This window comes from Canis lupus, chromosome 36 (genome assembly GCF_011100685.1).
Source record: "Canis lupus familiaris isolate Mischka breed German Shepherd chromosome 36, alternate assembly UU_Cfam_GSD_1.0, whole genome shotgun sequence".
NCBI lineage: Eukaryota > Metazoa > Chordata > Mammalia > Carnivora > Canidae > Canis > Canis lupus.
In genome coordinates, this window is record NC_049257.1 from 15,607,349 (window position 1) to 15,751,527 (window position 144,179).

At 42.3% G+C, this 144,179-nt stretch overlaps 2 protein-coding genes, 2 long non-coding RNA genes, 1 other non-coding gene and 1 pseudogene across 8 annotated transcripts; 4 read left to right on the plus strand and 2 right to left on the minus strand.

Annotated features, from left to right (window-relative positions):
- The first annotated feature begins 2,665 nt into the window (after positions 1–2,665).
- Positions 2,666–39,734, plus strand: ERICH2 (glutamate rich 2). Of its 4 annotated transcripts, none has more exons than XM_038584802.1 (8): positions 2,666–2,805; positions 8,362–8,398; positions 11,509–11,604; positions 13,256–13,401; positions 16,295–16,479; positions 31,748–31,805; positions 38,792–38,863; positions 39,531–39,734. In XM_038584802.1, the coding sequence occupies exons 2-8, from the start codon at positions 8,370–8,372 to the stop codon at positions 39,650–39,652; spliced, it is 708 nt and encodes a 235-aa protein (XP_038440730.1). In that variant the 5' UTR covers positions 2,666–2,805; positions 8,362–8,369; the 3' UTR covers positions 39,653–39,734. The 4 variants fall into 4 exon arrangements, with proteins under 4 accessions (XP_038440730.1, XP_038440731.1, XP_038440732.1 ...); XM_038584804.1 differs by having other exon boundaries at positions 2,684–2,805; positions 8,362–8,606; XM_038584803.1 differs by lacking the exon at positions 11,509–11,604 and having other exon boundaries at positions 2,669–2,805.
- A 13,587-nt stretch (positions 39,735–53,321) lies between these two features.
- On the minus strand, positions 53,322–55,679 carry LOC111094195. Its single transcript, XR_005384684.1, has 2 exons — positions 55,571–55,679; positions 53,322–54,316 (listed from the first exon to the last, which is right to left on the minus strand). It is a non-coding gene; the product is annotated as an uncharacterized LOC111094195 (long non-coding RNA).
- Positions 53,873–54,667, plus strand: LOC119867827. The gene is made up of 2 exons (XR_005384683.1): positions 53,873–54,093; positions 54,196–54,667. It is a non-coding gene; the product is annotated as an uncharacterized LOC119867827 (long non-coding RNA).
- A 1,516-nt stretch (positions 55,680–57,195) lies between the features above and the next one.
- On the plus strand, positions 57,196–96,522 carry GAD1 (glutamate decarboxylase 1). Its single transcript, NM_001097543.1, has 16 exons — positions 57,196–57,277; positions 60,799–60,861; positions 66,467–66,625; positions 68,045–68,287; positions 74,453–74,543; positions 81,529–81,641; positions 83,017–83,132; positions 83,210–83,289; positions 83,513–83,567; positions 85,296–85,412; positions 86,574–86,638; positions 89,984–90,062; positions 91,187–91,336; positions 93,222–93,329; positions 95,469–95,558; positions 96,349–96,522. Exons 1-16 carry the CDS (start codon positions 57,196–57,198, stop codon positions 96,520–96,522), a joined length of 1,785 nt encoding a protein of 594 aa, NP_001091012.1.
- Positions 96,523–104,747: 8,225 nt separating this feature from the next.
- On the minus strand, positions 104,748–105,230 carry LOC100684576 (annotated as a pseudogene).
- A 26,370-nt stretch (positions 105,231–131,600) lies between these two features.
- LOC119867872 lies at positions 131,601–131,706 on the plus strand. The gene has a single exon (XR_005384922.1). It is a non-coding gene; the product is annotated as a U6 spliceosomal RNA (small nuclear RNA).
- The last annotated feature ends 12,473 nt before the right edge of the window (positions 131,707–144,179 follow it).

Here is a 144,179-nt window from a genome sequence, read left to right on the forward strand (position 1 = left end):
AAAACAAATGTCAAACATTTTTATGATGTTCTGCTAACATTCTGATCTGTAATAAAAATGTATCTATTAAAAAGAGATGGAGAGATTTACATGGAGTGTAAAAAAAATTAAAAACATGGAGTATAATAAGAGATAGTTGTTATGGGATGGTTCAGTATTTGTATGGGTGTTTGACTTTGTCCCTTCACTTTGTTAGAACAAATCCTCACTGCACAGATCCTTTGGATAACTTATTCAGTGGCCTGAATGCAGGAGCCAGAACTAAACTATGCTCTACTTTTGAGTATTACACCAATGATAACATCTACACAAAGGTTATAGAGGGAGGTGAATTATTTCTGAAGTTTTGCAAGGATGAGATATGATATTTTTCATCAGAGAGAAATAAAATAACCATCATGGGTTCAAATAGACGCTTTACTTGAATGACCTTTAATCCTTACAGCTATCCTGGAAATAGGTACTTTTATTCATATCATACCACCACAGTAGAAGAAAAATAGCTAAGATTTATTAATCAATTGTCATGTGCCATACTCTATCAGAGGCTTATTTTCTCTCATTTCATATTCTAAGCTACCAGGGCAAGTAGGGTTATTATTCCCATTTTGAAAATGAAGACCCTGAGGCCCAAGATGGAAGCCAGATCTGTCTAACTCACCGTCCGTGGGGAGAAAATATTTACAGACATTACCCATCTATCTTATTATTTTATTTTATTTTATTTTTTAAAGATTTAACTTATTTATTCATGAGAGACGCAGAGAGAGAGAGAGAGAGAGGCTGAGATACAGAGGGAGAAGCAGGCTCCATGCAGGGAGTCTGTTATGGGACTTGATCCCAGGTCTCCAGGATCACGCCCTGGGCCGAAAGTGGTGCTAAACCGCTGAGCTCCCCACGGATCCCCTCATCTATCAATACTAAGCAATTCATCAAAACTAATTTTTAAAGGTATTGATAGAAAAATATAATGAATTTCCCTTTGTCTTGATTGAATGAAAAGTCTTCAAACTTAAAACACCAGCTATGTAACGGCACTCCTCTAATAGTGAAGATAGTGATTTTCTCTGTCCTTATCAAACTGGGTATTTGTCAATAACTCATTGAGTTCTTTAAAAAAAACTTCCATTCTGGCTTTTTTTTTTTTTTCTTTTTTGCCTCCTTCCCTCCATCCAGGAATCCAAGGAGATTGAGTGAACATGGACAGATGATTAAGATAAATATAACTGAATCTCTATGTACCCTTGGTTCCTGAAATGGTCCTAGTGGTTCTATTTTGATGAGGATGATAAAAATCTACCATTTCTGAAGCACTTTTTAAAAATTTTTTTCAAAGATTATATTTATTTATTCATGAGAGACACAGAGAGAAAGAGGGAGGCAGAGACACAGGCAGAGGGAGAAACAGGCTCCACACAGGGAGCCCGACGTGGGGCTCAATCCTCGGTCTCCAAGGTCACGCCCTGGGCTGAAGGCGGCGCTAACCGCTGGGCCACCCGGGCTGCCCTGAAACATCTTTTAAACGCCAGATGTTTTGTTTTATATGTTGTTGTTTGAAGCAATCATCTACCAAAGTACATATTCCCAAGAAGGTACCTAACCCCAGAGGTTATACAGCGATTATACCTCATATCATGTGGCTACTTAGTGAAATTCGATTCCAGATTGGATTCCCACAAACAGGCATCCTTCAGGACCTGTTGCCTAGCAACAAGCCCATCGGACACTTCCTGATCCCAAGCGGAGAAAAGCAACAAATTCCTTCCTGGAAGCCAAGCTTGCGGTACAATTAGAATTTTCTAAGAGAAGCGTTCCCTCACCCCCTTTTGTGACCAAAACCTCCCACTGGCCGAGGTCCGTTTCATATCCCAGGACTTGGGATATTAAACTCGATTTCTGGGGAAATCGTGATTTTCTCGGGGCGACCTCAAGTTGGGGATCAAGTGCCGCAGGCGACGTTTGTTTATCCGCATCCAGAGATAAGCTTCTGTCTCCCAACTCGAGACTCCTTTCACTCCACAAGCTTAAAACAGGAGCGAGGCCACCCCGCCCTGTCCCCGGTGCCCCCCAGAGCAGGATCCGGAACGGACGACGGCGTCCCGGGCGCCCTCCTGCCTTCCCTTCGCCGAGGAACGCGCGCGCGCGCCCCCGACGTGCGGCGCCGCGGAACTGCCGGCGCCCCCGAGCCCCGGCCTCTCGCCCCGCCCCCCTCCAGGGCTCGCCGGGCCTGCCACGCCCCCGCCACGCCCACCACCCCCGCCCCTGCCGTGGCTCCCCGGGCCTGCTCCGCCCCCGCCCCGCCCCCTCCGGGCTCCCCAGGCCTGCTCCGCCCCCGGCCCCGCCCCCGGCCCCGCCCCCTCCGCCGGGCCCGGAACTTGCCCCGCCTCCTCAGGCTTTCCTCACCGCCCACGGGAGGCTCCGCGCGGCCGCTTCCCCGCGCCCGGCGCCCGCCCCCGCTGCCCCGGCGCGTCCCGCCTCCTCCCCGCCCCTCAGCGGCTCTCGCAGCTCGCCCCGCCTCCGCCCTCCGCGCTCCGCCTCGGCCCCCCGCTGCTGCCCCGGCTCCCGCCGCCCGCCGCCCGCCGGCCCGTCTCCGTGGCGACGCTGCGTCCAGGGCGCCCCTCCCGGAACCCCGCGCGAGTGTGCGCCCTGCGGCCCAGCGGTCTGAGAGGCCCCGCGGCGGCTGCGGGTCGCCTCTCCCCACCCTCGCGTGCAGACCCGGCCCCGCGCCGTGAACTCGCACACCTGTCCGCGCCCTCCAGGTGCGGGCCCCGGAGCTCCGCGGCTGCCCGAGCGGCGCGCGGAAAGGTAGGACCCGCGCGGCGGGGGTGCGCCTCCAGCGTGGCTGCCTCCTCTGGCTGTGGGCGGGCCCTCGGGAGGGGATATAGCGTCTGTGTCTACGCGGGGGTGTGGTAACTGAGCAGTTCTGGGGTGGCTTTGTTTTCTTTTCTTTTTTTTTTTTTTAAGATTTTATTTATTCTTGAGAGACCCAGGCTGAGGGAGAAGCAGGCTCCCTGCGGGGAGCCCGATGCGGGACTCGATCCCGTGACCCCGGGATCACGACCTGAGCGGAAGGCAGACGCTCAGCCACTGAGCCGCCCGGGCGCCCCGGCTGGGCAGTTGACAGCCGGTCTACACCACATTCTCTGGCTTGCCCTTTCGCCTGCGCCAAGTGCCTCACGCTCCCCCCCCAAAACAGTGAAATTAGCTTTGTTGCATCTCAGAGCTTCCAGCTACTTCTCTCCATCCTTGCCTCCTACACCTACCTCCTTTAACACACACACACACACACACGCAAACTTTTTTTTCTTTTATCTGTTTTTTTCTTCTTTTTTGGGAAACAGCTTAATGACCAGTAGGAGCCAGCGTTCACTGACTGTACTTAATATTGTCATTACTTGCTAGACATAACTTGACCATAAAGAATTCTTGTGGAATTGGGACAAATCATTGAGCCTCCCCTGGCCTCCTTTTCATCTTATGTAAAACCAGGGGCCAACAGTGGATCACTTCTAAGGTCCAGTCTTCAGCCTTGTGTGAGGTGACAAAATTGACTTGAGATTTCCAAAATCAAGATATATGGCCTTTGATTACTCAAACTATTCTGCACTGCGCAGCTGTGGCACTTAACACAGGGCATGATTATAAATTTATCATTTGATTTTCCAGAGGGCATTAGGTGAATTGGACCGATATGTGCTTACCCCCAAGAGACCCCCTGGGTGTGGCTTTTTTTTTTTTTTAAGATTTTATTTATTTATTCATGAGAGACACAGAGACAGAGAGAGGAGGAGGAAGAAGCAGGCTCCATGCAGGGAGCCCAGTGTGGGATTCAGTCCCGGGACTCTGGGATCACACCCCAGGCAGAAGGCAGGCGCTAAACCACTGAGCCACCCAGGGATCCGCTGGATGTGGCTTTTTAAAAATAAATCTGAAAAAGACATTGAAAATGTCTTTTGTTTCATTCTCCTAAAAACCAAATGCAGTGATCCCCAAATCCACCTAATTTATTTTTAATCTCAGGAAAACAAAGTTAAGATTTTTTCCAGAGGTGAATTCCAACACCTTTAGGGATCCCATTGCACTACTCCAGAATTCTAGAGCTTCCTGTGACCACCTCTCACCACCACCATTTGAGCTAAATGTTCAGTGTGTCCCCCGCCCCAGCTCCATCCAATCTCAGGTGAGCTAAATGTTCAGTGTCCCCCACCCCCCCTTCATGGCTCCATTCAATCTCAGGTGTGCACTCAGAACTGGCTTTTCTTAGAGTTCACCTTCAGCAGTGTTCTTGCTTGGTGGTAGGTAATAGGAGGAGGAGGAGTTGTAGCAATTATAATTGTAGTAGGAGATAGGTGCTATTATTTATTATTGGCTATTTATATTAATCTTCACAATAACTCTATGAGGTAGGTCGTATTTTTGTCCTCATTTTATAGTTGAAGAAATTGAATCAGAGGTTAAGGTACCTGGCTTGAATTCACTAACAATTTGCTGAGATTTGAACATAGACAATCTGATTCAGCAGTCCGGGCTCCTAGCTCGACATTATGCTGTAAGGAAATATATAAAATTTGTATGTAGTCACTTTTTTTAAAAGATATTTTATTCATGAGAGAGAGAGAAAGAGAGAGAGAGAGAGAGACAGCAAGCACAGGCAGGGGGAGAGGCAGAGGGAGCAGCAGACTCCCCCGCTGAGCTGGGAGCCCAGCACAGGGCTCTATCCCAGGACTTGGAGATCACCACCTGAGCTGAAGGCAGTCACCTAACCATCTGAGCCACCCAGGCACCCCTATATGTGGTCTTTTTAAAATATGAATGTAAATGATAGATGATCATTGAAACCATTTTTATACACATTTGAGACTATGCAATGAAGATTGCCCCCAAATCCTCTTGTGCCCACACCAGGCTCCCCTGGGATGGAGGATGGTGCTTAATTAGCTCTGTCTTCTCGTCACTGTTGCAGGGCTTGAGCATGTAACTAATTCATTCTTTGCCTATTAAAATACTAGGTGGCTTATAAAGACAGCCCGAAAGGATAAAATAATTGCACAGATGGGGTGGTAGAAAATGTATACATCTTCCAATATTACAAGAGAAACCCAAAATGAGAATTTTGTGAAATCTGAATTTTGAATGCTGGTAACTCATTTTATGGAAGGTTTTTTAAGACCTATAGAATCCAAATAAAAACTATCTGGCCCTATTGGCTGGTTAGTGAATATTTACCTAGAAGAATAAGGGAATGGATGTTTTATGTTCTTTTTTTAGTACTAAGTCATTATAATCTGGTGTGCATGTCTTAAATGGAACCAGTCACATTTCAGGTGTTCAACAGCTACATGTGTCTAGTGGCTACCATATTGGATAGCAAAGATCTAGTTTAATACTTTCTTTTGGGGCAGCCGGGGTGACTTAGCGGTTTAGTGCCACCTTCAGCCCAGGGCCTGATCCTGGAGACCCGGGATCGAGTCCCACGTCGGGCTCCCTTGCATAGAGCCTGCTTCTCCCTCTGCCTGTGTCTCTGCCTCTCTCTCTTTCTCTCTCTCTGTCTCTCTCATGAATAAATAAATAAAAATCTTAAAATATTAAAAAATTTCTTTTTTTTAAGATTTTATTTATTCATGAGAGACACACACACAAAGAGGCAGAACATTATCTTAGAAAATGATAATGTTTGTCCCCATCTGTTGGGTGCCTACCTGGCTAAATGAATGTCACCGTCATCGTGAAGCTTGACTCTTGCTTCTCATAGCAGGTAGAATGATATCATATTATAGGGGTACTTGTAGAAATCATACCTAGGGGAATATAGCAAACTTGGAAGAAGTTAAGTGACCTACTGAAGCTTACATGGGAAGTGGTAGGGCTGAGCCACATGAATCCAGTCTCTTTCACTAAAGAGCCCTGACTCTTGAGTATAACTCTGTACTGCCCCTGCCCCACAGAATTCAATTTTATGAAAGGATATTAAATGGACATTTTCTAGGTAGTGATAAATCCAGACCTAGCAGAGCCTGTGTTTCCATCAAAGGCTGGGATCTGCCCATTCTAGGTTTTTCTTTTGCCAGAAGAAAATGGGAGAATTTTATGTACTGATGTTTCATCCAGGTAAAGGGTAGAATGTAGCAATTCGTAAAGATCCTAGAGCTAGAAAAGGGAGAATATACATGTAAGGGGGATGTCTACTCAGACATATGGGTATCCACAGGATTGTGGAAATCTGTGAAAAGTACCTCTCAGGACAGGTCATCTTGGATTTCTTTTGTTAGAGCCCTATTTGGTTCATTATTGCATTGTTTCCACTTTTGCACTCTACTGCCTAGAGAAGTACGGCATTTATCCTAGAGTTTGGTCTTCTGAAACTGTTGTTTTTAAGATTTTATTTATATTTATTTATTTAGAGGGAAAGAGTGCTCATGGCAGGGGTGGGGTGGGTGGGGATTGGGGAGAGCAGAAGAGAGGGAGAGAGAATCTCAAATAGACTCCGTTCTGAGTGCCCAGCGGACACTACTAGGCTCCATCTCCTGACCTGAAATCAAGAGACAGATGCTTAACCAACTGAGTCACCCAGGCACTCCTGGCCTTCTGTAACTGATTTTCCCAAAAGAGATGCCTTGCTTTTTTGATGGACTTTTAGCTCTCTCTGAATTTCTCAGAGGGATAATCAGGTTAATAACATATATAATATCTGGTTTGATGAGGATTCCCCAGAAAACAAAGCCTGAGGCAAATGTTTACATACCAAGTGCTTTATTCCAGAGTGCAAATCAGTACAAGGGAGATTTAAAAAGAGAAAAACTTAAACAAAATAGAAGCTTCTCTTTTATTGTCCACAGTTCTGGCCCTAAATTTAGTATTCCAGAAATCCCTAGTATGTACTACTACTAATTTTTAAAGTCTTGTTTGGGATATGGAGACAGCAAGTGTTGAGGGAGGAGAGGGCAAGTGAATTGTTATTTATGAAAAATGTAATTGTAGTCTCTATCATACTTAAAAACCCTTAAAAGTTGATTTTTCTCTTTACAATTAAAATTAAATTTACCCAAATATATAAAGGGCTAAGTTACCAGAAAATCTATATAGGGTAATCTAAGTAAGAAAGGTAAACATTCACAAAGAAAACATTATAATTTGTAAGTATTAATAAGTACATAGGGGAACTTGTAAGAATTGTATTTTAAAATGTTATTTTTGAAGAAAATCAAAGGTTAATTTTTAAGTGTATTTATTGGAATAACATTTTATTTAAAATACTCTTATCTTGAAATACCATGGAAAAATTTCTTGTTCAGGCTCAAGTACACTGTTTTTCACAACACTGATGAACTGGAATGTGGCAGATAGTTTTGTTGATATCGTTTTATTTTGTTAAAGTAGGGAAGAAAAGTGGTGCTGAATACATGAGCCAAGCTGAATTTATGATTTCTAGGGTCAGCTCAGTAAGAAAGGGGAGTCCTGAACCTACTGTTGATTGTATTTGGATCTGAATCTAGAGTCCAAGTTATGTAAAACCACACAGAAACAGAGAATTAGAGGCTAACTTAATATATCACTTTTCTAACATGCAAAATTATTCCTATAGCTCTTTTTACATAAGCTCCAAGGTAAAAATGGGAAGAAGAGGAAGGGTTAATTTCTCTAGACCTTTTTAAAAACAATTTCATAATCCAAAAGAAGGAGATTTTTCAGTTAGGATGGAAGCCACACTACTAAATAAAAAAACCAAAATATTTGATATCTTTCTGACAGAATTCTGCATTATTTTATTTATAGTCTAAATTTATACAGTGTTTAAAGACTTAGGAAGTTAATATTTTGTTTTTTTCCAAGAATTATCTAGACAAGACATATTGTAAAGATAAGACTATGTAAAGGATAGGATAGGATGCTTTAGATCTCTTTTACCATCAATTTACATAGTTTTCAAATAATTGGCTTTAGTATAAAATTACCATTTCAGCCTAGATAATAGAAATGTTTATATAAAGGCTATGCATAAATTATTTCAAATACCTCAAACTAAAATAATGATAATGCTAGTTTTTCTTTTTGCTTTTATTTTAGGTACCAAAATATAGTTTTTATTTTTGCTTTTATTTTAGGTACCAAATGCAGATTGCTAGTGTTTGACCCAAAGGGTAAATGATTCATTACTTAAAAAGAATGTTTCATCATCATTTTGTCCTAAATATTAAGAAGATAGTCTACTGGAGTGACTGAATGTGAGGTCTTAGCAGTTAAAACCTTTGTTATATTACTTGTCATTCAAAAAATGCTTAAGTGTATTTGCTGATCAGAAATTTCTGTTAACAACATCACTACAGATAAAATACTGAGTTGGGTTTTTTTCTTCTCTTTCAGAAAAAGTGATGGTTGAACCAAATGAAGCAATGTCAGAGTAAGAAGATGTCTCTGGTTGTGCAGCTGATCTATCACATGCCTCTTAAGCAATTAGAACTACATAATGCAATCATTTGTCACCCAATTAAATTTGAAAGGCCAGAAACGCATGGATTAGCACTTTAGCTTTTGCTTCAATCAAAGCAATTGTTACTTAGATAAAAGAACATTTAAAATGAAAAATGAATTTTGATAAAAATATAAAGGTATAGATAATAGCCACTTCTACTTTTTAAATGCTTAAATACCAAGTAGTCTGTATTTTACTTATATAACTTTCATTGCTCATTCCTATTTCCTTTTGATACTTCTTGTTTCTTTCAGAATATCCCTTTAAATGAATATTTACTTGAAAATTAAAGGTTCTTTATTTATTATGAAATGAATCATTACTACTAAGTAAAGGAAACTAATCACCCCAATTAGTTGAAGGGGACTAGTGTTAAAAAGAATCATGGTCCAGTTTTAGTATGGTAGCTAAATACTAAGTACTTGATTTATTCAAGGCTCTGATTCTGATAATTCATCAAAACCTTTCCTAATATTATCATCTCCTACCTCCTGAGGAAAAAAAATTATTAATTCCATGAAAAATTACACTTTGAGAATTGATCATAAAACACATTCATAGAGATGAATATTGATAGATTGGTAGAATGGTGCCAAACATATTATTTTGGTTTATTCTGGATAAAATTGGCTTGGACATTTTTTACCTTATGCAATTTATCTTTGAATTGTCATACTGTCAAAGCTAAAAATTAGACCAGCCAGGGCGGAGGTGAGGTCTGAGGGGCGATGTGGCCACAGGCGCAAAGAGCGGCGGCGGGAGCTGTGGGACTTTAATTTCAGGGAGTGAATAGAACTAGTTTTGGGGATCCCTGGGTGGCGCAGTGGTTTGGCGCCTGCCTTTGGCCCAGGGCGCGATCCTGGAGACCCGGGATCGAATCCCACGTCGGGCTCCCGGTGCATGGAGCCTGCTTCTCCCTCTGCCTGTGTCTCTGCCTCTCTCTCTCTCTGTGACTATCATAAATCAATAAATAAAATCTTTAAAAAAAAAAAAAAAGAACTAGTTTTGGAAGACGAGATGACTACAGCTGCAGAAAGAAAATATATTAATATTAGAAAAAGATTGGATCAGTTGGGATACCGCCAGACTCTGACAGTGGAGTGTTTACCATTGGTAGAAAAACTTTTCAGTGACCTAGTTCATACAACAAAGTCTTCAGAAATCAAAATTATCTACTGTGAAAGCTGAAAAAGTGCCAATTTTGATTTTGTTTTGGGACCTTATAAACTTGAAAATGCAAGACTGATCAAGGAAAATAATGAATTATACCTGGAATTAATGAAACTGAGAGAACAATCAAGCCAACACATTAAAGGTACAGATTTGTGGGATGCCTGAGTGGCTCAACGGTTGAGCCTCTGCCTTCGGCTCAGGGCATGCTCCCAGGGTCCTGGGATCCAGTCCTGCATCGGGCTCCCTGCGAGGAGCCTGCTTCTCCCTCTACCTATGTCTCTGCCTCTCTCTTTGTGTCTCTCATGAGTAAATAAAATAAAATCTTTAAAAAAAAAAAACCCTAAAACTAAAAAATAAAATTAACTTGCCTTTTGTTGTAAATTATGTATTAAATACATATTTTTATATTAAAGAGAATGTGTAACTGATCAAAGACAAGAAATCTGTTTATTTCAGGTTAAGTGTTCTAGATAATCAGAAAAAACAAATGCCCCATTAAATATATTAATCTGTAAATATGTATCTATATCCAATTACATGGTTGAAACATTTAAATTTTAAAAATGTAAGAAAATTTTAGTTGTCTTTGAAGGAAGTATGATGTTACTTTCAATAATAATAATACATCATTAGGGGATCCCTGGGTGGCTCCGCGGTTTGGTGCCTGCCTTTGGCCCAGGGCGCGATCCTGGAGTCCTGGGATCAATCGAGTCCCACATCGAGTCCCACATCGGGCTCCTGGCATGGAGCCTGCTTCTCCCTCCTCCTGTGTCTCTGCCTCTCTCTCCCTCTCTCTCTCTGTGTGTCTATCATAAATAATAATTAAATAAATAAATCTTTAAAAAAATAAGTCATTAATGGAAATAAATTACTATTGTGTCTGTGAACATCTATGTTCATAGATTGTGATAAGCAGTGTTGGAACTGAAAGAAGGGGTAATCTACATCCTGAGTTAAACCCCAAGGTTAAATCAAATGCAGCCTGGGCCAAAATAGGAAAGCAGAGTGATAATTTGTTCTCTTGGTCTAATTAATAATTGCATCTTCTTCTCAAACTAATTTTTGCAAGGACAAAAAAGATCAGTTTCCCTTCAGTTCACTTGTAGAGAAGAGTTTGGGCTTGGTTTGGTTTGGTTGTTTGGAGTGAGGGAGGAGGAGGAATGGTTAGTGTAGCCCATAAGTCTCACAGGTATGTGGCTTCAATCTAGGTACTTTACCCAGAGTTCAAGGTACACAGGGCCAATCCTGGAAAAAAATGATCAAGTAGGAAAGTAGAAAATCATGGAGGACCTGTGCTTAAGGAGCCCTGTGACCTGGAAAGTTGATGAATTTTTTCAGGGTAGTTTTTCATTGCACTCTCTACCCACTACTGGCGGTACCTCCTCCTCTGTCCTCCCTGTGTTGTTTCCTGTCAAGTGAAGCAGTGGGAGTGGATTTGCCTTAATCTTCTCTGCTTCTTTATTCTAGTCTGAGGCACATAAGGAGTATATGGACTTATAAACCAGGAGTTTCAAATATCTGTGCTTGTAAAGCCCACATTTATTATTTCCTCTTTTCCCCATGGATCTCCTGTGTGAAAGATTTTGTCTACCCAACAAGTTGCACTTAATTAACAATGTTCAGCAATAGAAGTAAAATATATCGTTAATGCTAGATGAAATTTGATAGATCTTGGACCTTTGATCTCTTGGGTTTTGGGCCAAGCTTTCAAGCATACTTGAAGATGTGGGGAGGGAAATGGCTGAAGTAAGTCCACAGCATTCAACTGAAAAAATTGTGTTTATGGGTTTTCCATAATCATATGTTTTATCTCTTCTAAAGTGACAAGGTTTTTTTTTTTTTAATTTCCATTTTTATACTTTAAGTAAATGCCTCTTTGGATGCAGACCAAGATTGGCAAGCAAACTTTGTTCCTTACCAACACAAGTCTCTCTAAATGTATCTAGGACATTCTCAGAAAAGTAAGTTTTAATCGATTTTGATTTTTAAGCCCATGTTTGACAAGTTTAAATAATTTTTAAAACAAAGTTTAAAATCTAAACTTACTGAAAAAATTATTTATTTTTATTTTTATTTTTTTTATTTTTTTGAAAAAATTATTAATTCCAATAGAAATTTGAGGCCATTTCATAAATATACCTAACGCTCTTAATATACTAAGGAATGGTCCTAAAAATCTAGGTTATTTATGCTCTGGCATAAATATGTTTCAGTAGGATATCTACCTTGACAGACTCTGTAAGTAGAAGCTGATTTCCATTTCCAAAGGATATTACCTAAAGTAAAAATTTGAATCTTTCCTCAACTGTAACTATTCGAATTAAGTCTTTTAGAGTACACTATCTATTTTTCTTAAATGGTCAGAGGTATTATTACCATAAATAATGTCACTTTCTCAAATGGAAGTCAAAAGATTATTGTTGAAGAGGAGGTTGGACTTGGGACCTGTGATTCTTTGAAACTATATATGAGAAAGACTATAGAAAGTGACCAGATTTAAATTAAATATTAGAGCATATAAATTCTAATAATCACTTGTGGCAAGCTTTGGCAGAACAGGATCTCACTTGAAACTAAAAACTTATCTGACTTCTCAACTTCTTAGATGTAGAGTTTCATCTTGGATGTTTTTTTTTTTTTTCACAATTAGAAAATTGAGGGCAGAGGCAGAACAAATGTAAATCAATTTTGCATTTTTTCATTACTAGAGAGGAGTTTTGCTTTAGCAGCATATATTAAGCAAGTGAAGATTCCATTCCCTCTCATAATATTAGGACTATAACAAGCTGTTCAGCCTGTTTGCTAAATCACTGTACAAGGTCACTGACTTAACTATACTCATGTTCTGGATTCATATTTCAATGGGAAAAAGAGCCACCATAACTGGGAAAAAATACTTCACACCTTTTTATATCTTGACATGCAAAGTAGAATTTTTTTAATTCGGTAAAGGAGGCATATTAAAAGAATCTTAAGACCACAGAAAAGAGACAGAGTTATTTTTCCACCAGCATGAGTACTTACCTCTCTTTGTAAACAGAGTGCACCACACAAGAATCCTCTGTCTTAATGCATTATTACTGGTATGAGGTTTCAGGCTTAAAGGCTAAAAGAGAAAATTAACCCATATTTATTTCAGCTACTTAATGAAAAAACAGGCTATTTTGTTATGAACAAGGGTTAATATGACTGTTGGACTCTTTCCATAAGTGTAGCATTTAGCAATGGTAAGAACTGGTTCCTAAACCTAAAAAAAAAACCCTCAAGGCTAGTATTCCTAGTTTTATTCCAACATATTACAATGATGTGCCAAAGACATTCATATAATTGTTTATATGCTCTATGTTAAAGTACCCTGAAAAGATTTTAAGGATCATTACACAATGATAAATACCAAGTAGAAATAGAATTTTAATCATCAATAAAAATTATTTTTAATGCTTTTCCACAGAGAAGATATTATATTTTAGCTAGTTGTTGATATATTTTGTTTTTATTGTGTGTCTGTGTGTGCGTGTGCATGTGTGCACATATGGGTTTGAATGCATATGAAGCTTTAAACAGAACCGTGAATACGGAAAGTATTTTTTCATTATTTACTTTAACATTTAGGAAGGAAATCTCTTCAAGAATTGTTGAAAAAACTACTACTTCTAAGAATACTGAAGATAGAATATCTTCAAATATTGAAAATAAAGATACAGAAATGAACCTACAATCTAAGCAGTGGTCATCGTCCTTCTTAAAAGAAAGCACGGGTAATAACATTTGTTTTATGTGAGTAAATGTAGCTTCTAATTGAACCTCCTCCAATGACCTTTGGGATGTTGACAACTCTGTAGGTCCGGAGTGGGTTGTAGGAAACTAATTTTTGAAATTCATGTACCAGATGATTCTGATATGCAGTCAGGTATGGCATCCATGGTATACATTATATAAAATTATAATGATGTATTAAATTTTAAAATGAATCAAAATATGAAAGCGTTAAGTTCCATTCATTAGTCAGTGGTCTATTAAGTGCCAGGACTTTTTAGAAGCTGTGGATACAATAGTTAACAAATAGACAAGGTTATTTTGCCTTTATGAAGTTCACTTTTTTAGTGGGAGATAGTCAACTATAAAAATTAAGACAATAACACACTGTGGTGGGTGCTGTAATATAGATAAATGGCACCTAGAGGAGGACTATCTTAGCTCTTGGGATCAGGACATTTCTCTTGATGTTCAGTGTTTGTAAATTCAAGGAGAGAGTTCCTGTGACATCACATGAAGTCCTTAATTCCCTATTATGACTTTCCCTTAATGACATCAGTGTGATGAGTCTGTGAGCAAGCTGGGTACCCACTGGAAGATCAGGGTGACTGAGCTGATGGAAACTGTAAATAAGACAGAAGCAGGTAGATGGCCTGAAGACCCTAGCCATTCTATAAAGGACCAGTATCTCCTTCCGGAGTAGTAGTTTTTTTGTTTAGTCGGGAGCTTGAATTAGAGTCAGGAGTTTTATCAGCTTTTTCTTTTTTTGGCTTGTGTTTTCTTAACGTTGTCCTCTCTTGAGCTCTCCTGGATTTCCTGGTTTTCTTTCTAACAAGTGTTTCTACATGATTTGGAGTAGCTAATGGCCAAACTCTGATCAAGAAAGGCATGTCACAAGACTTCCAGACACTCAAAATCTAATAAGAAAGCGAGGTATCACATAAATTCAGTTTTGAAACTGGGAAAGACATCAGTAGAGCCTGAGCAGTTGACAAGTTCACTCAGTAATATTTCCCAAAGAGATAATTTTAGGAGACACACAATAAATTTTTAAAAATAGATTAAAAATAGATTTAATGGTACTATATTTCAATATGTGTCAGATAAAAGTAGAAAATGGTTATGAATATGAACTTGAGCCAAACTGACTCCCAGATCTGCCAATTAATTAGTGCTATGAAATTGGGTACATGATTTAACTTCTCCTTCAGTTTCATCTATGAACAGTAGTATACATCTCATTGACCTGTTAAGAGAACTAAATAGTTAATATATGTAATGTTCAGAAGAATAATGGTATATAATGTTTGTTAGGATTATTGTATGTTACTTTTATTCATTTATCAGTTTCATAGATGGTAATATTATCTGATAAAATTTCTATGTTTAAAAAGTAGATTCAAGGAAAAATATTGAGGAAATAGTATAGGTGATACTCCTATATAGCAAAATGGATGAAGTTAGTGTAGGAATTATACTATTGGAAAATGTCCCAATAGATTGTATCATGGAGATTTTACTTTTTAAATGTTTCTCTAATCTATCCCTTCTCTCCATCCCTGTTTTACTAGTGCCCTATCATTAATCATCTCTCTCACCTGTCTTTTAAAGAGACATCTAACCTCTCTCCTTGCTCCTTTTTTTTTTTTTAAACCTCCCCTCAAATATACTTTCTACCCTGCTAGCCAGGAGTTCCTTCAGAAATGCAGAATTGATCATATTTGTTTTCCTACTCAAAATCCTTTATTATAGCCCATTTATTCTTAGGATGTAGTCCTAACTCCAAGGCTTCTGGCCCACAAGACCCCATTATCTACCTGCCCTTCCAGCTATATCTGTCACCATTGCAGTCTCAACCTTGACCTCTAAGCAGTGTCAAAATGCTTTTTTGCATGACACACATTCTTGTTACTGCATTGGCTTATGCTGTCCCCTCTCCTTAGAAAAACTGATCCATTCAGACTGGACAATTCCTGACCAGTCTCCAGATCAACTTGGGGCCCTCCTTTGTTCTCTCATTTAACTAGCACACATCTATCACCAAACTTCCATACTGTTTTATAGCTATTGTTTCTGACTCCCCAGTTAGAGTGTGAATGAGTACCTGCAGTCAAGAATTATTCATTTTTGTGTTCCTGTGACACCACATAGTACTGGGCACTGAATGAATGACTATTCATAGACTAATAGACTAATGACTATTAGTGCCTATTTTGATTTTTCAGTTATTTATGTTTGGTCATAGCTACTGTGTCTTGACATTAAGAAAAAAATAAAAAAAATCATTACTAATGTTCTGTAACCTCTGGTTATATATCTAGAATACTTCACATGTCTCTCTTCCTAAGTTTTGTGTATGTGTGTGGGTGGGTGGGTGGGTAAGTGTGTGTGTTGAAAAAGAACTTTATTCTCAGGTATCCAAACAGTAACCTGACCTGCCCAAGAAGAATTACTTACTGTTAATCCTCTCTAGTCTTATTTTTACTCTCCCAAGTTCTTCATTTCATATTTACACTTCTATAAGAACCACTTAGGAAATGTATTTCTGGAGATAGAATAGCATTAATTTCTTTTTTTTCTAGAAATCATTATATTTTTCTAAGCAAAACTGTTTCCTATTTATTAAAATTTTAAGCACCAAACAATTAACACTAACATTAATTCAGTGTTATTGGTTTGAGTTTTTTCCTCTTGGCAGTTTTATTACTTTTTTTGGAAATGGAAATTACATAAGTTCATTGTGGTGCTATTAGTCATGAAAAAAAATTTTTTAAAAACCTCCAGAACAGGAAACCATATAATAAACATGTATACTTGTTACATTTTAATTTAGGAGTAACCATTTTTAATATTTGAACTTTTCAATATTTATTGATTTGATTGTATATGTTTTAGGTCAAGTGGGTAAAAACACAGTCCCTGCAGAGCAGGAGAAAAATAATGAACACTCCTTCCAAGATATTGATGATAAGTTATCTGAATCAACAGATGATGATGGTGAAGATGATACCAATGATGAAGATGATGAAGACAGTAACCCTAATAAGGATACTCATGCCCCATTAGAGTTAATGGCAGAAGTAAGTTTAACTTGTGCATTGTAATTTAGGAAACTTAATATTAAAATTACTAGTGTATGGCCTTGAAGATTTAAAAAATAGTAAAGAAATCCTTGCCCATATACAGATATTTACCTAGTTACTCATCTCTCTTACTCTACTTCATGAGAATAGAGGTGAGAAAAGATTCTAGAAATGACTTACAGTATTCTGGTAAAGGCAGAAGCAGGAATAAAAAGTTCTGGCATGAAACTCTGCAAGGACTGCTTCAAAGAGTGCTTTCTACGTAACTGGGTACTGTGCTAATTAGTTATTGGGGATATTTAGAGACAAATAAGAAAGACCCTTACCCTTGAGAACTAACAAGTACATATTATGTATATAGTACAATTTATAATAAATATGTGTGCTACCAGACGTAGTTATGAGATTCTCTGGGAATAGGGAGGATTAAGTGACTAACAGAGAATAGAAATAGGTGAAAAGGGATAAAGGATTTTTAGAAGAGACACAGAGTTAGAATCTTGAAGGAAGAGGGAAGCTTAGGAATTCGTGTGGTAAACAAGTGGAGAAGGCATTTCTGGTATAGGGAAAAGTATGTGCAAAAGCACTGAAGCCTGAAACATGACATGCAAACATTGTACATGAACATTTACTGATAATTCTATGGAGAGTAAAACAGTTTTATCTCAATTTTGGTATCACAGCCTAATTAATATTATACAATTTCATGTATATTGTAAGAACTTTATAACAGTACATTTTAACTTCCCCTTTCTTATCCTTTGTTAATGCAAAGGATACATTTTACATTTTACTTCCACATATACTATAAACCCTATAATACATTGTTATTATTTTTATTTTTAATGGTCAATCTTTTTTTTTTTAAAGATTTTATTTATTTATTCATGAGAGAGAGAGAGACAGAGACAGAGACACAGGCAGAGGGAGAAGCAGGCTCCATGCAGGGAGCCTGACGTGGGACTTGATCCCAGGTCTCCAGGATCACACCCTGGGCTGAAGGCAGATGCTCAACTGCTGAGCCACCCGGGCTGCCCAATGGTCAATCTTTTAAAACGTTTTTTTAATTGGAAAATATCTTTTTTGGAACACATTTCTGGTGTTCTTCATAGCTTTGTGTAGATCTGAATTTCTACCTGATATGACTTTCCTTTTACTGAAAAACTTGCTATAGTATTTTTTTTTATAATGCAGTTCTGCCAGCAGTGAATACTCTTGGCTTGCATTTGTCTGAAAAAGTCTTAATTTTATCTTCATTTTTAAAGAATGTGTGAGCGAGAGATTTGTAGGTTGCCAGGTTTTTGTTTCTTTTTTTTTTCGGTACAGATGGTCCCTAACATAGTGGTTCAACTTGGAATTTTCAACTTTACAATTGTGTGAAAATGATTCACATTCAGTAGAAACTTTGAATTTTTATTTCTTCCTTGGCTAGTGATATGTGTTATGATTACTCTCTCCTGATGCCAGGCAGCTGCAACTTCCTGCCAGCCATGCCATCATGAGTATAAACAACTGATACACTTACAACCATTATGTTTTTCTCTTGTAGTACAGTATTCAATAAGTTATATGAGATATTCAATACTTTGTTATAAAATAGGTTTTGTTAGATGATTTTGCCCTACTGTAGGCTAATGTAAGTGTTCTGAGCATGCTTAAGTTAGGCTAGACTAAACTGTGATATTTGGTAGGTTAGATGTATTAAATGCATTTTCAACTTATTTTAACTTATGATGCATTTATTGGGATATAACCCCATCATAAGTTGAGGAAGATCTGTACTTTGAAAAGGTGCTTCATTGTTAAATAGTTTACATAGTTTCAGACAGATGTCTACTATTATTACTTTTGTCCATCTATATATATCTTCTTCTCAGACTTTAAAGTTTTTTTTTTAAGCAGCTGGGGTGGCTCAGCAGTTTAGCGCCGCCTTGGGTCCGGGGTGTGATCCTGGAGACCTGGGATCGAGGCCCATGTCGGGCTCCCCGCAGGGAGCCTGCTTCTCCCTCTGCCTGTGTCTCTGCATCTCTCTCTCTCTCTCTGTGTCTCTCATGAATAAATAAATAAAATCTTTAAAAAATAATAAAAATAAAATAAAGTTTTTTTTCTTTTGTATTGTTATTTTTTGGCAATTTGATGATGATATGCCTTGATGGCATATCATCTTGCTTCTTAGAACTATGAGTTTATAGTTTACACCAGATTTGGAAATTTTTGTTATTAAATCTTCAAATAATTTTTTTTTTTTACCTCTGCTCTCCCTCTCTTCTTCTGGGCTACAAGTTAACGTGTATGTTAGACCACCCAGTATTGTCCCAAAGGTTACTGATGTTCATTTTTTTGTTTTGTTTTCTCTATATATTTCATTTTAGAAATTTCTATTGCTCTGTCTTCAAGTTCATGATCTTTTCTTTGTAGTTATAATCTGCAGTTAATCCCATCCTCCCTTCCTCTCTCCCTTTTTCTCCATGTGTGTCTATAAAATTTCAGATATTTATCATCTCTACATGTTTTATGTAAATATTTTTATATTAAATTCTTTCATCATGTTCATATTTTACTTTTGAGCATATGACATAATAGCTATTTCAACATGCTTGTCAGCTATGCTATCATTTTTGTAATTCTGGGTTGATTTCTATTGATTAAGGTTTCTTTTTTTTCTTTTTTTTTGTTTTAAGATTTTATTTATTTTCTCATGAGAGAGAAAGAGAGTCAGAGACACAGGCAGAGGGAGAAACAGGCAGAGGGAGAAACAGGCTCCATGCAGGGAGCCCGACGTGGGACTCAATCCCTGGTCTCCAGGATCATGCCCTGGACTGAAGGTCACGCTAAACTGCTAAGCCACCTGGGCTACCCTTGATTAAGTTTTCCCCAGTGTATGGGTCATATTTTTATGCATCTTTGCATGCCTGGTACCAGCATTTTTTACTGAATCCTAGACATTATAAATTTTATGTTCTTTGATACAAGTTTTATCATTTTTCTTTAAATATTTTTGGACTTTGATCTGGAACATAGTTGAGTTTCTGGGAAGCAGGTTTCTCTTTTCAAGTATTGCTTTTTAAGCTTTGTTGGGAGGGTCCAGAGTCTACCTATATTGTAGGTAGACTACAAAGGCAATGCCCTAATGAGGACTCTTCTCAGTGCTCTGGGTATTAAGAGGACATTCCACTCTAGCTAGAGAAAACATGAGCTCTCTTCAGCCCAGTGTGAGATCCCTGTTCATTCCAGCAATTCTTTCTCTAGCCTCAGGTAGTTTCTGAATACACATACGCAGATGAATTCCAGGCAAAGACTCAGAAAGACACCTGCAGATTGCTGGAGCTCTCCTGAAAATATAACATTGGCCTCTCTGAACTTCAACCTGTTTTATTTCAACTCAGACCACTGGTCTCTGGATGCTCCCTGCCTATGCTGGTACCCAGAAACAGCCCACAGCTGTAAACTGAGGCAATCAAAGGATCCATCTGTTTCCCTTCTCTCAGATCATTCTCCTATGACATTTGATGTCAATTACTGAAAACTCTTGTTTCATATATTTTGTTCAATTTTCTGGTTGTTTCAGGAAGGAGAGTAAACCTGGTCTCTGTTAACTCCATCATGGCTAGAAGCCTCAATTAGATTTTTAGCATAAAGATAATACTAATGTGCTTGCCTTTTAATATAATTAACCCAAATGCTAGCCATGGAATTATATAAAGAAATCAGGGCAGCCCGGGTGGCTCAGCAGTTTAGTGCCGCCTTCAGCCCCAGGCATGATCCTGGAGACCCGGGATCCAGTCCCACATTGGGCTCCCTGCATGGAGCCTGCTTCTCCCTCTGCCTGTGCCTCTGCCTCTCTCTCTCTCTGTCTCTCACGAATAAATAAAATCTTTAAAAAAAATCAGATACATTTATTATATTTTCCTCCTCAAATAAAGCATATATAGAGAGTTTTGAAACTTAATATTATAAGGTGCTTCCAACAAGGAAGAAAAAAAAATTGATGCCAAATATTGGAAAGATTTTACTTAACTATATTTCTTTGATTGAACATCTAAATTATTCATGAATCATAGAGCATTCAAAGGCCCTATTTGCTGTAACCAAACTCTTTAGAGTTGCTCATTTTATTTCTATTTATTTTTTGACATTTAATTATAAAAGTAATCCATGACTTCATTTTCAGATAAATATTCAGACAATAGGAGATTGTTTATTTTCATATCTTAGGCTATACCTATGCATAAGCTCTTTTGTTTTCAGAATTCATCCCTTTTTAATTTTTTCAACTTTTAATTTTTTTTTAAGATTTATTTATTCAAGAGTGAGAGAGTACAGGGGTGGAGGTGGGGAGAAGGAGAGAGAGAGAGAAAGAGAATCTCAAGCAGACTCCCTGCTGAGCATGGAGCCCGATGAAGGGCTTTATGTCATGACCCATAAGATCATGACCTGAGGGGATCCCTGGGTGGTGCAGCGGTTTGGCGCCTGCCTTTGGCCCAGGGCGCGATCCTGGAGACCCGGGATCGAATCCCACATCGGGCTCCCGGTGCATGGAGCCTGCTTCTCCCTCTGCCTGTGTCTCTGCCTCTCTCTCTCTCTCTCTGTGACTATCATAAATAAATAAATTCAAAAAAAAAAAAAAAAAAAAAAAAAAAAAAAAAAAAAGATCATGACCTGAGCTGAAATCAAGAGACAGACACTTAATTGACTGAGCCACCCAGGCACCCCTCAACTTTTTATTTTGAAATTTTTCAAACCTATAGAAAACTTGAAAGATTAGACACAAACCAAGGAACAGACTCTTAACTATAGAGGACAAACTGATGGGTTACCAGAGGGGTCATGGGTGGAAGTATGAGTGAAAGGTAATGGGGATTAAAGAGTGTACTTGTGATGAGACTGGGTGATATATAGAATTTTCAAATCACTATATTATATACCTGAAACTAATATAACACTGTATGTTAATTGTACTGGAATTAAAACAACAACAAAATAAAGGTGGTTAACAACTAAAATCAAAACATGAATTATCATGAAATCCTTACTGGAAAAAAATCCAGCTATAAAAGCATTTTAAAAACAAATTGGTAAGTCTCAATTTAAATGTAATATTTTATTGTAGAATTATTGTTAACTTTCTTAGATGAGTTAAGGATATGATGTTACATTGAAGCATTAACTTATTCTTAGGAGACCTATGCTCTAATAGTTCAGTGTGAAGTTTTACAATGTCTGAAACTTATTTTGAAATGTTTCTGTGAAAATTATATATGTAGGTTATATCTATACATTATCTATCAAAAGAGAGATAAAGCAAATGTAGCACAATGTTAAGAAATATTGAATCTAGATAAAATGTGTATGTGTTCACTGTTAGTCAATTTTTTTATCATGATAAGTGTACTCTTTAATCCATAATATTCCATTGTATATATACCACATCTTTATCCATTTATCTATCAGTGAACTTGAGCTACATCCATAATTTGGCTATTATAAATAATGCTGCAATAAACATAGGGTGCACGTATCTTTCTGAATTAGTATTTTTGTATTTCAGGAGCAAATACCCAGGAGTGTAAATGCTGGATCATATGGCATTTCTATTTTTAACTTTTTGAGGAAACTCTATACTGTTTTCCACAGTGACAGCACCAGTTTGCGTTCCCACAAGCAGTGCAGAAGGATTCCTGTTTCTCTGTACACTTGCTGTTTCTTGTGTTTTTTATTTTATCATTCAGACAGGCATGAGGTGGTATCTCATTGTAGTTTTGATTTACAGTTTGCATCATCAAAGGATGATGAGTGATACTGAGCATCTTTTCATGTGTCTCTTGGTCATCTTAACATTTTTTTGAGAGAAATGTCTATTCATATCCTGCCCATTTTTAATAAGATTATTTGGTTTTGAGGTGTTGAGTTGTATAATTTCTTTATAGGTTTTGGATACTAACCCTTTATCAGATATGTCATTTGCTGATATCTTCTTCCATTTAGTAGGTTATCTTTTAGTTGTGTTGATTGCCTTCTTTGCTGCACAGAAGCTTTTTATTTTGATGTAGTCCCAGTAGTTTATTTTTGCTTTTGTTTTCCTGGCTTGAGGAGACATATCTAGAAAAATGTTGATATGGTTGATGTCAGAGACATTATTGCCTGTGTTCTCTTCTAGAATTTTTATGGCTTCAGGTCTTATATTTAGGTCTTTAGTCCATTTTGAGTTTATTTTTGTGTATGGTGTAAGAAAGTGGCCCGGTTTCATTCTTTTGCATGTATCTGACCAGTTTTCCCAACACTATTTGTTGAAGAGACTGTCTTTTTACCATTGGATATTCTTTTCTGCTTTGTTGAAGATTAATTGACCATATAATTGTAGGTTTAGTTCCTGATTTTCTTTTCTGTTCTGTTAATCTATAGGTCAGTTTTTGTGCTAGTACCATATCGTTTTGATTACTATAGCTTTGTAACATAAATTGAAGTTTGGAATTATGATACCTCCCGTTTTGCTTTTCTTTTTCAAAATTGCTTTGGCTATTCAGGGTCTTTTGTGGTTCCATACAAATTTTAGGATTGTTTTTTCTAGTTCTGTGGAAAATGTTGTTCATATGTTGATAGGGATTGCATTAAATATGTAGATTGCTTTCGGTAGTATAGGCATTTTAACAGTATTTGTTCTTCCAATCCATGAGCATGGAATGTCTTTCCACTTATTTGTGTTGTCTTCAAATTCTTTCATCAATGTTTTATAGTTTTCAGAATACAGGTCTTTCATCTCTTTGGTTAGGTTTATTCCTAGATATCTTATTATTTTTAGTGCAATTATTGATGGGATTATTTTCTTTATTTTTCTTTCTGCTGCCTCATTGTTACTGTATAGAAGTGCAACAGATTTCTGCACATTGGCTTTGTATTCTGGGACTTTACTAAATTCATTTGTCAGTTGGATTTTCTGTATATATAGTATTGTTGCCTCTGCAAGTAGTGAAAGTTTTACTTCTTCCTTACTGATTTAGGTGCCTTTTATTTCTTTTTGTTGTCTGACTTCTGTCTGGGACTTCCAGTACTGTGTTGAATAAAAGTGGTAGGAGTGGACATTTTGGACTTGTTCCTGTCCGTCCTTAAAGGAAAGCTCTCAGTTTTTCCTCATTGAGGATAATGTTTGTTGTGTGTTTTTCATATATGGCCTTTATTATGTTGAGGTATGTTCTCTCTAAACCTACTTTGTTTGGGGGCTTTTATTATGAATGGATATTATACTTTGTCAAATGCTTTTCCTGCTTGTATTGAAATGGTCATGTGATTTTTTTATACTTTCTCTTTTTGATGTGATGTATCATGTTGATTGATTTATACATACTGGACCATTCTTGCATCCTGGGAATAAATCCCACTTGATAGTGGTGAATGATTTTTTAATGTATTGTTGGATTTTGTTTGCTATTATTTTATTAAGGATTTTTACATCCAAAAAAATGTTTTTGCATCTATGTTCATCAGAGACATTGGCCTGTAGTTCTCTCTCTTTCAATCTCTCTCTCTCTCTCTCTCTTTGGTGATATTTTTATCTGGTTCTGGTATCAGAGTAATGCTGGCTTCATAGAATGAATTTGGAAGTTTTCCTTCCTCTTGTACTTTTTAGAATAGTTTGAGAAGAATGGGTGTTAACGCTTCTTTATATGTTTGATAGAATTAGCCTCTGAAGCCTCTCATCCTGGACTTTTTGTTTTGGGGGAGTATTTTGTTACTAATTCAGTTTCATTGCTGGAAATCCATCTGTTCAGATTTTCTACTTATTCCTGCTTCAGTTTTGGTTATCTGTTTACAGGAATTTATCCATTTCTTCTTGATTGATTTGTTGACATAAAATGTTTCATAACATTCTCTTACAATACTTTGTATTTCTCTGGTGTTGGTTGTTATTTCTCTTCTTTCATTTCTGATTTATTTGAGTCCTCTCTCTCTCTTTTTCTCTTTCTCTCTCTTTATTAGTCTGGCTGGAGGTTTATCAATTTTGTTAATCTTTTCAAAGAACCAACTCCTGGTTTCACTGATCTGTTCTGTTGTTTAGTATCTATATCATTTATGTGTGCCCTAATCTTTATTATTTCCTTCTTTCTGCTGGTTTTGGGTTTTGTTCTTTTTCTAGCTGCTTTAAGTGTAAGGTTAGGTTGTGTATTTGAGATTTTTCTTGCTTCTTGAGGACATAAGCCTGTATTGCTATAAACTTGCCTCTTAGAATTGCTTTTGCTGCATCCCAAAGGTTTTGGATTGTTGTGTTTTCATTCTTGTTTGTTTCCATGTACTTTTTGATTTCTTGGTTGACCCATTCATTATTTAGTAGCATGTTGTTTAACCTCCTTGTATTTGTGGATTTTCGAGATTTTTTCTTATGGTTGATTTCTAGTTACATAGTGTTGTGGTCAGAAAAGATGCATTAGGTATGACTTTGATCTTTTTGAATTTGTTGAAGCTTGTTTTGGGCATGATATGTGATCAATTCTGGAGAATGTTCCATGTGTACTTGAAAAGTATGTGTATTCTGCTGTTTTAGGATGGAATATTCTGAATATTATCTATTAAATCCATCTGGCCCAGTGTGTTCAAAGCCACTCTTTCCTTGTTGGTTTTCTGTCTAGATGATCTGTTCATTGATGTAAGTGGGGTGGTAAAGTCCTCTACTATTAATGTGTTACTATTGATTAGTTTATTTGTTACTAACTGTTTTATATATTTGGGTATTCCCATGTTAGGTATATAAACATTTATAATTGTTACATCTTCTTGTTGGATTGTCCCCTTTATTATTATGTAATGTCCTTTTTTGTCTCTTGTTATAGTCTTTGTTTTTTTTTTTTTTTAACGACTATTTATTTATTCATGAGAGACACTGAGAGAGAGGCAGAGAGAGAAGCAGGCTCCATGCAGGGAGCCTGACGTGGGACTCGATCCCGGGACTCCAGGATCATGCCCTGGGCCAAAGGCAGGCTCTAAACCACTGAGCCACCCAGGAATCCCTAGTCTTTGTTTTAAAGTCTAGTTTGTTGGCCATCAGGGAAATACAAATCAAAACCACAATGAGATACCACCTCACACCAGTGAGAATGGTGAAAATTAACAAGACAGGAAACCACAAATGCTGGAGAGGATGTGTAGAAAGGGGAACCCTCTTGCATTGTAGGTGGGAATGCGAACTGGTACAACCACTCTGCAAAACTGTGTGGAGGTTCCTCAAAGAATTAAAAATAGATCTTCCCTAGGACCCAGCAATTGCACTGCTGGAGATTTACCCCAAAGATACAGATGCAGTGAAACGCCAAAACACCTGCACCCCAATGTTTCTAGCAGCAATGTCCACAATAGCCAAATTGTGGAAGGAGCCTCGGTGTCCATCGAAAGATGAATGGATAAAGAAGCTGTGGTCTATGTATACAATGGAATATTACTCGGCCATTAGAAACGACAAATACCCACCATTTGCTTTGACATGGATGGAACTGGAGGGTATTATGCTGAGTGAAATAAGTCAATTGGAGAAGGACAACCTTTATATGGTCTCATTCATTTGGGGAATATACAAATTAATGAAGGGGAAAAAAGGGAAAGGAGAGAAAATGAGTGAAAATATCAGTGAGGATGACAAAACATGAGAGACATCTAACTCTGGGAAACGAACAAGGGGTAGTGGAAAGGGAGGTGGGCGGGGGGTTGGAGTGACTGGGTGATGGGCACTGAGGGGGGCACTTGACGGGATGAGCACTGGGTGTTATGCTATATGTTGGCAAATTGAACTCCAATAAAAAAAATTTTAAAGATTAACAAAATAATAATAAAAAATAAAGTCTAGTTTGTCCAATAAAGTATTGCTACCTTGGCTTTCTTTTGACATCCATTTGCTTGATAAATGTTTCTTCATCTCCTCACTTTCAATCTGCAGGTGTGCTTAGGTCTGAAATGAGTCTCTTGTAAGCAGCATATAGATGAGTTTTTTTTATTCACTTTGTCACTCTATATCTTTTTATTGGAGTGTCTAGTCCATTTATATTCATAGTAATTATCGTTAGATATGTTTTTTTTGCCATTTTGTTACTTATAGTTGTTTTTATGTTTTTTTTCCCTGATACTTCTCTTGCTCTCTTTGTTGGTTTTCTTTAGTGATACACTTGGGTTCCTTTTTCTTTATTCTTTGCATATCTATTAGTGATTCTTGATTTGTGGTAACCATTGGGTTTATTTTTTTAATTTTTTAAAAATTTTTTTAATTTTTTAAATTTTTTTTAAAATTTAAATTCAATTTGCCAACATATGGTATAACGCCCAGTGCTCATCCCATCGAGTGCCCTCCTTAGTGGCCGTCACCCAGTTACCCCCTCCCCCCATCCAACTCCCCTTCCACAACCCTTTGTTTATATATAATATCTTCTATGTATAGCAGTCTATATTAAGTTGATGATCACTTAAGTTTGAACCCATTAATTACTTCTCTCCTCATCATGCTTTAGGTATCTGGTGTCATATCTTATCTCCTTTCATTTTGTGAATCCCTTGAATGATTTTTTACAGAAGTACTTAGTTTTACTGTTTCTCTGTCTCCTTTTTTTTTTTTTTTTAGTATTTTTTTAAAATTTTTATTTATTTATGATAGTCACAGAGAGAGAGAGAGAGAGAGGCAGAGACACAGGCAGAGGGAGAAGCAGGCTTCATGCACCGGGAGCCCGACGTGGGACTCGATCCCAGGTCTCCAGGATCACGCCCTGGGCCAAAGGCAGGCGCTAAACCGCTGCGCCACCCAGGGATCCCTCTGTCTCCTACTTTTTATACTTTCACTATGGTCTGTCTTTTCCACTCAAAAAGTTTTAATATTTCTTGTAGGGCTGATTTAGTGTTCATGAAATCCTTTAGTTTTTGTTTGAGAAATTCTTTATCTGTCATTCTATTCTAAATGATAGCCTTACTGGATAAAGTATTTTTGGCTGCAAGTTTCAGCTGACAAATCTACTGCTAGCCTCATGGGGTTTCCCTTCTATGTAACTGTTTTTTCTCTTGCTGCTTAAAAAAATTTTTTTGTCATACTTTTTGCCATTTTGATTACTGTGTCTTGGTGTGGATCACCTTTGGTTGATTTTGTTGTGGGATCTCTGTGCCTCCTGGGTCTAGATATCTGTTTTCATCCCCATATTAAGGACGTTTTCAGCTGTTATTATTTTTTTTCAAATAAATTTTCTGTCTCCTTTTCTCTCTGTTCTTCTTCTGGGATCCCTATAATTTGAATGTTATTATACGTGATGGAGTCACTGATTTCCATGTCTATTCTCATTTTATATAATTCTTTTTTCTCTCATTTGTTCAGTCTGATTATTTTCCATTACTTTGACTTTTGGTTCATTAATTTGTTCCTCTGCTTAGTCCAGCCTGCTATTTATTCCATCAAGTATATTTTTAATTTCATTTATTGTGTTATTTCTGATCGTTTCTTTTTCCTGTGTTAAGGATCTCACTGATATCTTCTACTCTTTTCTCAAGTCCAGTGAATATCTTTATGATCATAACTTTAAATTCTCTATCAGACATATTACTTATATCTGTTTTGCTTAGGTCTCTTGGGGTGATTTTGTCCTGTTCTTTCATTTGTGACATATTCCTCTGTCTCCTCATTTTGCCTGACTCTCTGTGTCTGTTTTTTTGTGTTAAGAAAGTTAGCTACAGGGCAGCCCAGGTGGCTCAGTGGTTTACACCGCCTTTGGCCCAGGGCATGATCCTGGAGACCCAGGATCGAGTCCCATGTCGGGCTCCCTGCATGGAGCCTACTCCTCCCTCTGCCTGTGTCTCTGGCTCTCTCTCTCTCTCTCTCTCTCTCTCTCTGTGTGTGTGTGTGTGTGTCTCATGAATAAATAAAAAAACTTAAAAAAAAAAAAAAAGAAAGTTAGCTACAGTCTCTTGCTCTTGAAAGTACTGGGCAGGATGTGCACTTTTAACTAGGTGGCACTGGTCCTCCACAAGGGATGCATAGCCACCACAGATATAGAGCTCGTTGACTGCTTGGCAAAGCACATGTGGGCAGGAGGTGCTCTTTTAACAAGGTGCACATGTCCTCCATGAAAGGTCAGGAGAGGCAGTGTTGGCAAAGTTTGTGGGGGTTTTCTGGGGGAGCTGATGTGCAACACCAGAACCAAGTCAGGCCTGGCTGGAGGGGTGGGGTGCAGTGTAAACAAGCTAGATAGTGAATGCCAATGCTGTGCTGGTTCCCATGGGTGGGTTGTGTGTTTATGATGAGGGGCAAGGGAGGGAAATGGAGTCTTCCAGCGGATTTGTTCCTGGAGAAGTTCCTCAGCAAACTCTGAGCTCTGTAACTAACTCTTGCTCCCATAGGCTCCAGGCCCTTTCAAGCTGTTTCAAAGCTGTATCTCCACAGGCTGTTTGCTGTGCTGTCTCTTTAAATGGTTGGGCCTCAACTTCCTATTGCCCTTTGGGCTCTTCCAGAGCCAAGCCTGCTGATTTTTAAAGTTCTAGGCTTTAAGTCCCTATGGTTTAAGTCCCTTTAAGTCCCTAAGCACTCACAGAATTCACCTCCTCTGATTTTCAAAGTCAGATGTTATGGGGATTCTTCTTCCCCTTGGAAGCTCCCCCATGTGATAGTCTGTGTCTCATACCTCTTCATGCCCATGGCTCCCTCCCCCAGTGTTCAGTTCCATTGACTTTAAGTTCCCAAAGAATCCTCACCCTTTCTATCCTCTTCAATGTGGCCTCTTCTCTAGATACAGTTGTGGAGTTTGTTTGGCTTCTCTTTGGTTCATCATCTGTGTTGTTTGCAGGGATGAGTGTTATCTAATTGTATCTATCGGATGAAGTGAGCTTAGGGTCCTCCTACTCTGCCATCTTCCCGGAAGTCCTAACTCCTTATTTTGAATGTCACAAATAATTTAAAACCAGTTTTAAAAAACGTTTTCTCACTAAACTTTAGCTTGACTTTGAACTTTTAGGCAATTCTCATCAAAGTCTTTAGCCAAATTTCACTGTATTTTGAACTATTAAAAGGAAATCCTTTAACAGTATATTTGTGTTAACACAACAAAAAAATATAGGTCAATACAAAGGACACTTTGAAATTGATTCCATGTTCTTGTCATTTTCTGAGGCTAGTATTAATAGCATAATGCTTCATTAGAGTAGATCTTAGTTGATATTGAGAAATTCTTGTTAATTTTGTTAGATGTAATAACCATAGTGTCATTGGGTTTTTAAAGTGAAATGAGATGATATCTGTAAAAGGCTTTAAAATAATCTAGGCAGGCAAAATAATAATAATAAGTAATAAATAAAATAATTTAATTTTTGGAGGTGAGAATTGGGGACATGTACTTCTTTTACTATTTTTCTACTTCTGTGGATATTTAAATTTCCCATAAAGATATTAAAAACATAAATAGTAACTGTATATTATATTGATCACATTCTCTATGATCAATTAAACTACACATTGAAAATAAAAATGACTACAATAATAAAACTACTTTTAAAAAAAAGATTTTATTTACTTATTTGAGAGAGAGCACATAAGAAGGGAGAAGGTCAGAGGGAGAAGCAGACTCCCTGCTGAGCAGGGAGCCCCATGCAGGTCTCGATTCCAGGGCTCCAGGATCTTGACTTGAGCCAAAGGCAGATGCCCAGCCAACTGAGCCACCCAGGGACCCCACAAATTAAAACTACTTAAAACTAAAAGATATTCTTCTAGATGACACTTGAATTAAAAATCAAAATCAAAACTAAACTCACAAACTATTTAGAAAATAATAACTACAACATTAAATTTTAAAACTTGTGAAAAGAGCACAAAGTTTCAAATGCTTTGATGATGACGTGATGATTAAAGGAGGAATGACAACAAATGAACTAAATATTAATGACGGAGTTTAGAAAAAGAACAAAATAAATATAAGGTAAATAAGAAAAAGAATTACATAAAATTCAAAGTAAAAACCAAATTAATGTATCTATTTAAGAGCAGGATATTTGAAAAAAGAATGACATAGATAAACCACAAGATACCATAATTAAAATGGAAGGAAACTACAAATAGGAGTAGACAGATCTTAAAAAAAAAAAAAAAAAAAAAAAAAGGAGTAGACAGATCTTAACCTTAGACAAATATAGATTTTAAGAATATAAGAGAATTCTGGGACACCTGGGTGGCTGAGTGGTTGAGCATCTGCCTTTGGCTCGGGTTGTGATCCCGGAGTCCTGAGATTGAGTTTGGCATTGGGGTTCTCATAGGGAGCCTGCTTCTCCCTCTGCCTATGTCTCTGCTTCTCTCTGTCTCTCTCATGAATTAAAAAATAAAATCTTAAAAAAAAATGGTGCCTGGGTATGTATCACATGTCTGGAAATGTGTGGGAAGTATCTCTTCTAATACTCCATGCCCCTGTCTTTTGCCAAGTAAGCCTAGTATACCTGACTGTTTTCGGAATATATCTCACACAAGCAAGAACAATCATCTAAGTATAGGGTTATTTTTTAATGGAAGCAGTCTAAATAAGTTAGAATAGGGGATTAGTTTAGTAAATTGTAGCCTAAGTAAAAAAATTTAAGACTAGTTTTATGGGGAGAAAATTATCATGATATGTGGTTTATTTTTAAAAGGTTACTGAATAATCCTAGTTTTTGTACATATGTGTTCATTTATGGAAAAATACTAAAATGATATATATGAAGATGCTAAAAAAATCTCTGGATGGTAGAAATATAAATGCTTTTTAACTGAGGACAAAATGTGTTTATTTAGCTTTTAAATTTCCTACATACAAAAAATATGTATTACTATGTAACAATAAAAATATTAAAATAGTAAAACAGAAACTGGATGGTATAAGAGCTAGAAAATATTAAATATACATAATTGTAAATCTTTTTTTAATATTGTCATGTAATCATGGATGAGGTTTACAAATAAATGTTATATCTGAACCAAAGAGATATTAAAGCAATTAATGTCTTTACTGTCTCTGCCAGTTGAATCAACTTATGTATTCTCAAATTGTTAAGTAGTACATATATTGTATGGCTTCAGCAATATGGAGGTATTGTACTTATTCTGTGTTGTCTTGCCATGGGAAATCCTTACATATTCTTAATTAATTGATTGATTACAGACTCACTCCTGGAAAAATGTGTAAATGTTAAAAGCCAACTAGTTAATCATTAATGGAATATTTTTTAGGGAGTTTAAAATTAACATTTAAATTCTCTCTGAAAATACTTATCTGAAGAATTTCTTAATGTTTTCCAGTTCCTACGAGCAGAAATGGGTCAAGACTACCATTTGGCAAAAAAATTATGTCAGATGAGTAAGTACAAAATACTTGTCTGTTTTCTAATTTTTTTGTTTCTAAATGCATTCCATAATTGAGATGATCTGATTATTATGGCCTCATGAATTCCCTGATAGTGTCTCAGTTATTCCTTATTAATAAATTGATTGGTATAAGGACTAATTTAAACTTCTAAAATAGGGCAGCCTGAGTGGCTCAGTGGTTTAGCACTGCCTTCAGCCCAGGATGTGATCCTGGAGACCTGGGTCAACTCCCACATCAGGTTCTCTGCATGGAGCCTGCTTCTCCCTCTGCCTGTGTCTCTGCCTCTTTCTGTGTCTCTCATGAATAAATAAATAAAATCTTTTATATAAACAAACTTCTAAAAATAACTTTGAATGGGACAAACAAAAACTAATCATCACTGGAATAAGTCAAGATCTTTACCTTCATGATAAAGGGTTAGTAACTGTGCCTTTAGTTTCAAAGAAGTGTCAGGTAGTGCAGCAAACCTTACTTAAACATGCATTTAGTTCACAAATATTTGAGTCTACATGTGCCAGGCACTGTTTTAGACATTGACTTATTGATGGCTGTATTAGCCATCAATAAGACAGATAATCCCATGTTTGTATCTAGCATCCAACAGGTAACACATTCGTATATAATTAGCATGTTGTAAACGATAAGTGCTATTGGGAAAAAATAGAGAAGAAGGAATAGAAAATACTAGAAAGAAGAGGCAAAGCAGTTTTGTTTTTTTTTTTTTTTTTTTTTTTTTTTTTATTAAATTTTTTTTTTTTTAATTTTTATTTATTTGTGATAGTCACAGAGAGAGAGAGAATGAGGCAGAGACACAGGCAGAGGAGAAGCAGGCTCCATGCACCGGGAGCCCGACGTGGGATTCGATCCCGGGTCTCCAGGATCGCGCCCTGGGCCAAAGGCAGGCGCCAGACCGCTGCGCCACCCAGGGATCCCTGCAAAGCAGTTTTGAATAGGGTGGTCCAGGAAGGCAGGACTCATAGCAAATGTGCCAAGACGTGAGTGTGCCTGATGAGGAACAGCAAGGAGGAAGGAGGAACAGCAAGGAGGACAGTGTAACCAGAATAGAATATGAAAAGGGAGGTGTGACAGGAGATGAGGTCAGAGAAATTATGGTTTGGGGGTTCTCTAGATTGCATAGTACCTTTTCACAATTTGAGGATTTGGCTTTTTCTGTGAGCAAGGTGAGAAATCATTGGATACTTTTAAGTAGAGAAATGAAATGATCTATTGTTATTTTTCTTTCTTTGGTTTTTAGTGGTTTGGCTGATGTATACTCAGCTCCTGTTTTTCTACTTTTTTTTTTATTTCTATACTTCATTTTGGAATTTTTCTATTGACCTACCTGTTTTTGAGTTATCCTATCTTCCTCTCTGAAATGCTGTTTAAGCTATTCAGTGAGTTTTTTTTTTTTAAGATTTTATTTATTTATTTATGAGTGACACACAGAAAGAGAGGCAGAGACACAGGCAGAGAAAGAGGCAGGCTCCATGAAGAGAGCCCTATGTGGGACTCGATCCCAGGACTCCAGGATCACACCCTGGGCCGAAAGCAGGCACCCAACTGCTGAGCCACCCAAGTGTCCCTATCCAGTGAGTTCTTAATTTCAAAGGTTTTACTTTCTAATTTTCAAAAGTCCACTTAATGATTTTGAAGATTCCAGCTCAACTGTCTTTTGAAATCCAGTCTTTTCAACTATTATTCTAGAATACATTAGTCATAATTGTTTTGAAAGAGAAAACGGCAACTCTGCAATTAAACTTTATTGACAATGGGACTCAAAATATTAACTAGTGTTAGACCCAAGTCTTACAATAAAAGTCCTGGAGTGAAAATGTAGTATAGGGATTGTGAGGATTTTCTCTCGCTTACCTCACACAGACTCTCAACACAGATACAGTACTTCTTAAGTCATTAGCTAGTTTTTAAAATGAGTTTCTTGAATGCATTAACACTACTTATTTTATATCCAAAATAATTTGCCTTGCATAATCCTTTCAAGCACTTTGGCCTTTAGAGCCACCAAATAAAATATTTTGGGTGGTACACAAACAGAATTTCTGAGCAGAAGGAACCCTTCAGGAGAATCATGTGTAGTCATCTATTTTTTTTATAAATATAATGAAGCAAAAGCAGAGAGAGAATAAGCAGCTTGCTCAGCCCTATTCAGGGAGCTTGTGGCACAGCCAGAACTGGAACTCAAGCTGCCGCCTCCTGCGGTACCTTTCTTCTGTGAGGACTGGTGTAGAAGTGAATAAGTCTGTAGGTTTCACCCTCAGTTCTCTGAGTTTCTTGTGGAGCCTAGTTATGGGAAAATTTATATATTGTATTTCCATATCTATCAATCATTTTAGAAAGCATCTGGCTGAAGCTCACACAATATATACACTGATATCACCACATCTATCAGACAGTTTGGGCTGTTAGCCCTGCATATGCTTCATAAACAGTAGGTGCTTAATAAAATGCTTATTGACCTGACTCAAACCAGTAAACACACATTAAGTGCCAGGTCAGTAAGGAAGAAAAAGTTCAAGCTGCTCTATCCTAATGGGGTGTGGTCCCTGTAAAATGCCTCTCTTCCTCTCTCCCTTTCTTCCAACAACTACATATTAAGTACCAGCTCTGTACCAGACATTATGCTGGGAGCTGGAGAGACAGCAGGAATCATAGCACACATGCTCTAAACCATTTGCAGGTTGACATTAACCATGGTTTGGTTTGGTTTTCACCCCTACTGACTCTTGTAGAAATATTAGTCACTCTTTTCTGTCTATGTCAAATAGCACCTCAAACTAAGTATTAGGCTCTAGGAAAAGGAGCTGTAGAGGACCCTAAGACAAGCACCATGATCCAGGGAGCCAGCTGGGGAAGAAGGCTGCTCCCAAGAGGAAGGGAGGTGACTGGAAACTTGGTTGGAGAGGTTGGAGAATGAGTTGGGGCTGGGTGCATGCCAAATAGGATTAGATTAGATTCCAGCCAATGGTATGAAATTAGGAAGACCCATGATTTGCAATGTTAAACGGGTTCAATAAAGAACAGAGTTGGAGATGCTCTGTCTCAGGGAGAAGTACAGTACTAGTTTGATGCTCATAGGAAGCACTTGGCTGAGAATGGCCCAGAATCCCTCTCTATATTGAGAAAATAGACAAAATGAATTTCTTTCATCTAGGATGGACCCCAAAATTTTTATATATAAATGCTTACATTGTATTGTCTTTTTTACTATCTCTTGTAGCATCTTCTACAGAACACTCACCTTTTCTGTCTATATTTGTATATTTATGTATGTAAACAGATTGTTTGCATATTTATGTATTTATATATGCATATATCAAGCACCTGATAATGGATCATTCTTGAATACCTTGTTTCATTCTTAATTCAATGAGGCATATACTACAAACCCCACTTTACAGATGAGGAAACGGAGTCTTAGCAAGGAATACTGATTCACCAAAGTCACACAGCCACTAGGAGGAAAAGTTAGGATTAGATCCTAGGTCTGACTTGAATGCCTCTGTTATCCTACTATACTTTAAGTTCCTCATTTGATCAATAAACTCATATCTCTGGTCAAGGAGGCAGAGACCTTAGAAAGGGGATTTTTAATGGGTCAGTCAGCCTTGAAATGGCTCCTATGATCAACTAATATATTTATTTTCTTTGTATCTAAGGCAATTAATTTATATAAAATAATACATCCATGTCCTTTCTGAAATGCTTTATGAATTCATTTTCCAAATAAAGCCACTAGTTGCTAGTATGTTTCCTTGCTGTCCGTCCGATCACAGTATACTCATTTATATCTCCATTGGGCTTCAGGGCTTCCCACCTGGTGTTCCAGGTGCCTGTGGTTTCTTTTCTTTGTCCTGACTTTGAAAAGAAATTGGTATTGGGTTCCCCCAAGAAATTTTATTTGTCAGTGAAAGCTTGAATTTATGTGTCTTTCACACACAGTTTTTCTATGTGCCTAAGATTTCCTCAGCCATTTTCCTGCCATGTCATGCAGAACTGCTATCTCAGCTATATGCCCTTTCTTGCCAGGCATTGGAGGCATCCTGGAAAAATGGTTTTTAAATGAGACTGAAATTCAAGAGTCCCAAGTACTTTTCTTAGTTCATATCATGATTGACTGTGAGATTTTGTGCTAGTCAGTCTTTCTATTTATTGGTCCCTTTACCTGTAAGAAAGGAACCTGCAGCTCATCTTCTCAGGGCACAACAGTGCTGCTCACAGGCAGCCCAAGATGTTACACAGAAAAATAGTTAGGCCTGGGAGACCTACTTCATCAATTATAATTATAAGTGTTTAAAAATAATGGCCTGAGGGACGCCTGGGTGGCTCAGTGGTTGAACATCTGCTCAGGGCATGATCCTGGAGTCCCGGGATCAAGTCCCACATCGGGCTCCCTGCGTGGAGCCTGCTTCTCCCTCTGCCTTTGTCTCTGACTCTCTCTGTGTCTCTCATGGATAAATAAATAAAATCTTTTAAAAAAAATAGTGACCTGAGAACCTAAATGTTTCTCATCAGTTTGTATAACACAAATGCAGATACATGTATCTTCAGAAAGGATAGTTACAATACAGTTTTCTTTCTTTCTTTTGAGTGAAATAAATCACTTTTTACTATTAGAGTATAATTTTATCTAGGCATAAACTGACTGCTTCCTATTCACTTATTCCATTTTTTAATGTTTTGAGGGCTCTGGTTGTGTCAGGCACTCTTCTAGGCACACAGCAGTGAACAAGACCAATGTTCTCTCTACCCTAGAATAGGCTCCAGTCTGAGGGATTCAGAGCCTTATGAGCAGCAGAATCCCCCAGCTCCTGCCCCAGCTCTTTAGCCAGAAGGAAACATCCACTGAATGTTTAGGAAGTAGCTGAGCTTTTCTCAAGGTCCAAAGCCATTTCTGGAAAACTAATGATAATCAGCCGTTATTTGGCACTTACCGTGCACCAAGGACTGAACTAAGTGCTTTATCTACATTATCTCATTGATTCATCAGAACAGCTTAATGTGGCCCAATAGTGTTATTACAGATAGGGAAACTGAGGTACAGATATATTAAATATTTTCCCCAAGGAGACCCAACTAGGCAGTGGCAGAACCAGGACTCACATCTGACAGTCTTTCTTCGGAGTCGTACAGATATATTAAATATTTTCCCCAAGGAGACCCAACTAGGCAGTGGCAGAACCAGGACTCACATCTGACAGTCTTTCTTCGGAGTCCACACTGGATCTGCTCATGGGCTCAAGTCAGAAACAACTCCCAGGACACTAACTGAATGTGCTAGAGGTTTTCTTATCCTTTTACAAACCCTACTTAGCCTGTGAATCAGTAAGGAGAATTTTTGATTCATCGCCTAGAATGCATATTTCTGGGCTAAGTTTGAAAGCAGATATCTTTCCCTCACTTTGAAAATTAACATTTGTCAATGGTTTTTGTTAAATTATTAAGAGTAGCTGATTCCATACCCCAGTCCCATGGAATAACCCTAAGTCCAACATGAAATTTTCTAAACTGTGTTCAAGATTTCTTATTAAGTGTTCCATCAAAAAGGATTATGTGGGAATAATAAGTTGGGGAAACCACATTCTCTACTCTATAAAATTCATAATAGTTATAAGCATATTAATGGTTCTGTAAAATCCCGCAGTTGCTCCTAGTGTATACCGTACCTGACTAACCTCACTTGACCTAGTTTCCCAAATATGTATTAACATCTTAAGAACCTAGTATCTCAAGGGGCAAGTTGGAGAAACTGCTCTAGAAAGAGGCTCGGTGGGATCCCTGGGTGGCGCAGCAGTTTGGCGCCTGCCTTTGGCCCAGGGCGCGATCCTGGAGACCCAGGATCGAATCCCACATCGGGCTCCCGGTGCATGGAGCCTGCTTCTCCCTCTGCCTGTGTCTCTGCCTCTCTCTCTCTGTGACTATCATAAATAAATAAAAAAAATTAAAAAAAAAAGGCTGTTTGAAAGAGGCTCGGAGAAAGATTTAGACTGCTAATGATAAGCATATTTTAGTCCAACTTAAAATGAATTAAAAGATCCTTTTATTAGAAACCTTAAAAGGGGAAAAAAAAAAAACCCTTAGAAGGTGTCTAAATACCTACCTGTAGGATCCTTAAAAGCAGTTTCTGAGTAGGTGCACAGTCATGCTAACCCAGATCGATGGTAAATTGTTTATTAGGTAGATTAGGAAAGAGAGACACTAGTTTGCTGTGTCAGGGTGAAAGCCACGTGGGAGGATGTCCTAAGAGCACTGGAGCCAAGTTGAACCATCCACAATTATTTGTCTTACTCTTAGCCAAGTGAATGGCACTCTTGATGTTTCAGTGCCCCCTGGGGGCCATCAAGATATTACATGGGAGTCACAACACTAAATGGATAAAACAGAATTATGAATACTCTTCAAGGCACACAGTCTTCTCATTAGTGAAGCCTCCACATTTTGCAGGATATGTCCCTTGTTTGGGGAATGGTTACAGTCAAGAAATACTTGGCTACAAGATCTGTGAGGAAAGCTTCATAGTGATAGAGATGGCATTCTTTAGACAGGTGGTAGAAACTAATGAGTGTTATTTCTCTTACAACACACCACAATAACTAGAGCATTTTCTCTGTTTGCACTTAGGTATTCCTATGGTATAATTGTTGGTATTTATGGCTTTGTGCATATTCACTGATTCTGATTGACAGCTCCAGTCTCATTCTGAGGAGCCTGTTTGCCGAAACACTTTGAAGACTAATAACAAACATTCTGGGGGCACCTGGGTGGCTCAGTGGTTGAGCGTCTGCCTTTGGCTCAGGGTGTAATCATGGGCCCTGGGATCGAGTCCCACATCCTGCTTCTCCCTCTGTCTGTGTCTCTGCCTCTCTCTCTCTGTGTCTCTCATGAATGAATGAATGAATGGATGAATGAATGAATAAAATCTTAAAAAAAACAATAACAAACATTCTGTTGTCTATTTTCAGTCCTAATCTATGAACCAGAAAATCCTGAGGCCAAGGAGTTTTTCTCCCTTATTGAAGAAATGTTGCTGATGGGTAAATTTAAAAATGGAAATTTCTTCTTTCTCGTAGAACTATGAGCAGTCACTATTTCAAAACTTATTATCCCAGGAGACTAGTGAAGTACACTCTCAGGAAGTGGTTAAGAAAAGACTCCCTGGGGGGGAAAAAAAAAAAAGAAAAGGCTAACTGGTTATCTTTGGATGGTTTCATGAAGCCAGATTGTCCTTTGTGGGTGGGTGGTTAAGGTGTCTCCCTTTTCTCTGTGGGGTGGAACTGCCTGTAAAGCAGGCTCACTGGACACCAGGCATCAGCAATGACAGTCTTCACAGGGAACAAAATGTGCTAATTGCCACACGTTAGACTAGCTAGCCCACAATTCCAAGGAAAACCAGTACCCTCTAAATTACCATACATCTTACTTACTTCTATTTCATTAAGAATTATGGTAACGGTAGTAAAATAAATACTTGCATAGATCTGTGTTTTGAATTTACTCTAAATCTGTAAACATCTTTATACCAGTAAGAATATACCCTTTGTACTACTACTTTGGGCCTGCATACAAGTTAGCAAAGTTTGACTCAGTCCTCATGTTCCAAAGATAGATATTTCTTAGTGGAGAGAGAAGCAAGGAGAATTATTTTTCAAAGAGTACAAATATCAAGAACATTTTAAGCAATTCTCTTCCTTTCTGTGGCAGAGAAATCTCAAAATCTTGAGGAAGATGATGAAGATAGTGAAGAAGACAGTAGCGGTGAGAGTGAAGGAGAAAGCAGTGAGGAGTTAAGTGAAGAAAGTTCTGATGAATGTGAAGACGAGTGATGAAAGTTGCTGCTGTGGTTCAATCTTCATGTATTTTCATTATTGTATACCATGGAAATATAAAGGACAAAGCTGAATTTTAGTCTGATTGTTTTTTATTTGTTAGAGTTCTTATAGTTTACCCATATTGGTTTGAGCTCCTTCTTAATATTTAGGTCTTACCTTTATTTGAATTACTGACAGGAAATTAATAATACAAAATTACATACATAGCATTAACTGTGTGCCAGGTACTGTTCTGCACACATCATTTAATCCAAACCCATGAGGTTTGGCTTAAAACAACACAAATAAATTATCTTACAGTTCCAGAGATCAGAAATCCAAAATGAGACTCACTCAGCCAAAATCAGGATGTCAGCAAGGCAGCACTCTTTCTGGAGGCTCTAAGAGAAAATCTCTTTCCTTGCTTTTTCCAGCTTCTAGAGCTTATACATAGTCCTTGGCTCATGGCCCCTTCCTGCATTTACAAAACCTGTGACATCTGGCTGAGACCTTCTCACATTGTCATCTCTCTCTCTCTCTCTCTCTCTCTCTATCTCTCCCTCCCTGCGTTGTAATTTTTGTTAAATTCACATTTGTTAAGTAGAGCCCTGGTGTATGTCAGATGGTAAGTGATTCTTCCCCAAAAACCACAAGGGAGAGTGAACTAGAGAAGTTCACTCTGGGGGAGTGGTCCTGGAGGAGGCACATGGCATACATCAGAGGGGCACATAGGAAGGTCAAGGTGCAGACAGATAGTGGACAGAAGGACCTGGGGCATGCCTTTATTAGGGCCATGCTTTTGGGGTTCCCAGGCAGACTAGATTAGCCAACTCAAACCAAGAAGATCAGGGTTTTGGTAAGCTTAGTGAGGAGTCTTATCTAAGGGGTGCACAGGGGAAGCAGTTGGAAGGTAGGAGAGATTGTTTATCATGGGGGACATTGGGGAAGTTACATCAGGAGTCTACACTTGTGATTCTGCAGGCTATTTAGTGCATAGATTATCACCTCATGCACTTGAGAGACAGGCTAGTGTGCTCAACCACACAAAATGGATGCCAAGGCAGCAATTATATGGAGTAGTTTAGTGAAACTCTCAACACCCTGCCTCCTTCCACTTTGAAAGATCTATTTGGGGGGCACCTGGGTGGCTTAGTCAGTCAAGTGTCTACCTTCACCTCAGGTCATGGTCTTAGGGTCCTGGGATTGAGCCCCATGTCTGGCTCCACACTCAGTTGGGTGTGTGCTTATACTTCTCCTCTGCCCCTTCCCTTCTCCCATGCTTGCTCTCTCAAATAAATAAAATCTAAAAAAAAAAAAAAAAAAAGATGTGTTTATTTGAGAGAGGGAGCGTGCATGCATGTGAGCCAGAGAAAGGAAGAAAAACAGACTACCTGCTGAGGGGGAGCCAGACTAGGGGTTCACTCGGGGCTTGATCTCATGACTCTGAGATCATCACCCTGAGATCATCACTTGAGCCAAAATCAAGAGCCAGGTGCTCAACCGATTGAGCTACCCAAGCATCCCATCTTCCATTTTTAAAGACATTTATAATTACATTGAGCACATCTGGATATTGCAGGATAATCTATAATCTTCCCTATGTTCGAGTCTGCTGGTTAGCAACTTTAATTCAATCTGTAATCTTAATTGCCTTTCGCCATGTAACCTCACAAACGTATAGGTTCTGGGGATTAGGACATACACATCTTTGAGAGTGGGGTGACATTATTCTGCCTACCATAGGAAGTACTGAGTACGTATTTATTTTTTGGAATTCATGGTATGGAGCTTGGAAGAAACACTTTGATGGAAATAGATGCCTTAATTAGGAGTCATCAGTTTAGACTCAATTAGATAACACATAACAGGTATCTTTGATTAGAGATAGTAGTCAAAGATAAGGAAGTGATGCCACATAGAGTGTAGTCTGAGTAGAAGAGGACTAAAACTAAAATTAAATGATAACATTTTAAGCAGTAGTCCCAGAGAGAGAAGTGCACAATGGAGACAAAAGAGCAGCCAGCAGGAAAATCAAGAAAGTGAATATAGTGGATACTATCGGTTACCCACTCAGCATCTATCCCTCCCTGCCTCTTTGCTAAGAAAGCCCTGATTCGGGAACCCTGGGTGGCGCAGCGGTTTGGCGCCTGCCTTTGGCCCAGGGCGCGATCCTGGAGACCCAGGATCGAATCCCACATCGGGCTCCCGGTGCATGGAGCCTGCTTCTCCCTCTGCCTGTGTCTCTGCCTCTCTCTCTCAATCTCTCTCTCTCTGTATGACTATCATAAAAAAAAAAAAAAAAAAAAAAAAAAACTAAAGAAAGCCCTGATTCTGTTAGGATGTTCACTCCCCCCACACACATAGCCATGGGATTCAGGAAAGACCCTCAGCCAATCAGTACGTGGCATTTCTTTGGTGACTGTTACTGTTCCAAAGGGGGAAATGTGACCTACATTGGCCCAACCAGATCAAGGACTTTATTTCCTGATTGGGAAGAGATTACTCCATCCCTCTGATTAAGAAGCAGGAAGCATGTTGCCCTCCTTACTGCTGGCAGCCATTTTATGATGATGAGGGAATTGAATCTTAGGATGAAGCTGATGCTGTGGATGGTAGAACCTAGATTTCTGGTGATGTTCCGCCATGGAATTAACTGGTCTGGAAGCCAGCCCTTGTTAGCGCTCCTGTTATTTGAGATAGCTTTCTTATTTAAACCGATTGGGATTGAGGTATTTTTTAATTGCTGCCAAAAACATCCTAACTGATAATGGGTAGTACCACAGAAATGGCAGGAGAGCTTCTAGGTCCAGAAAGATCTGGCCAAACATTGTAAAAAGGACAAGTTAGATAAGAACTAAAAAGGGTGTTGGAGGGTGCCTGGGTGGCCCAAGCCTTCAGCTCAGGTCATGATTTAGGGGTCCTGGGACCAAGCCCCACTTTGGACTCCTTGCTCTGCTTCTCCCTCTGTCCCTCCACCCCATTCATACATGTGCTCTTTCTCTCTCTCTCTCAAAAATAAAATCTTTTTTAAAAAAGGTGTTGGATTGTAACAGAGGTGTTTGGTGGCATTAGGGAGAGCAGTGTCAGTTGGGTGGGGGACAACCATATTTCAATGAGTTCGAGTGCACTCGAGTTGAAGAAAAGAAAAGGAGTTTGATTATGAAGGAAAAGCTGTATTGTTGGAAGACATAAGGGAAAGGGGATGTGATTTTTTAAATGTTTAAGATGAGGTTTAGTAGGAATGATGATTATTTATACTAATAAGCTATTATGCATTAGATACTGTCTAAGCATTCCATATGTTAATATTTTTACTCTTTATAACACCTGTACAGACTGGCATTATGTCCCATTTACATTTGAAGTAATTGAGGCCTAGAGAAATTGAGAGCAACTTTCTAAAGATCACATAACTGGGAAATTGGAAGATTCAAATCTAGGTCTTTTGGGGTATGTGTGTGGTGGTTTCATAACTATTTGACCATCTGGTCATTTCTTTTTTTTTTTTTTAATTTTTTATTTATTTATGATAGTCACAGAGAGAGAGAGAGGCGCAGAGACACAGGCAGAGGGAGAAGCAGGCTCCATGCACCGGGAGCCCGATGTGGGATTCGATCCCGGGTCTCCAGGATCGCGCCCTGGGCCAAAGGCAGGCGCCAAACCGCTGCGCCACCCAGGGATCCCCATCTGGTCATTTCTTATCCACACTGACCAACTGTAGGTTTTTGAAAGTGGTGGTACTTAAGTATCTAATGTATATAGAGTTTATTTGGCAAACCTTTATTCTGGACAACTGCACGCCGATACAGTGTATTCCTTTATGAGGCATTCCCTATTTTCTTTGGTTCAGACGGACACCAAACTCTTTGTGGAGTCAATGAACACATGTGAAGTTCCCATCTCCTTCATGGCAAATTTCCAGATCTCTGAGTGCCCGAGGAGCATACCTCTTGAAGCCTATTCCATGGATGATGCACTTGTGAATGTTGATGGTGTGTTCTCTGGTCACTAGCTCCCTGACAGAGTGGGCCTTCTCACTGCTCTTCTTTGTGAGAGCGCCATTCTGCTGGACCCAGATTGGAAAGGGAGAGTGCAAGGTATTCCAAATCCAGGTTATTTTAGTCAAATGCTGACCTACCCTTCACCCCTGTGCTTTCCTCCCTGAAAGGTCAATAGAAGGAAACAGATTGGAGAAAGGGAGATAATTTGTGAAGTAAAGCCTATCTAGTGCCTCAGAAAATGCATATAACATAACCTTAGTTTGTGGTAGTTGGTTCTGTTTGGATGGCTGCTCCAGTAGTCCAAATGTGGGATCAGAGTTGTCTCCTTTGTTTTCCAATATTGGTCCTTATAAAGCCTTCAATTATCCTACAGTTCTTTACATATTAAACAAGGTGAAAACTTGCATTTCCATTCATTGAAATGTGATTTTTTTTTACTTTACCGTGGTTGCTATGTAAGATATATGTAATTTTGGTATTTGCCTAAAATACTGATGTTTGACAACAGTGAATGCTTGAACATAACTCATAATGCCAGAAGTGAAGGAAAGCCTAGATATATTGGAAATGTTTTGGGGTTCTGGGCAAGTGTCCTATATCATGAGGTACTAAGAGTTCACAGAGGCAAGTAGGATGAGACTGCCAAGGCCAGATTAAGGAGGGAAAGGTCTCTCTGATTTCCTAATGAACTCCCCAGCTGCTATGGGATATGAGTTATAATGGGGTATGGGGACTGAGCAGAAGTTGGAGAGACTTGAAGCACTGGGAGGTGAGATTGGCTTGCACAGCCTTGTTCAAAAGGTACCTTTGAAGCAAGAGACAGCCTATGCAGATATTGTGATTGATTTCCTACATCCATTCCAACCTAGGTGATAACTCTAAGCTGATCATGGTATTCCCATCCTCCTTGCTATTGGATTTTTAAGAACAGCTTTATTGAGATATCATTGACATATAAAAATTTTATTTTTATTTTTATATATACTTAAGGCATACAACTTGATGATTTGATACACATTGTGAAATGATCACCACAATCAAGCTTATTAACATATCCATCATCTCTACATAATTACCAATGATGTGTGTATATTGAGGAGATTGAATTTATGATCTATCATCTTAGCCGAAGAAGGGGAATTGGTGGATCCTTGTGCCGGTTCACAATGTAATGCCGGTTACATTTCTGTGTAAAACAGAAATACAGGCATATCTCATTTTATTGTGCTTTGCTTTATTGCACTTTGCAGATATTGGATTTTTTACAAATTGTAGGTTTGAGGCAACCCTGCATTGAACAAGTGGACTGGTGCCATTTTGGTAATACTCACAATATTTAAAACTTTTTCATTATTATTATATTTATTATTGTGATCTATGATTCAGTGTCACTATTGTAATTACTTTGGGGTGCCACGCAGTATGCCCATATAAGACAGCAAACTTAATTGATAAATGTGTATGTTCTGATTGTTCTACTGACCTCTCTCTCTCTCTCTCTCTCCCTTCCTTGTCCTCAGGCTTCCCTATTCCCTGACACACTATAATATTGAAACTAAACCAGTTAATAACCCTACAGTGGCCTCTAAGTGTTCAAGTGAAAAGAAGAGTCACATATCTCTCACTTTAAGTCAAAAGCTAGAAATGATTAAGCTTACTGAGGAAGGCATGGTGAAAGCCAAGCGTCTTGCACCAGCTAGGCCCAGTTGTGAATGCAAAGGAGAAGTTCTTAAAGTTGGAAGTGCAACTCCGGTGAACATACAAATGACAACAAAGCACAACAGCTTTATTGCTGATATGGAGAAGGTTTTGGTGGTCTGCATAGAAGATCAAACTAACCACCACATTCCCATAAGCCAAAGCCTAATCCAGACCAAGGCCCTAACTCTGTTTAATTTCCTGAAGGCTGAGAGAGGTGAGGAGGCTGCAAAAGAAAAGTTGGAAGCTAAGAGGTTGGTTCATGAGGTTTTAAGGAAAGAAAACATCTCCACAGCATAAAAATGCAAAATAAAGCAGCATGTACTGATGTAAAAGCTGAAGCAAATTATCCAGAAGATCTGGCTAAGATAATGAATATGGCTACCCTAAACAATAGATTTTCAATGTAGACAAAACAGCCTTCTTTAGGAAGATGCTGCCATCTAAGACTTTCATAGCTAGAGAGAAGTCAATGCCTGGCTTCAAAGAAGAGGCTGACTCACTTGTCAAGGGCTAATGAAGTTGGTGACTTGAAATTGAAGCCAATGCTCATTCTGAAATCCTAACGGAACTTTAGTTGACAAGGATGCCGAGAAAGGGTAACCGTCTTACACTGTTGGTGGGAATGCAAACTGATGTAGCCATTCTGGAAAACAGTATGGAGTTGCCACAGAAAGTTAAAAATAGAACTACCCTACCACCCAGGAATTACACTACTAAGTATTTACCCGAAGGATACAAAAGCAATAATTCAAAGGGATACATGCACACCTATGTTTATAGCTGCATTATCAGCAATAGTCAAATTATAGAAAAAGCCCAAATGTCTACTGATGGGTGGATAAAGATGTGTATACACACACACATACACACACACATACGCACACACATACACACACACACACACACACACACTAGAATATTACTCAGCCGCCAAAAAGAATGAAATTTTTCCCATTTGCAATGGTGTGGGTGGAGCTAGAGAATATTATGCTAAGTGAAATAAGTCAGAGAAAGACAAACACCATATGATTTCATTCATATGTGGAACTTAAGAAACAAAACAAGGGAACACGAGGTGGGGGGAGAGGAGAACCAAGAACAGACTCTTAATGATAGGAAAAACCCTGATGATTACCAAAGGGGAGGTAGGTGGGGTGGGTGGGTTAAATAGATGATGAGGATTAAGGAATACACTTGTGAAGAGCACTGGGTGATGTATGTAAGTGTTGAATCACTAAATTCTACACCTGAAACTAATATTACACTGTCTGTTAACTAACAGAAATTTAAATTAAATCTTGAAAAAAATAAGGGTCTTCAAAAATTATACCAAATCCACTCTGCCTATGCTCTATAAATGGAAAAACAAATCCTGAATGACTGCACATCTGCTTACAATATGGTTTACTGAATATTTTAAGCCCACTGTTGAACCTACTGCTCAGAAAAAAAATTCTTTCAAAATATTACTGCTCAGTGACAATGTACCTGGTTACCCAAGAGCTCTGACGGAGATGTATAATGAGATTAATGTTGTTTTCCTGCCTACTAACACATACATTTTGCAGCCTAAGGATCAAAGGAACTTTAACTTTCAAATCTTATTGTATAAGAAATACATTTTGTAAGACTACAGTTGTCATTGATAGTGATTTCTCTGATGGATCTGGACAAAGTAAATTGAAAACCTTCTGGAAAGGATCCACCATTGTAGATGTCATTAAGAACATGTGCGATTCATGAGAAGAAGTAAAAATATCAACATTAACAACAGTTTGGAAGGAGTAGATTCCAACCCTCATTCAACCCTCATTCCAACCCAACAACTCAGTAGAGAAAGTAATTGCGTATGTGGTGGAAATAGCAAAAGAACTAGAAGTGAAGCCTGAAAATATGACTGTATTGCTGCAATTTCATGATAAAACTTGAACAAATGAGGGGTTGCTGCTTCTTTTTTTTCCTAAAGATTATTTATTTACTTCTTTATTTGAGAGAGAGAGATTGAGAGCAGAAGCAGAGAGGAGGGCTAGAAGGAGAGGGAGAAGCAGACTCCCCATTGAGCAGAGAGCCTGACACAGGGCTCAATCCCAGGACCCTGCCTGAGCTGAAGCCAGATGCTTAACCAACTGAGGCACCCAGGCACCTCTGAAGAGTTGCTTCTTATTTATGAACAAAGAAAAGGGATCTGTTGAGATGGAATCTATTTCTGGTGAAGATGCTATAAAGATTGTTGAAATGACAAAGATCTAGAATATTACATAAACTTAGTTGATAAAGCAGTGGCAGGGCTTGGGAGATTGACTCCAATTTTGAAAGAAGTTCTACTTTGGGTAAAATGCTATTGAATAGCACTGCACGCTACAGAGAAGTCATTCATGATGGGGATTAAGTCATTCATGAAAGGAAAGTGAATCAAGGCGGCAAAGTTCATTGTTTTATTTTAAGAAATTGCCAGTCACTTCAACTTTCACCAACCACAACCTGATTAGTTACCAGGGATCAATATCTAGGCAGGAACCTCCACCAGTAAAAAGATTATAATTCACTGAAAGCTCAGATGATGGTTAGTATTTTTTAACAAAGTATTTTTAAGGTATGTACCTTAGATTTTTTAGACATAATGCCAACACTTAATAGACTACACTATCATAACTTTTATATGTACTTGGGAGCCAAAAACTTCATTTGACTTGCTTTATTGTGATATTTGCTGTATTTCAGTGGTCTGGAACAGAACCCTCATTATCTCCAAGGTATGCCTGCATGAAACTGATTTTTTATAGTTATCCCTGGATTGTGCAACTGAGGTGGGGAGGTAGGTGAGAAGAGTTTATTTTTTTTTAATTTATACTTTTTATTTATCCTCTTTTTTTGGTGTGGGCATGCATCACTTTTTTATTGTGGTAAAATATTCATAACATACATTTAACCATTTGAACCATTGTTAAGTGTATAGTTCAATAGCATTTAGTATTTGCATATTGCGATAACATCACCACGACCCCTCTCAAGAACTTTTTCATTTTCTCAGACTGAAATTCTATATGCAATAAACAATAACTTCTAATCCCCCTTTCTTCAGCCCCTGGAAACCATTGGTTCCACTTTCTATAAATAGGATTTAACTATTCTAGGTATCATATGTAAGTGGAATCTTACAATATTTATCTGTTTGTGACTGACTTATTTCACTTAGCATAATGTCTTCAGTATTCATTAGCATCATAGTATGTATCAGTGCTTCATGCCTTGTTATAGCTAAATAATATTCCAATGTGTATATATATATATATATCACATTTTGTTTATCCATTCATCCATTGATAGACACTAGGGTTGGGTCCATTTTTTGGCTATTGTGAATAATGTTGCTATGAACTGTGTCTGTCCAATACTAAAAACTGTATCAAGTATCTGTCCAATACTAAAAACTTTTTAATTGAGTCTATACATGAGTGGGGAGTGGAAATCTGAAAAAAAATAAAGTAAAAAGTTTGACCATGGTTGTATTGGGTGATGAGGTTATTTCATTTCTTTTCATTATAGAGTCATATACTTTCTGAGATACAGAAAAGTTAACACAGGGCAAAAAAGAAACAAAGAGATCAATATTTGTGGAGTCCCTATGTATGTGAATGAATCATTTTAGCAGGCCTTAGTATCTTAGTATGCTAGAAGCTTCTAATGAGGATAAATACTGATAAGTAAATAGATCATTATGTTCAGAAAATAAAAGTCATCTAATATAGAAACTTGCTGATCTTCATAGAACAGTTAGTATATTCACAAACTTGCTTACCCTTATACTTAATTGGACCATTTAAGTAGCAATAATTGTAATCTATCACCAATAGCCACCGGCCCAGTCCCTATTTTCTTAGAATTTATTGTGTAGCTCCTATTGCTGAATAACTGTACAAATATATTTTTAATTATAGGGGCCAAGAGCAGGCCACTCAAAGATGGGCCACTTTGGCAGAAAGATTCTTTTGAGTTATAAAAGGCAATAAACCCCCACCCCCCCAGCAGATTCAGAAAAAGCTCTTTACCTCCTTATCAACTGCCTAAAAAGAATTTAGATAAAGGACCCACTCCAAGAAGAGAGCTATCACCATACATAACTACAGTATAATATGAACTAGGTGTGGTAGACAAGGAGAAACCTAACAAAGCCTATTTGATCAAATCCTCTATGTCCTGTTGTTCCTGAGTGGCTCAGCAAACATTTGCTGGTAAACATTGTTCATCTTCCTGTAAATTGCATTCCTTCCCTTTGAGGTCCCAGACTCCTAATCTCTTCTCCTTAATTCAGTATGATATATTTTCCTGATTTGGCCTGCCTATCTTTGGAATTTCATGTCTGTGTGGATTTCCTGAAATCCACAAAATGAAATTTAATTTTTCCTGTTAATCTGTCTAATGTCAATTTGATTCTTTCTTCAGCTAGAAGGATCTTGAAGAGCACAGTAAATTATTTCTCCCCAACAAATAGTTCGTTAACTTTCATGAGCTCCTTTCCTACTTTTTTAATACTTTAACTTGCCTCCTCTTCTACTCTGGAATGAAGGTTTTTGGTGTGTTTCATGCTCTCAGGTCCCTAAACTGTATCTTCATCTCTAATAAGTTATTTTAAATGTCTTTCCATAAAAAAAGATTATTTGAAAATGATCACTCTGTAAAGATGATAGATTCCACAGTTTCCTGTCTACCACTAGATAGTGTGTTAGGAGGAAAATCTCTTCCTCGTCATAACAGGCACCAAATTCAGTTTCTTCCTATTGGCATCAGAAGAACTCAACCAAAGTTGGGTCAGAATACACAAATCAATAGGCAGCATCATTATCCTAAAATCACCTTCTCTTAGTTTGTAACCCACCAATGAAATAAGAAGAAAAGTGTTAAAAATCATGTACTAAACAGAATTACAAGAATACTTTGAGAAAGTTGTCTCAAAGTAAAACTTGCCAAATTGAGACTTTTTACAACTTGTTAAAGCAATGGCTTAAATACTAGTGTAACTGGCTGTTCGTTCATAGGCTAGTTGAGATCCTGTAGATGGCTCTGACTTTATGAGACTTATTTCTTCCTTCTCTACATTTTCTTTTCAATTCATCTGAATCCAGATATAACAAGAAAAAAAAAATGACTCCACACACTTCTTCTTCAGTTGCTAGGCACCTTTCAGATGGCCACCTGAAGATTTTAGGAATATATTGTCTATTCAGCTGCTTCAGTGCTTCTCTGTGGCTTTCCCTGACTTTGAAGTTGAGATAATAGCCCCAGTGAGAAGATATTATCATTTAACTTACATATTTAGGGATTGTTTGAGATTTCAGGTTGTGCATATCTAAAGGGTCCTTGACTTACCCAAAGGCAAAGAAAACAGGACCTCAGGCTTGGAACTGAGAGTAAGATAGAAAGAATGAGCTCCAGGTGACTAACTTCTTGGAGAAACGCATGGTACTGATTTGCAGATGTTACAGGCGAGAACCTTGGCTCACATTCTGTAAGTACATTGGCTGTGTTTCTTACATGTAAGTTTTTGACATAAAAGGGATTGAGCTACAGCAGGTCAGATGAATTCCATTAAATTTCCAGTTTTCTTCCCTGAGTAACTGGGAAGGAACTCAATCTTAAACAGAAGTTTAAGTCCTCAGATTCATCACGGAGTCAGAACCTTCTAGAACCTTCTCATAAGCAATAGTCACCTACATCTAAAAACAAAGGCTAACTACCTGTTATTTTAAACAGTTAAAGGCTTTTACACTGAAAGAAATGGTTAAAATATTATTCTTGCCACTCTCCCATTCCATAACAGTTCACCAAAGCATCTCATGTGGGGAAACCAACTTTCTTGCATCCCACTCTTTTGGGAAAAGGCTGATTTTGCCTTAGTTTTTGTTAAGAGAAGACCAGAAAACATAGATATATCTTAAAAGCTCTCCGTCAGAATTTCTATTCAGATCTGTTATTTCCTTGGTCTCCACTTTTGCAGGGAAATACCTTGCCTAATATCAGAGTTCCTTTCCTAAGGCTACCTTGGGGGTAAAGCTCTGTGGGAAAGCAATGGCTATTCACATCCCCTCCTCTTTCACCAAAGGGACAGAGACCCTGGGTGTCTCAGGCCACTTCCAGCAGCATCTCTCAGCATTTTAAGCAGCCCTGCTTTGTGAAATATGGCAGGGTATGACTGTGAACGGGGAAGGGCCTGCAGTTTTCCTTGAAGAACTGCTCTCCTGTGGAGAGGGTTGTTGTTTCCTCTCAGATATTGTAATCTATCGCCACCTGCTGGTCCCTCTGTCCCCGGGTTTGGAATAGCCGGAATGGAGTTTAAGATTAACACAAGATTTGCCCAGATACAAATCACTCTGTCCTCCTTGATTAATTTCTTTAATATTAGAATATTTTCATCTTTCGAATACCAAGCAGGAAGGGACCATTTGATGATTATCTGAGGAACTCAGCTCTCTTCGTTAGGAGGAGAGATTCTAATTTCCGGAGTCCCTTCCAGGGTTCTGGCTGAAATTCTGCCTTCCTCGCCACCCTTTTAACCCTTTCCTGCCTCTCAGGAGTGAGAGGTGGGGTCTGCTGAGGTAGGGGTCCTCTAAGCGATGGTCCCCAAAGAAAGTCCAGAATGATTTAGGAACTATCTTTAAAGTACACAAACACACCGAATAGGCTTGAGCTTCTACTTAAGAAAAGCCGAGCGTAAGGTTAACAACGCTTCCCACAGCCCTGTCTCAGGAGACAGACGTTTAAACGGTGAGCCCTGCCATTTCCCCCCCTCTTTTTTGGTCATAAATTAGATACTTAAAATAGACCTTAAAGAGCCAGCTGACATGAACCAACACAGTGGCTCCAAATTACCTTTCCTGGAAGCTAAAAATGCTAAATGCGTCAAAAGAAGAGAGAGAGAAAAAAAAAGATTGACATTTCTTATTTACTCATCTTGACGTGGACCATATTTTACGCATAAAAAATCCCCCCCGCAGCCTGTTTTGGGGCCCCTTCCACGCCTTAGTCTCCTCCCACCCGTTCCCTTTTTTCTTTTGCTGAAAGGCTCGGCTCGAAATCCGATTGGAATATCTTTAAACATCCCTGGGAAAGGGCATTGTGGGCGGAGGGTCGTGTTCCCAAGTCCCAGCCGTCGCTGACCTAAAGGAAGGTTGTCCTGGGTGGACAGGATCGAGTAGCGGGGGCTGCAGGCTCGGAAACCCCTAACACCCGGGGGAGCCCGGAGGGCTCGCGCTCGCCCACTCCTTCCGCCTCTGGGCGCCGGGTTCCCATTTCTTCAAAGCCCTAAACCTTACATCAAATGCAAACGAAACAGCTGGGCGGACGCCACTCCCTTCCGGACCACCCCTGACCACCGGTTCGAGTCCCCGTAGAGGATATCCATTTTCCGCCCCCATTGTCCAAAGCAGCTCCCACACCACCACCCCGGGAGTAATAAAAGATAAAAAGAATAGCGAAAAACACACAAAAATATGGATTCCAAATGTTCTAAAGAGCCAAAAGACAACCACAACCACCCTCACGACAAATCCTTACTGAGAGGGAGAGAACGAAATACTCTATTCCCCCAACCCCACTCTCACGGGGGAAAAACACAGCAGTCACAGCAGGGAGGGAGGCGGGCAGGGTGCGTGGGGCGGGCGGGGTGGCCGGGAACTGGGGACTGAAGCGCGCTACAGGGAGGCCTAAGGGACCAAAGGGCGGGCGCTGTCCTTGGTCCTGAAGGAGCTGTGCCGCGTCTCCCAACTTCGTGCGTGGGAACTGGCTGTAATTCCAGGCCCTTAGTTCCTTAACATCTCGCTGAGCCCAAGAGTCTGGCTTAGAATGGGAGATAAGTGGAAATTAAACCAAAACCATAAGTCCCCAAGTCCCTGCCTGTCTGGAATGTCAACTCCGCGAGTGCAGGGATAATATAAGAGGCTGGGACAGTGTAAAACTCCCTGAGAACAGCGCCTGTCACATAGTAAGTGGTTAATAAATATTCATTTAATCACCTAATTACTAATATTTAAACATTTTTAAATTAAGGACAAGACTTCATTCCCTCCCCTTCCATAAAGGAGAAAGGGTTGGGGAGGCGGGGCGGAAATGTCCTTGCAGTTGGACGGACTCAACTTTATTTTGTGATACCTGCTTTTTGGAGATATCTTTTTCCAACGGGATCATTTTCTTGGCCAAAAATGTCAGAGGTGAACGTTTTGGGACACTGGGGTCAGAAGAGGGAGTGGCTGGAAATTTATCAGTCTTGAGCCACAGGTGAAAGTAAAACGAGTCTTCCTTTCCGGAGAATCTCAGGGCTCGGGAGAGGGTCGAGGGTTCAGGGCGAGCGGGCATCTTTCGGGGACGACGACCCTGAGGGGCATCGGGGATTTGCTGCCTCCTCCCGCCAGTCTCCTTGCTCCTCCCGTCTTCCATGATTTAGCATCCTCACTGGGCTCTCTGATTGGTGCAACCATCTCTTTAAGGGAAGCTCGAGGGGGGGGTGTGGGTGGAATTCCGAGCCTCATTCCAGAGTAAACTGCACATTTCAAGCGTTGGGAAGCCAGGTTTTTGAAGGGATGTTTCCTTCGCGGAGTGGGCACGCCCACCTTGCCCAGCCTGGAGCTCTGGCGCCCAGAGCTGCCGTTCAGGATGCTTTTGTGTCCTTAACAAAGTGCCCGAGCTTTTATCGTAAGGTGGAGAGAGGACGACAGTATTTTCTTTGGTATCAAGGGCAACGCGGTTATTTCAAACCTCAGAGTGCGATCCCTCTTACTGATGGGGCCACATCTTCTCAGGGTGGAATGTTCGATGTTATTATGGAATTTTCGGTGATTGGTAAGATTTTCTGCATCCCCACAGGGTCGTGGTGAAAGGAGATAAGACACTCAGAGAGAAGGTACGGGCTTCGTTGGACCAGCAAGGCCGCAGACGTGTCCATAAATAACCCCTGCCTGCTGCACCGCAACAGGGGGGAAAATCCCTGTGAAATGAATACAGGAATCACTGGTCACACGGTGTCACCCAGACACACACACACACACACACACAGATCAACTTTTTTTGCCCTAAAGAAAAAGAAACTGGGGTAGAGGAAAGCGAAGAAGATACAGGAGCGACGGGGGTGGCTGAGGGAAGGCTTGAACAGGCAGGAGAGTAACAGCTCGGAGAGCCCTTCCAGGTGTTGGATCCCGCGGGGAGCAGGGACCCGGCTCGCGCAGGGCCTCGCGGTCTCTGGGCGCCTGGCGCCCCCTGGTGGAAATCTCCGTGGACGCCTTCCTATTGTGAGGGGCTTTTCCGAAAGTGGCAATTCATTAAATATGCTTAAATAATGCAAAGGGAGAATCCTTTAAGAGCGCAAAATTGTAGGGGGTGGGGGAGAGTGGGCAGGGCAGGGAGGGACGGTCCGCGGCCCATCCCCCCCACCCGTACCCCCGCCCCCACCCCCGCCCTCTGGGGCCACCTCTGCGCTCGGGTTTCCCCGTTTGTGTGGAGCAGCGCTCGTGCGTGTCATTAACCTTCAGCTGTGATCCATCAGGAGGGCTTCTTCCCCCATTACCACGGAGGCCAGAGCTGGCAGGCCGGCAGGGAGTGAGTGCACAGAGGGCGGGAGCCGGGACCTCTGCTCTGCGGGTGGCACCGGGTAGCGGGACCCGGGGAAAGTACTTTGGGGGAGGCTCCCAGCTGGAGGAAGAAACTGAAATGAAGGGAGAGGAGGTCTCCTGCGGGGTCTGAGTGTCCCCCCCCCCCCATCTCTGCTCCCTTTGCTCTGACGGCCGTCCCTGCTCAGTAGAGAGAGCCAGCGAGGACCCAACGCCAGAGCTCGCTTTCACTCATCAAAGAGTCGTGGGGTCGCAGATCTAGGGGAACCTCGAGGAAAGAAATCGAGCCAAAGCCGCTGCTCTAGTCTTCTCGAAGATACGGGAGGGGCAGGGGAAGGTGGAGAGGGAGGAAGAGGAAGCACAACTCTTTCCCCTGGTCTCACCCGACAGACACCCTCTTTGAGAAAACAGAGCCAGCCGGGTACGTTCTGGATTACTCACAGGGCCTGTTCTTTCCGGGCCCCAAACCGTGATCGGGATCTATAATCGGCCTTCCGAGCCCCCGAGGCCAGCAGGCACCTGCAAAGGGGCCCCGCGCCCCGCCGACGAGCTGCCCCCGCGAGCGGCGGCCGCGTGATCCCCCCGCCGAGCCGTCCCCGCCTCCCCACTCCGCCCCCGCCTCCCCCGAAGCCTACCAGCTGCCTCTCCCGACAGCTCTTCTGCTCCCGGCGCTCGCGTGCGGGACGGTGCTGGCGGGAGCGGGGCGGCAGCTGGAGGCGACGCCGGGGCAGCACGCCGGCGGCGGGCCCGGGGAGCGGATCGCGGCGCGCTGCGCAGAGGAGCGGCGGGAGCGCCCGGCGGCGGTCGCCCAGCCCAGGTGGGTAAGCGCGGCCGCCCCGACTCCCCGGCGCCGGCTTCAGCGGTCCAGCGCGGCCTCTTCTCCCGGTCTCTAGGCCAACCCCCCACGCCCCGCGACCGCCACCGACCCTCCCCGGCAGAACGCGTCCCGCGGCGCGGCGCCCCCCGCCCTCGCGCTCATCCCGTCCCCACCAGCGACATTCACGCCCGCGGATGCTCCGGGGCTGACGCCCGCGCCCAAGAGGAGAGAGGATTTTCCTCATCGCTTCCCGGCTCTGAGCGCCCATCTCCCCAAAGGGCTCCTGGGCGGCAGCAGCCAGAGGCGCGCTGCGAGCGGTAACCTGTTACTTCCCCCCGAAGCTGCGGTCCCCGGTTGCAACCTGCGTGGCCGTTAGAGTGCGCGCCCGGGGCCGGCGGGGGACGCCGGGGTGCGCGTGCAGGCGGGGGCGAGCGGCTGTTACTCTGCGGGGTCTCGGGTCTCCCCAGCCTGGCCCGGGCTCCGTCCCGGGGCCTCGGGCAGCACCGCGCCAGCGCCGAGCGCAGTACGGGGCGGTCGCGCACGGGTCCCAGTCGGCCGCCTCCCGCGCGCAGAGGGCGAGGTCGTCTCCCCGGGCACGTTCCCCTTGCTCGCCTCGCTCCACCTCTTCGGCTTCGTACAGCGAAAAATCCGGGGACCTCAGACAGTTGGGTGGAGAGGGCGCACGGAAAGCCGGACCGAGCCTCGTCCTTGGGCTTCCAGATGGCGCAAAGCGGGGTGGGACAAGGGGCAGACGTGGCTCCGACCCGCTGCTTTCCGGCTGTCTGGAGTGCAAGGTGACTGTACTTCTTCCCCGACCAAGTCCGAGAGAGCACGCCAAGATACAGACCCTCTTTTCCTCTCCCCTTGTCTCGCCAAAGTCCCCCGTCCTCGGAGCAGTTAGCCTCCTTCTTTCCAGGGAATTAGCCAGACACAACAACGGGAACCAGACACCGAACCAGACGTGCCCGCCCCGTGCGCGCTCCCCCCGCCTGCCCGCCCTCCCGCTGCCGGAGCCCAATGGGGCTTGTCGTGGCTCGGCCGGGAAATCGCGCGCCGAGCCTCCCCGGCCCTCCTGGCCCTGTCCCCCCGCGCCCCCGCGGCCCGGACTGGCCTTGGGCTCCCCTCGTCTCTGCGCTGCGCTCCAGGTCACCCCGCTCCGCCGCCACACTGGAGAGCAGCCCGGGGCGACGTTGCCCGCGCCGGAGTCCCAGAGCTTGCGCGCACGTCCCCTCCTCCCCTCGGCGCACCCCGACTCGGCCCGTTAGGTGCCCTTCCTCCCGCCTCCCTGTCCCGAGCCCAGACTTCTAGGGGAGCGTCCGCGCCCCCCGGCCGCCCGGACCCCGGAAGCCCTCCCCGCACTGCTCTCGCTTCTCTTTGCAGCGCGTCCCTGCGCCCGACTGGCCGAGGACCCCGGACAGCAGAGGCCCCGGGACGACCGAGCTGATGGCGTCTTCGACCCCTTCTTCGTCCGCAACCTCCTCGAATGCGGGAGCGGACCCCAATACTGCCAACCTGCGCCCCACAAGTAGGTTCTGCCCCAGTTTCCTAGCAGATGGACTGCGGGGAAGATGGGGGCGCTGGGACGTGAGGAGGCTGCGCCGGCGGCAAGGGAAGGGGGAGCGCGCAGACGATGGAGGCTGGAAAGCAGTGGGGCCCTGACCTGGGTCGCGGCCAGAGGTCGTTTGGCTGCCGGGAACGCCGGGCGATTCTGGGGCGCAGGAGATGGGAACCGCGCAAGGTTCCAGCAGCCGCGACCGCTGGGGGCTTCGCTTCGGGGGAGGGACGGGCGGCGAGTGTTGTTTTGCTGTGTGTGGTTTCTCTGCTTTGTGGGACGACGGGGGTCAGGGCAGAGGACGGTGTGGGGGGACTGTGGTCTCGGCGGGAATGGAGAGTTTTCTGTCTCCAGCTCTCGGTGAGCCGAGACCCGACCCCCCCCTCCTCCTCCTCTCCCCCTGCGCTGTGCTCCAAGTCTATAATCAGCGGAAATTTCGACGTTAATTGCAGCTTTTAGAAAACTCGAGGTCCCTAATTGCTCCAAATTTGCGTCGAGCTATTGACGAGTGAGGGAGAAGCCAGGGGCGTGAAAGGTGCATAAAATGGTTTGAGGCTGAGCCTCGACATTTTAGACAATTACATCTCAGACACACAAAAAAAGAAAGAAAGAAAAAAGGGGGGAAAAAAGAAAAAGAGAAACGGGAGCGGGCAGCAACCTGAGTGGAGAGAAGTGGGGAACCAGGAAGGGCCAGAAGCTTTGCCAGGGCGAGAAGAGAGGGCACCCTTCTCTTTTCTCCAGGGCAGGAGATCTGTCAGCAATTGACAGGTCAGCAGAAGAGAAGAAAAGGGGAACCAAATAAAAGGGGGGAAGAGGGCTTTATGCTTCCCCATCTCTGGCTCAGTGTGTTCCTCAGCCCGTTTCCGGAATCTGTCTTTAATTCAGATTTATTTCCTACCTTTCCGTAGAAGACTGGCGATGAGGGAATTGCTATTCTTTTTTTCCAATTTGGATTGAAATGAGCGCCCCCTCCCCCAGTCTATCAGCTCCAGTGGTGACAGCCCCAGAATTTCCACATAAGAAGGGCTTAGGAATGGCAGTGTGGTTAGGAAGCCTCCTCGCTATGATTTTATGGCACTTTCCATAAGCTTGAAAAAAAAAATGGCAATTGTTCCCATCCACGGAAACGGGAATGTTATCCCGCAAGCCCCCTGTCCAAACCCTCGGGCTACCGCCGGCTCCCGGGGCGGAGGCCTTGGCTGAAGTCCTGAGGGTGCGACGCGGTTGCCTTCCCCGCTCGGGCTCCCTGCCCCCCAGGCGAGCTGCGATAACCCACACAACAAAGGGGCTCGGGAGAGCCGCCAGCCCCGGTGGCACGTGAGCCGGGCACGGGCGGCCGAGCGGCCCGATCAGGCCGGGAGGCCGAGGCCCGGAGCCTTTGTCTGTTGCTCTGGCCTTGATGGATTTCCTCCCCAGACCTCTCCACATTCTCTGCCCCCCTTTTTTGCTGCCGGACAGGGCCAGGCGGCCACTGTGTTCCCCCACCCCAGAGTCCTGCCCCCTTCCCACCCCCACCCCACCCCACCCCACCGGGGTTAACCTTACCTGCCGTGGGCAGCCCGCAGTGGAGCGCATCTGCCCAACCTCGGGGCCGAGCACATGGCCTGGCGCGCCCCCGAGGCCGAGGGACGACGGTCGAGGGCCCTGCCTGGGAAGAGCGCGCGGCACCCGCGCTGAGGACGCCCTCGGCCGCCCCCGGCAGCCCAGCTGCGGCCTGGGCATGGAGGCTGCAGGCGCCCGCCGGGCCCTCCACCCGCTCGCCCGCCCTTGCAGACGCACCCTGGCCCGCCCGGGTCTCCCGGGACGCGGCCCTGCTCCGTCCGCACCGCCTTGCTCCTCCCCTTGTTCCCGCGACCCCTGCTCCCTGCCCTTCGCCCCTCGGCCTTCTGGACCTTGGCTACCCCAAAGGGGATCCCTCACTTCTCCCCATCTCTCCGTCGGGCTATTCCCGCAACCCCCAACTCTGGAAGGCGGTGCCTTGGGTCTGAAGGCCAAAGCCCCAGCTGCGTAGCCTTGGAAGATTCGCTTAACCTCCCTGAGCCTCAAGGTTTCTATTTGTACAACGAGGCGTAGGTTAACACCCTTCTTGTTTCAGAGGGTGGCTCCGAGGATGGCGTTTAAAGCGAAAGCACTTTATGGAGTGGAAATAGCTCTTTACCCGCCAGGTATTAGTCTAAGGGATTTGCTTTCGCACCGATTTCCTGTCGGTGGCAGGAACTCCATCTGTGACCTGCTGTCTCCCTGACGTCGGTCTGTGTCGTCTCCCCGCTGGGGCTCCGTTGTGCCTCGGGTTTAACGGATGTCACTCTCCTTATCGCCGCCAACATTCGCGCGCGGCGGAAAGCTCGGACGGGGCGCGGCGGGGGATGGGAGGGATTGGGAGCCCCTCGCTTCGGGAGATGCGAAGGGAATTGCTCGCGGGGCCCGCCCCGCCCCGCCCGCGCTCCTCCTGGAGGCCGGACCCGAGGGCAGGAGAGGCCCTGAGGACTTTGAGATCAGCCTGGCGTGGCGGCCAGGAAAGCACAACGCAGCGCCCGGGTCTGCCACTGGGGCCCAGGAAGGGCGCCTGATTGCCTTCGCCTGCTCCAGACCCCGGACCCCCGAGGGAAGGGTTAATGAGGGGCGCTGCGAAGAGGGGTCCGGGATGAGGACGCGAGGCGTACCATTGTTTCCCCGACTCTGGGTCCGCCTGAAGAGCAGCCATGCGAGCCGGATCATCTAGTCAAATACTATTTTTCACCCAATTAATTCCTGAACTCTTCCGCGACCCCATTTCATGCCAGTTTATTTTAAGCTGCCACTCGGCTGGAGACCCGCCAAGAAATTATGAGACGTATTGGTCCCAGATGCCTCTGTGTTCCCTTTCCGGGCTGCCGTGGTCGCCCTTCGAGTCTGCAGGGCGGAGACCGCGCGACAGGGCCTGGCGGGTGGGTGCGGGGTAACTCGAGAGCTCTGGCCCGGTCTTTTGCACGTGGGGTGGGCCCTGCCCCACTCGGATGTCGCCTCCCCGGCTCCGCCGCTCCGCGCCGGCTGCTTGCAAGGCTGGCGGGCCGCGGGGGTGCTCCGGCTTCCAGTGACACCATTCTGCACCTGAAAGCGGGAGCAGGAAGGGAGTGTCACGGGCACTCGAAGGGCACGAGTCTGTCTGCCCATTGGGCAACGGATCTAGCTTCTTGCTCCTTTCAGGAAGGAGAGGTTTTTTTTTTTTTTAAGATTTTATTTACTTATTCACGAGCGACACAGAGACGTAGAGGGAGAAGCAGGCTCCTCGTGGGGAGCCTGATGCGGGACTCGATCCCAGGACCCTGGGATCATGACCTAAGCCAAAGGCAGAGGCTCAACCCCTGAGCCACCCAGGTGCCTCCAGGAAGGAGTCTTTATTGAGGCGCTCTGGCGAAACACCTGCCTCCTCCTCCCCAGAATACCTTTGCCCTCCCTCCCCCTGGTCCCACCAGGCTCCGCAGCTCACTGATCGCACCTCTTTTGCTTTTTAGCGTATGACACCTGGTGCGGCGTGGCCCATGGATGCACGAGAAAACTGGGTCTCAAGATCTGCGGTGAGTGGAAAGGCCCGCTGGGGCCCAGCAGGGCGGCGCAGCGCTCCAGGGCTTTGGGGGCGCAGGAGAGTGGGGTGCGCGGAAGGAGATCCCGGCTCTTGGGTTTGGTTTTCTACATTCCCTACAGCCCCGCCGCCTGGCGAGACGTCCTTCTACAAGTCTTAACACTCCTCTGCCTCCCCTTGACCCGGCCGGGGTGGGGGGGCACCTTTTCTGCTGGAGTCGGGGTACCACCCAGAGACCGCGGAGCCTCCCCGGTCCAGGTGCGAGAGCGCGAGCACAGCGCCCCCGCGCGGCAGCCCCGCTCTTCCCGCCCCACGTGGGCCGGGGGATCCTAAGCGAGGGCTCCACCTGCGTGGGGGAAGGTCTGGTACCAAAGGTGAGCGGGTCTGGCTTTCCTGGAGAGCAGGCCTTAGGCACGGTTTGCGCCTGAGGCGGAGGCTGGCACGTCGCCGTCCCCCTTACCCCCAGCCGGCGTACGTTGAAAGTGGCCGCCCCAGCGGGAGAATTTGCCCCCGAGGCGTCACAACGGATTCCGATGTCGTTGTTCAGGCTTTGCCCGGAGCCCTCGGTGGCCTGCCTGGGGGAGGTGCGGGCGGCGCAGGCCGGGGCGATTGCCGAGCTTGCCCTTGAAAGAGAGGGAAGGATGAGGGGGCGGGCGGAGGCGTGGGGCCGCAGGAGCAGAAAGGGGGTGTCGGGCACGATTTGCCAGTGAGGAAGAAAAATAGATCCGGGAGCTGGAGAGGAGAATGAACCGTTCTCCGGAGACATGAGGGTCTGAAATGAAAACGCCCAAGGGATGTCATTTTTTCTAAGGAAAAAAGGAGATTTGTTCGAAGGGACACAGCTGAGTGGCTCCGGCTGAACAATGAGGACCTGCTTTCCTTGCTACATTTCACCGTCTAAAATCTCTAGTCTTATCGGACCAGAAAATACGGTCGTCCCCGGGCAGGGGGTGCATGGGCGGGGGAAGATTAACGAGGGGCTTATTAAAGAGCCATCCGTCAGCGGCTGCGCGCGGGAGATAGCGGCGGGGCGGCCGCGGGGCACGCCCTCCCCGGGTCCCCGCGCGCCCTCCCCGGGTCCCCGCGCGCCTTCCCCAGGCCCCCGCGCGCCCTCCCGGCCCCTGCGCCCTCCGGCCCCCGCGCGTCCCCTGGGCCCGCGCTCCGCGCTCCTGTGCGTGCGGGGCCCGAGGCCGGCGGCAGCTGGGGCAGGAGCAGACCGCGGGTATTAGCCGCTGCCGGGAGCCATCGGCCCTTCCCCGCTTGGCCGCGAGGCGCCCTCCCTGCGTTTCTGGGGCTCCGTCCCCTTGACCCGGGAGGCGGCATTCACGGCGCGGAGCGTTGCTCCAGTCCTGGGCCCCGCAGGCTCCCGGGGAAGCCCAGCCCTGCCGGGGGCGGCCCCGGCTCTGGCCCTCGCCCCAGCCCGCGGGGACCAGGCCCGGGACCAGGCCGGGGTCGCGGCGGCGTCGGCGGGCGGGGGCAGCTGCGGCCGCCGAGCTTTGTTCTATGAATAGCCCGCTCCCCCCGCCGCCAGCCCCGGCTTAATGGCCCGTCTCGCCGGGTCCCTTCGGCGGCCACCGCGCTCAGCTTCTGCAGCCGGCATTGTCCTGCGGCCGGGCGGGCGGAACGGAGCGCGCCCGGGCCCCCGCCGCGGTCGCCCGCAGGGTGCAGGATGAGGGAGACCTGGGCCGAGGGCTGCCTTCCCCGAGGCCCTGGACCCCCCCCCCCCCCCCCCCGCCCAGCCCGCGACCTTCGTCCCCGCATCCCTCGCGCCGCAGGCCGGGTCCCCTGGCGGCCCCCTCTCCGAGTCAGGGGAAGGAGAGACCTCACTGCCCCTTCCCTTCCGCAGACGCGTCCCAGGTGTGTCCCTAAAGGGTAAGGGGGCAGGAGAGTTGAGCTTCGTTGGGTCCGCGAAGAGGGATCCCGGAGGATGCGTCAACTTCTTGAACGTTTGGGGGCTACCATCCTCAGAGAGTTTCTTCCCTGTTTCTATACACACACAGACACCCCAACAGTAATTTCAGGAAAGTCGCCACCCGTTTGACAGGAGCAAAGGGCTGGTAAGCTGTTGAGGGGAAAGTGCCTTCTGCTAAAATGCACGCTCTGGAGGCCACGGGTTAGGAGGCCTCACAATTAGGCTTCATTCTGAAAGGAAACAGAATACCAGGCGGATTTATTTTCCATACTTTGGGCCAACTCTGGCTTTCCGAAGTGCAGTCTTTGGTTTGAACCTGAATCCAGAGCCGCCGCCCCCACCTCTGCTCCCAGACACCCCAACTCCCTTCATCCCTGACATTCATGAGCCTGGAGGGTGCCTTGTTGACACACTATCCAGGTTGGTTTGATCTTTCACATTAAGGCAGCAGAGGAATTAATTGTCCTCTTCCCATCTCCGAATCCACTGCCCTGGGTGACCCCCCAAAACATCTTCGGTGCCTTGCCAAGATTCAGCTCCCACCCCCTCTCCTACCTCCCTTCCCCAGAAGCCGGGAAGAAATAAACTGCAGAGAAGGTTCTAGATTCCCGCCAGTGGGAATAGCTACAAGCATGGGGGCATGACTTAAGTAGAAGGAGACGCAGGAGCTCTGAGTTCTGCTAACTTCCCAGTGTGTCCTTGGCCCTCCATCACTTAGAGGTGCAGAGGTCCCAAACTGGCTGCCAGCTACACAGCCTGAGAGCAGTTTTATTTAGCCCACGCAGTGTGTGTGTGTTCAATTTTGTGCCAGCTGCCATACAACTTTTAAACAAAGACTTCAAATATTCTGAATTTCTAGCTTCTCTTGAAATAAAAAGAAGTTGGGGGGTGGACATTTGGCAAAGTACTTTCAGCCCATAAAAATCAGGGGAGAAAGCTCCTTCCTTCCTCTAGGTTGATGCAATTCCATTCTACAGCTTGCTGAACAAGAGCCAGGGGGAATGGGCTTCAGCCTCCACCCCCCCCACCCCCCCACCCCCCCCACCCCCCCGTGTGCCCTTCTGTGATGCACAGCTCACAGGCACATTTGGTAGCAACTCGCTCAGGCCAAGTGCTCCCTAGTTCTCTACACTCCTCCCCACTCAATGGGTCTCCTAGGCCTTTGAGTTTAGGGGCAGGAGTGAAGAACCCGCCTCAGGAACTCCCCACTGCCCAGAGGAGTCATGACACGGTCTGCCTCCTGTTCTGCCCCTAAAGCTAGCAGGGGGTGCTACAAGCTGACCAAAGTCAAGTGCAGCTTCGGCTTACTTCTGCTTTTCTTTTTGCCACTTGGGAATGTTGAGCTCGGTGGTCACTTCCTGCTTAAGCTAGGTCCTCACTGGTGGTATGCAGAGCGAGAGGGAATACGGTCTGCTTCAGTCTTGGGGACCCCTGCTTCCAGGACCCCTTGCTAGCCAGGGGAGTTGTCAAAGCACTGACTTCAATGTCATCCACCACCTGGTCATCCTTGGGGAAGCATACATTTCTTCCCAGAGCCTCTCAGAGCCATGAAAGGCCTCAGTCATTTTAACCTTTTTTGAGACTGCCAATATTTTAGAAAACAAATATCTTCCAAGAAATTGTTATTCTGATAACAATATGCGTTAGGTGTTTATATTAGCAAATTAATGCTTTTAAACACAATAGTATGATGTAAGTATGCTATTCGAGAGATAAATATAGGATTTATCGCAAATACTGATTCCTAGTGTGCTCCAGGAAGTGCGGTCCAGGGATGAGATGCAGAATTAAAGTTGTGTCTTAATTACCATCCCTCAATCCTATCAGGACACCTCTGGGAATGCCCATATCAGATTTGGAGATGGTTTCCAAAGCCTAAATCCAGGTCATAGGTCCTGCCGCTGCCCAGAGGAAAGGCATCCCTGAGGGCTTTCAAGGTAGAGACTTAAGGCTTTCCCAAAGGAGTGAGTCCGAGCAACCAGAGGTGAGAGACGGAGAGAGTAGGAGTTCAGCTGGCAGGACCTCATCTCCATTAGGCCACATGGATTTGGTCTGTTCAGCCTGGCGAATTCTATAGCTCACTGTTCCAGGAGCAGGGGAGCAGTCTTGGAATTCAGGAGGCAGGTGCTCCTACATCCTTCTGGCTCCTGGTTTCAAATCGTGGTGTTTGTATGGGAAATTCAGAAAGTAGAGGGAGAGGTGAGGGAAGGGATACAACCCCTACCTTTCCATCCAGTGTGGAGCTCTGGTATAGTGTCTTACCCCCGTCCTGATGTCCTTGGGGCTTTAGGGATAAGTTTGTAAGATGCTGGCAACAATAAAAGGCCTGGTGACTCTACCTTGCTATTCTTCCCTCCAAAAATAGACTCTGTGCCTGCGTGTGGGAGGATTCCAATCACTGCGGCCTTCCCCCTGCATCCCTCCTTCCTCCACCCCTTGCCACTGAATTGCAGTCCTGGGGAAGCAAAGCTGAATTTCCCCCAGGTCAACTTGCCTCTCCTCCAACCTCCCAGGACCTTCCTCCACTCCTGTCTTGTGATGTGCATGACCCCCCAAGGATTCTGGTATCTACAAAGACAGCTGTGGGGTCACTAAGAAGCTTCAGACTTTTTCTTTTCAGTGTGTGGCTTGTTGGGCTAAGATTGAGGCAGAACTGGAGGAGAGGTTGAGGGAAGGAGGGGGTCAGCAGGCCCTGAGCCCCGGAGGGGAGGGGTGTGGATACTAAGGAGTATGCTCCTAGGTGGCGGTGTCTCTAGCCCTTTTGCCTCAACCTGCTTCTCTGTTTGCCACTGGCGGTGTTGGCGCTGCTCACCTCGGGTAGGAGAGATTCCTACTCCTCCTGAGGGGCAGAGGCGAGGTGCCTTGTATCCCGCCCTGGGCTCGGGGTTCAGCTCTGTGGAGCTCTGGGATGGCTTTCTAGCTTTATTACAACATTGGTCACCACCTCATCTGCCAAACTCTAAGTTCCTGGAGGGTAGGAGATCTGTCTCATTTGCCTTTATCTGTCCCCTGTCCTCGATGTTTGGCAAAGTGCTTTTCCACAATAGGTGCTCAGTAAGTATTTACAGAAGTGAGTGTCGCCACACATAAGGTTTTAGGCTTCCTTGGCTCTTTCCCCAATACCTTTATCAAGGACAGCAGGTGGTATGGAGAGAGCTGCTCTTCAGGTTTGAGTCAGAAAAATGACACATTCAACCCCGTTAGCATTACCTGGTGCCCGAGGAAAGCATCTTCCCTAGCCCTCAGTGCTGGTCCTCCCTGCCTCCCCCTCCCTCAGCCAGTCCTCACCCCCTCCCTCCTCTGGTTGCACAGCCCATATACCCAGTGCCAGCAGCAGCCTCTCGGATTGTGTCCTTCCCCTTAGAACCCCATCCTGGGGCTGATTACTGGAGTGGAAGCTGTCCAATTGACTTAATTCTGAGTTCAGTGTCACGTTCAGAGAGGAGAATGGGCTTTGCTTACTGTTTCCCTCTCTTGCACGACTGGGTCTGTGCCACTGATGACACTTGGCACTGCCCCTTCCCCGCCCGAAGGCCAGAAGTGCCAAAGCCTTTATATATAAAATGCAGAGACTCAGCTTCTCAGGAGAAGCAAGAGCCCTGCTGGGAGAGTGGACCTGGCCTGGCAGCTGACCCTGTGAGGCTAGGAATTCAGTGCGTCCCCTCTGACCCAGCATCTTGTGCTACAGGCTTCTTGCAAAGGACCAACAGCCTGGAAGAGAAGAGCCGGCTTGTGAGCGCCTTCAAGGAGAGGCAGTCCTCCAAGAACCTGCTTTCCTGTGAAAACAGTGACAGGGATGGCCGTTTCCGGCGCACAGAGACTGATTTCTCCAACCTCTTTGCTCGAGGTAGTCCCCGCCAGCCTACCTTTGCCACCCCACTCCTGTCCCCACACCCCCCTCCCCTCCCCACGCCCCCTCCCCAGCTCCCTATCCTCCCCACACCTCCCTCCCCTCCCCTGTCGCAGCTAGTACTATCCAGTAGGTTCCTCATTTGAGTGTCTTGATTTCTTCCTGAAACTTTACTTCTTTTATCAAAACTATCATTACTTTCTGAACTGTCATGAAACTGTGTGTCCAGGATTTAAATATAATATACCCCCTCCTTCCCTACTGCCCAGGACTTCGTTTTGGAAGCTAGATGAAAGCAGTCAATAAAAACAGTCAATTCTAAAGACACTTGCAGGGACATATATGGCTGCATAGACTCTCAGAATCTGAGGGAATCTTTACACGTAAGACAATCCAGTGAGTCCCGTAATAGCATTTATCCTCCAAGGTCATCAACAATGACAAAATCACTCTGGGAAACTGTGTGGCTGGGCCTAGTGATCAAGCACTGTTCTAAAACTCATTTTCGTTTTGGAGATCTTTCACTATTATTGCTGTCCCCACAACTCTGGTCTCACGAGGTACTGTCTCTCCTGAACAGCTTGAAGGTAAACCTCCCACTACTCCCTTCCATCAACTCTCCACGGGCCATAGAGGCCAGACCCAAACAGTCAATAAGACTTCACTAAACCTCAGAGGTAAATCCAAGGAATCTACACAGTCAATCTGCTCTTGAGCTCTGGCTGACAACTTCAGTTGGGACCCCCTACAGTTTTCCTCCCTGGCTGACCCAGCCTGACTCTGCCTACCAGAGGGCTGGAACCCAAAATCACCCCCAGGCATCCCAAAGTCCAAGCCCAAAGGATGAGGGAGGGATATGGGAGTTCTCTCTCCCACCTTTCTGAGCCCCATCTTCTAGCTCTTGTTTTCTAAGGACACTACGGAGGACCACACTTCAGGGGTCTCCTGAAGAGGGGACCTCAGCCTCTACCCACAGAGCTCTCACTCTCTGCCTTCAAAGATCAAGCATATCATAATGCCAACCAAAAGGCCAGTGTCTGAACCAGATGGAGAGAGAGACTCATGGTCCCAAGGAGCAAGACAGAGGCCTCCTCCATCACATTCATGACAGGTGCCCGGTCAGCCTGCACATGGACAATAGCTGTGACAGGCTGCTCACGGCTTCTCAAAATGCTCCATTTATGAGCAGCCTAACTATCAGAAAGTCTGTAAAACTTCAGAAAGTATATGCAGAACTTCTGTGTATAGGCATATGTGTATTTTTCTGGGGAGACGGTACATCAGATTCTCAATGTATATACATAACCTGGAACAAATGAGGTCTGAAAGATATTGTGGCTGATATTAGGGATTTCTGGGCTGAGGAAATCTAGACATGAGCCAGGCGGTAACTTCTTGGGGACTTTCCTCCCTCAGATCTGCTTCCAGCTAAGAATGGGGAGGAGCAAACAGTGCAGTTCCTCCTGGAAGTGGTAGACATACTCCTCAACTATGTCCGCAAGACATTTGATCGCTCCACCAAGGTACTGGACTTCCATCACCCGCACCAGCTGCTGGAAGGCATGGAGGGCTTCAACTTGGAGCTGTCTGACCACCCCGAGTCCCTGGAGCAGATCTTGGTTGACTGCAGAGACACCCTGAAGTATGGGGTCCGTACAGGTAAGGGCGTGAGGCAGGAACCTTGCCCTCCATCACACCCTTGCCAGCTGATGATAGCAAACCGTGGTGAGGGAAGGCGGCATTGTGCTCAGTGGCCACAGGACAACCTGATGCAGTGGCAGTGGGTAGAAGGCCCAACCCTGGCAAAAGCTCATCATTATTTATTGTTATAAACATTTATATTATAAAGATAAATTTAAAGATACAGACACACGGTGCTATGTCAAGTTCTGTATAAAAAGTTTTTCATCCTTTGGGTTTATTTACACTCCTTTTAGACTGTATGAATCCAAAGAATGACCTGCCCCCTACTTTTTTTCTCTCCTCCATTTCATGCCTATTTCATTCTGATAAATCCTACACTGGCCTCTCCCTAAAACTGGGGAGAATTGGGCTCATTTCCCTCTGTCTCTGTGTTAGTTTTCTAGGGCTGCCATAGCAAGTTACCACAAACGGGGTCACTCAAAACAACAGAAATTTATTCTCTCACAGTTCTGGAGGCTAGAAGTTTGAGATTTAGGTGTGCAGGGCCATGGTGTCTCTGAAGACTCTTGGGGAGGGTCTGTCCTTGCCTCTTCCAGCTTCTAGTGGTCAAAGACATTCCTTGGTTGGTATGCATCACTCTCATCTCTGCCTTCACCTTCACATGGCCTTCTCCCTATGGATGTGTCCAAAGTTTTCTTATAAGGACACCAATCTTTGAATTAAGCCTATTCCAATCCATTATGGCCTCATCTTAACTTGATTAAGGGTCTGCAAAGACCCTCTTTCCAAACTCATAGAAATCAGGGGTTAGGACTTGATCATATCTTTTTGAGGGATACGACTCAACCACAACACCTTCTGTTGGCTTGGCAAAAACGTCACATACATACAGACCATTTGCATCCTATTCCAACGTCTGGAGTATAGACACTGAGTCACTAACTCCTATCTCTAACCGGGGGCCCTTTTCATGTTACAGGCACCCTTTCTAATCAGTGATCCTGGCCAAAGTGATTACTTCTCAGGTGCTTCAAGTTCAAGGACTTCTTGGATCTCTTCTGGCTGTTTCTAAGCCTAGGAGTAAAGCAATGGCTTCTTCTCCCTGCTATCTTTCCCCACAGCAGCCTGGCTTTCCTGAGCTCTTGGGCACACAGTTCTCTAGGAACAGACCATCCATGGCATTGGGGAGCCACCAATGCCACCACAGGGGAGCCCCTGGTGGCCCCGTGTTCTTTTTTCTTCTTTCTCTCTCCCTCTCTTTTGTTATCCCTCTCACTCTTCCCAGTCACTTGAAGATAGATTTAAGACCGAGATTAGGGAGCTTGATGGTGATAGAGCTGAATAAGAACTATTGGGTGTCAAAAATGAAGTGTTATAATGAAATAATGAGGCCAGCCAAAGAGGCATTTTTAAATAAGGGATCCCAAACAGCTTTTAAGGTCTGCCAATGCCACTGAAATAAGTGTAGCTTCCTTGAATAACTGCGGGATGGACAAGACTTAATTATATTATAAGGTCTGTGTTTGATTTTTAAAGAGAAGCATGCTCATCAATTTACTTGCAGCTCACCTTGGTCTGATGGCTAACCTATTCCTGATGGAGATCAAGTAGTGTTATATAGCTGGATTTAAAAAAAAGAGTCCGAATTCTCCTTATATGTGTTAGCTGGACTTGCTTTAGTCCAGTTTTTTTTATTTTGTCGGGTCACTCTGTATACACTTTCTCAGAGAGATGAGACCATGTACTTTTATCAAGCTCAGAATAGTGTTGTCCCTCAAAGAAAACTGCGTGGGTTTGCCATAAATAGCAGATCATATTGCCTACAAAACTGAAGCATCAGGACGCCTGGGTGGCTCAGCGGTTGAGTGTCTGTCTTCGGCTCAGGGCGTGATCCCACAGTCTCAGGATCAAGTCCCACATTGGGCTCCCTGCATGGAGCCTGCTTCTCCCTCTGCCTATGTCTGCCTGCCTCTCTCTGTGTGTCTCTCATGAATAAATAAATAAAATCTTTAAAAAAACAAAAAACAAAAACTGAAGCATCACATTGTCGTAGGAGCGTGGACTCTTACTAGTCTAGAGTATGACTCCACTTTGATAGTTAGCCTGTAGCCATCCATCCCTGTTCTTCAGAGCAGCTTCTGGGAGCAGATATTTACATTTACAGAGTTCATAGTCTCTCAGGCCATGTGAAACCTTCTGCTGCATCTCAGGGTGTTGACCCTGGGAAAATATATTGTTGCTGCCCTATGAAAACACAGCTCCTGGTTGCTGAGCTATCATTTAGATGTGGATCAGAGCAAAGGGTAAATCCCACAGGTAGCTACAAACATTGGAAGGTTGTGAGGTTTTGTTTTGTTTTTTTTTTTTTTTTTTTTATATGAATACTCACCCAAAATAATGATTAAGGTTTTTTTTTTTAAGATTTTATTTATTTAGGGATCCCTGGGTGGCGCAGCGGTTTGGCGCCTGCCTTTGGCCCAGGGCGCGATCCTGGAGACCCGGGATCAAATCCCACATCGGGCTCCCGGTGTATGGAGCCTGCTTCTCCCTCTGTCTGTGTCTCTGCCTCTCTCTCTCTCTCACTGTGTGCTTATCATAAATAAAATTAAATTAAAAAAAAAGTTTAAAAAAAAAGATTTTATTTATTTATTCATGAGAGACACAGAAAGAGAGGCAGAGACATATGCAGAGGGAGAAGCAGGCTTCATGCAGGAAGCCTGATGTGGGACTTGATCCTAGGACCCTGGGATCATGCCCTGAGCCAAAGTCAGATACTCAACCGCTGAGCCACCCAGGCATCCTGATTAGTTTTTTTTATTTTATTTAAAAAATGTTTTTAAAAGATTTTATTTATTTATTCATGAGAGACAGAGACACAGGCCGAGGGAGAAGCAGGCTCCACGCAGGGAGACCAACGTGGGACTCAATCCCAGGTCCCCAGGATCACTCCCTGGGCTGAAGCAGCACTAAACCGCTGAGCCACCCAGGTTGCCCTGGGTTTTTTTGTTTTTGTTTTTGTTTTTTGAAGATTTTATTTATTTAATCATGAGAAACACACAGAGGCAGAGACATAGGTAGAGGGAGAAGCAGGCTCCTTGTGGTGAGCCTGATGCGAGACTTGATCCCAAGACCCCGGTATCATGCCTTGAGCCAAAGTAGACACTCAAGTACTGGGTCACTTAGGTGCCCAATGAATTAGGTTTTAATAGTGAAAACATACTGAACTTGGTGCAATTTTGAAGAGATGATGATGGTATTTGGAAATCTTTTTACAAATTAATTAAATATTTCTGAAAAAGGAACCAGTATATACAGATTCTTCATGAACTGAGAGAGAGACTGGTCAGCCCTCAGTCACAGTAGATATACCAACATCTTTTGTCTTTCTTTTTTTTAACTTTTTATTATGGAAAAGTTTAAACTTAAACAAAAGTAAATAGTATAATGAACTCTATATAACAGACACTCAGCATCAACTTTTATCAACTGCTAACAACTTTGTTTCACTTAGACCCCTCCCCCTCTCGCCTCGTCTCAATTGTATAGAAGGAGATCTCAGACATATTATGTCATCCACAAATATTCTTCATTCTCAAGAACTTTTTTTTTTTAGAGGAGTGGGGCAGGGACAGAGGAAGAGAGAGAGAGAATCTCAAGCAGACTCCGGCTGAGCACGGAGCCCACCATGGGCTCAATCTCACAACCCTGAGATCACGATCTGAGTTGAAATCAAGAGTCAGAGGCTTAACTAACTGAGCCACCCAGTTACTGCCTCAAGAACTCTTTTAAAAATAAGTAAGCACTCGGGTCACCTGGGTAGCTCAGTTAAGCCTCCGACTCTTGATTTCAGCTCAAATTGTGATCTCAGGGTTTTGAGATCTAGCATGAGGTAGGCTCCATGATCAATGGAGAGTCTGCTTGAGATTCTCTCTCCCTCTGCCTCTGCCCCACCTCCCCTGCTTGTGCAAGTGCTCTCTCTAAAATAAAAAATAAATCTTAAAAAAAATAAATAACCACAATATTATTAAATCAAAAAAATCTGAAATTTACACTTCCTTAATATAAAATAGTCAGTGTTCAAATTCCCAATGGTTTCATGAATGTTATAATTCATTTGAGTCAGGATCCAAGCAAGTCTCCAACATTGTAATTGCTTGGTATGTCTCTTAATACATTTCCCCCTCCATTTTTTTTCCTTCCAGTTTATTTATTGAAAAACAACTCTTTTTCTCCCTATGTGACTTTAGGCCATGTGCTGCTTAGTACTACCTCTCTCATCTGTTATTTCATTGAATATAGAGAGTTGAAACTGAAATTTAAAATAGGTCTTTTTGTTACTTGGTAGAAATTCTGGTATAAGATTTTGGAGGCATAAGGCTGTAGTCATAAGATAAAAGTAAGGTTTTAGACAACTTTGTTTCTTTTATATACTCACTGGACAAAGAGATACTATCTCACATTTACTTGAGGGCATTTCTGTCAGTCTACCTATCTTTGTCCACCTTTTGTCTCCACCATATTGGGTGGTTTTGATATATTATCAACGTGTGGTTCCGTTTATTTATGAAAAAATATATATATTCAGTCTTGTCTTGAAATGGTTATTTTTAAAAGCTTTCAAATGGATATTGCATATTTTTAATGGATATCAACAAAATTTGTTACATTGCAGGAGATTGCGTAGATTCTGTTGGCACTGAGCAAAATAGAATAAAGTGAGCTAGTTTAAGCTATTTAGAGTAATCTACATGAATGTCTGGAATCTGGTCCCATAAATACACTAAGTTTACTGTTTATGCATTTTCATTTTTTCCCCTGAAGATCAGTATTATTTTTTGAGGACTCTTTAGATACAGTGATTGGTATATTCTGATATAAGAAGTCATAGTGTGGATGTTCTAAATGAGTCTCCATCACACCCAAGAAAGAATAGACATTTTCAGAGAGGGGGCTCAGACCAGGAACATTCAAACACTAGCTCTCTGACAATTATTTCAGAGGCAAAAGCAATTTCTACTGGAAACACAACAGTCAGCATATCTCTCTAACACCAGTTCTCTGTCACACACCCTTAGATGATCTATTGCATTGACACCTTCATGACAGCCTAGCCAAGCCTGCTGATGTGGGATTGAGTTTTCCTGTGAACGCCAAGTTGGCCAAAACTTGGCAACAATCCTGAATTTGCTGAGAACAAAGCCTGTTAAAGCATACTGTGTGTTGCAAGGGGTTTTAGTTATATAGTAACAACAATTATTTTACCAACAATTTCATGAGTGGAAGGAGGCTGTATTTGCCTCTTTCACAGAGGAGATGCGAGGTCATCTAAGCAATAAATTTGATTTAATGGTCTCCTGACTATATATGGACAAAACATACCAATGCTTGACATCATATTCAAGTGACACAGGGATCCAGAGATGGTATGCCATCAGCATCAGCATCGGAGTTGGCACTTTCCCTGAGCTTGGTTTGGTCCACAGAGCCACGCACCCTCTCTGAGGGCTGCAAGCTCTCCTCCATCAATAAATGTTGATTTACTTGATCTTGAATCCTTGAGATGTTAAACACTGAAACATTTATAGATAAAACTAGGACCACCACATCTTGATTTGTAATTTAAAAAATTATTGTGTAAATAAAAATTATAAAAAAATAAAAATAAAAAGGGATCCTTGGGTGGCGCAGCGGTTTGGCGCCTGCCTTTGGCCCAGGGCGCGATCCTGGAGACCCGGGATCGAATCCCACGTCGGGCTCCCGGTGCATGGAGCCTGCTTCTCCCTCTGCCTGTGTCTCTGCCTCTCTCTCTCTCTCTCCGTGTGACTATCATAAATAAATAAAAATCGTAAAAAATAAAAATAAAAAAAAATTATTGTGACAGAGAAGTTCATCTGAAAATTAATAGATTAGACACTAGACACTGGGAATATTATTAGTTTCATGACATAAGATTTTTTTTAACTTTAAGAGCATTCTTCAGAAGCATAAGTTTGAGGAACATCATTAATGCTAAAGGTTAGTATAGTGTGGGTCAACCTGCCATTCCTTCCCTAATATCCTTGGGCAGTCCTGTTAGACTACTGGGATGGAGGCACCATCAATATGGCCAGCCTTTTGCTTTGAAGACAGCTTGAAAAATTTGGGTTTGCTTTGATGCCTGCTTGTTACTTATCTCTCCAGGTCATCCTCGATTTTTCAACCAGCTCTCCACTGGATTGGATATCATTGGTTTAGCTGGCGAATGGCTGACATCAACTGCCAATACCAATATGTAAGTTCCATATATTATTTTCATACGAGCAACCATGATGTATGATTATGGCTTGTTGCTTTAAAAGTCCACTTCCAATGGTTCTATATTAACCTTATTTCAGTTGTCCTAATCATCTTTTCTCTTAAAATCTTTTAGGTTTATCACAGTTCTTATTTAATAGTAGATACTCAAGCTAATTTTAATGAATAATGCAATTTAATGAGAGCATGGTCAAGAGAAAGAATAATTCTAGCTTTCAGAATTAAGTATGAAATTTCTTGTTTTTAAGTATGAAATTTCATATTAAAAAACTCAATGTCTCCTAATGATGTATCTAAAGAGGTCACATTTTGAAATATGATCTTGGTCCATTTTCCCATCTAAGCCCACTGGTCCTCATCATTTAGGGCATATTTCCTTTACAGTTAAAGCTGCCAGAAAGCCACAGGCCAGTCTGATCAACCTATTGCTTACCTAAAAATTCTAAAACAAAATTGATCTGGTAGTGATATATAGTCCTTTCAAAATAACTCCTTGTTTTTCTGAATTTGACATTTTTCCCCATACTTGTTTGAGTCAGCAAAGCCTTCGTTTGTTTCCAATTTCTTATAAATTTATATGAAACTGACTCTAAGGTTCTGGGATGCAAGTTCTCCTTGGGTAGTCTTGTAGTCACCCCACATTTTACTCTATTTACACATGCCCTCTTTGGAGACAAGGACAGGTTACAAGTTGATGGAGGGTCACTATAGTGTACTGTCTTTTTTCTCAACACTGTGATAATGTTTTAGCTCTATCTATACACCCAGTCCATGGCACCACATTCTATTAAAGTTTCCAGGGGAAAATAATAACACAAGTTTCTAACAATAATTTTTTAAATAACTATATAAGAATGATATGGGTTTTAGTTGCTGTAGAAATACTTAGAAAATAACCATCCACTTTTAAAGTTCATGGTAAAGTAGATTTGAAAAGTGAATTTAGGTGAAAGTGGGGTGTTGTTTAAAATGAGAAATTCCACTTTACATCAAGATAGAATGTAAGTTATTAAGGATCAAGGTACTCTATTTTTCTTAAACAAACTACTACCAGCCACAAAACCTGAAAAGGCACTATAAAATTATATAGTAGGGTGCCTGAGTGATCCGGTTGGTTGAGCATCCGACTCTTGGTTTTGGTTCAGGTCATGATCCCAGGGTCATGAGGTCAAGCCCCAAGTTAGACTCCATGCTCAGTGCAGAGTCTGCTTAAGACTGTCTTTCCCTCTCCCCCTCCCCTCACATGCATCCTCTCTCTCTCTCAAATAAATCTTTTTAAAAATTATACATTGATACATGTATGTTCCAAGGCTATTTAATGCTCTAACTCAAAATATCTAACTACATTCAGAAAAGTTTCTATTAATTAAGGATTCCTGCTTTGTTAATTTAAAACAACAGTGGCAAATTTTTAAAAGCAAATGTGACAAGCGAAGCCTTTAGTGCTAAAAGGCACAAAAGATTAAATTGATTGAAAACAAAAATGATTTCCACGCTCCCTGTTTGCAAGTCATGATTAGCTTCATGGGGTGTCTGTATTGGAACATCGAAGCTATGAAGAGCCCAGAGGAATTGGGGTCAAAGATACAATTGCTTATATGGCCTCCTCTAACAAAAACCTTGCCTTTGCAATCTTTGCTGTGGTATGATTTGTGAGATAAAAATATATCAGCAAACCCAGACATCATAATGTGCTAATTATAACTCGAAAGAAGACACTAATGTTTAATTGGAGCATCTCATGCTAAGGAATGATTTTAAGTTAGGTAGTACAGCTTTTAAAAAACTTTTTGGAAAATAATGAGAAAAATAGAGCAAGAGGTATATATCCATTAAGGCCCGTATTAATCAATATTAACATAGGCACTCATATTGACATAGGCACTGAATTCACCCAGTGTCTCTAAGTGTGTATTCCATAGGATTCTCAGCTGCAGTTTCCATATATATATATATAGAAAGCCCAATAGAGAAGATTGGGCCATATATATATATATATATATATATGGCCCAATCTCAAGGTAAATAAAAGGATAAAAGGAACTCACTCTTTTGAGCCGTTCATGACCAGATATTCTCCTAAGAGGCTTTTCTTCCATCAGAGAGATCTCAAAAATTCTCCTTTTTGTGTGTGTTCATAAAATCAAGTCCCTTACTCTTTTCTTACCTCAGCTCAGCCATGAAACACTAAAATATGTCCCAGCCATCTGAGGTCAAGGCCAGTCCACCTAAATGGCACACAGTAATTGCAGCTGTACTGAACACAGTGGATATTTATAAAATATGACCCGATTCCAACAGATCAATAGAGAAGGTTATTTAAAACAGTGAAATAATTTCTGTCAGTTCTAGAGACAAGGCATTGTCTGAAGAAGCAATAACTATTATCTGGAAATTGTTCTAAGTCAGTTTCCCCGAGATCATGAAATGTGGCAGCACTGTCAGAGGCTTATGTAGAAATGTGTTCCCTTGGGACACTTGCTTCTCCAACCGGGGACAGTGTTCAAAATAACCATGGGAAAGAATGACAAAAGGATTGTTCTTTGGCAAAGTAGGACTTAATTAGTGATATACTCATTTTGATGACCTGCCCTATCATTGCATTTCGGTGGAACTGGTGATAGAGAATAATAACTGTATTCCTCAGTGTAGTCTTTCAAAAAGAACTCTTCGGTCTCCTAATTCAAGTGGCAAAGTATAAGGTATCTGGTGCTAACAGATAATAGAAAGAAAAGAAAGAACGCTAATGGTCATGCTTTTACACCTGCCTGTGCATGTAGCTTTGAGATATATTCTTCCAAGCAAGGACCCAATGAAGACCCAAAGGAGACTTCACAAATATGTAGTTGTCCATGGCATGTCCAGCTCTTTTCTTCCAAAACAGGGCTCCCACACCCAACTCTGCAGGCTGAGCAGTGCCCAAGTGCACACAACAGCCTTGCCTCAAGCACCTGATGACAATTCATAATCTTAATGGCAAAGATCTATCACAGCCCTTTGTTATGAGGTGATGGTTTCAAGTATCCGGGGCTTTATTTTCATAGAAATTACACAGGAGACATTTTCAGTGGGAGTTATCAGTCATTTTATACTGCTAGGCAGGTTGTTAGAGAACTTGCAGTGAGCAGTTCTCATTTGTCATAGAAAAGCAGCTGTGAGGTAAAAAAGCCTGAGAACTCTGCCTCTGAAACACACTGAGATCTTAAAGCAATCACTGAATTTCTCTGAGCCTCATTTACTTCTTCAGAAAATGGGAAGATAATAATATCCATCCTACAGAGTTGCTCTGAAAACTGGAGAAGGTGCCAGGGGTTAGTGCCCAGTGTGTGCACCTGCAGCGAACACACTAGCAGAGGCAGCCATGACATAGGTCACTATCACCATTTGAGATGCCTCCCAGCTCTTTGGTTTCTGTATCTCATCATCTCTGGTCACCAGAGGGACTCACTAAGCTTTCCCTTTGACATGTTCTCTTTTAAAGTGAAGATGGGCCACCAGCCACTGTGAGGAGGAGAACTCTAAGAGGACTGTAAAGTGAGAGGGTCACCATAGAAAATTATTTATTTCTCTCATTAAATAAGTTCCCAGTTTGACTGACAGTCACCAAGGATCCAGGTTCCTTGTGACTTTCCAATCCATATTGTAGCACGTGACTCTCATACCCAGAGTCACCTCACAGTGCAGGCTGGCTGCTGGAGTTCCAGCCATCACTTATGTGTTCCAGAATTAGGAATGAGGGAGGAAGGAAGGAAGGAAGGTAGGTAGGTAGGAGGAAAGAAAGGAGGGGAGAGAGGGAGGGTAAGCAGTCAAAAGGGGAACATGTTCTTTCCTTCTAAGAAACCTTTTCAGAAGCACCAAGCAGCAGTTGCCATAGCATCTCTTTAGCCGGAACTTAGTCCCATGGCCATACCTAGGGAGGCTAGAAAGTGTAGACTTTGATCTAGGTGAATTGCAACCCTGAATAAAACTGAATGAAGCAGGGGAAAATCAATACTGGTTAACAACCAGCGGACTCTGCCACAAGAGAAATAGAGCCTCTTAACAACCAATTTGCCTTGATTTGGAGTGAATCCCACTAGGAAGTTGGGTTGAACCACTAAAAAGGGGCTGACTCACTACCCTACTCAGAACACACAACGGCTCTGAACTAGTGTCACTGTGATCATCACCGTCATGTTTTGAACCCTTACCTCCTATCCCCTGTTCTTCACCCCAGAGCCTTTTGCAGTCTCAGCTTCTTGTTCTCCGGTTCGGAAATGTCATCTTGTACTCTGACTTTAACATCTAACCAGGTCTTTTAAATCCATATTTGACCTTTGATCTCTTGGCTTTATTTACTTTTATCTGTCATTTAGGGAAGGAGCACTTAACTTGGAGTCCAGGTTACAAGAGGAGAATCTCCTATAATTGTATACAAAAATGATGTTCATATCCTCATTTTCTTCCTGGAGAGAGGGACCATAGCTTGCTAGGATTCCCAGAGGATTCCATGACCCCAGTTAAGAACAACTGCTCCAGGGTTAACTTTTAGGCCTTCTATAAGGCTTTGTGTCTAGGCAGACTCCTAGTTGTTAACACGGTCCAGGATGAGAAGGCAGGATCAGAGAAGTGTCAGAAACAGGGAACGCTACGTTAGCCCATTTGTCAGGCTTGGCTGAGGATCTGCAGCCATGGACCAATGCATCAGCTTCCAGCAGAGGATGTCAGGACTAAAGTCATGAATCAGGATAAGTTTGGTGTTAGCTGTGGGAAAACTGGTCCTTCAGACTCCAGCAGGGACCTGTCAAACAGGATGCAGCAAAGCCAAGAAACAGATGCTGGGTTCATCCTAGTAAGCTTCCTCCTCAAGTTGGGAATGGTGTCTGATAACATCTTTGTCTCCTCAGGACATAAGATGCCACCTGGCAGAGAATAGCCATTCAATATGTATTCATTGAACGAAACTGAAAGACGATTTTAGGAACTGGGCACCTGGTACAGATAAGGAAACTGAAACAGATGAGATCGAATAGTCTCTAGATGATCAAACTCTCTAGACTCTTCCTCATAGTCCTGAGAGTAATGGCCATGTTCCTGGTCCTTAAGAAGAATCACTAGTTCATACAAACCTGGGACCTAAATTGATTTGAATCATGAAGTGGACCAACCCTTTGTCCTTCAGTGCCATCCCTTCTCCCTTTCCCATGTGGTTCCTGGCCTGGCCATCTAACACTGACTTGACTCCAACTCATCATCTAATCCTTGATAAGGTTCTGATATTATGATGTGTGATTCCATTTGTTCCTTGCCTTTTCCCAGAGAAACTTCTCACTTGGTATCATGAAACTCCAGCACATACACTGCCACCAATACCCCTCCACCATGCAGACATTTTTGCCATTCCAACATTTCCAAAACTCAGTGGCACTATTGATACCACATTTGTTCAAGAATGGTTGGAAGCACATCATGAGTTTGCCTCTTGGTACACTTAGCAGCACAGGCTAAACCAGGAATCCTTCTCTTCTTCTTCCTTTATCAGGCCATCAGACATGAGGGAGTGTTGGTTGCTACGGTGATGGGGCTCAGAGCAGAACCAAAGCATGATTGTGACCTCCAGAGGTGATGGTAACTGAACACATGATTTCCAAGGGTCTTCTTCCTAAATTTCAAGGGTCCTCCCAAGGAAAATGGACATATTCTTTTTGGAAACAAAATTCTTCTACCAACAGATATATCCTGGAGATCCTCCAGGATCTCTTTGTCCTCTTTTACCACAAGTGATTAATTTAATTGCTCCCCCCACCCCATGATTAAAACTTAGTAGCTTCACCTGTGTCTTATTGTACAATTGTTATCTCATCCTTGCAAATAGCTTTTCTAAATCATTAAGCCAGCAAGAATTCCCATTAGTCCTCAGCATTGACATTCAGCCCAAACACCCTAATCAATGTTAAAGTCCCCCCATATCACTTGGCTGAGTCAATCTAGGAATCTCTCTTCAGCAAGCATGGTCGGAGCTGAGCCCACAGGCTCTAGTGCTTAAGAAGACCAAGCAAAAAGAAGAAAGACAGAGATCCTCAGAGTCAGTAAATATCTTTTGGTTTTCTGGACTAATTTTCTATGGATGGACCTTCTTTGAGTTCTCTTAAGCCCTATCCTTGGTACCACAATCTTGTTTCAGTGACTGGTCTACTTGACTGTGCTTCTGTTCTCAATTGCTTTGAGAGAAGTATGGCTTGCTACTTCTAAATCAGAAGACAAAGCTAGCCTATCAGGATATCTGGTGCCTGCAGTTAGCTGTGGATGCCAGTTGACTATCTTCTTATTATTTATAATTGGTAATTAGAAAATCATCACTTATAATTATTCTTGACAGATATTGACTTCAGAGAATTATAGAAACATAGCTGTCCTTGAGGATTATCAGTAGAAAAACCATGTAGATAATTATATTGAGATCTTTAAAACGTGGCTCAATATTTCCAATTAGATTCACAGTTAGCTTTCAGATGTTTACATTGTTTTTAAAAGACAGAGTTTGGCTCTGAGTTTTAGATTCTGCGAGTATGAAACTGGCAGTTTCAGTCAGTTGCAAACCAATTTTATGTAGAACTTAGAATACTTTTTTTCAATTAACATTTGCATCATCTTAGATCTTAGAGGTGAAGGAGACCCAGGAAAGTCATTTTTTCTCCTTCTATTTTTCTGTGTGGACCACATCTAAGACATTCCATTCAGATAAAAATCTATTTTGTTGGTGAGAAAGCACAGAGCAGACACTTCCACCACCTCTCTAGGTAACCCAGGCTGGTTTCTGATATTTTATGGTTGGTGACTTAATGCATTTCCAATAAATGTTTTAGTGGTTTTGAATACGTTTTTTTAGAACCCAAGTACAAATACTAAACCAATCATCTGTGTTCCCTGGACAAATGGTTTGACTTCTTTACGTTCATTTTTTTTTCTCATCACCTTTTCAGGTTTACATATGAAATTGCACCAGTATTTGTCCTCATGGAGCAAATAACACTTAAGAAGATGAGAGAGATAGTTGGATGGTCAAGTAAAGATGGTGATGGGATATTTTCTCCTGGTATGTTTCTCTTCTCTTTCCCTGACTGTCCTCCAGATTTGTGGTATAGATCCTTGAGCTCCTTATCCTAAACATGAAGTGAGTTTGTGGAAGAATAATGACCTTAAAAAATATTTTTTTTCAATACTCCTGCCCTATCTTTGTCAAGGTGAAGGCTAGCAAGAATGCTGCATTCTATGTGTAGTATCTAACAGAGCCTGTGCCTCACCTGTAAAAACGGACAAAGGTTGTGTTCAAATCATGCTAAACAACTCTAGTCTGTCAACAACAATTGGCTTAGTCTGGGGATCAGTGAATCAGCATTATCAATTGACTAATTGATTTCAGCCAAAATAGTGCATCTACTTTGAATCTCCAGTTTGATGTGGATACAATAAGAATCTTTAAAACAAGGACAGATATTCTTGGAAGTAAGAAACACTGTGGGATGGTGTCAGAGAGAGCACGATTGTATACAAGGGGAAGAGAAGAAATATGAATTACAATTGTCCAGGCAATTCAAGTTGACCATGTTTTTTGTCTTTGTTTTTGTCTTTTTGGTTTTTTTTTAAATTTTTATTTATTTATTCATGAGAGACCTAGAGAGAGAGGCAGAGATATAGGCAGAGGGAGAAGCAGGTTCTCTGCAGGGGGCCTGATGAGGAACTCTACCCCAGGACCCCAGGATCACAGTCTGAGCCAAGGGCATGTGCTCAACCCCTGAGCCACCCAGGCATCCCCAAGTTGACCATGAACTTGCCTGTTTAATTGTCAAGGAGTTGATGCAAAAGTGATTAGTTTGTGTTGGCCAGACATACCTACTTAGTTACCTCTGTTCTACCTCTGACCTTTATTTAAGTAAACACGAGTTTGGTTTTATTTTAATAAACTTAGAGCTCCCTTAAATGAATCAATAACTCAGTTGACCTATTCTTTGAGGAAAGTATCCAGGCAATGTCACTGTTTCCTTCTGTAGGCTCCATTACTCTCTCTTTTTCTGTCTTTCTGATTCAGAGAATAGATTCATCTTTGTTCAGTAAATAGATGGAGCAGAAAGTGAAAGCAGGAAAGTTGTAACTCACCTGTCTCTTTGCAGCCACTGCCATTGCCACCGCTTATATTTCTGTCTAGGCTCCAGGTGGCATGGCTGTTGGAGTACATGAATCACCTCTAGCCAGATTGCCTAGATGGCTTTGCTAATGAGTGTGACTACTAGTATTCTCAAGGCAAAGGGGCCAGAGGGAAGCCCTGGCAATAGAGAAGCCAGCAAGATCTATCAGGATATGGTCCCTCCTCTTTCTGCATCCCTTGTCTTTTAAGACACCAGCTCAGCCTTTGTTATTAGAAACAACCATGATGGAGCTTCACACCTCCCAGTGTATCTGCTTGCTCATAGGGGGAGCCATCTCCAACATGTACAGCATCATGGCTGCTCGCTACAAGTTCTTCCCGGAAGTTAAGACAAAGGGCATGGCGGCCGTTCCCAAACTGGTCCTCTTCACCTCAGAACACGTGAGTCGGGTGCTCTCGCACGTTTATGGTGTTTTACAAGGGACTGATTTCTAACCTCCATCCTCTGTTTGTTGCAGAGTCACTATTCCATAAAGAAGGCTGGAGCTGCACTTGGCTTTGGAACTGACAATGTGATTTTGATAAAGTGCAACGAAAGGTAGGCAGAGGAAAGTGAATATTAGGTTCTTGATGTATTAAATGTGTTCATCTGTTAAATTTGTTTTATTGTGCTTAAGCACTGACTCAGTACAGTGTGCCAAGCTGCTAATGGTCTGTTGAAAATATCCGATTAAATTACTTTTTGCTGCTGCTGAAGTTTTTTTCATGTGCAATCTCATTGATTCTTCATTTTAATTTCTCTTCCTTTATAATAATTACAGGGGGAAGATAATTCCAGCTGACTTAGAAGCAAAAATTCTTGAAGCCAAGCAAAAGGTATGTATGTACTCTGTGGTGCACCTAAACTCTAGTGAATACAAATTTTTACAAATATCTTCTTTCTGCCAATAAAAGTCTTTGATAATATAAGAGGTAATTTTATTATGTTTCTAAAATTATATTCTCAGGTATTTGCTTATTTCCAACTTATGAGATGATTGCACTTTAAAGCTCTGTCTATACAATGTCATTTTTTTTAGAAAAATGAGAAATTCAGTCTTAATTAAGCCACTTGTCCTATCTTTATTATGCCAAGTGATTAGTTTGATGTACTTCAATAAATCCACTACCCAAGCATCATGAAGATACAGCCTAATTGAGCTTTTTACTTGCTACTTGTTAGGTATAATCGCATTTTAACAAATACCATTTTAGCTTAGGCTTCTGTTTGGCAAAATGCTTCCATGCCCTGGCAGATGGCCCATGGTACTTGGTGAATCCAGCCTCAATAAATTCTATTAAACAAAAAAAAAATCTCACAGAACAGATGTATCCACAAGATGCTGCCAGGTAGCTGTCAGGCATTTCCCAACTCCTTGTTTTGGTTAAATCCTTGTACCTCATTCTCTAGCTATAGCTTTTTTGCTGGTCGGTAGAGGAGATGGATGGAAATTCCGCTAGGATGGAGCAAGGGGCATGGGTGAAGCTGAGCTTGAAAAAACTCAGGACTGCTAGAGTCCCTTAAGCTTGTATTAGCCCTGTTACTCCACTTACTGATGTATTTCTTGTTCACATCAAAATTTTACTGTGTCCATTATTTGTGAATGTTTCTGCTTCTACCATGTTTTAAATAAACGAACAATGCTAGGGACACCTGGGTGGCTCAGTCACATAAGCTTCTGCCTTTGGCTCAGGTTATGATCCAGGGTCCTGGGATTCAGTCCAGCATCCGGCTCCTTGCTTCCCTGCTCAGTGGGGAGTCGGCTTCTCCCTCTCCCTCTGCAGCTCCTCCTGCTTGTGTTCTCTCACTCTCTCTGTCAAATAAATAAATAAAATCTTGTAAAAAATAAAAAATAAATAATGCTTCAGTATAATGATTACGCCAGTACACTTAGAGCAACAGAGCTTTGTAATACCCGGATGATGTTCAGAGCTACCTGCCCATCACTCCAAACATTTATTTTTCTTTAAAGATTTAATTTATTTATTCATGAGAGACACACAGAGAGAGGCAGAGACACAGGCAGAGGGAGAAGCAGGCTCCATGCACTGGGAGCCCGACGTGGGACTCAATCCCGGGTCTCCAGGATCATGCCCTGGGCCGAAGGTGGCGCTAAACCGCTGGGCCACCTGGGCTGCCCCCAAACATTTATTATTACTCTTTCCTGCTTTACTGTTTGCCATGGAACTTATCACTATTGAACATGCTGTGTATTTTGCTTATTTAATTTTGTTTGTTGTTTGTCACACACACACACACACACACACACACACACACACACTGACTAGATGTTAACTCCACAGGACAGAAATCTCCTTCTGTAGTGCTGACGGCTGTATTCCCTTGCAGCTCCACAACAGGGCCTGGCACATAAATGTCCCTCAAAATCTGTTTGTTGAATGAATGAGTAAATGGACCAACAAAGCATTTTCCCAGAGACAGTGTCTGACATCACGTCAGCTTAGCTGATCTCTGTCAGAAAGAAATGCCACGGCAGTTCTTATACTTCATGTGGAAAGGAGAGGGTTGGAAAGACTAATCAGCCTGTCTCTCTTCCCTTACAGGGATATGTTCCTCTTTACGTCAATGCAACTGCTGGCACGACTGTGTATGGGGCTTTTGATCCGATACAGGAGATTGCAGATATATGTGAGAAATATAACCTATGGCTGCATGTCGATGTAAGTGCTGGAACTCAGAGTGGCCAGTCCATTTGGGGGTGGCAACAGCTCTGCTTTATGATTTGCCACAAGCTTCTCCCAGTGCCCCAGCCGGTGCTCTCTACACATCACGTTAGCTCAGCCCTTCTGGCCTCTAGCTGGCCATTCATGACAAGTACATACTATGGGCCTGTACATCTTCTAGGACTCACCTAGCTGCTCACTGGCCCACCACCATCTTCTGTGGTTCTTGTGATAATACAGTCCCCACCACCTTTCCAGGAAGCTTTTGTCTAGAAAATAGGTGCAAAGTGGAATTTAGCTGGTTTCAGAGCGAAAAATGTCTAAGATACGATGTAGACAAAGTAGCCATGAATCCAGAAACTCATCTACCTGCCTTCAATCCAGTCATCTATGATACTTCTCAAAAACAAAACAAAGCAAAAAACATGTATCTGGTACATGTAAAAAAAAAAAAAAAAAAAAAGTCCTATGAGGAAGGTGTTATCAACCAAGAGATTTAGTCCCAAATTTTCCCAGGAACATAGAGACTGGGTGTATTTTTTCCTTTTTCTCTCTCCATGATCTTATGGCTATAACTTCTCATAACTGGACAGTTGGGTAATCTGCCCAACTGTTGAGCACATGACCACCAAAGGCTGCTCTTGTGTCATGTGGCATCCCAAGCTATTCAGTCAACTTGCATCAGGGCACCCACAAAAATGTCTAACTCTTGTGGAGAGACCCTCAAGCCTGGCATAGCTGCTGCCTTCTGAGTTTTATCAGGAGCCCTTAGAATTCTACCCCAGGGAGAATCAGATGGCGCGCCCTGTCCTTTGTGTCACTTCCAGAGCCATGCTGGGGCTCACTGAGTGCCCCTGGCTTTCCGCAGTACTCTGGGCCTTTGGGTCTTGGTACCATAGGCTCAGGCCCGATTTACCTGCATCAGTCACACCACCGCTCTGAGGTTAACCTGGAGGAACTTTTGGAGAAGAAGTGACAGATGATAAATAGTTAGAACTGCCCCTGGTTGAACCATCAGTGTGGGTGTCTTTTGTCAAACAAACTCAACGTTTTTCACCATTTCCCTTCTCTCTCACATTTCACTAGGGGTGTGGAGTGATTGTTTGGGGATTCTAAAATGTCACTGCTCCCCCTCCCCTCCTGTCTCTGCCCCCACAGGCTGCCTGGGGCGGTGGGCTGCTCATGTCCCGGAAGCACCGCCACAAACTCAGCGGCATAGAAAGGTAAGGGCCTGAGCTCAGGGCCGCCTTCCATTCAGGCCATCAAACATGCTGCGCGGTCCAGTCCACTGATGTTCTCTACCCTGATTCCCAACGTCTTATTTCAATCTAAGTCCACTTTAGTTCAGTAGGCATTTATTGAGCAATTACTGTATTCGAGGCACTGGGGAACCAAACATGATTCCCAGTCAAAGGAGTCTTCAGTGAGCTCACAATATAGGAAAAACAGTTACAACACAACGTGATAAGCACAACGACAGGTGTGATTGCTGGGAGGCCGGGTGGTAGAGAAGAGAAGGTAGGCGGGGACCTAGGGGCTAAATGAGAGTTAGCCAAGGGCACAGAAATGGGCACTGGTTCAGTCCACTCTTCTTTCTCATTTAATTTACTGCTGAGAACACGATAGAACACTCAGTTGATCTAACTAATTTATTTTCTTTGCTCACTGTTTAAGTTTAGCAGGTGGTTCTAAGCCAAATATGATTGTTTTTTCTAGTTCTACTTTTTATTTTTCCTGGCCCAGTACCTGAGCCATTTCTGCACAAGCTCCCAACATGAAACCCTCACCCCCACCCCTTTGTTTCCTGTCCTCAATTACTGAGTTTACTTGGTGGGTGGTCAAATCCTCTGGCATGTTTGGATCTTGCACCCATTGCAAATGGCAGTCCCCTCTGCTGTCACCTACAGTGGCTGAGGAGGCAAAGAAGGTTACCCAGAGGAGCACCGAGACATCAAAACCCACCTCCACCCAGAAGAACCAGGCCCCTACCCCGCCAGCTAGAAGAAGGATCATTTCTTGTGTTCACTTGCTAACCTGGCACATTTCATATCAGGAACAGAAGCTTCTGATTAGAGAGAATGCAGTCATAAGCCAAATATGACTTTAACCTGGCTCCAAAATATTGATCCAGAATGAACTCACCTTGATTCATTCATTCATTCAGCAAATATTTCCTGAGCACCTATCACGAGCCAGGCAGCCATGAATGTGAATACTCAGTTACCTGCCTTCAGTCCAGCCACCTGTGGCACTTTTCTATGAAAAAATATGTATCTGGTACATGTAGGAAAAATAAGGCAGTTTCTAAAAAGCATTATCAACGAAGGGATTTACCTTCCTGAAGCTTCCTGTCCAGTAGAAGGATGATGACAGAAACGGGGGTAACTTGTTTAAAGTTACACATCAGTGTTTATCCATAAACAGATATTTAGTCTGTCTCATAGTAAAGAAAAACAAAGCAGAACTAGGGTAACAGTGAGGACAAAGGCATGCTATCTGAGACGGGGTAGTCAGAGGCCTTCCTGAGGATGTGACATTTTAGCAGATCCTGGGATAAAGGGGGACAGGAAGCAAGGATACATAAAAGAGCATTCCAGATGGTAAAAGGGCAAGTGCAAAGGCCCTGAAGTAGGGTTGTTCTTGGCAAGTTGGAGGACCATCAAAGAGACCGGTGTGGCTGAAGCAAAGTAGAGAGAGGTGAGAGCAGACGGAGGGACGGGGGGGGGGGGGGGGGGGGGGGGGGCAGGGAAAGTGCACCAGTGGCTTCTCTCACAGCCAGGACTCTGGCTTGAGTCTTAGGTGCCTCTACTCTGCCTCTTTCCTTCTGGCTCGGTCTTGAAAGGCCAGTGTCAAGGTGAGTGGAGCTGACTCTCTGAAGCATAATCATCGGATAATATAGGAAATGGAGATGAGCCAATCCAACTGTACTTTAGATTTTTCAGGCCATTTTCATTTTCCATCTTTTGAGTCTAGGAAAACCTGAAAGGTTTAGCTTTTTCAAACATCTTGAAGCACATATGTCTTCTGGAAGAAATTGAATCCGTATCATGTCTTTATGATTTTACATTTGTAACAGCCAAGAGTCATTTGCTTCAGTCCTCTAGGACATTCAAAAAACCATTTAAGACATTTTTTGAGACCTAAATACATGTTTTTAAAGAGTCAGTGAATGATAGCTATGAGAAAATTGATTAAATGCCCTGCCTTTTAAATATGGCTTGACACTGATGATTTTTACTGAGATAAACATTTAGTCACCTTTTCAAAGAATTCTTCACAGGGCTCTTTCACAAAGGTTATTCTACTATGTGCAAAGGGGCGAAAGTACTTCAGGCCTTACTTCTCCTCGAAACACAGTACACACCCTAGAGTCACATAGACACTAAATTATTTTCCGCCTAAAGGACCTCAGCAGAATGAAGAGGTTAAAAATTCACAGCAAGGATTTAGCTCTAGGGAGGACAGAGGCAGTATAGTTCAGAGCCAATTGCTGTGCCTGGGGAAAACATCCTTCACAGGTATTAAGGTGCAGAGGCCAGCTGTGGGCCGGCCCATATTGGGAGGAGTCTGGAAACCACTGGAGCAAGTTACCCCCGTTCCTGTCATCATAGACTGTACCGACTTGTCCCTGTGATGGCTTAGCTAGCCTGCTCCTTAACCCTTTTATTGTGTCTGAACGACTGCTGTGGTTGCTAGGAAACCATGTTTGTTCAGCTACCACTGCAGCCTACACTGGCAATATCAGGTTCATTTGGCACTTAAACAATGCTGCTAAGTAGTCAAAACCTTGAATTACCTAAATGATCCTTGCTTTTAGGTGTCACTCTTCATACCACCTCCTAAGCAGGTAGGTCAGCATTGCCAGCCCATTTTATAAATGAGAACAGGAAGGTAGAAAGAAGCCAGGGTCTGGCTCCTAGAGGGAGGCAGGCTAGCGAAGAGTTGTGAGCACTGGCCCTGTCGTCAGACTCCTTAGACTTGAATCTTGGCTCTGGCACTTCCCAGCTGTTTGACTTTGGGTATTTAACCCTTTCATGCTTCTGTTTCTCCACGTAAAATAGAGGTAATGATAGTCCCTGCCTTGCAGGGTTGTTGTGAGAATTAGATATTCCAAGAATGGTTATTAGCATTTTGTATTTATCCTTTATCAACTTCTGTGAGGCAGACGCTATTCTCCCCATTTTACAGATGGGAAAACCGAGGCACAGAGAAATTATGTTACTTGCCCAAACTAGCAAATGGCAGAGCCAGCATTCAGACTTGGACAGTCTGGCTCCAAAGCCTGAGTTCCTAACCACTGAGGTCATGCCTGCGAAGCTCTCAGGACAACAGGACACGTCATAAACACTCTTCATAAATGTTAGCTGTTATTAATAGCCATTATTTAGAAGAGGCAGTGTGCAACCCAGGACCCTGAGATTGGCTACTTGACTAGCCAATCTGGGGGGCAAGGCATCGAAAACGTACACTGGCCCCAGTTGCAACGGGTTGCATTTTCCTCAAGAGGACAGTTGCGTCTTGCTGACTCCTGCGCCTTCTCCTCAGAGCATATCATGTGCTTCTTTCAGGGCCAACTCAGTCACCTGGAACCCTCACAAGATGATGGGCGTGCTGTTGCAGTGCTCTGCCATTCTTGTCAAGGAAAAGGTCTGTGCTCCCTCCAAAGATGAGCCGGCAGCCTGAATGTCCTTTACGAGGCACAAGAAGAGAAGAGCATAGGGTTTGGGGAGGGGAGGGGTTGCTTTCTTACTATACTTGCCAGACACCGAGGTTGACAGCCCCACTGAGACTACCATTGCTGTCCTTCCTGCCCTTGCCTCTCAGCCTCCAGCCAGCTCCTGCCTCCTCTGGGCTCTCGCCCTCCACTGCCCTTCCTACTACTGTTCAGTCTCAGGGCCCTGCCTGTGACCAAAACTATAAGGGCATCATTTCATTGCTCATTCCTTTGTGTTTGGACAGGCAAAAGTGAAAGCCATTGGGTGAGCCAGCAACTCTCATCTCAGTGAATACAAAGAGATCTCCCTGGAACATACTATAGGTCTTTAGCATGAATTTGTGGTCTGAAGAGCTGAGGTCAGTTGGGAATAACTGCAAATGTCAACTTAGAGCAACAAGGAATGTTGGCTAAAAAGCTTCTGTAAATGAGTTAGTTCTTTAAGCATCTAGTAATGGGACCCTGCTCTCAAAAGCACTGTTGCTCCAGTAAAATGTTTGCGCACTGAGGCTATTCCAAAAATCTGTCTCCAGCTTGTAGGAGCCGGAGCCTGCCCAAACTCTTTACTACTTTCCTAATAGAGTGTCTGTTAACAGTACAGGAGATCCTGGAAAAGACTAGAAGACTTTGGGTGGGGTGGTGGGGCAGTGCTTGGAGGGAGGAAAATTTTTCACAGTGTGAGACTATCTCCAGCCACTGCAGGAATTTTATATTCCCAGCCCCTGTCCACTGAATGCCATAGCACTTCCTGGTCTTGGAAACAACCCAACACTCCCACACACATTTCTAAATGCCCCCTAGAGGGACAGTGGATCCCTTGTTGTAAGCATCTGAGACAAAAAATCATTTTCTAATCAGAGTAACCGAGAGAAAGGGGCAAAGGTGTTTTCCAGGGGTGGTTTTCAAGAAAGACATCAGAACAAATGGAAGGCCCCTAAAGACATGAGAAGTAAGGTCACATGTGATCCCAAGTCCCTCCTTCCACCAGCCCTGTTTCAAAGTCATTTACAACTCTGCTATGAATACAGACGCAAACTCATCTTGATTTTCACAATAGGGTATACTCCAAGGATGCAACCAGATGTGTGCAGGATACCTTTTCCAGCCAGACAAGCAGTACGACGTCTCTTATGACACTGGGGACAAGGCAATCCAGTGTGGTCGCCACGTGGACATTTTCAAGTTCTGGCTGATGTGGAAAGCAAAGGTATGAAGGAGAGAATTCAGGAAATAGAGCAGAAATGCAATCTGCATAGGCTGCCTGGCAAAAGAGAGGCAAAGATATATCACAGATAGTTTAATATGTGTGCAATCAATATCTAGATAATTGAGTTAACTATATTTTCTTTGTTTGCAAATGAGATCACTTTATCCTTTATGTCAAAATCTCCCTCCTTCCATTCAGTCTCCTCAATTTGAATTAACATGAAGTTTTCTTGTAACTTTCTCTTATAACAACTAAAACTTTTGCCAAGATAGAGACTTCCTCTGTAATCCTTAGGGATGCTGAAATTATATAGTGCAGATATAGAGAATGTAAGATTATTTGTACTTTATATGCTATTTTGGAAAATCGCATGCTTTATTCTGAGAAATCCTACTGCTAGACTAAGGCATGCCACGTCTATATTTATCAATCTTTTGGGGTGCATTTCTGTATCTAGAAAAAAAAAGCAGATGATTGAAATTTCCCTCTAAATATGGGTAGGGAAGAGGATTTTGACTATTGTTTTAAAAGTATTTGTATGCAATCAATTAAGGCAATTTTGATTTCACGGCTTTATATTGCAACCATTGTTTTGATTCACCTCCTGTAAATTTTAATAATTTCCACATTTAAGATTGTATCTACTAATACCAAAACAACAAGGTTTTCCAGCAATATATCTAGTCAAATGTTTTTTCTGTAGGAAGGATTTGATGGATTATTATTTTTTTTCCTCATTAAGTCATTTTGTCTTAATATAGATATAGCCTGATTTCTACCACAAAGCAATCGTGGGTATTTTACACATATAAATAGCCATGAATTCATTTTGCCCAAAATAACCTCTTGAACCATCTGCAAGGAGTTTGGCTCATAGTGAATTGATGGCTGAGGTGGGGCCCTGGTGCTGGCTTCTTTCTCAAGTGGAAAGTGGACTAGCCAAGGAAATCACACTCAGCAATGACTACTTGGGGAGGCTCATGCTTTGCCTATGTTGGACCCTGCCCTGGCCCATTAACAACCTACAAACCAGCCTTGCGCATCTGCTCGCCTTGTTAACACCAACCCATTCAACAACCCCATGCTGTTGTTATTAATCAGCCGTGCTGGCTTTTGAAACTCACGCTCAACCAGTTTGTCAATAGCTGGAGCTATTGCAATCTTAGGGCATGTCCTGAGACTGGTGGCTTCCCCACCTGCCTGCCTGCTTGACACCAGAAAGGGATAATACTGTATTATGTGGAAGGTAGCCTCCCAGGGAGGATGGGGACATGCTCGGCTAGGACTTACTGCTGGGGAAGGTGGGTGCTAAAGCAGTATTTCACAAACTCCATGGTGAAGAACCAGTTGTTTTTTTTTAACCTATCATGGACCAATACAATAGATGATGAGGAATTACCAGAAACATTAAAGCTTAAACATTAATTTTTTAAACTAGAGTCTGTAGACATAAAATTACTGTCAAATGCTGTTAAAGATTTTTACTGCTTAATCTCAATTCCTGTTCTCAAATTATCATGGACCAGTCGTAGTTTATGGACTGGCCTCATTCCATAGGTCACACTTTGAGCAGCACTATCCTAAAGCAAACTAACAATAGGCTTCAGGCCCATGCTGTGGGTAAGTAGAGGGGAGCTACAAGCCCTATTGAGACTTACTGCCCAGAGACTAGAGCACCTTCAAAAGAGAATAGACGTACTTCATCTTCTCGTTTGCAAGGCCTGAAGAAACTGCACTCATTGAATTAGGTAGCTCTTCTAACCATCTTCAAGGTTACTCTGGTAGGTATTTCCAGTAGACAGGGTCAGCGTAGCTTTCTCAAATGCTCATCACAGGAAAATGCAACCCATTACCAACACACATGACTTTTCTTTTCCTAAACCAGGGCACAGTGGGATTTGAAAATCAGATCAACAAATGCTTGGAATTGGCCGAATACCTCTATGCCAAGATTAAAAACAGAGAAGAATTTGAGATGGTTTTCGACGGTGAGGTAAGTTGTCATCATAGACTAGAAGCACAGCATTTCCAGAAAATCTCGTGAGGGATGCTCCCGAAGCCATATTTACCCACATTGCCAGAAGCTGCTTCTGAATTTTTATTTTTTTATGTACTCTTCATTTAATTCCCTCTGTGTCTATGAGCTTCTCTTTTGATAGCATTGGGATGACATTTGCCCTTGGTCTTTTCTAAAATGGTACAGCTCTTGACCAGCCCTTTGCAGACAAGAGGCCTTTGCTTGGCGTATTTGAATCCTTTATTTTTCCTGGGTATGTCTTATTATTGTGTTGAACCTGCATGATAAATTATTTCTCAGTTCCAGGAAGTTCATAAGATACATGTATCTTTGTCTCCCAAGACTGGATCTAAAATGAAGTTCTACTTTACATAAATTCATGATGAGGAGAGCAAGATAAAATTGTTTCTGCCCTGGGGCACCTGGGTGGCTCAGCTGGTTAAGCATCCTACTCTTAATATCAGTTCAGGTCATGATCTCAGGGCTGTGAGTTCAAGCCCCGCATCTGGCTCACCTAGTGGGCGTGAAGCCTGTTTAAGATCTCTCTGCCTCTCCCTCTCCCTCTGCCCCTCTCCTCCTCCCCTCACCTCAAAAAATTTTTTTGTTGTTTCAGCCCTGAGTTCATATCCACATTGCACACAATAAGAAGCTTGTCTTAATACTATTGACTGAATGCTTGCCGTGTGCCAGATTCCAGGCCATAAACTGGGTTATATAGTAGTGACCAAAACTGACACTGTCTCTGCCCTAATAGAGCTCACAGTTGGACAAAGAAAGTTGGAATAGGAGCCAGCGTTCAATAAAAGATAATCTATTCATAAACCAGTATAATATAACACCACCTACATTCAGTTTGGTCTATTCATCAGGCAACCTGAACTATCAGGAACACACTAGAGAGTTACAAAATGAGGAAGAAAAAGCCCTGAGCAGTTCAACTTAATGATACGGTGGTCATGCCTTTCACCTATGGGACCAAACTTGGATCATTTACACTATTTTAAACATTCTAGCAGATTAGAGACAAATGTGATATCTCCAGCCAGTTAGAGGCAGGCAGAGTGAGGCAAACAGCAGCTAGGAAGGAAATTGAAAAATTATGGCAAGAATACAGAAGAACTCGAAAAGGATAGGAGTTTTTAGAGCAAGGACACTAAACAGTTCTAGGCATCTCAGTGAGACTGTCTTACGGTTTAGATGTCATATTAAAGTTCATTATAGTAATCCCGAGTCATCAAGAGAAGACTCAATATCAAAATAATACTCTCATAAAATATTTAGTGTGCTCAGCCGAGCATCGTCCATATAAGAGGCACTACAAAATGGCAAGATGAATGACACTCTTTTTTAAAAAACTACCCAAATGTAATAGTTTTTTAACACTTCAGTGTTTAAAGGTGATAACTTTGAGACCCTGAATGGGGTGTCTGGGTGGCTCAGTCAGTTGAGCAGCTGTCTCTTGGTTTTGGCTCTGGTCATGTCTTGTGGTCCTGAGATCCAGGTCATAGTCTTGGAGTGTGAGAGTGAGCTCTGCATCTGGCTCTGTGCTCAGCCCAGTGGGCTTGTCCCCCTTCCTCCCCCACTGCCCCTCCCCTCTCTGCCCCCCTGCCCCTATCCCCACTTGCTCATACTTTCTTTCTTTCTCTAAAGTAGATAAATGAAATCTTTTTTAAAAAAATGTGGTCTTTGGTCATCTAGAAAATTGGCTATAGGAAACAGCTCTCTTGTCAGATATGACAGGGTAACTAGGCATTTTTCTCCCTAGTATAGAAGTAACGTTGCCTTCAAGATGAACTTGAAGCCTCCCCCCCTTTTTAAAGATTTTATTTATTTATTAGAGAGCAAACATGATCAGGGTAGGGGCAGAGGGAGAAGCAGACTCCCTGCTGAGCAGGGAAGATGACGTGGGACTCGATCCCAGGACCATGAGATCATGACCTGAGCTGAAGGCAGATAGTTAGCCATCTAAGCCTCCCAGGCGCCCCTTGAAGCCCTTTTTAAAACACATATATATTTTTGATCTGAGAGCCTCCCACCAAAGGTACATAAGGGTTTGGGAACAGATTTCTTTCAAGTTCTCATAATTTTCTGGTTTGTTTCTGAAAATCTCTGCAGCCTGAGCATACAAACGTCTGTTTCTGGTATATTCCACAAAGCCTCAGGGGCATTCCAGATAGCCCTGAACGACGGGAAAAACTACACAGGGTATGGAATCTCTCCTTGTCTCATCTAACCCTCTACAATTTCTGACTGGTCAGAACATCCATACTTTAATGTGTCCTTCTTATGGAGGAGAAATAACAAAATAAAGACTTGGGGTGGTAGGGAGCCATCTTGTTATATTCTCTCTGAATCTGGATTATCCCTTTACTGAGATTCAGACATAGGGGGAACCTCTAAAGGACGCATCCCTGCCTTAAGTTGATGGGGCTGTATGTGGGGCAATTGAATGATATACCTATTCCTAGGAACTTCCAAATTAAGTTTATCTATTAAAATGTCTTTTACTAAGGTCAAGTCCACTCTAATGCTGATTCATTCTAGCCATTGATTTCTATATCCAGTTTATTATTTGTAGATGTTGGTATTAGTATTTAATTTATATAATATCTCATTCATCTAACAAAATATTCACTGAGCATAGTCTGTGTGCCAGGCAGTATCCTGGGCTCTGGATTATTCAGAAGACTTAATTTGTGTTGTAGCCCATAAGAATGTTTTGTTTTTGTTTTTCATTTTATCATTGTTCTATGACTGGCTTTCAAAATTCAGTCACACAGTAGTTTCTGAGGGAATTTATGATTGGGTAGATAGACTCAGTCATTGGATATTAACCACAAAAGAAACTTGTATAAAATATTTGCCTTTATGCCAGTATAAATTCAGAGAGTGAAGCCAATTGCTCTTTCTTTCAACTAAGAAATGGGTTGCATTGTTGAAAAGAGAGTGGTGTTAATACTGGTCTTGAGTTTTGTTTTATGCTTTCCATCACAAGGTGGCTCCCAAAATCAAAGCCCTGATGATGGAGTCTGGCACAACGATGGTTGGCTACCAGCCTCAGGGGGACAAGGCCAACTTTTTCCGGATGGTCATCTCGAACCCAGCTGCTACACAGTCTGATATTGACTTCCTCATTGAGGAGATAGAAAGACTGGGCCAGGATCTGTAATTGGCCTCTACAGAACACAAGTTTATGGGAGTCCCCTTTCCTTCCGGCACTCTAGGACAACCTCCATAAATTGCTGAAACACATAGGCTATCTCACTGAGGGAAAATATAATATCTTGAAGAATACTGTTTAAACCTTACTTAAGCTTGTTATAGTTAGTAGGAAATAACGTTCTTTTTAAAAAGTTGCACATTAGGAACACAGTATATATGTACAGTTATATATACCTCTCTCTCTCTATGTATATGTATGTATAGTGAGTGTGGCTTGGTGATAGATCACAGCATGTCTCCCACTCCAAGAAAATTAACTTTACCTTCAGCAGTTTCTGAGGGCCAAACATGCTGCAAACCAGCTTGCCCAACAATCCCAGGAAAGATGTTTTTTAAGACATTGTCACAGGGACCAAGGAACATACTGTTGGCGAGAGTTGACCTTGTTGTCAGTGTTTCTCCTGCCTGAGGTGATGACAGATGAGACAAAGTACCACTAGCTGACAAGAGTCACACCCTCTCCATTAGTACCCTGTTAAGGGAAAATCCTAGCAGAGTCATTGCTACAGGTATACTGTTGTTGTATTTTTAGAGACTGATTTGTGCAGAATTGTGTATATTTCTGTTGTCTGACCTTTTGGGGGTAGGGGAAGAACACATGTAATGATTTCAAGGACTGTTTAAATTGTAGGTAAATGAAATAATTCCTTATTTATATTCAGAGATTTACCATGTTAAAGAGGCGTCTTGTATTTTCTTCCCATTTGTAATGTATCTTATTTATATATATTAATGCAGTAAGTTCAGAAAACTGTTTATGGTATTTTCGTGCATTTGTGAGCCAAAGAAAAAAAGATTAAAATTAGTGAGACTTGTATTTATATTAGAGTACCCTTAAAATAATGATCGAAGCATCAGTTTACTGTCTGTAAGAGAATTCTGATACTGTACATAGAGTCATCTATATGGAAATCCCTGACTTAAATAGCATCTGCTCTTCTATTACCCTCTCTGTCTGGCTGTATGTCTGGTGTTCTCAATGCTTTTCTAGTAACTGTTGGATAATAACTAGATCTCCTGTAATTTTGTAGTAGTTCATGACCAATCTCTGTGACTCGCTTAGCTCAAACCTAAGGCACCGTTTCCGAAGACCTTCTGAAGAGCTCCGATAAATTGACCAGGCTCACAACTGTTTCTGAGGAAAGGAAATTCACACTGTGCGTTTTAGAGTATGCAAGAAGAATATAAATAAATAAATAAATAAATAAATATTCTCCATGGAGAATTTGAACAAACTTTTCTTCTAGTTTGTGTTTCAGACACAGAGCCTTCCAGGGATGGTTACAGACTCCCCTTTCCACCCGCTGCCTTTAGGTGATGGGAACTACCCTTCTTAAGCTGGGACTTACCCCACTGTCACAGGTGCCCAAACCCCTGACCTGTAAAATCATTATAATTGCAATTAAATAAAATTTGCAATTCAAGCCGGGGGGTGGGGGACGGTGGGGAACCATCCTTGTTTATAATTTCCTATTTGCATCGTGGAGTTCCATTCATGCAGCCATTCAAAACCTGTCTTCTTCCTCTGTCGCAGGCACTGTCCTGGGCCCTGGGGTTACAGCGATGTGCATGGCAGACAAATTTTCCTTCTAATGGGGATCTTGCAGCATTTGGCCTCGGTGGTGTCTGAATACCTCTAAGATCATGGAATCGTGCCCTGCTGCTGCTGCTCATGCTTGCACAGGGGGCCCGATTCACTTTTTCAGGACGTATGTCTTGAAAACATTCTATTAAGTTATAATAATATTATTTCACTCATTTGGAATACAAGGAGCTCTCTATTCAGCACGTGGGAGGGATTAGTCCTTTGTAATAAGTGTGCTAATTGCACACATAGCTGTTGTAGTATACAGAGCAGGTTCCACAGGGAGATGATCATAAAGTCACTTTATTCTTTCTGCCACTGTCCCTTCCAGTCCCCTCTGTGGTTTGATTCTTTCCATGCCCAGTTTGTTTTTGTTTTTGTTTTTGTTTTTTTTTTTTTAATTTTATTTATTTATGATAGTCACATAGAGAGAGAGAGAGAGAGAGGCAGAGACATAGGCAGAGGGAGAAGCAGGCTCCATGCACCAGGAGCCCGACGTGGGATTCGATCCGGGGTTTCCAGGATCGCGCCCTGGGCCAAAGGCAGGCGCCAAACCACTGCGCCACCCAGGGATCCCTTTCCATGCCCAGTTTGAATTCAGGTTAATCCCATAGCTTTTCTGGTCTCTCTGAACAGTTTCATTTGAGCAGTCAAATGTCCAGCTCAGTGTAATAAGGAAGACTAAGTTTTTATACAACAGAGAGTCTCTGCCCTCCCTGGTTCGGGCACTGTTTGAGGCTGCAGTCCTACTGCAGAGAGAGCGGTAGGGGGAGATAGGCTGGCAGTAGGACGAGGTCAGCTTCTTTTTTTTTTTTTTTTTTTTTTTTTAACTCTTTCAGCTCATCTCTGTTCCCTAGCTACTCCATTTCCCCGAGGGGCAGAGAGGTTTAAGCAAGAAAGGGACAATTTGGGTAGCTGATAAATTCTCATCTAGCATCAGGGCCTCTAGTCCATGAGATTTTTTTTTTCTAATGGGACCATTTGGGGGTAAGGGGGATGGGGATTTTTCTTTTATTAAGGTAAGTCTAAGATACAATGAAATTCATTCTTTATAGTATACTGTGTATAGTATTCTGTGAGTTCTGATGAAGTCATTCAGTCATGAGTCAATCAAGATCTAGAACAGTCCATCACACCAATACATTTCCCCGTGTCCCCTTATATGCAACACCTCTCCCAATCCCTAATTCCAGGCAACTTCTGGTTTGTTTTCTGTCCCTAGAATTTTGCCTTTGCCATCATGTAAATGGAATCATATACTATGCAACCTTTCGAGTCTGGTTTGTTTCACTTATTGCAATGCATGTGAAATTCATCCTTGCTGTTGTCTACGTCAGTTGTTAGTTCCTTTTGTTACTGCATAGCGTTCCATTTGTATGGATGTACCAGTGTGTTTATCCATTTCCCCACAGAGGGAAATTTGGGTTGTTTGCATTTTGGGGAAATGTTTTTTTTTTTCTTTTTTTCACTTGCATGTGAACATAGGCTTTCATTTAACCAAGTAAACCCCTATGTATAGGATTGCTAGATCATATGGTATTGTCTTTAACTTTATAAGAAACTCCTATACTGTTTTCCAAGGTGGCCGTACCATTTTGCATTCTCACCAACAATGTACAAATTTTCCAGTTGCTCTGTACTCTCACTGATAGTTGGTATTTAAAAAAATTTTTAAAGACTTTTAGGCTTTCTTTTTTTTTTTTTTTTGGTTATACTTTAATTGAGATATAATTTACATGGCCATATAATTCATCCACTTAAGGTGTACAACTCCCTGGCTCGTAGTATATTCACAGAGCTGTATATCCATTACCACAATCAATTTTAGAACATTTTCATCGTCCTGAAAAGAAACCTTATACCCATTAGCAGTCACTCTTCATTCCCACACAAACACTCCCTCCAGCCCCTGGAAACCACTAATCTTTCTGTTTACAAATCTGCCTTTTCTAGACACTTCATAGAAATGAAATAACACAATATGTGGTCTTTTGTGACTGCCCTCTTTCACTGAGCAAGTTTTCAAAGTTCATCTATGCTATAGCATTTATCGATACTCTGTTGCCTTTATTGCTGACTAATATTCCATTTGGAGATATATTTTATTTACCCATTCATCAGTTAATGGACATTGGCATTGTTTCCATTTTTTTATTATTACAAATAATACTACTAAGAGCTTTTGGGTACAAGTTTTTAAATGAACATATGTTTTCATTCTAATAGTGGTATCTTACTGTAACTTTAATTTGCTTTTTCATGAAGCACCTTTGGCTTATCCCATTGAGGTCCTCCCACCTCATCGCACATGAGGCAGTCAGTGTCTCTTCTGTGACCCCTTAGGCCTCAGACCCTCAGCTCTGGGCCTCTTGGCAATCTACCCTGTCCAAACCTTATGTTGGAAGCCCTTGTCTTCAGTCAGTAGCCTTGAGTGGAGTCCCTTTGATTTAAAATCATTATGTGGAATATATAAGGAGGAGTTTGTTTTTTTTTTAAACAGGCATATAAAGGATGAAGCATGACAACATAGTATTTTTTTTTAATTTTTATTTATTTATGATAGGCACACAGAGAGAGAGAGAGAGAGGCAGAGACATAGGCAGAGGGAGAAGCAGGCCCCATGCACCGGGAGCCTGACATGGGATTCAATCCCGGGTCTCCAGGATTGAGCCCTGGGCTAAAGGCAGGTGCTAAACCGCTGCGCCACCCAGGGATCCCGACAACATAGTATTTGAGTACCCACTACTCAGCCAAAGAAATAGAATATTATCAGTACCTTAGAGCTGCCCAACCCATCGTGAGCCCTTCCTAACTGGACACTTCCCCTTTCCCAAGAAATAATCACTCTACTGAATTTTGTGTTAATCATTCTCTTGTTTTTCTATATAGTTTTACGAAATATATATGAGTCATTATTGTTTAGTTTTACCTGGTTTCTTCTTTAAAAAAAAAACATTTTCTTTATTTATTAATGAGAGACACACAGAGAGAGCGGCAGAGACACAGGCAGAGGGAGAAGCAGGCTCCATGTAGGGAGCCCGAAGTGGGACTCGATCCGGGGTCTCCAGGATCAGGCCCTGGGCTGAAGGCGGTGCTAAACCGCTGAGCCACCCGGGCTGCCCTTTACCTGGTTTCACACTTCCTAGAAATACAGTAATACAGAATATATGTACTTCTGTGATCTTTCTATTCAACATTATGATTTTGTAGGACCAGAGCTAACCTATAGAGGGTCTTCGTGCAGTTTTTAAAAATTTAAAAAGCACCCCTCCCTTCAGGGACAGGCATCCCTGTGCCAGTGTGCACAGCTTGGCACATGGAACATAGAATAGATCTCAGTGCCTACTGAATCCATTGCCACAGCCTGCAATCACAGTCATACGTGGCAGCCTCATGTTCTTGAGATTTACCTTTTTTTTTTTTTAAGATTTTATTTTTATTTATTTATTCATGATAGTCACACACAGAGAGAGAGAGGCAGAGACACAGGCAGAGGGAGAAGCAGGCTCCATGCACCGGGAGCCCGACATGGGATTCGATCCTGGGTCTCCAGGATCGCGCCCTGGGCCAAAGGCAGGCGCCAAACCGCTGCGCCACCCAGGGATCCCTTTTTTTTTTTTTTTTTTTTTTTTTAATTTTTACAAATTAAGGATTCTAAGTTAACATTTTTATAAAGAACCTTAAAATCTATCTTAAAACAAAAGAGGATTTCTAAATAATATTCATATTCTCCCCCAAATTAATTTATGTCCCCAAATTAATTTATGTAAAAAAAATCTGAGATCAAGAAAATGTGGTTTTTCAAAAACAGTTTACTGTTGTACTAATTTTTAAGCACGGCAGGCTCGCTCCCATTTGAATTCTATCTTGAATCTTGACTAGCTACTTTTGAAGAAACAACAACAAAAATAATCATGGGATTCGATCCCGGGTCTCCAGGATGGCACCCTGGGCCAAAGACAGGCACTAAACCACTGCGCCACCCAGGGATCCCGAGATTTACCTTTGATGATAGTTCCAGCTGGGATTCATTCATGTGAATGGTGATTTCACTGCATGAATATACTTCAATTGGTTTATCCATTGTATTGGGGGTGGATATATGAATTTTCCTGCCTGTAGGGTCAGTGTTGCTATGGGCAGTCTTATACTTGTTGGCTGGTGCACATGTAAAAATTATTTTTCTAAGGTTTATATCTAGAAGTGAAATCACTGGGTCATATTGTTGAACTTTATTAAGTAAAGCAGGGTGGTCATACCAAGTAGCACATCAACCAACAGCACACTGTTCCCTAACCTCACCATCACTTGGCTTAATAATTTTGCCAGTCTAGTGGGTATGAAATAGTATCTCATTGTGGTTTTAATTTGTCTTAGCCTGATTTAAAATGAGGCATCTTTTCTTGTTTTTATGAATCATTTGTGTTCCCTCATCTATGAAATGCCTAAATCATGCCCTTTGTCCAATTTTCAATTGAGTTGTTTGTCTTTTTCTTATAATATTTAGAAGTTCTTCATATATTCCAAGTCCTAATTGTTTTTGATGATATGTTTGGTAAATATCTTCTCCTAATTTGGAGCTTGAATTTACATCTGATTAATGGTCTTTTTTGAAAACATAAGTCCTTATATTTAATGTAGTAGAATTCATCAGTATTTATCTTTACACCTTCTGCTTTTTTGTGTCTTAAGAAATTCTTCCCTATCCTAAAGTCATAAAGATATTTTCATATATATATTGGCTTCTAAGCTTTACGGTTTTATTCCTTTCATATTTAAGTCTCTATTTGTCTTGAATTGATTTTTTTTTTGTATTTGGTTCTTCTTCAAGAGCAAGAGCTATTATTAGCCCTTTACTCTTCCATATAAATTTCCATATAATTTTAGAATCAATTTATCAAGTTCCACAAAAAAATCCTATCGGAATTTTATTGAATCTGTGGATCAATTTGAAGAACGTCAGCATATTTTCAATATTGAATATAGTAACCATAGTCATAGTACATATCTCCGTTTAACTAGGTCATCTGCAAGGTCTTTCAATAAAGCTTTACAACGGGCATGCACAATTTTTGATAGATTTATTCCTAGGTGCTTTATTTATTTTTTTATATTTATTTATTATTTATGATAGACATAGAGAGAGAGAGAGGCAGAGACACAGGAGGAGGGAGAAGCAGGCTCCATGCCAGGAGCCTGACGCAGGACTCGATCCCAGGACTCCAGGATCGCGCCCTGGGCCAAAGGCAGGCGCTAAACCACTGAGCCGGGATCCCTGGGTGGCGCAGCAGTTTGGCGCCTGCCTTTGGCCCAGGGCGCGATCCTGGAGACCTGGGATCGAATCCCACGTCAGGCTCCCGGTGCATGGAGCCTGCTTCTCCCTCTGCCTGTGTCTCTGCCTCTCTCTCTCTCTCTGTGTGACTATCATAAATAAATAAAAATTAAAAAAAAAAATAAAAAAAAAAATAAACCACTGAGCCACCCAGGGATCCCCTCCTAGGTGCTTTATATTGTTGTTTTGTTAAATGGCATTTTTAAAAATTGAAGTATAATTAACATACGGTATGTATTAGTTTCAGGTGTACAATATATGATTCAACAATTCTATATGTTACTCAGTGGTGATCATGTTAAGTGTATTCTTAACCCCCTTGATCTATTTCACTTCAAAATGGCATCTTTTAAAAATTACATTTCCTAGGGGCACCTCAGTTGGTTGGGTGTCCAACTCTTGGTTTCAGCTCAGGTAATGACCTCAGGGTTATAAGAGTGAGCCCATGTTGGGCTCCACACTCAGCGCCAAGTCTGCTTAAGATTCTCTCTCTCCCCCTCTCTCTGCCCCTCCCCCTGCTCATGCATGCTCTCTCCCTTTCTCTCTAAAAAAATAAATCTTTTTTAAAAAATTACATTTTCTAACTGATTGTTGCTGATGTATACAAATGTAATTGTCTTTGGGGTAATGATTTTGTACCAGAAAGCTTGCTAAAAGTCAAGTAATTTTGGTTCTTTAGTGTTTTCCAAATAGGGAAATATACCATCTATGGATAATGACAGCTTTATTTATTCCCTTTTGATCTGTATACCTTCCCCCATCCCTTTTCCCTGATACACTGCACTGGCCAGGATATGCGGTACAATGAAGAAAAGAAATGTTGGTAGCAGGCACCCTTGCCTTAATCCTGATACTAGAGGGAATGCTTTCACCAGTCATCATTTAGTTTTATGTTTCCTTTAGGTTTTTTCATAGATGCCCTTTATTGGGTTAAAGAAATTTCTTTTTATTCCTATCTTGCTAATAAATGTTTAATTAATGTGATATTACTCATACAAATTTTGTTTTCCATGACTTATCTTTTTTTTTAACTAAAAGAGTTGACGATTTTATTTCCACATTTCACAATACAAATGAATATTGCTTTTTTTTTGGTCCCACTACCCCCCTACCAAAACCATTCTCTCTTTGATAGGAAGGGGGAGCAAATCTTCCTTGTCATGCTGTGAGAAAACACCCAGAATCACAGCACCATGATCTCCTGGTGAAGTAGAACAAGTAATAAAAAATGGAAATAAAGAGGCTCCCCCTCTCCTTATATGTCTGGTGGAGTAATTCTCAGCCAAGTGGGCACCATCACAGTATGGGTGGGAGGTCTCATCATAGGGGGTCCAGGCATCATTGGCATGTGTCCTCCCTTAGGCAGCCTCATTTCAGGAGCAGGTCCCACTGGCATCATTCCAGGAGGAGGAGGAGGACCCATCATTGGCATCACGGGAAGGTCCCCCACATGGGATGCTGACATCATACCAGGGGAAGGAGGACCCAGGGGTTGGTGGGCAGGTGGGATCACTGCCCCCACAGGAGGAGTAGCAGCGAATGGAGTAGGAGGTGGCTTTCCTTGTCGAAATGCAGCAATTGTCCTGTTGATAAGGCTCTTAGCCTGCTTTCCCGTCCATTTCTGATAGTAGTCTTTCACATTTGCTTTGTGTTTCCTACCACTGCAGTGTGTCTTCCTCCCAGATGGAGAATCATGAGGGAAGAATGTGTCACAGCAGTTACGTTAAAACTTAGACATGTTGCTCTGTAGGTCATTGGCCACTCCGTCTCGCACCAACCAAAAATGACCTCCATGTCTTTTTCAGTCCGTTTTTGCAAGGTACATTCTTCAGGAATTTATACATATTTTTAAGTTTTCAGACTTATCAACACAAAGGTGTCCATAATAACCTTTTTAAAAAATATCTGTTGCATCCATAGTTATAGTAGTCACTTTTTCCCTTATAATGGCAATTTTTGTCACTTTCTTTTTTTTTTTTTTTTTAAGATTTTCTTTATAACTAATCTCTGCACTCAACATGGGGCGTGAACTCACAACCCCAAGATCAAGAGTCACATGCTCTTCCAGCTGAACCAGTCAGGCACCACTTTTCTTTTTTTTTATTGATTAATCGCAGCAGAGGCTTGTCAGTTTCATTAAACTGTTCAGAAAATGTTTGTCTTGGTCAATACTCTCATTGTATGATTGCTTTTACCTCAATTTCTGCATCTATGTTCATGATTTCCTTTCTTCTTTTTCTAACTTTTCAAGTTCTATACTTGGGCCATTAATTTTGAGCATTTCTTCTTTTCTAATGGAAGTATCTAACGATAGATATTTCCCTCAAGCATCCATCCCTTTAGCTATACCACAAGTTTTGACACATAATTATTTTGTTATCACTCAATTCTAAATGTGATGGATTTGTCGATTTTCCCTTGTAGTTTAATTTTCACTCTGTTATATTGGGTATAAACAAATTTATAATTGTTATATTTTTCTGGTGATTCATAACTTTTATCATTGTGTGCTGACCCACTTTTTGCCTTCTTTTCTATCTTATCTGATAATTAATACAGTTATACCACATTTCTTTAGTCTTTGCCTAATATACATTTTTTCTCTTTGAATTATAATATCTATGTATCCTTATTTTGAGATGTGTCTCATATAAATAGCTAAATTTTATTATCTTTTTTATCTTTGTCTTTTAACTGAAGGATTTCATTTATTGTGATTACTGGTATATTTGGATTAATTCTACTATGTTATTTTGTGCTATTTGTCCTATCCTTTTTTGTTCTTCTTCTCCTTTTTTTTTTTTTTTGTTCCTCCAGCTTATTTTTATTTTGATAAAATATACCTGTAAATTAGGGTTATCTTTTAAAGATTTATTTTTATTTTTTAATAAATTTATTTTTTATTGGTGTTCAATTTACCAACATACAGAATAACACCCAGTGCTCATCCCGTCAAGTGCCTCCCTCAGTGCCTGTCACCCATTCACCCCCACCCCCTGCCCTCCTCCCCTTCCACGACCCCTAGTTCATTTCCCAGAGTTAGGAGTCTTTATGTTCTGTCTCCCTTTCTGATATTTCCCACACATTTCTTCTCCCTTCCCTTATATTCCCTTTCACTATTATTTATATTCCCCAAATGAATGAGAACATACAATGTTTGTCCTTCTCCGACTGACTTACTTCACTGAGCATAATACCCTCCAGTTCCATCCAAGTTGAAGCAAATGGTGGGTATTTGTCGTTTCTAATGGCTGAGGAATATTCCATTGTATACATAAACCACATCTTCTTTATCCATTCATCTTTCGATGGACACCGAGACTCCTTCCACAGTTTGGCTATTGTTCTTCTCCTTTCTTGTAAAAGATTTTAATTAATTGAGGTTTGTCTTTTGTTTCTGTTGTTCTTTGGCTTAAATTTAGGAGAATATAACTGCTCATAAGCTATAGTCTCTATGTCTGTTTTTCATTGCTTGCCCTAAATATATTAGCACAAATACTTTACCATTTCAAAAGTTAATAATTTTACCTTCCTCATGAATCATATAAGAACCTTAGGTTATTTTTATTCTGATCATCATCCTGTCAATATACATGCCATTGTTATCCAGTATTTTAGGTCTCTCTTTTTTTAAACTGTACAGTCTATATATTACTAATAGTTTTAGTCAAGTGATTTTTGCTTGAGCATACCCACATATTTACCACTTATTTATGCATGATATGTTCTTACATCTCAGGCCTTCCATTTGGGTCATTTTCTTTTTCCTTGATCTCCGTGCGTTTGAACTTTTCTTTGTTGAAGCCTTTTAATAGCTTCTCTCTGAGAATGGGCTCTAACTTTACTTCTTGGGCATCATTTGTGAGGCTGGTTTGAAAGCACAGTGATCCAAGTGATTTGCTGCCTTGAAGCTGGAAAGGGTAACTATCAGATAAGGCAGACTGTTAAATAGGAAATGTTTCAGCCACATCAAGGGCGCCCTGCTCCCAGGCATTATGGGGATTCTGTTATCTTTTACAGATAAAGGAAGCCAGATACGTGCATCAAACTTACCTGCAAGAATCTTAACATCCTTTAATCTGACCAAATGATGTAAAGCAATTTAATAAAAGAAATCTCACTACATTTTGGGCTGAAGACTGGAATTTTTTTTTATAATACAAGGTTGCTTTAATATTCTAATAAAACCATTTCCAAAACTTCTCCTCCTGATTCCCTCAGCCTCCATAAGAAACATCTGTGTTTTATGTGCCTGCCTGGCATCTAGTCTTTCTTTTTCTGATCACGTTACTCTAATTTTCTTTTGACAGAATATCTTTTCTTTATTCTTGCCCGTGTAATTGGAAAGGATGAGCTCCCTGATTCTAGAGATCGCCTGACTCAGGTGTGGCACATCAGGGCATTCCATGCCCTGGATCATAGGGGTGGACACTTGACCCTGGACAGGCAGAGATCATTCCTGAAGTGAGGTCATGAAACCATAGACAGTAAGGATCCTATGAGTAACATATGAGAAGCAACATATGAGAAGCCCAAGCAATCTTGGTCTTGACGTAACAGATGGAACAGGGGAAGCCTACACCATCATGTTTACCCTAAGATTCTTTAATAATGGCTCAGTTTGTCTAAAGGGCTATATTAGTCTCTTATTGCTGCTGTAACTACCACAAATTTAGTAGCTTAAAACAACATAAATTTATGTTCTTACAGTCCCTGGAGATAGAGCTGAATCCTTCTGGAGGCTCTAAGACTCTGTTTCCTTGCCTTTTCCAATTTCCAGAGGCTGTCTGAATTCCTTGGCTCATGGCCCTACTTAACATCTTCATCTTTGACTGTCCCACCTGCTTCTATTACAATGACCCTTGTGATTACATTGAGCCCACCTAAATAACCCAGCACAATCTCCCCATCTCAAGATTCATAATCTAATCATATATGCAAACTCCCTTTTACCTTGTAAGGTAACCTTTTCATCGGTTCGGAGATAAGGAACAAGGATATCTTGGGGGGGGCGGGGGCGGTGCGGGCTATGGGTGGGATCCACCATGAGTTAAATGTACATTGGAGGCGAAGTGACCTGACAAAAACTGAGTAGAAGAGACAGTTAATGGTCCAAGGACAATGATTTGGTGTGAATAGGAATCCCTTAAATTCAGCAGGAAATGTCTTGCTGATTTTAATTTTTAAAGAGGGAGACCTTGGATTATTTCTAAGAACTAGTATCAGAAATCTGATGAGGAGATGATAAGAAGAGAGGTTGTTTCACAACAAACTGTGAGACATTTAGAACACAAGCTGGTATGGCTTTGTAGCCACATAGCAGAGTGGCATCCACATGGGGATTTTTGGGGAAAGAGCCATGCCTTATGTCTAGATCTCATGTTATTGGATTAAGTTTGGCTCGAAAAAAGACTCTAATGATGATGGCTTCAAAGTGGTTAACTTCTGAGGGTATTTTTTTCCAGGCCATAATACATTTCAAGAACTCAAGGGAAGAGAAAGGGGTGAAAGAGACAAGGCAACCCCACTGCCAGGGCTGCAGATGCTTCTGCTCTAATGCCAGGACTGCTTGGGCATCGGGGTGCTCCCCTGGTCACTCCACAGGCATAAATGGAAGAACAATAGGCAGACAAATGGCAGGAGGAGGTGGCTTGGTGAGCGGTTTCAGACTTTGCCTGTGCTCCTGGTCCTCAGAGCTTGTGTGTGTGAGGGAACGAGGGCATGAGGGATGGTTTTGTCCTCTGGAGTAGGCTTCTGAGTGAGGCTTTTCTGTATGTCCCCAAATTGATGCTTAGATTCAATTACAGAGTCAGAAAGCAGTAAGGCCACACTCTAAAGAGAACGGACCACCATCAAGTCGCAGGCCAGGTGGTAGACGGGCCTTTCTAACACTGGTCGTGGCCTCAAGCCAGACTTCCACCCCCACGGCCTCCCCAGAGGGGCAGAAGGGCTTGGTCAGAAGTAGGATTTCGGGCCCATGGCTCCAGAGCCGCTGGAGCCTGGCAGTCAGGGAGAGGGGGCATCCCAGAGGAGTAGGGCCCCCTCCACTAGAGGGCAGCGGTGCCCTGGGGGCCGCGTCAGGTCCCTCGAGGCACAAAGGCTGGCCAAATGGAGAAGCCCACTGAAGACCTGCGCCTGGGCGGCTCGGGGCCCGCCACCCCGGGTCTGGCCTCGGGGGCTGGACACACGAGGGGGCCGCTACTGCGCTGCGACCTGAGGGCGCCCACAGCCAGGCGGCGTGGAAGGTTCTAGAAGGATGGCGGGACACGTGCATCCCCCAGCATCTCGCTCTCTCGGGAGCCGCCCCGGACGTGGCTGCGAGTGCGTGGTGTGCAGGGAAGGTGCGCAGGTTGCCGCCGCCGGGACGCCCGCGGCCGGTGACATGGGGGTGATACCTTTGCACATCCGTGGTGAGCCCAGCTGAAAGGACACGGCCGTAAAGGAGTCTCTGGGGGGAACATATGCCAACTTGTAAACAGCGGTTATTTTTAGATGATAATTAAAAGCGACCTTTATAGTGCTTAAGAAAAAAAGGGGGGGGGGGATGCCTGGGTGGCTCAGTGGGTTAGCGCCGCCTTCGGCCCAGGGCGTGATCCTGGAGCCCCGGGATCGAGTCCCATGTCGGGCTCCTTGCATGGAGCCTGCTTCTCCCTCTGCTTCTCCCTCTGCTTCTCTCTCTCCCTGTGTCTCTCATGAATAAATAAATAAAATCTTAAAAAACAAAACAAAACAAAACAAAAAAACCTGGAGAGCGATGCGGCCCCTTGGGCAGTGAGGACCCCGGAGGCTTCCTGCAGCGGAAACGGCTGCCACGGGGCACAGGCGCCCGCAGCCGTGACAGCTGCATGGCTTTTGGTTTTGTTTTGTTTTGTTTTGTTTTGTTTTGTTTTGTTTTTTTACTCCACGGAATTAGGATTGTTCAAAAATGCTGACGATGAATTGCTGGTAAGAACAGATGATGCAGCAGAGACCTTCCGTGCCCCGGCTTGTAGGCAGGCCGCCCTACGAAACGCCCCGAGAGAGCCCTCTACCCCCCAAATGGCTTTGGAAGACCAAAGGAAGGAGGGGGCGCGCAGCCGCTGCCCATCCGGGAGCAGGTGCGCCCAAAGACCTTCCACCACATTCCTCAAGTGCTTCCACGTGGGAAGGAAGGCTCCGTGGGCCAGGGCAGGGGGGCCTCCAGGGGGGTGGGGAGTGAGGCTGGCCTGCGGGGTGGGTGGGGGATGGGGCTGGGGGCCCTATACCTGGGCCTGGTGCATCACAGCCGGAGCTGCAGCAGGAACGAGGCGGTGGGAGAGGCTGTGCCCCGCTGGCTGGAGCAGACGGTGAGCCCCCCTCCCCGCACCTGAAGGCCAGCACCCCACCTGCACTCGGCGGCTTTGTGAACTAGCTAGGGAGAACTTGAGCAGGCCTGGAGTTCCCTGGGATAACGGGGCGTCCAGGGTGCTGCTGCTAATGCTGTGATCCTATATATATATATATATATATATATATATATATATTTTTTTTTTTTTTTTAAGATTTTATTTATTTATTCATGAGAGGCACACACAGAGAGAGGCAGAGACTCGGGCAGAGGGAGAAGCAGGCTCCATGCAGGGAGCCCGATGCGGGACTCAATCCCCAATCTCCAGGATCTCACCCTGGACTGAAGGCGGTGCTAAACCTCTGGGCCACCAGGGCTGCCCCCTTGACCCTACTTTTACTTGCATGCACAGCGGCCTGGGGAAATGGGTTATAGGTGGTAAGCGGCTATAAAGAACTCAGGGGCACAACTCCAACCTCGAGAAAGCAACGTCTGTGATCAGCTTAGCTTCTGTTTTTACTTCGGGGGAGCAAGTTCACAGGCTGGATCCCGGTGTACCTGTGCTTGCACCCACACTCAGCACCCCCCGCCCCCTACCCCCATCCCTATAGTCCAGTCCTGCCCCACGGACAGTAGGCATTTCCTTCTGCCACTGTGCTGCCTTCCAAAGTCAATTTAAAATGGAATAAATGTGGAACCCTGGGTGGCGCAGCGGTTTGGCACCTGCCTTTGGCCCAGGGCTCGATCCTGGAGACCCGGGATCGAATCCCACATCGGGCTCCAGGTGCATGGAGCCTGCTTCTCCCTCTGCCTGTGTCTCTGCCTCCCTCTGTGACTATCATAAATAAATAAATTAAAAAAAAATAAAATGGAATAAATGTAAAAGAGAGAGAAAGGGGGGAAAGAAGAGAAGAAAATGAAACCCTCCGCTAAGCTCAGTTGTGAGCTTTGGAGCAAATCAGCTGAAAGGAAGGAATGGGGTGCAGTGAGGGTTACTGGCGCTCAGCGGGCTCCAATTACAGCCCAGTGGCAAATAAAACTAGTTTGGCAATCATTTTGGACTTCAGACAAAAGGACAGCATTCTTGCCTTCTCCTGTCCGGGGGCTGTGAGAGAAGCTGCAGTCCTCCAGGGAGGAGGGAGTAGAAAGGTGCCTTGTTTTAGTGTTACTGTTAGGGGTGGGGGTGGTGGGGGTGGTGGGGGTGGTGCTGGCGGTGAGCAGAATGAATAGAAGGGGAAAGAAAGCCAAAGAACACTTCCTTTGTGTTTTTTGAACAGGAGAGCTTCCTATCTTCAGGCTTGGTGGACGCCACCTGGTGGGCAAACAGCCGGCTCCGCTGAGCGGGCAATTGTGGCCGCCGGCCTTGGACGTTGCCTCTTTCCTTTGCCTCACCTGCCAAATGCAGGGCTGTAAATGCTGTTTTAGTTTAGGGAGCCATCAGCGGGGTAGAGGCAGCAGCTGATCCGTGCGGGTGGGAAGTGGCCCAGGAGCGCCGTTCCTCCCCCCCCCCACGAGAGCTAGGATAGACCAAGGGACCTCAGCAGCTGCCAGGCTCCAGGCAGGAGTCTGGAACCAAAGAGGCAGAGAAGACTGGGGGGCGGCCCACAGCTCTATGTGGTTAGCAAGAAGCCGAGGGTCTGCAATCAGGGCCATCTGATAAGGCAGGCCGGATCTTTTTGGTCCTTAAGACCGAAGCCTGACATTTAGGAGGTCATGATTATTCAAGACAGTGACACCAGCGAGCAGAAACACAGTGGCGAGATTCATTCTGAGTAGGGACCACCAGTCCTCTGACCATTCGGTATTTTATTACACTGGGGGTGCCTTCTGGGCCTGGAGAAGGTTTGGGCGGACCACAGCAGTCTGCGTAGAAGGAATATTTCAGGTTATCTGAATTTTTTTAAGTTGAGGTATGATTGACATAACACTATAGTAGTTTCAGATGTACCACATGATTTGGTATTTGTATATATTGCAAACAACCACCACAATAACTCTAGTTAACATCTGTTGCATAGTTACAATTTTTGTGATGAGAATTTTTAAGAGATTTCTTCTAATCTTAGCAATCTTCAATATAGGATTATTAACTATAGTCACCATACTATACCTCACTTTCCAGGACTGATTTATTTATAACTGGAAGCCCATATCTTATGACCTCTTTTACCTATTTTTCCCACTTCCCAGCCCCTGCCAATCTGTTCTCTGTACTTATGAGCTTAGATCTTGTTTTTAAGATTCCACATATAAGTGAGATCACACAGTATTTATCTTTGTCTGACTTATTTCACTTAGCATACTGCCCTCAAGGTCCATCCATGTCATTGCAAATGGCAAGATTACTTCTTTTTATGGCTGAATAAAAATCCATTGTGTATATATGCTATGTTTATTTATTTATTTATTTATTTATTTATTCGTGATAGACACAGAGAGAGAGAGGAGAGAAAGAGAGAGAGAGAAGCAGAGACACAGGCAGAGGGAGAAGCAGGCTCCATGCAGGGAAGCGGACGTGGGACTCGATCCCGGGACTCCAGGACCGCGCCCTGGGCCAAAGGCAGGCGCCAAACCGCTGAGCCACCCAGGGATCCCCTATGCTATGTTTTCTTTATCCATTCATCCACTCTCATGTTGTAGGTAGCTTCTGTGTCTTGGCTATTGTAAATAATACTGCAGTGAACATGGGAATGCATATACCTGTTTGAGTTAGTGTTTTCATTTTCTTTAGATAAATATCTAGAAGTTGGAATTGATGGGTCATATGGTGGTTATACTGTTAATTTTCTTGTTTTTTTGAAGAAGTTCCATACTGTTTTCACAGTGGCTACACCAATTATATTTCCACCGACAGTGCACGAATTTTCCCTTTTCTCCATATCCTTGCCAACACTTATTATTTCTTGTCTTTTTGATATTTGCCAAGGTAACAGGTGTGATGTGATATCTCATTGTGGTTTTGGTTTGGATTTCCCTCAAGATTAGTGATGTTGAGCATCTTTTCATATACCTGTGGGCCACCTGTATGTGTTCTTTGGAAAAACATCTCTTCAGGTCTTCTGCCTATTTTTAATTTTTTAATTTTTAATTTTTAGATTATTTACTTTAGCTCACACACATGAGCAGGGGGGAGGGGCAGAGGGAGAGAGAGAAGGTGAGAAGCAGACTCCCATTGATTGAGCAGGGAGCCTGACATAGGCCTGAATCTAATGACCCTGAGATCATGACATGAGCCAAAATCAAAGTCAGATGTTCAACTGACAGAGCCACCCAGGCACCCCTCATCTGCATAGTTTTAAATCTGATTGTGGTGGGTTTTTTTTGTTATTGTGTTTTATGAGTTGCTTATGTATTTTGTATATTAACTCCCTACCAAATATATGATTTACAAATGTTTTCTTCCATTTGGTAGGTTGCCTTTTCATTTTATTGATGGTTTCCTTTGCTGAGCAGAAGCTTTTTAGTTTGATACAGTTCCACTTTGCTTCTGCTTTTGTCACCTTTGCTTTTGATATCAAATCTAAAAACTCATTGCCAAGACTTATGTCAAAGAGCTTACTGCCTATATTTTTTTTAGGAGTTTTATGGTTTCAGGTATTACATTCAAACCTTTAATTCATTTTGAGTTAATTTTTGTGTATGGTGTAAGATAGTGGGCCAGTGTCATTTGAATTGAGTTTATGACGTTTACAATCAAGAGAATCCTAAAGAATATAGTTGCTCAATCCTATTGCAAAGGACTATGGAGAGTCCAGTGGGAAGAAATAAAGAGGCAGTAAGTAAAGTGGTAAGGAAGGTGATCACTCTACCCATCTTCCCATAGCCCCTTCTAAGGGACTATCCTGCCTAGAATATCCTATTGAAGGTGTGGATCTAAGCATGTTATTTCAACCTGAAACTTGGTCAAGAGCAGATGCTTGACCCCAGGATAGGCAGGATAGGTTAGGTTACATTGCCTTAACAAGTGTCACCCACAGTGTTAGTGGCTTAGAAGAATACGGTGGGTAGGATGCTTGGGGGTTCAGTGGTTGAGCGTCTGCCTTTAGCTGAGGGCATGATCCCAGGGTCCTGGCATCAAGTCCTACATCAGGCTCCAGGGATCCTGCTTCTCCTTTCCCTATGTCTCTGCCTCTCTTGCTGTGTCTCTCATGAATAAATAAATAAAATCTTAAAAAAGTAGAAGAAGAAAATGGTAGGGAAAGGGGTGATGAACATAGGGGGATATTTCCTGATCATACTTCATGTCCATGACATGCCAGGTTGGGCTCCTCTCCAAACTGTCTTCAATTTCAGATAGGTTGAAGGAGCACCCACCTACTGTGGCATTGCTGGTCACTACAATAAAGGAACAAAATGGCCAAGATAATACAAGGTTGAATTGTCCAATCAGACTCACAGGGATCATAGATTTTACCCAGTACTAGAATGTCTTAATAAGGCAAAAGATATAGGTAATCCCAAGACACAAATGAAACATGGAGAAACTTGGGACCGCCAGTGTGTTTTTCCCTTTCTGTATTAGGACACATTCTTGTTCAGATTTAGAATTTTAAGGAAGGCTTCACTTAGAAAAAGGGAGACTTTAGCTATGACATACCTACGGTTTATACTCTAATCATTACATAGCTGACAGTTTTCTGGTGGACCATGCCCCGTAAATGCCTAAATTTCAGATTTGTTTACCTTAAGCAACCTAGATAAACCTCCTGCTAAACACATTCTCTAGGGATCCCTGGGTGGCGCAGCGGTTTGGCGCCTGCCTTTGGCCCAGGGCGCGATCCTGGAGACCCGGGACCAAATCCCACATTGGGCTCCCGGTGCATGGGGCCTGCTTCTCCCTCTGCCTATGTCTCTGCCTCTCTCTCTCTGTGACTATCATAAATAAAAACATAATTATTAAAAAAAATTAAAAAAACACATTCTCTAAGTGATGATTCTCTATTATCTGTCATCAGGTAGTGTACTCAGCACATTTACAAAGAATAATTCCTTTCTTTTAATCCCACATACTACCCGGTTGTATCTTAAGGAGAAGGAGAACTGGTTGCAGGCCAGTTGCTAACCTCTTTTCCAGTGATGAATAATGCTTTGGCTTAAAGGCTTCCAGGTGGAAATTAAGCATATCACTTCTATTCACATTTCACTGGCTAAAGCAAGTCACATGGATCAAGGTGATGGGGAAATATAATCCTTCCTCAGGAAGGGGAACCAGATATTGTTGAACAGTTTTATAGTCCACCACAGGCAGCCAATCCATAGTCAGAAAGGGGAACCCTGACAAACAGATTTGCCTTGTATTAGGGTAATGCTAATTCCTGAAACAGATAAATCTCTCAATTTCAAGTGTTTACACAAAGAATACTCATTTCTTTTTCACCTTATAACTCAACATGATGGTTGGCAAGTAGTTCTCTACATGATAATTCAGGATCCTAGTGTCCTTCCGTGTAATTACTCTACTACCCTTTATGGCCTTAGAGTTCTCTTCCAGCTAAATAACAGGAAAAGAGAAGATGGAGAAGTGAGAACAGGTGCTTCTTAAGAGCTTTGGTTCATAAATGAGACACACAGTTTCACCTCCATGCAAGGTTGACTGTATTCCTAGACTGTACAACTACTTCCCAAAAACAACTCTACATGATGGAAAGGAACAAAATCTCTGGCAGAAGCCAGCCATCTCAGCTGTAAGCATTAAGAAATGAGGCCAGAAAGATCTTTGTCTTGGAAATTTCAGCTAGCAAACACTAAAGGAATTTTCCAATTTGTGATGGAGCTATAGCTAAAGGAATAAATGTATCAGTTAGAATTGGGTTGAATTGTGAATGGAGGAGGAGGACAGTAAGCTTTAAAAATAAGCTTGGGTTTTTGTTGTTTTTAATTTTATTTATTTATTCATGAGAGACAGAGAGAGAGAGAGAGAGAGAGAGAGGCAGAGACATCAGGAGAAGCAAGCTCTCCCAGGACCCCAGGGTCACACTCTTAGCCAAAGGCAGATGCTCAACCACTGACCCACCCAGGTGCCCCAAGAAGTTTTTTTTTTCATTTGTTTAAAGTCCAAAAATGAGCATCCCAAGGCTATGGAGTGACTTGCTCTATAAAGATCTCAGGGATCCAGGCTTCTTCTATCTTGTTTTAGGTAGCACGGCCTCCATTCTCAAGGAATGGCTTCTTCCTGGTCCCCAGTGATGATTCCAATGTCCAGTTATCTGCCTATAATATAACTAACAAGACAGCACAAAGAAGAGTATAAAGGGTTCATATCTCCTATCATTTTCCTTGAAAGGTTCTTGGAAACTACCCTAAGTTGGTTTCCTTAAGTGGGAACACCACTTATGTTTATATTCCACTGGCCAGAACATAGTCATATGATCAAATTCAGATGCAAGAGAGCTAGAAAATGTCTTTATTCTGGTAGGCCAAGCAGTTAACAAGTTAACTGGTAGGGAAAGAACTGCTATTTTTTTTTTTTTTTTTAGAAAGTCTAATGAATGGGATTGGTCACGAACAGCTAGGCTCCTTGCACATTAACCTTGATAAGAAAGAGTTAAAGAGCATTCAGTTGCTTTTCACAATAAAATCACAGAAGATTTTAATCTTTCCCTGTTGTACAAAAGATCATGATTGTGGGAATACAGGAGAGAAAGAGAAAGGTCTTGGTGGACTGGGGATCTGAGTACAAGGGATTATCGGTTTCCTAGGACCCCTGTAAGGACAACAAACTGAGTGGCTTGAACAACAGAAATGTGTTGTCTCACAGTTCCAGAGGCTAGAAGTCCAAGATCAAGGTGTTGGGAGGGTTGATTCCTCCTCAGGGCTCTGAGGGAAGGATCTATTAGGTCCAGCTCTCTGGCTTGCAGATGGCTGTCTTCTGCCTATGTTACTTTTTATCATCTTTCCTCAACACACGTCTGTTTCTGTGTCCAAATGTCCCCTTTCCTATAAGGATCGTGTCACATTAGATTAGGGCTTATCCTGTTTGCTTATCCAAGTTAAAAGTCTGCCACATTTGTTCAGGGCACTTTGGAGAATGTGACTCCGAGGAAGCACTCTTGCCTGCTTATCCCACTCTCAAAGCAAACCTGGAGAGTAAATGTCCCTGAAGCATCCCTCAGCCATTTCCAGATGATGACATGTTGGTGGGTAAATGTGACTTCCTCACGCCTGGTTGGGACAGCTCTGAGGTGTGTCCCTCATGTCATCTCCATATTCCCCAGCAGCTTCTACCACCACTTTCCCACAGTGCTAGCACATGCCTCATTGACTTCCTCCCCTCCTGACCTCACATCCCCACTCCCTCTCTGGTGTTTCCTGGGGTTACCTCCCAAATAAACTACTTGTGATCAAACTCTCGCTTGAGGGCTTGCTACTAGATGATCCAAAACTCGGACAGTGACCAAAACTCTGAAAATTTAAACTGAAATCCAAGAGCTTTCTTAGTATGCTTAGGAAAAACTACCTCGATAGTCTTAATTTATGTCTATTAATGTCTTTGATAACCCCTCTGTGGTGGAGAACAATCTGTATCAAAGTCTCTTGTTTCATTCATGGGCTTTCAGCATTAAATTTGAAAAGGTGGAAACAACAAATAATTGTATTTTCGAAGTACATTTTTTTCTTTGCTCCCTGCTAGCACCTTAAAACAGATGGTATCCATTCAAATGAAAATGAGGTATAAAAGTGATTTTTATTAAAATTAACATTCAATTTAAGTTTTGCTTTATTATGCATACCACAAATAACTGTGTGAGTTCCCTGTAAATAGGTTGTATATATGACATAATTCATAGTTATTCGTGTTCTACCAATTACATTGAAATTATGACTGGAGTTACCATAGAACCTCAATAATCATTACTATGTAATTTGCAGTTTTCCGGATTGGGGAGCTCTTTGGAAGCTGCAAGTAACTAGCCAATTGTTTTTAGAGAGTACAGTAATGACTGTTATTACTGAGGAGTTGAATGAAGCTCCTTTTTATGCCCTGAAGATTACTTGATAATTACACTTGATGCTATCATTAAAAAAAAAAGTCAGCAACAGATAAACAGACAGCAAACTAACTATAATAACCGTCCAATAATGTGGGCCAATATTGTTGGCTGTGAAAATTAGCACAATCTGCCATTGATTTTTATTTCTCTAATGGGAACACCTGCATATACAAGTACACTTAATTAGATGGATTGCCTTGCTTCATGAATGGCATTAGAAGAACAATAAGTAAAATTAAAGGGAAGATTTCTGAGATTTTGTTTATTATGTGGAAGTACAATAGGCCACAAAGATGACTCAAAAGAAGGCAGCCCCCTACCTCGCCTCACCCAAAACAAACCTAGTGCCATCTGCCCTTCAAAATCCTCCTTGAATTTGGTGCTCTGATCATCCCAACATCTCCTTTCAGTAACCTGACCTTGGACGAGAATGTATTACTGTGGCCCACTTCTCAGAAAATCTTTATTTTCTATAGATGAAGCCCATTAAAAGATTTCAAGCCCATTAAAAGATATACATGAAAACAGTATGTCTCTTAGACTTCTTTCCCTCTTAAAGTAGGCCATAGTAAGCTTTTCCCAGACATTTTTTATGCAGCCAAACACTTCTAAGAACTGACCCTAGGCTAGAGTATCAGGGATTCAAAGTTTGCTTAGAGCCCCATTAACCTCCTTTTCCCTTTCTCCTCCTCTCTCCTTTAGGCATTCAGAGCGTGTCTGAGCAAAGCTTATTTTTATGATAGGATCTTGGGCCCTCCCTGTGTACCTTGCCCATTGATAATTGTTCTGGAAGATTACCTCTAGGGAGAAAATGAAAGATTTTTCTTCCTATCTTAAATATCTTAGTCACAGCAAGGGCCAAGTGGCTTCTGAAATCTGATGTCACAGGCTGTACCTTGTCAAGTTACCCTCCTGCAACTGTGTAGCCAGAGAAAGTGCCCACCATCCTGTCTTCCCTGCTGGAAGAATGGAATTTCTGGTCCCAAAACAGGCACAATGACAGCTTCAAGACAGTCTTTGACACGCTTATTTTCTGTAGCAGCTCCTCCAAAGTAAAAGCTCCTGCCTTTCACTGGTAGGTTGCCTTGGGAACCACCTTATTAAGTCAGTTAAGATCTTTGTTCGTATTTTGTCTTGCTGTTCGTATTGGCTCCTATTTCTAATTTTAATAAGACACCAGCCAGCTCAATGAAATGGCCCTCTTATATTTTTATTCAACTGATAATCTCCAGCTGCTTTATGACAAAACCATTTTATTTAATGGTCTCCAAAAGCACCCCATAAAATGCTTCATGAGTCCTTTCTTGGGACCATTGTAGCAAAACCTACTAGACTTTCAAAATTCCTGGGGCCAAAGTCTTATCTACTTCTAGTGGATGCCGGGTGGTGGGAATACTACCTGTAGAAACTCTATTGGTGTGTGGATGAAATGACAGGCTGATAAGATGGATAGAAAGGCTCAAGTAGACACACTGGGGTACTGCCCAGCAGCTCCTCTCTCAAGAAACTTCCTTCCATACCCTTTTCCACAGAGTTAGGTCGCTGGCAGCTGAATCAGTTCTAGTACACCATCTGTCTGGCCTCAGTGATTGCTGCAGAAGTGAATGTGACCCTCAAAGGACTCTCTGGAGTCTTTTTTATGATAGTTAGATCTTACTAAACTAGCAAGCCCTGAGGCTGCCAGGTGTCCCCTTCCACGGGCATGACAAAGCCTGCAGGCAACCTGAAGACAGGGAGGTCCTACAGAACAGAGAGAGGGAGAGAGTATCTTGATAATATAGTTTGACCTACTGGATTTAACTGCCCAAAGAAGCCAATACATGTCTTTTTTCTTTTTTAAAGATTTTATTTATTCATGAGAGGAAGAGACACGGGCAGAGGGAGAAGCAGGCTCCCCACAGGGAGCCCGATATGGGACTCGATCCCTGGACTGGGATCATGCCCTGAGCCAAAGGCTGAAGCTCAACCACTGAACCATCCAGGTATCCCCATGTCTTTTTTCCTTAAACTAATTTGAGTGAGTTTCCTGTCACATGCTGCTAACAGATACCGAGCTAACAATCCTGTTCATTTCACAGATAAGGAGCCTGGGCGTCCAAGAGGTTAACTGATTTACCTAAATCCACTCTTCTAGTTAGTAATACGGCCAGTTGGAAAGCAGGTTTTAAAAGAATGTGACGTGAACCATTTATCCTTGCTGGGTCAGAGAGAAAGGCCCTGTTGAAAGCTATTTGGATGCTGATTCTGTCATTAGCTCTTCCAGTTCTATGTCAACCGGCTCTCCTTGTGTCATCTGAAAATTTGATAAACAGCCAATAAATGTCTAGGCCACTATTAATATTCTTAAACAAAACTATATCCCAACTGCAGGAAACTTCCTCCCGAATGACAGTGACCCATTGACCAATATTTTTTTTTAAGATTTTATTTATTCATTCATGAGAGAAACAGAGAGAGAGAGGCAGAGACACAGGCAGAGGGAGAAGCAGGCTCCATGCAGGGAGCCCGATGTGGGACTCGATCCGGGGACTCCAGGATTACGCCCTGGGCTGAAGGCAGACGCTTAACCACTGAGCCACCCGGGTGTCCCATTTTCTTCTGAGAGAGGACGTGTGCATGCACAAGTAGAGAGAGGGGCAGAGGGAGAGAACCCAAGTGGACTCCACATGGACTGGGGAGACTGACACTGGGTCTTGCTCCCACAATCCTGAGACCATGACCTGAGCTGAAACCAAGAGTTGGATGCTCAATCAACTGAGCACCCAACCGGAGCCACCCAGATGCCCCAATCTTCTTTGGATATAGCTGTTCAGTTGCTTACTGACTCACCTAACTACTGTTATGCAGTCTACACCCTTGCTACTCAAAGTGTGGCATGTGGACTTAGGCAACACCTCAGAGCTTATTAAAATGCAGATTCTTAGGCCCCATTCTAGAATCTGCATTTTAACAAGATCCTAGGGGGGATTCACTGCACAATAAAGTTTGAGAAACATGGATCTTGGGCCCTTACCTTAACACACACAATTTTGCTACATACAGTTGTCCCCACTTACCTGAGGATTTGCTTTTTGCAGTTTCAGTTACTGGCAGTCAACTATGGTCCAGAAGCAGATGACCTTCCTTCTGACATATGGTCAGGTTGATAGCAACCTAATGCTACATCATAATGCTTACACCATTCACTTCACTTCATCTCATCACATAGGCATTTTATCAGCTCACATCATCACAAGGGTGAATACAGTACAAGAAGCTCCGTAGAGATGGAGAGAGACCACATGCACATAACTTTTATTACCATATATTGTTATAACTGTTCTATCATTAGATGTTAACTTCATGTACCTAACTTATAAATTAATTTTTATCATAGGTGTGTATGTATAGGTGTGTATGTATAAAACATAGTATATATAGGGGTTCAGTACTACACACAGTTTTGGGCATCCCCTGGGGGCCTTGGAATGCTGCCCTGAGGATAAGGGGTCTACTATACCTTTAATGAATTTATATATATATATACCCTTTATCTAGAAGTCAGGTACTTTTGTTGAAATAAGGAGTACAGTTAGTTTGATATGTGTCTTGTTGAACTTGTGCAAGCTTGTATTGATTGCTATTGATAAACTATATTTTAATAAAAATAAATATTGCCTGGGCTTAATGCCCAGTTGCCAGAGCTGGGAAGTTATAAGAGTAACTTTTATTTTTTTTTTTGACTTTTGAAAATTGGGATCATATTCGTCCATCTTGAGTCTTTCCAAAACCACCTCAGATATTCTTCCAACACATTCTTCACCGTTCTTTAAAGATGATCAAAGGGGTTCAGTGATTTCATTTGCAAGTGTTTTCAATACTCTGGAACTCATCCGGGTTAGGTCACTCAAGCTAATTTCAAGCATCTAGGTCACTGGATTTCAACCCTGGATGCACATTAGAATCACCTGAATCATTAGAATCACAGCTTTAAAACCACCAGGGCTTGGGTCCCTTCACAGGCCAATTGAATCAGCATCTCTGGGGTGGAGCACCGGCAGGGTATTGCTTTTTTAAGCACCCCCAGGTGATTCTAGTGTGCCAGCAGAGTTAAAAGCCATTAAAGAGAGAGTTGAGGTTTTAAAAATCTAATTCCCAGGCCCCGCAGAATCAGAATCTCTGTGGTTAAGGCTCAAGCATCAATAGTTATAAGCCCCCCAGATGATACTCAGGTGCAGCTGGGACAGAAAACCACTCAGCTGGGTGAGCCCATAAGCTCTTCTCCCCTATTTGAACTCATTTCCTCATGTCAGAACTTGTCCCATCCTTCTTTTAGCTGTCTGATGGAAATTCTCCTTGACAAAGAAATTCAAAACAAAATGGAAGTTCCTGATACCTTTCACAGAGTTTGTCTTGCAGTTTTATCTTCACTTTTCTTTCTTTCCCCCTCAGTACAGTTTGAAATATTTTTTAAGATTTATTTATGAGGGGCACCTGGGTGGCTCAGTCAGTTAAGCTTCTCCCTTTGCCTCAGGTCATGATCCCAGGGTCCTGGGATTGAGCCCCACATCAGGCTTCTTGCTCAGCAGGGAGCCTGCCTCTGCTTCTCCCTCTGCGTGTGTGTGTGCTCTCTCGCGCTCCCTCTCTGTCAAATAAATAAAATCTTTTTTAAAAAAGATTTATTTATGAAAGTGTGCACACCTGCACGAATGGGGGAGGGGCAGAGAGAGAGAACCTCAAGCTGACTCCCTGCTGAGCTCGGAGCCCACAGGAAGTAGTGCTCAGGGCTTGATGCAGTGCTCCATTTCATGACCCATGAGATCATGACCAGAGCCAAAACTAAGAGTCAGAAGCTCAACCAACTGAGCCACCACGTGCCCAACAACTGAAATCTTGATTTGATCAGCTGTCCCTAAACAAAACACTGTCCAGTCTTCATAAGGCCTACCATGCCCCTAGTTTTTGAATCTAGAAACATTTATGGAGTAAACAGTTTACAGTCTACCACCTTAGTGCAATATCCTTCCCAGACTTCCCTCCCACCCCACCCCACCCCCTCTTCCCCAGCAACCTGCAGGGCCAGTGTGATTGACACCATTAGGCAGATGATGAAACCCAGGCTGAGAAAAACTAAGTGACTCACTAAGAACTATATAGCTAGCCATTAAGTGACAGAACTAGGATTTGAGTCCAGGTCTTTTTGGTTCATACTCTTTTTTTTATTATGGCATGGTTCTTTTCAAGGTTTTTTTTTTTTCTCCTCAGAAACAAAATTTTTATTTTTAATTAAAAGCTTAGATATATATAGGGTTACTACAGGTACTGAGATATTTTCCAGTATATTACATTCTTATCACAGATAAACAAGACTAGACGTGGAATATCTGTCAGTGATTCCTAGCTGAGCTAAATTAGCATGACCGTGAAGCAGGCAGTCTCTTTCTACCAGTCGTAACTGCAAGATCGGACCTTGATATCTTCAGATGTTTGCATGAGTTTTTGAGCCATGGAAATACAATGCTGTGGATCACTATATTTCCAACATATTTTCTTGCTTATTAAATAGTACTTTAAAAATACTACAATTCCTTGCAGTCCTCTCCCCAGGAGTAGAAATCTAAATAAATCCACCATATCTCACCTGTTAGCTAAAATCTCATCTTATTTCTAAGATTTAGGTATGATATAAACCATAGAGATTATCCCTTAGGTTTAGATTTAATACAGCTAATTGGTCTCTATTTCCAAAGAAAGTAAAACATAAAATGAGTTTGAATTATATTTGAGGCATTTAGATTAAATATAAGGAAGTTCTGGGTTACCTGGGTGGCTCAGTGGTTGAGCTTCTGCCTTTGGCTCAGGTCATGATCCTAGGGTCCTGGGATCAAGTCCCACATCGGGCTCCCTGCAGGGAGCCTGCTTCTCCCTCTGCCTGTGTCTCTGCCTCTGTGTATAAATGAATAAAATCTTGAATGAATGAATGAATGAATGAATGAATGAATGAATGAAGTTCTCTATAATGATAAGTATGGGGAAAAGGCAGTTTATCAGTCCATCTCTAAGAGGCTTTATTAGTAAAACCAGGGCTTAAAAGTGGAGAGAGGAGAATAACATTCTACTTCTTTAGGGATAGTTTACTTTGCACTGGCAGTTCTGGGTGGTTTGAGATGCGTTAGGACAAGTTGGAGGAATCCTGGCCTGGAACTGAGAGAGAGGCAGAAGGAGGTCATTTACTGTAAGATAATCCTGGTTATAACAGTTCAGGACTACAGTAAGGTGCCAGAAATGGGAAGTGAGGAAAAGGCCCACCTTCTATTTATTTATTTTTAAATATTTTATTTATTTATCCATGAGAGACACAGAGGCAGAGACACAGGCAGAGGGAAAAGCAGGCTCCTGGCAAGGAGCCCGATGCAGGACTAGATCCCAGTACCCAGGGATCACCACCTGAGCCAAAGGCAAGACACTCAACCACTGAGCCACCCAGATGTCCCGATGCCCGCCTTTTAAAAGTTAAAATGCTAGAGAAATACATTCTGGATCAGAATACATAGAATCAAAGTCACCTCAAGAAGACAATGCCTCCCAGGCTAGCCTGTCCATTAGAACTTGTTTTCTTGTAACTTCTGCTCTTTATCCTTTCTGCTGCCCGGAATGGGCTGAAATGCCTGGAACTCTCAGTTATGTTGGATCAAGAGATGGCACTGAGAATAGAAGCCACTTTGATGAGTATAGCTATTAAAAAATACAGCAAGCTGAGTCTCTGAGGAGCAGCTGATCTAACACCACACCTACGGGTTCTACTCCCAGACCAGGAACTGTCCTCTGTGTTAGCCAGGTGGTGTGCACTCTTCTGTGACGTACAGCCTGACCTAATCCATGCCGATGGAAGTGGGGTTCCCATTTTGGTAAGCTCTTGGAGCCCTCCTAGCCCAGGATTCCCCCTGGAGAGCAAGGAGAAAAGATCAATTCAAGGAAAAAGTACATAAGACCAGTTCAGGGAAAATATTTAGCTACTAGATCAACCTGGTAGCTGAGGGTGTCACCGACCTGAAAATACTCCCTAACCGGCTTCAAAGATGGTCATATAGCCCTTTGACCAGAAGAAAAGGATCTTAAATCTTATTGGCTTTTGGCCCCTGTCCGTAGAGGAAGCCCAAGGGAGGCCGGGGAAGGGACCAGGGCAGCAAGCATTGTCTCAGGCCAACTGCCTCCTATGTAGATGTAAAGCTGCGGGAACCAATCAGAGTGTTACCCAGATCCCCAAACGGAAGTAGTGAGGCCTCTCAATGTCACCTCAAGAACTAACCTTATGGCAAGGGCAACACACATGAGTAAGAATCTCTAATTACTTTTTTTTTTTTATTGATCTCAGCTGATCTATTCATTTGGTACAACCTGCACTGGAGGCTCTGCATTTAGTCGTCTCCTGGCTGTGGGGCTTGCTTAATTATTCTTGGCATCTAGTTTATCACCTTAGTGCCTTCCCTATGAAAGATGTCATTCACACCTCAGAGAAAGGAGCTCTTTATAGTGTAGCATTTTCTGGAGAGATTTTTACCTACCAAATGGGAAAATACAGCTTGTCAGGCAGGCTGGTGGAACATTTTTCATGCTCTGAAAGTTTTCTTTCAGCTGTTCAGCCGGCCGTGCTCTGGGCCATTTTCAAGATCTACTGAGAGCCAGTGATGGCTGTGCCCACAGACCCGGCTGCCGTTCAGCCCTCCTGGTAACACTTCTGTGCTTGAGCCCCCTCCAGAAGGACTGGCTTGCTTTAGAGAGTGCAATGAACTGCTGTTCTGGATTCAGATTCTGATGCTGTTCCTCACTCTAAAGTGGCCTGAGGTGACACCTTTGGGCAAGTCACTAATTTTCCCAGGGTCTCGGTCCACTTATTTGTGAAATAGGGAATTAAAGTATTCTTTAAGAATGCTCTCAGCTTAGGGGCAGCTGGGTGGCTTAGTTAGTCGAGTATCTAACTCTTGATTTTGGCTCAGATCATGATCTCAGGGTCCTAGGTTTAAGCCCTGCATCTGCGCTCAGCATGGACCCTGCTTCTCTCTCTTTCTCCTCTCTCTCCTTCTCCCTTTGTCCCTCCTCCAGCTTTTGCACATAGTCTCTCTCTCTAAAATAAATAAATCTTTAGAAAAAAAAGAATGCTTTCGGCTTAAAATATTATAATTTTGTGGGTTTTCTTATTGGGAATAGAAAAATGAAAGGCTCTATTTTGTTTTTTTACTACACATGAGCAATTATTTTTTATTGCTGAAATAACACACATACTTTGCCAAAAAGCACAAATGTATATTAGAAAGAAGATTAAAATGTAACTCGTCCATATTCTCACTATTTTGTGTATATCCCTGCAGACTTTAAGCATAAGCATGCTAACAATCTTTTTTGCAAAAATATCACATCCAATCACCTGTCCTGTGGTCTGCTCTTTCACTGAACACAATATTCAAACATTCCTGTGTCAAATATATATGTATATACACACAGAAACAAACACACACATCATGTTAATGATCACACAGAATTCTAAGAATGGAGTACAATCTATTTTAACAAAATCCTGCTTTTGCAATTGTAAATATTGCTATACTGAACATACCTATATATACAGTTGACCTGACCAATGCAGGAGTTAGGGGCACCAACTCCTTGCTCAGTCAAAAAACCACATATATAGTTTTTGGCTCCCCCAAAACTTAATTACTAATAGTCTACTCTTGACTATTAAGTCTTATTGATAATATAAACAGTCATCACATTTATGTGTATTAGATACTGTATTCTTATAATAAAGTAAGCTAGAGGAAAGAATATTAAGAAAATCATTAGGAAAAGAAAATACATTTATGGTACTATTTTAAAAAAAAATACACATGTAAGTGGACCCAGGCATCTTGTTTAATTTCTTTTTCCTTTGGAAAATTCCTAGAAGTGAAATTCCTGAATTCGACATTATCTTTCTTTTAAGGATTTTGTACATATTCCACATTGTCCTCCAGTAAGTTGTGTGAATTTACCTTCCCCAAACAATAAGAATGTCTTTTCCCGTCCTCTCTCTCTCATTCCTTCTATTTTTTGACTTTCCGATAGGTATATCCTATTCCTTTTAATTTTGCATTCTTTGGCAATAAAAGGGATTTGTTCTCTTTGATTTTTTTTTCTTGGAGATTTGTGTATTTTCTCTACAAAACTGTCTATGTCCCATGTCCATTTTTTGGGTCTATCTCTGGGCTCTCTTGTGTAGGCATCGTTGCTACCACCTTAATGTAACAGTTGAGTGAGATGTGACAGATGAAGGAGTCAGAAGAGAAGGAATCCCCAGGGAAGGCCTCTGGGAGTGTCTGGAGCTGGCAAGTGCTCCCACATGCCCACCCTGCACCCCCAACGCCTAGGGAACAGGTGCTGCAGACACAGAGAGGAGGGAGATATAGAACATGCGCCCCTAAGGATGTGGGGGCAACTGAAGCAGCCCTCAGGTAACTACATGAACCTGTTTGACCTACTGTTGTCACCGTAGGGTCAGGACACAGAGAGGTCCAGGAGCCATCACGTAGAAAAAAGTGACTAGGAAACAGTGAGTGATAGCATGGGGTGGGGGAGGTATACAAAATGTCCAGCTGCATTCTATATCCACCACATATTTATACTTTAGTTATTTGATAAATATTTATGGATATTTACTTTGAGCCAGAAACTGCACTTGCCGAAATAAATAAATATATTATAATAATATTGTTACTTATATAATGACGTGGGTTTCATCTCTTCAGAAGGACTCCATTTTCCAGCATTCAGCAGACTAGGAGTTATTTCATTTGAAATACTTAGAATGCAGAGTCAGAACAACCAAGTGGGATATGACCTGAATGGTTGAGTTGGAATACTTTTCCAAGTGATATGTTGTTTTGATAGAACCACATGACTAGACCACACCTGGCGATGGCATGAGGATTTGCAACAGGGCCTTAAATGGTTTCGTTGGGGCTGGAGAAAGTGATATAATGCTATGGCCAGCCAACTAACCACGTGGGAATATGTTTCCACAAAAGGCAAGAGATTGTTTTGAGTAGTGATAGAAGTAGTAGTACCAGCAATTGTAGTAGAACATCTATCCATTTTTACAGTAATGTATATTATCACATTTTGTCACATTTTAACGTGAAGATCTCCAGACTATTGACATGAGAGAAATGGAAATTGCTGAATATGATGACCTGGTGGCAGCTGGTCAGTAATTCATTACAGCTGACTCCAAGAAGATTTCAGACTCAGTAGAATTCAGCTGCCTGTCCCCAAATATCACTTTCTGGTACAATCAGAAATCACTAACCCACATTAATCATGTGGGTTATCTCAAAGGTAAGAGGTAGCACAATAAATAAGTCCCTCCTCTTTTATTACCTGCACATTTTATGCGTGTCCTCATATTTGGGAAGCAGTTTTCACATTTCACCTTGGGCATATCACCTACTTGCCCAGCCAGTTTCTCCTTTCTGCGAGTTTTGTTCCATAGGACCAGAGGCTAAATACCGCTACTTGCAGCTTCCAGGCAAGGGGGTGGGGACAAGGGACAGAGTTTGCAGTATCTCTAGCAATCTTCCAAACAATAACCATTCAGGAACATAGACCTTTGTTTCAGCAGTTCAGGAGAATTCATTCTGAGTAGAGAAAACTCATTTGCTGGTGGCAGTGATTCAAGCTGCTAACTTCACAAAGAATATTGCCAGAGCCAAATTCTTTCCCAGTTATGGAGGTCAGAGGTGAGGCAACTGTGCTTACAGGGCAAAGCTCTTTTATGGATCCCCTTGGCTTTCTGCTCTCTTCTTTACAGCTGATTAACACCCAATGGCTATTTCTTTAAAAAAGAAAAATTCAATTCCTTGGTTTAATTAGCTTTCCTAACACAGTACTCGCCACAGCCTGCCGGGATCCAGACAATGACAAGACTTTGTAATACTTGATTTCAGTTCAAGGTAATTTATTGTTGTAGTTCATTAAATTCCAGATATTGTCTCAGGGCTTGTGTGGTCAAAATAAGGCCTGAACTTGATGATCAACTGGCACATGTGGGGACTTTTACATGCTGAGTCAGTGTATCCACTGTAGGTGCTCTTTGGAGAGCCTGAAACTTTTTGCCTTGGTTTGACATTTTGTCTCAACTTCATGGTCACAGTCTTAAGATCAGTCTTCCATCCCTCTTTAGTGCATTTACGGATTACCTGGGTTTTGTTACTGTTAATTTTAACATACTGTGGAGCACTTCTTTCTGCCTCATTCTTTGAACAATCAATAAACAAACGTTTATTGAAAATCTGGAGAGCATGGTTTACCTTACACATTTACTAAGTTTCTGCAGATTTAGATAATCTTATTTTTTATTCTTTTATGACAGCTTTTCAGTATTATATGGTAGAGGCAATAAAGTATAACGGTTAAGTACATGAATGCTAAGCCAAATTGCCCAAGTTCAAATCCGGCTCTGATATTTCACAGCTGTGTGATCCTGGGCAAGTTAATTGATGATGCTGTGCCTCAGTTTACTCATATGTAAAATCAGGATAATAACAGTATCTACTGGGACGCCTGGATGGCTTAGTGTTTGAGTGTCTTCCTTTGGCTCAGGGAGTGATCCCAGGGTCGGGAGATCGTGTCCACATCAGGCTCCCCACAGGGAGCCTGCTTCTCAGAACCTCCGCCTATGTCTCTGCTTCTCTCTGTGTGTCTCTCATAAATAAATAAATAAATAAATTTTTAAAAAGTATCTATGTTTGGGATTTACTTAACTAGTAAATTAGTTGATAAAAGTAAAGCAGTTGGGGGCATTCCGGGCAGCTCAGCGGTTTGGTGCCGCCTTCAGCCCAGGGCATGATCCTGGAGACCCGGGATCGAGGCCCATGTTGGGCTCACTGCATGGAGCCTGCTTCTCCCTCTGCCTGTGTCTCTGCCTCTCTCTCTCTGTGTCTCTCATGAATAAATAAATAAAATCTTAAAGAAAAGAAAAGCAGTTGAAACAGTGCTTGAACTGATAAAGTCCCCATAACGCTGCTACTCATGGTGAGCATTTATTAGAGGGTATCAGTACTGAAAAATCAGTATTATTACATTGAAGAATGAGTTTGTAAATTATCTACAATTAGCTGTCCTGTCAGCTGTCTTTCATCTATGACCTGTCTTGTGCAAGGCATGGTGGGTAATGAAGGCGCGGAGGTGATTTCTACATAAGCTCTACTCTTGAATTGATTGGGAATTTTGCACATATATCACAACTGTGTGATGATTTGCTACATGAAGAAGTTGCCTAGTTGCACCAGCCCGGCTAGTGACAAAGTCAAGACCCTGTGTAGCATAGGATAGTGTGAAATCTCACAGCATTCTGATATCCAACTCATTATTTCCTCTAAGGTTTTCTAAATGACCTCACCTTTGTTGGTGATCTCTGCTCCTGGAAGAAGTCCAGGACACAAGAAAGGAAACAATTCCTGGGGATCTTTAGGAAGAACCTTGAAGAAGATGTTATTGTATGTTACTGATTCTAAGACATGTTTTTTCACCCTTTTTAGTCTTCTGAAATCAGATGTAGCAAAAAAAGTATTACAGGTGCCATTGCCTCTACATGCAAATATGTGGTCATAGGTGCTCAGCTGTCACTTCAGCTGAGTTATGTACAATGTCAGTACCACAGGACTTGAGATTCATTATTAAAATATCTTCAAAATGATTACTCTGTACTATGAATTGAAAAGTTACTATACATGGAGGAAGGCACAAAAACAGAGCACTGTAATATGTGCTAAAAAAAAAAAAAACAACTGTGAATGTGCTTGCTTTTGCAGCACATATTACTAAAATTGGAATGATAGAAAAGATTAGCATGGTCCCAGAGCAAGGATGACATGCAAATTTGTGAAGTGTCCCATATTAAAAAAAAAATTGACTGGCAAGTTTAAAAGAGAAGCTTTCATTAAACAAAATAAAATTCTAAGTGCTAAGAAAGCATGGGCCGGCCATATTTCAGTTGGCAGCATTTTGTTTCTTTATGGTACATAAAATAATGGTTCATTTTATAATTAAAATTTTCTTAGATTTGATGAAATGTACATCTTAAAGCTCAAAGAGGAAGATTATAAATAGCTACCTTGAAATTTTCCACCACATTCCAAATCTTCAATTTTTGGCAGAACCAAATTCTACCTACATTCATATTTAATTTTTAAACTCATCTCATTTTTAAAACAAATACATTTATTTTGAAAGATAAAGGTATACCCTTGTGGAATGAAGGTTTTGCTGTGCTAGTGGAATGGTTTATATATGAATTATAATTAATCCATAACTACTAAGCTGGAAAAAAATGTTTGATCATTTACCATCTAAAAATCATCTTATTGGGTCACCTGGCTGGCTCAGTGGGTGGAGCATGCAACTCTTGATCTCAAGGTAGTGAGTTCAAGCCTCAAGTTGGGTGTAGAGATGACTTAAAAATAAAATCTTTAAAAATAAATAAATAAAATCATCTTGGAATGCAGGCATATGCATAATCCCTTGGGGGAACCCCACATTTGGGTGAGATTCCACCTCCTTAGATCTATCACTTCCTTCCAGCCACTGAGCCATTTCCACTATGTCCAGACCCTATTTGCATTCGCTTTTAAGAAATTCACACTGAAAAATCCTTCCCAAACTGAATTCAGAGAGCCACCATTCATTTAATGTTTGACTTCTCAGCACCCATAAATTCCCATGTTTATTTTTATTACTAAGGGATGGAAAGGTCAATGCCCTACTTTGGCCGTGATGACTGACACCCTCAGGTTGCTGGACACTTTGTCATGAATTCTTACCCACATCTTGATATAATAATTGTGGAACTTTGGGAGAGGGGTCTGATGTTAGCCTAGGGAGATCGTTTCAAGATCAGTACTTGTCCTTCAATCGCTTTCAATTTGTAAACCCAGTCATACATCTTCTTTGACTCAATAGAGCATCACTTTCACATATGGGCAGGGCTCTTGTATCAACAAGATGAGGAAATTCTGTTTATCAGCAAGTGACACTTTCCCCACTTTGCGCTTCCTACTAATTATGGCTGTTAAGTTTTCAGGGTCCTATCACAAAGAGCAGTTCATTAACTTTAATTATTTTTGAAATTCATTGGCTCCAATACAGAGTGAAGCTGGCAGATGCCAGAGGGTTAGAGTTGCAGAAATTAATTAACAAAGAGTGGAAGCCCTTATTAGCTGATGCATTTTGCTACCTTCCTTTTTTTTTTTTTTTTTTTCATTTAACCACTTCAGAGTGGGTCTTAGACCCTTCAAACTGGAGGTAGGGGAAAGGTTAGAGCTGAATGTTCAAGAAATTGAAATTGCAGGTGTTGGCCAACAGCAGAGTGCTTGACTTGTTTTGCATTATATTCCAGCTATATCTCTATCAGGTCTAGACTTAGAAAACCCATAGATCAGTTGGTTCCCAAATCACATCTAACTGGTGTCTATGTTTAGTTGATTCCAGATAGAAGTTGACACTGAGAAGCTTGATTGGAATCCCTCTGCATGGCAACCTGTTAAAATTAGATTTCAGCGGCGCATGGAGGTCCTCTGGTCTGTTGAAGATTTGGCACTTTGCTGGTATTCTTTAAACATCAAACCAGTTAGAATCTATTGTTGTAGATTCCACTATCAAGCCCATGTCTGTTCCAATTTCTCTTTTAAAAAGTACCTTCCTGGGATTCCTGGGTGGCGCAGCGGTTTGGCGCCTGCCTTTGGCCCAGGGCACGATCCTGGAGACCCGGGATCAAATCCCACGTCGGGCTCCCTGCATGGAGCCTGCTTCTCCCTCTGTCTGTGTCTCTGCCTCTCTCTCTCTCTCTCTCTCTCTCTCTATCATGAATAAATAAATAAATAAAATCTTTAAAAAAATAAAAATTAAAAAAATAAAATAAAAAGTACCTTCCTGATGTGAAAAGTAGTGCTCTCCAACATTGCTAGAAGTAGTATAAATTGGTACAATCTTTCTCTTTCTTTCTTTATAGTCTTTCTGGAAAGCAAAATAGCCATAGCCATAAGATGTCATCACATACACATACAGTTTATTTTTTTAAAAGATTTTATTTATCCATTCATGAGAGACACAGAGAGAGAGGCAGAGACAGGCAGAGGGAGAAGCAGGCTCCACAAAGGGAGCCCAACGTGGGACTCGATGTCACATCCTAGGCTGAAGGCAGTGCTAAACCACTGAGCCACCCAGGTTGCCCCACATACACATACAGTTTAAGATTTCCACAACTGTTTTGTCCAAAAAGATAGTAAGAAATGTGGACAAAGACTTATCTATAAGGAAGCTCAATGCACCATTAGTTAGGTAATAGTTTAATATTAGAAAAACCTAAACAGGGATCCCTGCGTGGCTCAGCGGTTTGGCGCCTGCCTTCGGCCCAGGGTGTGATCCTGGAGATCCAGGATCGAGTCCCACGTCGGGCTCCCTGCATGGAGCCTGCTTCTCCCTCTGCCTGTGTCTCTGCCTCTCTCTCTCTCTCTCTGTCTCTCATGAATAAATAAAATCTTTAAAAAAAAAAAAAGAAAAACCTAAACATCCCAACCACTTGAATAATATACAGCCAGCAGAAGGGATGTCATAGAATATTTGGTACAGAAACATATTTATCTTATATTGTGATGTTAAAGAACCATGTCCCAGAACTATATAGTATTTTAATTTCAATATTTTATATAGTTATAGCAGTGTACAAGGGGAAGAATTACAGTGCATTTCTATTTTCATCCCTATATATTTCTGCATTTTTCAAATTTCCTACATTGAACAACCACCATTCTTCTAATCAGAGAAGGAACATAAGCGGCTTTTAAAAACAAAAGAGAGAAAGCATCTCCTGGAGGCACAGCATAATTGTTGAAATTAAAAGTTCATCAAAATCAAAGCCTTATTCTTCCTGAAAGTTCAGGAAAAGGAAACTGATTTCCTAAGGGCTTGTCACGTATTAGGCACCATCTAGGACATTTTTACGTACATTTTTCCTCTTAATCATCACAGTAGTCCTGTAAGGCATGTACTATTATCTTTAGCCTTATGGCTGAGGATGCAAAGACACAGAGACTTAAGTAGCTTATCCTAGCTCAAATAACTATTAAATGCCAGAGTCAGGATTCAGAGTCAGGTCTTATCTCTTTGTTTATTCACCAGCTTATTCATATATATACACACGTGTAATCATTAGGATGACTGAATAGTTCTGGCATATGAAAAATAGAGAATAATATAACAAGTATAGAGAATAACATTAAAAGTATCCATATATTCAGCTTCCAGCTTAAGAAATTAAATATTTCAGACACAGAGGATGCAGCCTGTGTACTTATCTCCAGGGCCATTCTGTTTTCTTCCGTTGAGAAGTAACCATTATCTTGAGTATGGAGTTTATTATTCCTACGCAAATTATAGTTCCTTTGCTACATATGTTGGTATCCATAAACTAGACTGAATCAGTTACTGTCCAGTCAGGAAAATAGAAACCACTCTATGTATTACACACAAAGGAGATTTAATACTAAGAATTACAAAGGTATAGAAAGGGCTGGAGAAGCAAATGGGATAATGTTTAGTTTCATCCATTTACCTCCCCACATCAATTCTCCATCTTTCTTTCTTTTTTTTTTTAAGGTTATTTATTTATTTATTCATGAGAGACACAGAGAGAGAGAGAGAGAGACAGAGACACAGGCAGAGGGAGAAGCAGGCTCCATGCAGGGAGCCCGACATGGGACTCGATCCCAGGTCTCCAGGATCAGGCCCTGGGCCGAAGGTGGCACTAAACCGCTGAACCACCCAGACTGCCCAATTCTCCATCTTCGTGCTTAGAAGACCAAGCTGTACAGATGCCTCACTGGACTCTCTTGACTTCTGACTTCTGATTGGTTTTGGCTCATAGGAAGAACTGGCAAGAGGTTGAGGGGAAGAGGAGAATGGAATCAGAATAGCTATTCACTTGGCTTCTTTCTTGTTGGGTTGCTAGCATGATGGCACTGCCGCTGCTAAGAAATAGCCACTGATACCACCGAAATGCTCGTTTCCAGTCACCTACTATCACTGCTGCTGCCATTGCTGGAAGCACAACCAGACCAAAGGGAAATGCCTTCTCCTTTTCTTCTGTTTTCTACTCTCCTGTCAATGCATAGCACTGGCAAAACCTAACCAGAGCCTGTGATGTGTAGTTCACAGGTTGCCAACCCCTGGAATACAGAAGAATCCACAGAAAGGCTGGAGTGGGATTGAAAGCCAACAGCATGTAACCAGCATAAGCACACAGTATTTTTTTTAAAGATTTATTTATTTATTTATTTATTTATTTATTTATTTATTTGAGACACAGAGAGAGAGAGAGAGGCAGAGGGAGAAGCAAGCTCCATACAGGAAGCCCGACATAGGACTCCATCCTGGGACTCCAGGATGGTGCCCTGAACCAAAGGCAGATAGATGCTCAACTGCCGAGCCACCCAGGCGTCCCACAAGTGCACAGTATTGCTTGCATTTTTAAAACTGTATATTGGGGCACCTGGGTGGCTCAGTGGTTGAGCATCTGCCTTTGGCTCTGGGTGTGATCTTGGTGTCCTGGGATAGAGTCCCGCATCGGGCTCCCTGCAGGGAGCCTCCTTCTGCCTCCGCCTAGGTCTCTGCCTCTCTATGTCTCTCATGAATAAATAAATAAAATCTTTTTTAAAAAAATAATAATAAAGCTCTGTATAGATATTGTCAAGCCATATATATCCTTGCTTTTTTGTTTAACCTTATAATTTTGAGATCTATCCATGTTGATACATGTGGCCCTAGTTTATTCATTTTAACTGCAATGTTATAGTCAGTAATGGTATTTCTGTAGGGGAACTAGTGAAAATAGAAACATGGACATTGCTGCATTGGAACAAAAGAGATATAAAGGTAATATATGGCAAACTACAAACAGGTAAAATTAGATTAAAGGAAAACATTTCTAAAAGTGTTTCATTCCTTCATTCAACACGGATGCACTGATCGTCTACCAGTCCTAAGCATTGTGCTCGACACAAAGGACAGAGAATTGATTATGACCCTGTCCCCTGTTCTCTGGTTGCTGATGCATAGACAATTAGATACACAATTTTTGTCAAGGTAATAAGTACTATGATTGAGTCATGACTAGGGTGCTATAGAGGCACAGAGCTTGATAAGTAGGAGAAAAAAGCTGCAGAGCAATTTCAGTTATACAGATTCAAGATTTCTAAATAAGTAAAATACTGTACTACAAATGAAATTCGGCATTATAGTGAGAAAAATGATACCACAACCAAAAGAGTGCAAAATCCTTCAACATTTTAAAAAAACTTATAATAAGTTAAATGAGAAAAGTCATGGATTAAATGGAAATATGTCAAAAAGTCATTTGAAAAAATTCTATAGCTTCTAGAAAAAATTGAAGTAGGATTAGCAGGATTCCTTCTCAATGTAATAAAGTTTAGTTTGCAAAAACTAAAAACAGACACCATAGTAAATAAATTGTTTACTACATTTCCATATAGAGCAGGAGTAAGATACCACTAGCAATCATCTTGTTTTGGAAGTCTCAGATAATACAGCAAACCTTTTTTACAAAATTAAAATTAGGAATTGTAACCAAATATCAAATTGTGAACTATGAGATTTGAGAGAGCACTCGCAGGTGTGCATGAGCAGGGGGAGGAGCAGAGAGCCAGGAGGAGAGAGAGAATCCTCATGCAGACTCCCCACTGAGCGCGGAGCCTGAAACAGGGCTCCATCCCAGGACCCTGAGGTCATGACCTGGGCGGAAATCAAGAGTCAGAAGTCAACCAACTGAGGCACCCAGGCACCCCTGTCTGTGATATATTGCTAAACCAAAGGAGAAGGGAAAGCAAATTGCAGAGTCCTGTGTATGTGACCTTGTGGTGGGAGGTAGGGGGAGAAGAACAAGCACTGTGTTTGTATATAGGTGTGCATCAGTTTGTGTTTGGCAGGGGAAATAAGTGGAATTATACATACTGAACTCAACATCGGTTATCTCAGAGGAATAGACTTAGTAAGAATTGGTGGACTTTATGATTGTAATTATATATCTTCATATTATTTTAAAATCAGTCATTTTTATCATCTAAAACAGAATTTTTGGGCACCCCAGGTGGCTCAGCGGTTTAGCGCTGCCTTCTGCCCAGGGCGTGATCCTGCTCCCTGTATGGAGCCTGCTTCTCCCTCTGCCTGTGTCTCTGCCTCTCTCTGTGTCTCTCATGAATAAATAAATAAAATCTTTAAAATTAAAAAAATAGAATTCTTAATCAGATGGTTACAGAAGCTTTTCTGTAGTGATACTTGAGCTCAGTTTGAAAGATGAGGAGTGTTGACTGAAGAAAGAATCAGTAAGAGGGCTCTTTTCAGCAGGGAACAGTGAGAGCAAAGATAGTACATGTGAGTCATCTCCATCATCACCAGATTCTGACATTCATGGGTTTATATTTGGGATGGTTGGTCCTAACAAAAGAGCAGTGATCAAATTCAGCAAATTCTATTCTCCTTTAGTGTCATAGTGGGAAGGAAGGCACTAAAGTTACCCTCCCCAAAGAAGTTGATGGTCTGACAACATTCCTTTATGATCAGATATTCTCTTTATGATCAAAGAGAAGCCCTAAGCACTTCTATTGAGACCGCAGCTTCCAGATCAGTCTCCAGGAGGGAAGGCCTGAGTCAAGCTGTGTGTGTGTGTGTGTGTGTGTGTGTGTGTGTGTGTAGAGGGTTCGCGATTAGGGATGATGAGAGCACTTCCATTCTTTCCCACCAGTTAGATCATTCTTTCCGTTCTTGCACTTATTATTTTTCTTCTTTTACCATTCACTCTATCCCCAGGTTTCCCCTCACTTTCCCCCAAATGCTGTGTGGCTATGCCATGAACATTTCCACTGTAGGTGGTCAAGCAATCCCTTTGCTCTGCAGTTATGTCATCAAGCCATGTACCAGGAAGAGCCTCCTTGGGGAGGGACGTCTTCTCTTCAAGATATATACCAGGTGGGGAGATCTCACTGTGGAATACAAAGTTCAGTTCTCAGACAGATTCACAGCAAAGACACAATAGATCCTTTAGCAGCTCTTACCCTATTCTGTGACCCTGCCCTGGCTAATCCATGGTCCATCACATCAGAACCTCCAGAGATGTGTAGTTAGGGTACAGGGGTGCAAGAGCTGGTTCCAGGGGTCCCAAACAGGCCAGGTTTGTCCACTTGCCGCTGACAAAAATCCAAAGACAGAGAGATGAGTGGTGATGAAACAAGAAAGGGATTTATCTCAGTGAGGCCAATACCAGGAAGACAGCAGACTAACATCTCAAAGACTTTCTCCAAAGTGCTGAAAAAATTTCTAGGTTTATGCAAGGAAAATGTGGGACAAAGGTCAGTGGGTACGTGCAGGTGGACTGTAGAGGTCAGGTTGATCATGGCCTTGGGGTCAACACGTGGGGTCTTGCTGATACCAGGTCAGGCGTTATTGCTTAAGGAGGTAGTTTCAGTTCCACCCGGGATGCTTTGCCCACAGGGTCTTTTGCCTGAGGTAAGAGCTGGAAAGAAAAAAAGCGTAATCACTTAGAAAGTACAGACTAAGTCACAATGGAGGTAGGTGCATTCCTCTTTCAAATATACCCTTCACCAATGTCTACCTGCTGCCGACTCCACTGGATACTAGCAACTCTTTTTTGTTTGTTTGCTTGTTTTTGTTTTTTAAGATTTTTATTTATTTATTTGAGTGTGAGAGTGAGAGATCACAGAGGGAGAGGGAGAAGCAGACTTAACACCCAACAGGGAGCCTGATGCAGGATCAGGCTGGATCCCAGGACCCTGGGGTCATGACCTGAGCCGAAGGCTGCCTTAACCAACTGAGCCACCCAGGTGCCCCATTGCTTTTGGTGACACTAGCAACTCTTTCTAAAGGGCAAGTACCACTGACTTTAGGAAAATATTCCCAAACGTACCATGTATGGATGAGCCAGGGACTAGGGTGGATTCTTTGTTTTTTTTCTCATTTTGAGAAGCCCTTGATGTTTTTATGGTAGTTGATAGTAGCTTTGCTTTGGCATATTTTTGTAAATGTATTATAAAAACAAAGTATTTTATATATGTACATATTTTTTTTCTGGAGTGTGTGTGTGTGTGTGTGTGTGTGTGAGAGAGAGAGAGCACGAGCGAGAACGCAGGGTGGAGGAGGAGCAGAGGGAGAGGAAGAGAAAATCTTAAGCAACCTCCCTGCCCAGCACAGAGCCTGACCTAGGGCTCATTCTCATGTCCCTGAGCCGAAATCAAGAGTCAGACACTTAACCGACTGAGCCACCCAGGTGCCCCAACACAAAGTACAGATGGGTGTGCAATACCACTGCCAATCTCCCTCCATGCCCCTTGTCACCTTTTAAAAGGTAAAGAAGGCCTTCACCACGTAAGCTAACCCATTCCTTTCTCTAAACCCAAACCTCTAGGATGTACTAACCCTATACCCCAAACACAGCACAGATGGAAGACTACATTCTTCCATTAGAAGAATCAGGATATTTGGAAAGAATACATGTTCTTGGTTATAATAGGAAGGGCATCCTCTACAAAGAATATACTGGCGGGACTCCTGGGTAACTCAGTGGTTGAGTGTCTGCCTTTGGCTTAGGGCATGATCCCAGAGTCCTGGGATCTGAGTCCCACATCAGGCTCCTGGCAGGAAGCCTGCTTCTCTCTCTGCCTATGTCTCTGCCCCTCTCTCTGTGTCTCTCATAAATAAATTTTCAAAATCCTTTTTTTTTTAAATGTTTTTTTTTTAATGTTTTATTTATTTATTCATGATAGTCACACAGAGAGAGACAGAGAGGCAGAGACACAGGCAGAGGGAGAAGCAGGCTCCATGCAGGGAGCCCGACGTGGGATTCGATCCCAGGTCTCCAGGATCGCGCCCCGGGCCAAAGGCAGGCGCCAAACCGCTGCGTCACCCAGGGATCCCAAATTTTCAAAATCCTTAAAAAAAAAAACAAACCCAGAATATACTGGCATGAGAACTCATAGATGTTCTCTAACTGAACAGAACTTTCTTATTGAAAAAAATTTTCCTCCAAAATAGGACTAGGGAAGCATTTTCTGGCTAACAGAGACATATCCCCAAAGACAGGGTCTAGGACAATGGTGGAGGTGTCTTAAGGAACATGATTCCCTTGGCTCATGGTGGAAGGTACTGGCTGAGGACACAAACTCCTTGGGGGTGTGGACTCTTCAGGCCCTGCTTGGGCCACTGTAGCCCTCAAAGCCTGCTTGATTCGTTGGCTGTACAAGGTGGCACTCACAGTCAGAGGAAGACCCTTTTAAGGCTCTGCCCTAAGGGCTCTCAACTCTTTCTGCTCCACCCATGTACATGCTCCCATGCTAGGGTTGCTCTCTTTCCTCTTCCTGCTCCTCATCCTTCCCCAATATTCTAACCCTCCACCTCATTACACAGAAAAACTCACCTCTCCCAAGTTCTCCCCATCGCAACCCATACACCCAAACTCATCCTGACTTGGGAAGTCATAGAGGCATAACCCAACCTCTTATGGAGACCCATCTGAAATTATATGTAGCAATACATTTTTTTTTGGTTTTGAATCACAACTATGGTTACTTCATCTATGTTTTTCTCCTATCAATTTTCTGTTTTTTCATCAAAATCTCTATTGGCCTCTCAATACTTTTTATTCTTTTAAAATCATGCATTTCACAGAATAATTTTAATTTTCTAATAAAATAATAAGTCTCAGTCAAAAAATCCAACCAATATGTTATATATTCCTGTGCAGTTAGATTCGTATGAGATAGAAATGCATATGCCTGTAGCCAAGCTGACACTTTAATCAGAATTATAATCAATCCCTTTCCCTCACTCCCATGCCCCTGCAAGGACTGATATGTTTTCTGTCCCTATAATTTTGCTTTATCCAGAATGACCTGGAAATAGAACCTGCAGCATGTAGCCTTTTATGTCTGGCTTCTTTGTCTTAACATAACGCTTTTGAAACCCATCTATATTGTAGCCATGGTTCTTTTTTTATTTCTGAGTAATATTCCATTGTTTGGATGCACCATAGTTTGTTTATTCATTCATCAGTTGATGGACATTGGGTTGTTTACAGTCTTGGTGGTTATAAATAAAGTTATTGTAAACATTTGTGTATAGGCTTTTGTATGTTCATTTTTTCTAGGCATTTATCTTCTGTAAATATGTAGGCGTGAGGGATCCCTGGGTGGCGCAGCGGTTTAGCGCCTGCCTTTGGCCCAGGGCGCGATCCTGGAGACCCGGGATCGAATCCCACGTCGGGCTCCCGGTGCATGGAGCCTGCTTCTCCCTCTGCCTGTGTCTCTGCCTCTCTCTCTCTCTCTCTGTGTGTGTGACTATCATAAATAAATAAAAATTAAAAAAAAATATGTAGGCGTGAGATCATTGTATCGTATGGTGTTTGTTTAACTTCATAAGAAACTGTTCTCTAGTTTGTACTGCACTACTTTGTGTTTCCACCAGCAATGTCTCACCATTCAAGTTACTTTCTATCCTTGCTGGTGCCTCCTATTGTCAGCTTTTTTTATTTCAGCTACTCTGGTAAGCACATAGTGGGACCTGTTTGTGATTTTAGTTTTCACTTTCTGACTCATATGATGTTAAACATATTCTCATGTTCTTGTGTGTCATCCATATATCTTTCTGTGTGTGAAATATCTGTTGAATCCTTTTTGTCCATTTAAAAAGTTGAGTTGTTGGGGGGCGCCTGAGTGGCTCAGCTGGTTGAGCATTCAGTTCTTTTTTTTTTTTAAGATATATGTTTTTTTTTTTAATTTATTTATGATAGTCACACAGAGAGAGAGAGAGGCAGAGACATAGGCAGAGGGAGAAGCAGGCTCCATGCACCGGGAGCCCGACGTGGGACTCGATCCCGGGTCTCCAGGCAGGTGCCAAACCGCTGCACTACCCAGGGATCCCAAGCATTCAGTTCTTGATTTTGGCTCAGGTCATGATCTCAGTGTTGTGGGATCAAGTCCCGCATCATGCTCCACACTAGGTATGAAGCCTGCTTTGGATTCTTTCTCTCCCTCTGCTGCTTCTTCTTCCCCACTCTAAAAAAGTTTTTAAAATTGAGTTGTTTTCTTATTATTGAGTTATGAGAGTCCTTTTATATATAGTTTGTATATTCATTAGATATGTGTTTTGCAAATGTTTTTTCTAGTACGTGGCTATCCTTTTCTTTATAAATGTCTTTTGCAGAGTTAAACATTTTAACTTTCATGAAAGTTATGTGCCAAGTTTTCTCTCATGGTTTATATTTTTTGTGTCCTATATAAAAAATCTTTTCCTATGTTTTCTTCTACAACCTTAAATTCCTTAAATTTTACATTTAGATATATTGTCTATTTTGAGTTAATTTTTGAGTGTGATATGAGGTATGGGTTGAAATTTCTTTTTTTTTTTCTTTTTAATATGGGTGTCCAATCATTCTAGCACCATTTGGTGAAAAGGCTATCCTTTCTCTATTGAATTGCCTGAGAACCTTGCCAAAAATAATTAACCTTATCGTGGGTCTATCTATTCTATACCATTGATCTATGTGTCTATACTGTAGCCAGTATCAGCATGACTTTATTACTACAGCTATATAGAAAGTGCCACATGCGCCCATCTCTAGTCCCAAAGTTAAATATCAGTTAGTCTAAGTCAAGCCTGGAAATTCTATTCCCTTTGTCAGAGTCTGATTTAGGCATGAGCATATGATATAACCGTGGCGGATAACTCATAAGTGTTCTAGATGGCTTCTAAGGTAGTGTCCCTTCATCTTAAAAAGATACAAAGCCAAAAATGTATTCTCCTCGTGCACTGTCACATGACAATGTTATTTGTGGAGCTGCTACAGCCATCTTGTTTTCATGTGTGAAAAGCTAAGAGAAGCAGTGAGAAGCTCACCCTCCCTGTACCCTGACATCATTGAGAATATGAGTAAACCAATTCTGGAATTTCACTGTTTCCAAACTTCTTGTTATGTGAAATAATAAAATTACCTCAATTTGTAAGCCACTTTTAGTTGGTTAATGTTACCTGCCACTGAAAGTGTTCTATTACAGCCCATGCTGAAGGCAACACAAAGGAGAACAGACTTTGCTGAAAACACAGTAAGAGATATGGGGGATAGGATTAAGAAAAGCAAGAAAAATGAAACAGGGACGCCTGGGTGGCTCAGCAGTTAAGCACCTGCCTTTGGTTCAGGGCGTGATCCCAGAGTCCTGAGATTGAGTCCCACATCGGGTTCCCTGCATGGAGCCTGCTTCTCCCTCTCCCTCTGCCTATGTCTCTGCCTCTCTCTCTC

What these genes read in the sequence shown, in the direction of transcription:
- ERICH2 (XM_038584802.1), top strand. Translation starts at nt 8,370, where the DNA reads ATGGTTGAACCAAATGAAGCAATGTCAGA. An exon ending in CATTAGAGTTAATGGCAGAA is followed by an intron (nt 16,480 to 31,747) that starts GTAAGTTTAACT and finishes AATGTTTTCCAG; the next exon opens with TTCCTACGAGCAGAAATGGG. An exon ending in AAAAAAATTATGTCAGATGA is followed by an intron (nt 31,806 to 38,791) that starts GTAAGTACAAAA and finishes GTCTATTTTCAG; the next exon opens with TCCTAATCTATGAACCAGAA.
- GAD1 (NM_001097543.1), top strand. Translation starts at nt 57,196, where the DNA reads ATGGCGTCTTCGACCCCTTCTTCGTCCGCAACCTCCTCGAATGCGGGA. An exon ending in ACCTATGGCTGCATGTCGAT is followed by an intron (nt 85,413 to 86,573) that starts GTAAGTGCTGGA and finishes CTGCCCCCACAG; the next exon opens with GCTGCCTGGGGCGGTGGGCT. An exon ending in AGATGGTTTTCGACGGTGAG is followed by an intron (nt 93,330 to 95,468) that starts GTAAGTTGTCAT and finishes AAATCTCTGCAG; the next exon opens with CCTGAGCATACAAACGTCTG.